Below are 142,701 nucleotides of genomic sequence, written 5' to 3'. Positions count from 1 at the left end.
CTATTCTCAAACAATGGGTTATCTCTGATTGGACTCGGCGAATCCTGTTGAATTTCAAACCCGGCTGAACTTCCTGACCCTTTCCTTCTTTGATAACAGAGTAATCCGAAAGGCGGTGTACCCTGAGATCTCGTGTGCATTCACGACTTTCTTTTTTTTTTTTTTTTTTATGTTATCTACACAACAGAAAATACACCAAGCACAAGCACAAAATATTTCCTAATTACCGAAAGCGAGACCTCTCGACAACTTCGGGGTAAGTCCTATAAAACGTGTGTGCTAGTGTGCAAACAAAACTACCAAAAACTAAACTAAGAGTTAGCTAAAAATTACCTAAAATAATACACTCCTTCGTCTTCAAGTCCGGACGTGGTAAATGGCTATCACACCGTAGAACACGAACAAGGTACCTAAAAAACTCAAAAAGAAAAATCAAACAAAACAAAATAAAAACTAAAACACTTAAGCATAAACAAGCTATTGCCTCCCCGGCAACGGCGCCAAAACTTGATGTGATATTTTAGAGTTCTTAATCAATGTATAAAGATTATCAAGTTCAATTATTTAAACTCTAATAATACTACACTACTGCAAGAATACAGTATCGTAGTAGTATTTCAAGTGTCGATCCACAGGGAGGCGAGATTGCTTACACTTAATATGACTACACAAAGCATAAAAAGATTTTGTTTGATTTTGAAATGGTTAACTAACTTAAGCTACTTAAATGAGACTTTTAACACGAGAAAGACAAGTCACTCCAAGTTGCTTTCTAAGCTTGCGTTGTTACACACCATTACGACGAACCATACGACGGGATTAAAATTATCAACCTAATCGCGTGCACTGAACATGTCTACGACGTATAGTTCACAGTCAGCTGAACACTTGTTCCATGAACCAACTTTCAACGACATTTAGTTCCTGCGGATGCGCGGGAATAAATGTCGTCTACTATAATCACTTACCTAATCCACTATCAATTTATCCCCTGAACAGTTCTAAATCGAAAGCATACCAACAAACGATCAATCCTAAGCTATGTTAAAGAGACAATAGTTAAGATTTAACAACACTACATCATTAGCCAAAAACGTAGCATTTTAATTAAAGCAAACATTGTTGGTACCAAAACACATGATTCGATGGTGTGAAAACATTCATACAAGCCTAGATTACAACTCGGAGCAACAAAGAGAGCCTAGCCTATACACATGGTAGAATGTAGAAATAAAACCATAGGTGTGATGCTCTCGTCGAGTGGAGTTGGGATTCGGGAATGGATGGTCGGAATAATGGCCGGAATGTCTTCCTTCTCTTCTTCCTCTCCTCCTTTCTCTCCTTCTGTCTTTTTCTCTGTCTCCACCTCTCTGTCCGTTTCCTTTCTCTTTTTATTTCCCCAGCAAAACTGCCGAGAAAACTGCTGAAATGCAGTTGAACCACCAAACGCCCGACCGGGCGAAATTAGAAGGGATAATCGCCCGACCGGGCGAACGGCTTCTGGAGGTATCGTGGGGAAACGCCCGACCGGGCGTTTTGTGTCGTCAATAATCGCCCGACCGGGCGTTTTAGAAGCTCAGAATCGCCCGACCGGGTGTTTCTTCTGCCTGCTATTCTGACGCATTTCCAGCTTCCAACACCCAAAACTACACTCAAAACACACTTTGGTGAGTTACAATTACATAGAAATGTTTAGTCTACGGGGGAAAAGTATAGGAAATATGCTTCGCATCAGAAAGTTTATGAAAATATTTAAAATAAAATTGTATATTCAATTAGGATTACAATAACATATCTCAAATTCTAATTTGTTACCTCATATATATTGTGAATCGATCTTGAACTCTAATATTTTATGAAGAAAAAGTTAAAATATTAACTATATAACTTTAAAATACTATATTAAATAGATGAGTTATGAACATATGGTTATTTTTTTATCGATGTTCGACCGTAACGTTTCAAAAATTGAGAATGTATAGAAATTAATCTTTTGGCTTTGTATTCAAATCAGAACTACGAAATCTTAAAAAAATTAAAAATGGAAACTCAATTAGTAGTATTGAATTTTAGTTTGTCGCATATTATAGTAAATTGAACTAAGAAACCTAATACTCCACTTTATTAAAAAAAGAGAAATATTAAATACTATATATTTATCATACTAAATAGATGAGTTAAGAACAAATTTTTTATTGAGGTTCAATGTAACGTTGTAAAAATTAAGAAGTTGAAGAAATGAAAATTTTGAAAGTAAAGAATTAAAGTTAAAGTTCTTAAAATCAAACAGTAAACTCCATTATTATGTCAAATTTTAGTTTGTTGCATGATATAGTAGTGAATTGAGCTAGGACATATAATATTTCTATAAAGTAAAAGATAAAATATTACATATAGCTTTAAATTAGTATGGAAGAGATGGATTAAGAACATGTGATATTTTTTTATATGTTTTTATTGGAGTACAATTGCAACGTTTGAAAATTTAGAATTTAAAGAAACTAAAATTTTGAAACGTAAAGAATTACTATCAAAAATATGAAATTCTTAAATATAAAAATCATAACCTCAATTAGTATTAATATATTTTATATTAAATTTTAATTTGTTACATGTTATATTGAATTGGGTTAAGAACAACAAAAATAGAAATATTAACTATATATCTTAAGATAATTTGATAGATGAGTTAAGAACATGTGATAAATTTTTTAATTGAGGTTTAACGTAATGTTCTAAAAATTATGAATTTACAGAAAAGAAGAATATAAAGAATTAAATCAACATTATAAAATTCTTAAAATCAAAATTGTAAACTTAATTAGTAATAATATATCATATGTATCAAATTTAAAATTCTTTGAATTCTTTTTTTTTTGTGAACTTTACTTTGAACCCCGATTAAAAATAATCAAATATACTTTTTTAACCCATTTAATTAACATTTTATAGATATAAATAATATTTTACTATCTCTTTAAAAATAAATTGAAATTTGGAAAGTAAAGGTATATACCTTATTAAAATACTACTCCATGTATTTTGGAAAGTAAGATATATAATCTTGTAAATTTGTATTTTTGAAAGTAAACGTATATAGTTAACGTTCCAAAATTAGTACTCTTATAAACAAATAATCTGTTTCATGAATGTAGGAGTAATTAATAATGTATATGAACAACTTAGAAATTTAATTAAAAATAAAATACGTATAATGGAGTATAATATTACAAAACATCATTTCCCATTCCATTGCTTCAAGATTTTAATTTGTACGTTTATAAGAATGAATAATTGATTTGTTACAGGTATATTTACAACAGGGATAATTTAGTAAATAAACAATATAATTAATAACAAAAATAATTTTAATAAAACTGATTGGTCCTATTTAAAAGGTAAGGTTACCAAATTGTAGTCAAAGCCCTCTAATTGGGCGGTGTTGTTGATTTACAGCCAATTTTCCCTTAATATATAGTCTTTGCGTGATTATAATAAATACTATACTAATATACTAAATAAAGTGGATACGTGATAAAATAATAAACATGGCTAATTAAATCTTTTATACTAATAATGTAATAATTGACAGCCAATATTTAATATTGCATGTGAGGAAGTGATCAAAATTACAAGTAAAAACAAAGCCCATAGGAGAAGTTAATATCTTGGCTCCAAAATTAGATTGCGTGAATTAAGAATCCTTTAATCTGGGAATTATTGTTAAGTACCAAATAATCTGGGAATCCTAACAGAATAAGTGTATCATGTCTCTAAAGATGCACAAATTACTCAACATAAATTCAACCAATTACTAAATTACCAACAATTGAAACACATGGAGTATTGAATTGGGGAATGACATAGCAAGGAGTACAAGTTCGGAAGCACACAATACTAGCAACCAAAACAAAAAACCGGAAATCTGCTGTCGAAACCACTCTTAACATTTAACAAAGCCATAGAGATGTGTTTAGATGTAAAAATGAAACAAACGAACTTCAAAGATGAACTGAAGGTTGACAAGTATTGGAATTTGAACATAGTACAGTAGAGGTATACACCGCACGAACGATTTTCTGGTCAGATTCGCAAGCTTCGTGCGAATTTCAAGTAGTTTTGGCATAATCGACGTTTTCCGCATTGTTTTACTGGAACTGCATTTTAGATTAGTGAGGCACCACAATGATGTTATATCCGCGACTGTGATTGATATACTTTCACCATTAGTCTTGGAACTTGGTGCCCTACAATTCTTTAGTCAATTTTGCCCCTCTAAACGATGTCCAATGATTCTCCCGCTCGTTTTGCAAGCACCGTGCGAATTTCAAGTTATTTCTAAATAGTCAATTTTTCAGTGCCATAGTCAATGTCATCTGTGGGATCCACACGATTATTCGACGAGATGCAAAAGAAACTTGATTAGTAGAAACACCAAATTGGAAAAGCGCACAGAAAATGACAGATAATCACTAGTAAAATGAAGAAACAATGTCTAACTATTCTTCACCTCGTTTCGCAAGTATTGTGCGAATTTCAAGTTATTTCTAAACTGTCAATTTTTTCGATGTTTTCGGCATAATCATTGATGTCATATGTGGGAACTATACCGTTTCACATAATTATTCAAGAAGGTGAAAAAAAACCTTAACTAAAAATAATTTAATAGTAATACTAAATTGAAAAATTGCACAGAAAATGACAAATAATCACTCGTAAAAAGAATCGATATAAAGGATCTCCAGTAAATATGGATGTACATGAGGTTTTACAATGGAGTGGTGCTAAATGGCCAGCCATAATATTAAAAAAAATATTAAATTCTGTGTACTTAATGCTAAATCTATGAAATTTATGCATCTAGAGAGTTGCAACTTTTTAAAAACTAATATGCCCTCAACTATTAAATACTTATGTAGTAGTAGAATATATTATATATGTATCTTCAAATATAAATAATACTCGTATATTTGTATCCAACCAATAATACGATATTTGGACTTCAAATTCCATTCTTCATTCTTAACTTGATTGGAAAATCAATAGATCCAACTCTAAGGCATGATGAAAAAAAGTACTTTTTCCTAGTTATTTCCTAATGCCTACATTTAGAAAAACATTGAATCATACACTTTAGTACGTAATTTAATTATTTCGATCAATTATAACTATACTAATATTTAATTATTACTATAAAATTGTTTAGTGATCAAACAAGCATTTATTTGTAATCAAACACATATTTTATTAATTCAAAAAGAGGTAGTAAAAATTATTCAGATTATTTAATATGTATAATTAATTTTGAAGTCCTAATAAAATATGCTCCTGATATTTCAATTCTATTATTAGTGATTATTTATGTTTAGCTTCACTTATTTAATTTAAACCAATTTAAAGTATGCTATAACTTATCCTATTATTAAAACAAGTTGTGAATAAAATACATGTAAATACTATAACAATCTATTGATATAAAAACAATTCAAATTTTAGTTATACTACAGATTAATTTACTGTTTAATTATAGTGAAATAATTTAATTTTAATGAAAACGCATACTATCATATAATATTAATATTTTGTCAAGATAATTCAGATTTAACTATTTACTAAATTTTATAACTAATTTTATATATGAAATATATTTAACCTTGGTGTTATATCACAACCTACTCACTAATAAGGAAATGTAATGCCACATATTCACGACTTATTTTGAAATTATTGAGAAAATTATTAAATTGAATTTTGATATTTCAATAGCTTGTAAAATACTAATGAATTATTATTGATTTTTAAAGTAATAAACTAAATGGAAAAAATGAAAAAAAATCAATGCATAGATGGACTAAATTAGAATGGTATTAACTATTAATAAATAATTCTCACATAAAGTATGTTACATAGTAATTTAATTTCTCCCTCTTTCTTATACCATAACATTTTATGGTACATAAAATTAATAATTAAATCTAAATATATTAAAATCATCAATCTCACAAGACTTTAACAATTAGTTATATAAAATTAAATAATATAAAAAAATTACTTTATTATATATATATATATATATATATCATTTATTAAACAAAAATTACACAGCTTGAAAAATAAAATATATAAAGACATCTCCAACTATTCACACTAAACTTGTGACGCCCCGGGTTTTTAATCCTTTATTTATGATTAAGTCGGATTTATTAGCTCGATTAATTTTTCGTCAGAAGGCTTAAAAGGTTTCCATTGTAATTCCCGACGTTGGGTCAAATAAAGTGTTGCGTTGGAATAATTCAAGTTCATGGAAATTTACTCCAATGATAAAAGTAAGAAATGTGCTTTTAATTAAGTTTCACCTTGGAGATACAGTTACACAGAAATATGGAGATGCTAATAGTACATGCTTACATGTATGAAAAGGACAATACAAATCTTGGGATCGCTAGAGTAATATAGAAAATAAGAGCTCCAAGAGGAAGTCTTCTTTCTCTCTTTTCTCCCTCCACTTCTTCTCGATTCCCACCTCCACAAGGCTCCAACGGACAGCCATGCCACCTACAAAGTTTACACCAAAAATGTATCAAAATTTTGACACATAAATAAAGGGAAGGGAAGACCCAAGCTCAATTAAGAAGAGGAATTAGTAGGCGAAATAGGACAGCCTAGGGGCTGCAGTGCAAGGCCTGAAATCAGCCATTTTGGCCTCCTCCCCAAGTTTTACCAAGGAAGGAAAACCAACAAAGGGGTCACAGTGAGACAAGCTCACTAGGAGAGCTCCAAATAGACAACCAAATCCTCTGTTTCCCATCATCCAAGGCGGAGGTAACAGCCAAGAAGAATCAGCCAAAACATTCACCAAAATAGCATAAAGAGCACAATCATCAAACTCAAAAGGGGGCCAAGTATGGAGCCTCAAAATAGAAGCACCATTACCCGAAATTTAGCACAAAATGCCAATGTTTAGAGCTATATAAACAGACCCTAACCATCTCCTCTCTCCCCACTTTGGAACACCCAAATTTTCACATAATACGAGTGCAGCAAAGGGGAGAGGAAGGAGCAAGGAGGGCAGCCGCATAGACCGAAGAAACTGTCCAAACCAAGGTAATTTTCCTCAACGCCATCTCTCGCATCATGCTAGTCAAATAGATACCGAGTATAGAAACTCGATAAGAAACCCACAGTAGCATGAACAAACATCACATAAGTTTCACCTCAACAATCAAGAATTTCCCCAATCACCTCAATGACCATAACAGAAGATAGCAAATAGAATGATACCATCACCAAAGGCAGATTTTCACCCCACATGCTTGATCAGTTTAAGAACAATCAAATAACAACAAGTAAAGGGGAAGTGGGGAAGGGTGACTTAGCTTAGACAACGGGGCAACGGAGAGCACGACGGGGGAAGCTGACGGAGCCCGGCGTCCGACGAGGCAGCGTTTCGTCAGAGAGAGCGAGGAGAAGGCGACGCCTTCTCTGTCAGATAGCCGTCGGCTAAGCAGGCCCGACGGAAAAACAGAGGGAGGCCGAGAGATAGAACCGGAGGCGCTGTCTCCCGAGGCATGCGGCGGAGCGCGCACCGGCGCTGGACGGAGGGAGACGGAGCTGCTACGTTCCAGAGGAAACTCGCCGGAAAAAGGTGAGAAGAGGAATTAGCGCCGCTACTTCGTTCCTAGTCTACGGACTCACGGTTGGAGAACAGAAGCTGCGTTTCACAGGCGGAGAAGAGAGATGGTCGGCGCGGTGGAGATTCGACAACCGATTGAAACGGCGATTTCGCCGAGGGAGGGACGGAGTAGGCGCCGCTGTACAGTTCCCTAATTAGGGATTTTGTTGGAGGAATTGAAAGTAAGAATGAAGGAGGGGGAAGGGTTGACCGAAGGGAATGTTTAGAATGCTTAGTGGATTGGTCTTGGGCCAAAGAAATTATTCAAGAGTTGGGCCTTCAAAATTAATTAATTGAACTAGTATTGTGGAAGTAGGATCTTGGGCCGAGGAATAAAAAAAAAGGGAGACTGGGCTTGGAGTTAATTACTTTGGACTATAAATAAATTAAATGGGAATGAAGCATTCGCCAATTTTAATTAGTAGTGGGGCCGAGGAAAATTGTTGGTCTCGAGAATTAATTGAGTGCCTGAGATGGAAAATATTGAAGTTGAGAAGCGAAGGGCCGACCGGCGTCGCCCCGCGACGCCATGGGCGGCCTTAAGAAAAATCCAAAGAAGAAGGAATTTAAGGAGAGATTTTAAGAATCCATATTTTATTAAGAGAAATAGAATTTCTCCAAGAGAAGTAAAGAGAATAATTAAGTGCTGCAGAGCAGTAAAGCCGAGTTAGGATTTAAGAAAAATCCAATGAGCCGAAACTAAGAGATAGATGCTATCCTATAGGATGCATGCATTCTTTTTCAGAAAAATAGTTCAAGTACTAATTAGCGTGTTACGCTATTTATTTTCAAGGGAGAAAATATTCAAGGGCAAGTGAGGCCTAACGAGGAATTTAATTGGAGATAAGCATATGAGGTGGGCTTTCTTTTAATATCCTGCACTATAGTGTGGATATAAAGCCAATGTTTTGAAGTTATGAAATACATTTTTCTCAAAAATGGGTATGTGATCATTTCTTTTAAAGTTGTTTTCATGCCATAAAATGTTTGTTTTCGAGACCTGTCTGTGAGAGCTATATGCCGAAAGTTTGGCGATGCCAAAAATTTGATAAAGAATCCGGTTCCCAATAGGACCGCAAATCCTATTCGGAATTTCATGCGCGAGCGCTGTGAGCCATCCTAGAGAGAGGTTGGCCGGCGAGGGTGTTCGTTGAAGGTGGCCACCTTCACGGCACGAGTTTCTCAGACATGGTAGGAAATTTGAAGAACATAGACTGATCAGTCGGACTTTTAAGATCACAAAAGAATTTAGTATGCTCGGGTCTTTTTAAGAAATCCCCCGTGTGATACTGTTGATGGATGACAACTTATATTTGTATGTTTTGTTTTCGGCACGTGTCCACTGAGTACTCCTGTACTCAGCCATGCATGTATTTATAAAAGTGCAGGTTGAACGTCAAGAGGAAGGAATATTGATCGGAGTCGATGCTATTAAATAATCAAGTGGATCTCTCTATGATTCGTGTCTTCATACACGAAGTCGTTTAGTAAGGACCTATTCCGCTGTACTTTTGTCAAGTGAGAATTTCAAAGTCTCACCTTCGAACTCTGATTTAGTTGATATGATGAATCATTCTATTTTGAGATCTTGTAATCAAATACCTGGCTTCTAATTTGTGGTATCCATTGATTGGCCTTTCGGCAAGTCCCTTGAGTTCTTTCCTCGTTTCGTTAATTCCTCTTATTAGTCACGGATTTTCCCGCTTTTACTATCATTAGCAAAGTGCGGTCGTGACAAAACTCAAACTGATTTTTGAGTATATGTCACACTAAAAAGTGATTTTACTCCAATCATATACCCTGTTTTTGGGTATTGCCTCACAAAATTTTTGTAGTAGCTTCATATTAGATAATGTTCCGATGAAAACACAAATATGAGTTTGAGTTTGCAATATGCTTGAAGAAATTTTTTACATAAAAAATGAGCTTTGGTGTATGATTGGAGATGGTCTAAGTTCAAAAACCATAATAAACATAAGTTATAAATTCGTAAGTTCAAAAATTACAAGTATATAAATTGATGTATGAACATATTTTAAAATATTTTGAATATAAACAAATTGTAATATGAAATAATATGATTAATAATTTCATAAGTGTGAGACATTATAATTATGAATATTATTAAGTGTGAACACACAATAAACTTCTACTACAAAATTGCAAGGAAGTCTTATTGTTATAAACAAATTCTCAATTTAAGTATTGGAGTACTATATAATACTACAAATTCTCTTTTTTCAATTTACGTTATTTGTTGACATATGCTACAATCAGTTTGAAGTTATATTAACTGAATTAATCCCAAATGATAATTACGAAAAATGATTTTATAATTTTAATCAATTTTAAACACTAGTACAATTTAATTCTAAACATAATCTATCGTAATTAAAGACATGCATTAAAAATGAAAAATTACGCAGCAACATTTTTTTAAATCTTCCCATAATTCAATAAATTCTTTTAATTAATAACTAAAATTTTAATTTTAAATAATTTTTTATTTAAAATACATTTAATCATAATATTCAAGTAACTTATAAATATTAGTATTAATAAAAATATTATTTTAGTATTTTTTGAATAAGAGTATTTCACTTAAAAATATAATGTCATATTTTGATATTATCTTTTCATTTATTATATATATATAATATTATAATAATAATAATTTATATATAAATATTATTATTGATTTTTGTATTATTTCATGATATAGTGGTGTATATATACTGAATAGTGTATACATTGTAGTATTATGTCACTGTATCTTTGCTAGTCAAATAATATATTCTACTATAAATTCAAATGTTGTTTTGTTTTTTATTCATTTTTCAGTTATAGAAAAAAATGGACAAAATGAAGTTTTATTTTTTAGCTACTTATAAAAGTAATGAGTCTTATAACTTTTACCAATTCTGTCTTTTGTTCACTCAATTATTATTTTTTGATTGATCTCTTATTAAATCAATCGATTCTCAATTCAATTTTCTTATGTGAAGATTTAAATTAAGTTGATATACAAATATTGGATCCGTACATAGTTAAACTAGATGTTTTAATTGATTTTATATTGAATTGATAATTTCAATTAACCTTAAATTCTTTTGAAAAAGTTAAAAAAAAATAAACATATTACAATAGTAGTTAGATAACTTCATCATTATCTTATTGATTATATATTATGGAGAATTGTACTCCTAATAACTAAAATTTAAAAAAAAAACTATTATTAAGATTATATAGTATAATCTATACTAATATAAAGGTTGAGTTTTGAGGGCAATTTGGTAAATGAGAGAAGAATACCAAAAGCTACCAAATCTTCTATAAATACCAATTCTATTAATCACACGTTACAACCCTTCCATTCTTAAATAAAAAATACTCACACTACATTAATCAGCTCAACAAATGCTTATAATGCCCACCATCCATGTACGTTTCTTATTGATGAATAAGAGGATAAGAAGGGCATGAGCATTTGTATAGACTTTTCATTAAATACCAATAGGTATGGGAATTTATTTTTTTAAATTGCATTCGACGCCATACTACTTTGCATTAGAATGTACAATAATGATGAGTTGATGACAATTTATTTTCCTAATTTCATTAATTGTATTGTAAGGTTCGTCAAATTACATGCATCTCTAAAATTGTTATGGAATACATCAAAATGTAATTTAATTAATTATTATAAATTAAATTGTGCTCACTAAAAGTCAATAGAGACGAATTTGAAAGGAGAAGAATACCAAAAGCTACCAAATCTTCTATAAATACCAATTCTATTAATCAAAAGTGTCATGAACATGGTGGAAAAAGGAGTGTTGCCGGCGATGATTCTCATGTGTCAACCGTACAACATGGCTATCGACAACTGAGTACACTACACATCGTCCTAAATGTCTAGCGTCCGTTGATGATAGTTCTACTGAAGTGGTAAAGGGATACAGATGAAATAGTCTGAGATCGTGCGAGATGGTGAGAGTCGAAGAGCGGACCGGAGGTGCTGGTAAATAGAGGCGCAGAGCAAAAATCAACGAAAAAGCTTCAAAGGAGGAGTGTGAAAGAAAATAGAGAGCGCTCAACTCTTCTCAGGATTAGGGTTTACAGATGTAATAGAAATAGGAGATATATAAATTACATCTTTCTAAATTGTAAAAATATCCTGTCAGTTGTATAAAAAAATATACAAAACTACGCTATTTCATTGCATCCATATTATGCGTATGGTATAGATTTTCTAGGGCTCATTTATTACCCAAAATTTGTGCAAAGTAGATTATGAGATTGGTAAGTTACTTGAAGAACAATGGGGAAATTGTTGCCATTTCAATTGTTTCATAAAGATGTAAAACTGCTGATTTGAAGATTGAGTGATCGTTAGTGTCAGTTGCTTTTCCCTTCGTATTTTAGCCGAAAGCATGGCCAGCAATAGGCGTCCAATCGTTTGTTCTAACAATTACTTAAATTTAAAATAATAATTTTACATATAAATTTAGAATCTTATACGACAGTTTCATATGTAGTATAAATGTAATCCTCCATAATTGAACAATTACGTTGATTAAAATATTGATTTTATAACAAGAAGATGCAACGTGAGGTAAAAGCAATATTAAATGTTTGTCGGTTAGAAATATTGGCCTCCAATGTGTTACTAGAAGTTTGAATGCATTACACAATTTAATAGTTTTAATGCTTACGGTTATGCAAATAATTAAGGGGTTTAAATGTAAGAATGTAATGAGCCATGTATGTCGTTTTTCTTACTAGAAGAATGCAAAAAGCTACCCATCTTCTATAAATTTAGCTTGTGTTGGTTTGGTTTTGAGTTGGGGGAGATTGGAGAGCCTACAGTTGCGACATGCGATTCAAGTAGGAGCTTGAAGGAGAAAGCTAGCAGGCATGGTGATGAACTGATATGGAGGTGAAAGAAATGAAGATCTGACGTATGGTGATCGGGTCGGGGAATGTCAGGGTAGAAGGCGTAAATTGCCACCATGGATGGAGGCGTAAATTAAGATTTAAATTTCTAAAATGAAAAGATTTTTAAATCAAATAACATAAATTTTATTGAAATATCAAATGTTAAATATTAGAAGTGATAGTAAATTTATTTAAAAGATTTCTTCAGTTACATAACTTGTGTAATTATTTATTTTGGAAATTATGAAAGAGAACGGTTGGAATTGAGATGGTCGAGCTGCCGTTTAAATGTAAAAAAAATATGTGTGAATTAATTGTACATTTCATATGCTACTATCTTTTAAATAAATTTACTATCACTTCTAATATTTAACGTTTGATATTTCAATAGCCATTTATGTTATTTGATGTAAAAAACCTTTTCATTCTAATGCTTGGATGAAAACAAGCAAGATTTTTTTTTTGTTTACCGTTCACATAGCCCTATTGTAAAACACTTTCTTAATACGAGCATATAAACAGATTTACAGACAAGATTCAGGTAAAAAAACCTCCACTATCAGTAAGGATTATCAAGTAGGCCGACCCAATGTAAGATATCAAATACAGATCTAAAACCCTCAAAATAGAATAAGTGATCAACAAAGTACAATTGAACTGGAACGGAGGGAGAATTTTATTGATATTTGGCTCATTTGTTGGTCATGATGAGTATATTTTGAATAAGTGATCAACAAAAAATTGAACTGGGGTGGAGGGAGAATTTTATTGATATTTGACTCATTTGTTGGTCATGATGAGTATATTTTAAAGTTAAGGGTTTATGATTTGGGTTTCAAGGTTTGGGTTTTTAGTGTATAGGGTCACTATATTGCAATGAAATGAAGCTCGACTAGGGAGTGTCTCACCAGTGCAATCTTAAATTATTGCAACGTAAACTTGCTCTTGCAGTTATAACGCAACGGTTATTTCATATTTTCACATAATTAAAATGCTTTTTAATTTTAAGTCTGATATTTAAATGTCAAGACAGTTTATTAAAATGTCAACACAAATATGTGTTGAAATTTTAATGTGATCGTATTGACATTTTTAAGAAAAGTTAGCATTTAAACGCACTCTTGTGGCCATGTGGGGTTAATGTGATTGAAAAAGTATAAACCCGAAATAAATATGAAGAAATTAAAATGACCCGTGCATCGCACGGGCGTGATACTAGTAAAAATAAAAGCAAAGTACGTGGTAAAAAAGTTGAGTTCAAATTACTCTAAAAAAGAATGGAATAAATGAATTAAAAAGAAACTACAATTAAAGACTAAGGCTAATATTACCAACTGAATTAAGCATTAAATGAGATAATTAAGCTATTAATATCTGAAAATATCTATATTTACTAAAATGCCATTTATGGCCAGCCATATATATAGCTTTTCCCTTTGCGATAATTGTTTCTTGTGTCTTTTTACAATCATTATTTCTTGTGTTTGAAGCTAGTAATATAACCCATGTAGTACTATATAAAATAACTATTGACCCCACCATATTCTTCGTGTGATATATTAATAAAAAAGTGTTAATTGTGCAATTTTTGGAATTAACAAAAAGTTAATCTTCTGTTTGTGATTGATATTGCATTATTTGCTGTTCATACATTCAAATACAATTGGAGTTATAGAACTACGTCCGGTGAACCGAGGTTAATTACTACACTTAATTAAAGTCAATTGTATAAATTCTTCGATTTAATCAAATTACAACAGTAATTATAAATTAGATTTTGCATTAGCAACCCCAACTCAACTTATAACACACAACTTCACTTATTTGATTATATCCCAATAATGTTAACTATATATATTTCACATCCTACATACACCACACTATCTCTCTATAACAAAACACAATCAATTTTATATACAGCTACTCAATCATCAAATTCAATTTTGCACATCACAAACCAAGTAATGCAACTAATTATTAAACACAAAAATAAATTATATTAAAACAAATTTAATCAAGCCAATAGCCAAAAATCTTTCTGCCTTTTAGTAGTGATAAGATATCCCCCAACTTTCTTGCTCTTCCTCCTCACAGCCAGGGCCATACAACTAGCATTTTGTACACAATACTCAGCCACTCCACCACCGGCTGCGGCCGCCGCCACCCTTCCCCCCGCCCACGTCAGCATTAGCCGCCACGTCACCGACCGTTTCTTCTGCCCAACGACCAGGAGCGCCGCCTCTTGCCTCCTAGCTGCCTCCACTATAGCAGGGCCCTTTTCTTTCCCTTCCACCACCTCAACCTCCACACGCACCTATCTCCCACATTTTTAATTAAATCAACTAATCATCTAAATCATCATTAATAAATAAAATCAATTTCAACTTACCTCAGGCCTCTTCACTTGGCACATACTCTTCATACTAGTGAGAAATGCAGGAATTCTTGAATCATTTTTTACATCTCCATCCCCTGCACATGTTCGATAGGAAATATGAGATAAGATAAAATATGAGACGAACGTACATTTTTTTTATATTTAGGTTACATAAGTTATCTTCCCTAGCAAAATGACATTCCCAAATCAATAAATTAAACTCAAATTACACCATTAACTTACCTTGTTTAGAAGGCTTAATGACATAGAGCAAAACCACCAAATCTTGATTTTGAACAGCTTGGCTGAGGGTCCACTGCACCGCGTTCTTAGCCACAGCGCTTGGATCTACCACGATCATTATTTTCCGGCCATTGGCAGCCGGCTTCTCACAAGTGTCCTTTTTCTCTTGATCGGCAAAAGTAGCGTTGTTGGGAGGCGAACGAACCCGGGCTAGAGGCCTAATCCGGTTTAAGCAGAAATTAGGCAGTTTAGTGCCGATTTTGACCATGTTTTTTGATTTTGTGAATTGGATTTATGAGTTTGAGATGAAGGTTTATGTATTTATGAGGTGGAAAAGGAATGTATATTTGAGTGAGGCAAACAACAACTAACTGCATGATTGCATGGGGACACATTTTCTTTTTCTTTTTCATTCTTTTTTGTCTAATGATTTTTCTCTTTGCATCTTTTAATTTCTTTAGGCTTTCAAGGGCCTACACTTGAACGTGACTATCATCAATTTTTGGTAGGCCCATATTCTTACCATCATTAGCTGTTCTTAAATAATCTACAAATTCTTTTGGGGATTATTAATATTTAATAATACATGTAGTTAAACATATTCCTTCTTTAATTTTAATTACTTTTGATTAGTGTTTGACAAGATTCGCAGCATGTTAACCATATCCTAGAAGATAAGTGCTGAGTAAATAGAGAAAAATAAATCGTTCTTGCAATTGAATGTCTGAAAACTTTGAGCAAATAGATATATTCCCTCGGTACCCAAAGAATATGCAATTTGGATTCAGTACGAATTTTAATGTAAAATTGGTAAAGTAAGAGAGATGTAGAGAGAATAGGTAATTAAAGTATTGTTAGTGGAGAATGGGTCCCACCTCATTAGAGAGAAAAAACTTTTCAAAATTAGAAAATGCATATTCTTGTGGGACGTACTAAAAAAGAAAGAGTGCATATTCTTGTCGAACGGACGGATTATTACTTAAGGTTTGGGTCTACTTTTAGATTTTTTCGAATTATTGTAATTACAATTAATATTGCTTGATTATGGCTGGTTCCTGAAAAGTTCTAATAAAGTGGTGTCCATCCACAATCAAACTTGTAATTGATAAATTACTGGATTTGGTGTAGGTAATGATGGTTTCAATTGATAATCATGAGTAAACCTAAACCAAATTAAGTTATTGACTTGGTGTCTGATCATGATCAATAGACGCTTTTAGAATTAGTAGTCATATTTCTATATTCTTTTGAGAGCATTAGAGATACATTACGAGGTCTTTAATATTTTAATGCAACATTAAAATTTTATCTAGCTCGCTAATTATGTAGTAATATTTTCATATTTCTTGTATCCATCCCAGATTTATTTATTAATCCACAATTTTAGTTTGAGGCGCACCCAAAAAATAATTGCGATAATGTAATAAAATAAAATAAAAACCAAATTAGACTAGAAGAGACTAAAGAAAATGGTGCAAATTTTCTGAAAAGACTTCTAAAAGTAGAGAATTAAACATGTTATCAATAGTATTAGAATAATACAGAAAAAAAGAAGCAATGATGGTAAAGTAAGTTAAGAAAATTCACCACTGTCGGTTGACAGTCCTTTCTCAAATACATTGGGCCGGGTTGGAAGGTTCGAAATTGCAATGGGCCAGCTGGCTGGATCACTACCAGTTCGAAAATAGCAGTTTGGGCCCAAATATTACAAATTGATGTCCAGTGTACTAATTAAATAGGGGATTTATATGGAGTTTTATTTGGCAGATAGCATAACATTATCAATAAAACATGCTTTAAATAATTTTACAGAAAGTCAGGAAAATGTTTTTTCAAAGTGATAACATCATACAATATATAAGTGCAGCAGAAATTAAAATTACACACGATCTTAGGAATGGTTTAAACATACTCCTGGGTGATGACCAAATAGAAGCATTGATAGTGATTAACACAAAAGCCAGAAACCTTATTAGTTCCCTAATTAAAGAAGAGGTGGATTCTTTAAGCAGCAAAGCATCCAAGGTTGCATGAGTAGAAGGAATCAAGTGTGAGATCTAGCTCATTCCTTCTAGCCTCCATTGCTTCTCCTTCGTTGTACACACCTCTAAATCCATCCAAATTAAATAAAAAAAATTTTATCGTCATTATTATTATTATTATTATTATTATTATTATAATAAAGGATTTAAATCTCAGTAGTACAAGTTTAACAAAGTAGTAGTAGTTAATTACCCCATGTTTAAGCCAGGGAATTGAGGTGCCATCATGAAGGGTGGCGGCGGCGGCTGATGCTGTGGCTGCTGCGGTGGTGGTGGTCGGTGGTTGTGATGTTGCTGATCCCATGGCTGCTGGGCCATATCCTGTTCTTTCTCCTTGATCTACATATATCAACAATCATTTTAGATAAAATTAATTACAAATATAGTGTTAACACAATATGTATTAGCATTGCTTCATTCTCTCTTAAATAACCTGCTTTGTCAGCATGGTATTCTGCTCTTGTATTGCTTTTTCCTGTAACAATAGAGAAAATAAAGAGGCATATATATAGTCAAACACACAAGATTGAGAACATGTTATGTGATTCAAATTAAAGGGAAAACCCTAGCTAGAACATATTCCTGATTTGTTTTACTAATTATTATGTAGATGGGATTCAACTATGGTAAAGAGACAAATAAACCTTTTGCTGCAAGTCGGAGATGGAATCGAACAAAAGTTGATTCTGCATTGCAACAACAAAATATAAATAAGGTGGTGCAATAGTAGTATAGAAAATATTTAAATTGGTATGAATATACTTTTCTGGATCTGATATTCTTGAGTGCAGTTTCCAGCTGTTGCTCTAGATTTTGAATATCTTTGAGGTTCATTGAGTCAAGATCTTCTCCCATGTAGTGCCTGAGAATATTTAAATTATGGAGTAATTAAAGATGGAATCACAAAATTTATGCTAATTAATTGACATTCCTATTTCTTGGATTAAGATTAATATATGTACATAACATACCTATGATTCCTCTGCAAGAGTTCAATTCTCGCCTTGAGTTTGCTGTGTTCTAGGTTCCAATTAGCCTGTACATGTCACATTTAATTTTATTAGAAGCTCTAAATATTTACACACACACACACATATACTATAAAGGAAGTGAATATAGTATATAAAAATAATTAGAGAATTACAGGTGACTGAGGCTCGTTGGAGACTAGCTGTCTTTCCGCAAATGAGTATCTCTCATACTTCTCCAGTATCCTGTCCATGCTGCTATGCACCCAAAAATAAATTAACATTACTATATTTTACTTACTAAATTCACAAACAGCATCATTCTAAATAAATTGTGACCATATAATTAAAATGAAGGGTTTAATTCCCCCTTCAATCATTAACATAAACAAAATTATGACAACTTCAAGAACTCAAACTCCTCATAAATTTTCAGTAACATACTCCTTTATGGAAACATTTCCTTTCATTCATTTTCTACTATTTTCCCGTGTTCTTTTTTTTTCTAATGGATATGCATGAGTCATTTTCTTCTATTTCATTTTTAGTAGGTACTTGCAATATTTCAAATAAATAGGCACCCCATCCATCATAAATGTAATAAATTGGGGCCTACGTCATGCATTGGTCCCAAATGTGAATCCAAAATATTTGTTGTATTTAAATGGAGTATAAATCAGTAACTACCCCACCATCCATCCTGAAACTACTTGACTCCCAAATAGGAATTCATTAATTCATTTTTTGATCTGGTGTAGTACTATGCTTGTTTATCAATTGCACTAGCTACCAATTTACAATTTCAAGTAATATTATAAACACATGAAATTTGCAATTGCTGTATATATTGTACAGCACTAGTGTGTATCATATATTCTCCAACAACACCACGGTTTCTTATTAAAACCAAGCAATTATTGTACTTTCTCTACCTGGTCTTAACTTTTGAAGTTGGAATGACGTTGGGAAAATTAAGTTTCACCAGTACAAAAATAAATGTGCATGTGTAGATTTTATTACTACTAGCTAGATTCTGTTAATCTCAGGTAAATAACATATATACTCCTAGGATATAATGGTCGTAGCAATTTTTGAAGAATTGTGGGATATAATGTCCGAACGAAAACTCCCTTACTCTATATGTTTGGATTTAATAGACAAAAGAATGAGTATTTAAGCTACTTCAATTATTTTCCGATGTTAAAATTTACATCAAGCATGCATTATTACAACCGAAATAATAGGAGGAGACTTGTTATTACTTGTATAGTTAATGCACCGATAAATTAATAAATAAATTAACCTTCCATATATGATAGATTGCTTTCAATTACTGAAATTGAACAAACATCATCAACAGTATTGTAACATGATTCCCGTCTTGTCAAGAAAGAACTGCGACTCTCCTATATCTAAAGAGACCCCCACCCACCCCACCCCACCCCACCAAAATGAAGAGAATTACAGGAGCTTCATTGTCATAGTTATAAAATGACAAAAGCATACATGTAGATTTGCAGTGATATTTCAATTTCCAAGATGCAGAGGAGAAACGTTATAACCTACAGAATCTAGAGAGCTTCGTGTCAAGAACTGAAAGTTGCAACTACCTATGGATTTTATTTGAATTTTAATTCATGATATTTTTAGTAAACACAGACATATAAATACACATAATGTGATGCCAGAAACGAGTGGACTATCAATGTATACAATGGATAAAAACTGGACCCAAGAATATAAACATGTTCTGCACATCAACAATTAATTTTCTTTTTGTGTCCCATTGCATCAATCGATTTCTCACAACTACTGTTATCTTGTATTTAAGCACTTTAATTTGAGAAAAATTTTCCTTTCAGGTTAGCAAAAAGGAGAAAATTACAATTGCTGTCATCACCAAAGTGTTTCAAAATTTGTGTGGTCGTTTGATGAAACTAACCAATTTCCAAATTTTGAAGAAAGACAATAGGTTATATACAGGAAAAGTAGAATTAATTTGTCAGGTAAAAATGGGCTAAAACACATAAGAGAATTAAGGTTTATTTGGTATGTATGAGTATGATGCTGATTAAATAAAAAAAATAACCTAGAACATAATATCATTCAGGGTTTTCGGATATGTGTACACACCCTTATGTTCGACCAAAATAGGAAAATTCATCTCTATATTTCAATTATACCAAAATAGGAAATACTAATAATAAATTGTAAAAATTGTGAATAGAAACTAAAGGATCGAGAAAAATATCAGCTGAAACAAACAAGAAAATCGGTAAAAGAGAAAGCTAGAGAAACCCTAGTTTTTAAGAGAAATTAAAAAAAATATAAAAAATCAGATCTTGCATCATCACAAAAAGTTGAAATCTGCACGTATGAGTAAAGGAATCAGAGGTAAAAAGAAAGTTACCAAGAATCAGTGGAATACTCAAAGAGCTTTCCCTTGTGGGAGAAAACAATCAAGGCGACTTCTGCATCGCAGAGCACAGAGATCTCGTGCGCCTTCTTCAGCAATCCACCTCTCCTCTTTGAGAAAGTTACTTGCCTGTTGATCTTGTTCTCTATCCTCCGAAGCTGTACTTTCCCTCTCCCCATCTCTCTCTCTCTCTATGAATCCCAATTGAAGAAATAAAATGCTAGAAAAGGAAACCCTGAGATATAGAGGTCTTTTTTCACCTACACTCATATAATAACATAGTGCTTTTACTTCTACCTTTACTCCAATGGTAACAAAAAATTCAGGAATGTATGTTTCACTCTACTCTTACCATTTTTGCTTTTCCTAGGGCAACTTAATTGTTTTTTATCTTATGTTGTCATTCATAATTTAAAATGTTAGTCCCAAAAAATAGTCCTTTTTTCAGTTGTCACGTAGTAGGAGTACACAAAAAGTAGTAAATTTTCAATTACAAACAATAGCCAAAATATAGAGTATTGCCTTCAAAAATATAGACTGCGATTGACTTTGTGAAAAAAAATTGGTTAAAAAAGTTACTCGATAGAATGAGTCACTATTATATAGTACACACAAATTTTATACTCTCTTTGTGCTATAAAAATAATCTTCTTTTTCGTTTTAATTCATCCCACAAAAATAATTCACTTTCATTTCAGTAAGTTTTTCTGTCTTTCTACATTCTCCACTAGCAACACTTCAATCACTTTTTCTTCCTAAATCTCTTTTAATTTATCAATTTTACATTTAAACTCGTATTGTTCCCGAGGTACCTATATTTAACGGATGGAAGGAGTATATGAGTATAATGATGTAGTGTTGTGTAAGATCCACTTATAAAAAACGAAAAAAATCAATCGTTGTTGTCCCAAAATGTGAAAATAAAAATGAAATATTTTGTAGTACCCTATTAAACCTATTTTAATTTGTTCGATGGATTGAGTATATTTATGAAAAAAAAAAGAAATTGAAGTAAATTATTTTCAATATGGGTGTCTGCTAAAGCAAGCGCAGTAGTGCAGTGATGTGAGAGCAGAGACGAGTGGTGGGACAGCTAGGTTTATTAAGGATGTGGTGTCAAGCTGTGAGTGGTGGAGAGGTGTTTCGATGTACGAATCTAGTCATTGTCTAGCGGTTATGAGGTTTCACAGTTCTTCACTGAGACACAGAGTTAACTTAAACATCTTCTTGCTTAAAGCCTTAAACTGTAAATACGGATGTGTTGTGAATTTAGTTATTTTTCCAAATTACTGTTGACGGACCAATCTAACCATCAGCTAGATTCTTGTAATCAATTCTATCTAATCTTTCTTGTCCTAACCGCCCACTGACTTCAGTCTTGATTGTATATTAATGACAGCGATGGGTGAATTTGCTTAGGTCAGTCGTCATTGAAGTAGTAAAATTGATTTAGATTTTTTTCGAGGGAACATTTTTTTCTATTCCGTCAATTTTGCCAAGTTATTAATTTTGTTTTGTGGCATTTTAAAATATTTATTGAGGTCCATTAAATTAGATGTAATATTGTTTGAGCACCTCTTCACTATTCCAAACTTTTTTTTGGACGAAAATACCATCAAGTCCATGAAGGACATTTCATTGTATTTACTCTGTCTTCTTCGTTAAAATATTGAAAAAACATCATTTTTGGTCCGCGGATTTTGCCGGAATATCATTTTTTGTCAGAGGCTTAGTTCCTTGAGAAAGTGGGATTTCTCTGGTGAGATTGTTCTCGTAGAGATCAAGGGATTTTAATGAGGTGACGTTTCCGACAATCTGTGGGATTCCCCTGCAGAATTTGTTGTTGTTCAAGTTTAAAACAAAGAGATTTAGAAGTTTTTTAATTGAATCTGAAACCAAACCAACAAAATTATTCTTCTCAAGATTCATCCCCTATAAAAACAACAAATTGTCCATTTCATCAATGTTTCCTTCAAATTTGTTGTGCCTCAAGTCTAACTCCTCGAGAAAAACTAAACTCGTTAAAGAATTAGGGATTTTTCCAAAGAGAGAATTATTATCAAGAGTTAAGGATTTAAGCTTGGTAGGAGAGCTCCATGAATTAGGGATAGAGGAAGTGGGATTATTGTGTTGAAAAGCGAGAGAGGATGAGAGATAAAGGCTTAATGCGATTGAACCACATATGGAATCAAAGCTCACACAAAAAAAATAATATTTTGGTAAAGTTCGCGGACAAAAAGGGATATTCTCTCAATATTTTAACGAAGAAGAAAGTAAACAAAAAAATTGCCCTTTTTTGGTTTAAGGGTATTTTCGCTCAAAAAAAGTTTGAAACAGTGAAAAAGTAGCTCAAATGATATTAAATCGAAATTCATGGACCTCGGAAGATATTTTCAAATGTTAAGGACCAAAATTAATACTTTGACAAAGTTCGCAGATAAAAAAATCATATATCCTCTTTTAGTTATAACACATGTCACACAGTGGTTCGAAATCCAGTCTAATGATTAACGAATATCCTGTATTCATCTATTACCAATATCCTTTAATATATATAATAGATGATATAACGTAAAATTAGTAAAGTAGGAAGTAAAGAGAGAGAGAATGATTAGAGATATTATTAGTATTATTAGTAATAACTTACACTAAGAATATTAGAAATAGGAACTTGCTAAAGTGACTGATATTTATGAAGGATTGAAAAAAAAATAGACTACTGATTATGGATAGACGCATTAGAGCATTAGCAGGGGCGCCTAAGGGACGCCCTAAAGCCCGCCCTATGCACCGCCATGTCAGCATTTTATCCTCCCACCCTTCCACCTGTAGTGGGGCGCCCTATTAGCCGCCCTATAGGTTTCACTATTGTTTTGTTAATTAATTTAAATGTTTTCAAATACGTCAATGCAAAATAATTAAAAAATACCACGATTAATTAAAAACGGCAAATCCTACATTGATTAAAAAAAAGTTTTACACGAGTTAGAAATGAAAAAAAAGTTGACTACTCTACAAAAGTCCCAACTTGCGGCGCAGCTCATCGATCATCCCCTGGAGGTATTCGGCTTTGGCCGGGTCCTGACATTGCATGAGGGCGTTGTGCGTGTCCAACAACGTCCTCTAGTTGGCGGTCGCTGCCAACTCCGCGTAGGCAAGTGCCGCCGGGGTCGGGATCGGCGATGGGGGTGCCGCCGCGGCTTGCGAGGAGGATGTCGCCTTCGCATTCCCCTTGTTCTTCGCAGCCTTGACACCAATGGGACGTCGGGAAAACACCGGTGTGCCGGAACTCTCCTCCTCCTCGTACATCGTCCGGTTGAGGTCCACCGGATATGCGCCGCTTTCGTTGCTTGTGTAAGCACCGGCTTCGGTGGTCCTCGTCCTCTTTGGCGCAGCCGATGGCAGAATCCCGCCCTGGAACTTCTGCTTGTCCTTCAAGAGTGCCCAGATGTTGAAATGCTTGAAGTCGACGTACATTGACTGGTACGACAACAGCGCTCTATCACGCACATCACTCAAGCTCTCGCCGCTTCCCTGCTCCCTCGAGCACTTTTCGTACTCGGCCGAGAACAGGTTTACTTGCTTCTTCACCTGATCCCAGTGCTTGCGGAGCTGCTCCCTATGGCGCTTGTACACGCTCAGCGGCTTCGCCTCATTGTAGCGCTCGGCGATGCGCTCCCAGTACGCAACCTGCTTTTGGTTGTTTGTGAATACCGGGTCCTCTGAAATATCCACCCAACACCTCGCCAAGACGAGGGTTTCATCCGGTTGGTAGTTCGTCCTCCCGGGGGCGTACTCTTCATTCGTTTCCGGAGGTGGCACCTTGTACGCCCGGTGCCGGTTCCGCTTCTTTCTGGCGGGGGCGACGGCGGCGTAGGGGTGGCGGAACGGCGGGAATGGGCGGCGGCGGCGAGTTGGAGACGGATCCATGTCAGACAGACCGTACGAATCCGTACTGAATTCGGGACCGTACTGCGTGTTGGAGTAAAACGGCCGATATTCGTCAGGGTCTGTACCCGACCAACATGCACCACCCCCAAACATCGGACTATTCGGACTTGGGTATTCACCGGAATCCATTTTATAGTGTAATTTGAGTGTGAAAAAGTGAATGGAAAGGTTACAAATGAAGGTGGGGTAGGGGGTATTTATATAAATAAATTTTTCGGAATTAAAAAAAACGCGTTGCATCGTCCGCGCCATCGTCCGCAGACGATCTCTAGGGCGCGGACGATGCATCGGTCATCGTCCGCGCACCCACAGTGGGCGGACGATGGCGCGCCCGAGGCATCGGGCGGCCTATCGTCCGCCCCATTGCGGATGCTCTTATATTTTACAGACGGATGCCATATATCTTCTAAAATTATGTTTCTCTTTATGTGAGCAACGATCTCGTTTAGCTATATTTGATATTTTTGTCTTTCTTTACATATTTAGTTTGATTATAATATTTTAAATAATTTTAGTAATATTATTAATTCAGATAAAAATTAAATATCAATTTGTCGTATTATGGATTTAATTGAGGTTATAAAAAAACATAAACAAATTAAGCTTCATATTTCAAGTGATTTCTAGAATTAATAATGACAATAATAATTCTTGAGATATTAGAATTCATTCATTTAATAAAAAATTAATTCACAATTAAAATTTATTAGTTTGTTTAATTATATTATATTACATGCAGATATTGAAAGAGGGCAAGCGGCTGGCGGCATGGGAGACCTAGCTTCTCTATAAATGTAGATATACACATAAATAATGTGTGTGCTATCACTTTCATAATTAAGTAAAAATAAATGGTTTTAATAAGTGAAAAACAACATGTATGAATTACAAAAAAGATTTCATACCTCGCCACTTGTTCATATTCAATTGCAATTATTAGGGAGTACTTGAATAATGTTAACATGCATGTAATTGATCAAATCCCAATATCAACAGGTTGAACCAAATTTAAACCGACAATACCACATTAATTTCTACCCATACGATTTCCTGTACCTCCCTAATTAACATTATTAACTAATGTATCCACCATTTTACCTACCTATATTTATATTTATACATTTAATATCTTGTTGGGAAGATCATACCCTAAAATTGCAAAAAAGAATAATTATCCAGCTGCGTTCTAATTCTAAATATCATTAAATATAGGAAAGAAGAGAAATTAAATAGAAACAAGATAACCAATAATTTGCATAGTTCAATGTGAAAATTTATTTTTTTCTAGGACTATTACGTTATAGTTATGGATTTTTATGTTTCCTCGTACCTTCAAAGTTGAATTATCATAGTTGTTCTATTATTTGGGGTGCTTGCTTTACTTTATGAAATTGGAACATTATAGTGCAATAAGAGATTTAGACAATAAATATGAATCCGTCTTTTTAAGCTTAGTCCCCACACTTTTATAATGTTAACCAACTACCTTATTGGATAATTGGGCATGTTAAATTTTATAGTATTCTAAATATTGTTGGGATAACTAAAGTAATTATTTTTTCTCTTCCGAATAACAAACCAAACAGTAGTACAGCTGTAAAATTACGGCTATCGTTATTAATGTCAATAAAAATGGTGGATATGGGAATTTTAAGTGAATCAAATGCATGTCGATATGAATTTAAGTGCAGTATAATTTTTTTTTCGTAATTTAATAGGGGATTATTGCTTCTGATACAAGTTATTTATTTCTTCCTACCGAGAATTTAATTCTAAGCTAAAGTACATATTAATAATTATTATACTAGTTAAATGAAAAGAAAAATGGGTAGGGGCGGAATGAAGAGAGAGCATTTAAAGGCTACGAATTATTAGCAGTCAGAATTAAATTATGCATGTACAAACCAACAAAATGTAAGTAAATTAATTAAAACTAGAAAAAACAACGTGTTGTCGTTTTTTCGAGAAAGTATTACTACAGTTTTATTTTTACTTACTCTGCCACTTTCATGTGTATATGCATATATTATATTGGTCACTATGTGTAGTGAGTTTCTTTGATTAAGATGGGATTAATTAGGCTATATTGGTGGAAATTTTAAGTAGGCAATAATATTTATTTTTGGATAGGATGAAAATTATTGGACCTTTCTAGGAAAGAGAGGAATTAAAAAGGTTGAGTTGGTAGGAGAATAAATAATGGAAATTTAATGAGAACGTCAAGGTCTAATTTGGACCCCTCCACACCAAAAATAAATAACTAAAGCTACGAGATGAGATAGGTATCCTGAATCAGAATCGATTTTCATTATAAATTTAAAATACACAATGATTAAAACGAGAATTCAACATAAATTTTGTTATGCTATTTTATGACATTTAATTTTACTTATAAATTTTGTTGTGCTATTTTATGACATTTAATTTTTGCTGTTATAGGCAGGTGGTGGGGAGGCTTGTACTAAATGTTGTTACGTACTTGCATTATCTTGTAGGAATGAGGTCAGTGCGGATAAACGTAAATTATTTCTAGTTATACAACAACATATTTTTGTAGAGTAAATAGTTGCAAAATACATTAATTATAAAAATTCAATTTTCCACCCTCTACTTCGAATATGATTGAAAAAAATACTAGTATAGTCAATTTCTCATATAGTATAGTCAATTTCTCATAAAATCGAATTTACATCCAAATTGAATCCAAAATGACATGCTAGAAAGTTCAAAACGATAATGTCTTAGTATAAGGTGGCATCTCGAAATATCTGACTAGACTAAAATGACATTGACTAAACTACGTTGATTTGTCATTGCACACGCCATGCATAATTTAGTTATGCCGGAAGACATGATTGTAAGAAATTGGTTACACACTAAAAGTTCATGTAGTAGTATTTTTTATCCTACTATTAGCACATTGTTATGACATTATATTATATTATATATTGCAATATGCTTTGTTAAACTAACTTTTATAGTATTTAAAATAATAGTACTTACTTATACAATATGAAAACTGTTCATCAATTTTTAGTTTTTATGGCAAATGGTTCATTTTTACAACACTCGTGGAGATGTTTTATGCCTAATATGGTTAAGGAGATACATTTAAATATGATGGGGGACCATTTATCATGAATTATTACCACTTAATAAGATTCCCATCTACTATTCATAAATTGTTCCAACTTATTTCCTTTTACACCCCAAGCTTTTAGATCCAATACTATTTTGGGGCAGACATAATTTATTTGCAATATTACTTTTTACTACTATATAGCTTATACAAATATTAAGAAGCAGCTTGATAAGAAGATAAATAAATAAAATACGATAAGAATACATATTAGATCATATAATTCCAATATAAATGAGCTAGTTCCTATTTGATCCCCCTAAGCTTCCAATAATTGGGCGCAAATTAAAATCAATTAAGTTACTCCCACATGCAATCGCTCAAAGCCTCTAACTGCTTTTATTTCCATGGCTAGCATGAACTTTTATATTTTCCATTCAATCTACATATTGTTTGTTTATGTACAACAGATTGTTTGCCTAAATTGTCATTTTAACTATGGTGACACTATTGTGTTCAGAAATATTATGGTGACATCATAGTTAAAATGACAACTTAGGGAAGCATTCTGCGATAAGAAATCAGAGCACTATGGTGACACCATAGTTAAAATGACAATCTAGGTACAAACAATCTGCGATACATCGGCAAACAACTCGTCATATGGTTCCAAGCAATCTGCGATACGAAATCAGATATAATTAAGTAATCTAGGATACATAGGCAAGCTAGACTGCCACGTGATAGACTAAGGTTGAATCTGCTTTTAAAAATAAGAGTTCTCATTGGTGGTACATTATATTTTAATTGTGGTTGTCATTTTAGTATAACTCTATGCAACTATATTTAAATAACGATCGTTACATCAAAAACTATCATTTCAATATATATATATATATATATATATATATATATATATATATATATATATATATATATAGGGTTGCGTTAAAGATAGAACCATTCTTAAGTGTAGAACCTAGAACTCTACATATTTTATTCATTGGATGAGGAAAAAATGACGGTCAAGATTAAAAATCATACATATTAGACTATGTTTTCACGACATTCCGGACTCAACATGTGAAAAAACTCACATGTTGATGGAAGAATGAATGAAACGAAGAAGAGTCCATGCATGCTTTATTTTTTCACTTATCTGCATTCACCCATTAATAATAGTTTTGGTTGTAATGGGAAGTTGTTGTGCAAATCAACACCATTGGATTAAAAGATCTAACGACCTCCGTTTGGCATTTGTTCTACGTTTAAGAATGGTTCTACGTTTAAGAATGATTCTATCTTGATCACAATCCTAGGGTTGCGTTAAAGATAGAACCATTCTTATGTGTAGAACCTAGAACTCTACATATTTTATTCATTGGATGAGGAAAAAATGACGGTCAAGATTAAAAATCATACATATTAGACTATGTTTTCACGACATTCCGGACTCAATATGTGAAAAAACTCACATGTTGATGGAAGAATGAACTCTACATATTTTATTAAATGATGGTTGAAAGCTTTTCCTCGTAGAATAAGTTGGGGAGTACCAAATAATAGTACTGCTTTTTTCTCGTAGAATATAGTTAGGCTACTAATATAATAATGTACTATCAGACATATATGAAGAAGCAACATTCTTGGATATTATTTGGAAAATTATACCTTGATGCTTGAACCTTTTTTTTAACAATATTAACAATTACTACATCATCTTAATTGAATGTAGGAGCATTACATTTCTCTTTCTTCACACAATATAATTACATATGGAGTAGTTTTGTTGTTGGATCTTAAACTTGAATGTAACAACGTTTTATATAACGTTAGATTCAACTTGACAGCTATAGATCATACATTAACAATGGCACCATTCAATTACTCCTAATTAACTATAGTAGAAAAACTTTTATTCAAAGGTGACCCCCTATAATACACATACACATAACATATTCTTCTACGTGGATATGTATAGTTAATATAATAGGCTCCTTGTAATAAAAAATTTGGTACAGTTGAGTAATGAATTGGCTAAGTACAAAGTAGAAGTAAATACATATGAGATGCAAGTTTGTCTCTCTGTGAACTTAATAACCCCACTTTTTTTAAACCGAAACACTTGGATGTTTTCAGACATATCAGATCTCCGGTCTCTATCATATCCGATTTTTGCAATAATATCGTTAATCATATACTACTACATATAACTACAATAATTGTAGCATGGTCACTGAAATTTTTGACACATAATGTCTCACACATAACGATGTTTCGAATGCATAGTTAGATATATGTAGGTAAATTCATTAAACGTTTTCTAAGTAGTTAGTGACATTTATTTGTGTGTGGCCGTGGGTAAAACGATTTAGTCATAGAGTATAATTTTATTTTATAACTTTAATCTCTGATATGTTTATGTGGAAAATAAATAAATATTGGGAAAATAATTAGAATTATCAGCTACTTAGATATTTTAGATATGATATTGAAGACATCATTTCCCACAAACTCTTTTTTAATTTAATTTATTGTAAACCTTCACACATAAGCATACTTTAAACTGCATATACATATATAAATAAAAATACTGATTTCGTAGTGAGTATTTTTTTTCAGACATCATATAAGATCTTAATAATACATGCAAATTGTCTTCCATACCTGAGGTTGCTCATCCCATAAATAAGCGTAAATCCCATAACTTTATTAATTTCCACCCCCTTCCCCTAAAAAAAACTTTAATTTTAAGTTGGCTGCATTTTTTTGTATTTATTGAGAAATTCAGTGCATCCATGCAGGCAAAATCGCGTTCACATTTTGTGAAGAACCCTCGGCATTATTTTGCCCCACCTGAGAGTTGTACCTGTTGGGAAGAAAAAGAAGAAGAATTATTTTTTCTTTAAAAAAGAAAATTTGTAAAATAAGACGGTATTTGAATCCGAATCATTTCTAGAGCACCAACTTATAGTACCTAATAAGGGTTGAGTCGTTGGCAGCAAGAGGCTCGAAAAACACCTGAGGCCGAGCAGCTGGCTGCGGCCGGTAGGGTACTGGTTGATCACTGCCTCCTTCGAGCTGCAATAATTATGTTAAAATTTTACTTTAATGTTTGAAATACATTAGGATTTTGGGCTTTGGACCTTCAATACAAGAAAATAAAAAAATTGCTGTTACTATTTATTTTATTTTATTTAGGGGGGACCTTTTTCCTGAGAGCTCTATTAATATCCATCAGGTCTTTTTCCTGAAAAAAAAAACAAAACATTGAAAACATTCATTTAAACGACGACGGCTGTTTTTTATTTCATTTGTAACAGTCAATTATATTATGGTATGTGACAATAATGCAGCACATCACATACCTTTCTTTGAAGACCAGAAAGCTGCTCGAACATGTGTTGTGTCTGAACAGTTATTAAATTATAAGACAGAATTCAATAAATCAGATAATAACTAAACGGCCAACATATGTACTTCAAAAATAAAATGATGTAATATATTGATATATATTTACATAAAAGTTAAAATTACTGTCATATATTCGATGCAGATGAATATCTGCAGGTTTGTAGCATGACTAGGCTATAGAATAAACAGACAATGGTAGTACAAGAAGTATTTTACAATACATCACATAAAGATGATAAAGCCTTTAGATTATCTTTTTATTTATTAAATTGAATTGAACTTACAATATCTATTTAGGAGTTTAATTAACAATAGTACTCATTATTTATGTAAACATTCGAGATATATAGATAAAATATTTGTATATGTTAATATGTGACATTACTATTGTAAAAACAAGGTTTGAGATATATAGATAAAATAGCAAAAGATATATACCTGTTTTGATCTTATTCGATTTAAAGATGCATCTAATACACATTCGAGTTGATCAAGTTCCCTTACACCAAACTTTCCCAAGTCTTCCCCCAGAAGATGCCTGTGGAGAGAACAAAAAAATATTTAGCACATTATTTTCAAATTAAAAATATTATCCATTATTATAAACAAATCTACGAATTATTGATCTTATACTAGATAGATTTATTCTATAATGAAATACCTTTGAGATTGCTGTAGAACCTCAACTCTTGACTTGAGCTTTAAGCACTCCAAGTAGCTACTCTGCTTATAGAATAATACATACTTATTCAGTTCAAAATATAATAGAGATAATTGATTAGTATATAAGAGAGATAATTGATTAGTATATAAGAGAAATAATTGATTAGTTACCCTTTCATCATCAGGAGATTGCTGAGATTCAATTAGGCCATAGCTGCTTTTGTGATATCTCTCAAGTGTCTTGGCCATGCTAAGTTCCAGAAGCATAGTGCACGCATAAGATTATTAATAAAATATTTGATCATTTTTATTTGGACTTGTATGTATAAAACATAAACATATTCAAACTATCTTCATGTTTCAATTATTTGAGTAGATACCTTAATTTCTAACGATACACATTTAAAGCAATTTAAGTTCGTTTCATTTCGAGTAAATAATGAATTAAATAAAGATATACTCATAATTATACTTCGATCAATGTTTTCGCAAATAAATGCACCTGCGATACAACCTGGTACAGAAAATGCAGTTCATGAATAATTTTTTTTAAAAATATACCACTACTATTCATGATGTATAATTGATCATTGGAAAATTTTAAATAAGTTTCCCGGCTCCAAATTTAATGGTTAGTAAGAAATTAATATATACATGTACCTTCTATAACATTAAGATAATAGTACTCCACTATATATTATGAATTCAATTTCCCTTTTTCAGTTCGGCAGATTGATATTCCAGAACCCTAAAAGAAGCTTAAATACCACTAAAAAGTTTAATTAAGAACCACTGGTTAAAACTGTAGAATGAAACTCCAAAGGCATAAGCTTTCAAATCAAAGAAATCTAGGGAGATTATTCAAACAATATATGGAATCTTTGATCCCTAATTAACATCCCATACAAGAAATTTATGTATCCAGAATTAACGGTCGAATCATTCCATAAATAAAAGTAAATTAATTAACTTGAGCCAGGAAAATATGGTGAAATGTTTATATGTACATAATCAATTACTAATCGAAGTCATACAGATACAAATATTTTCTAGTACTACTTTACAGTAAAATTAGGCGTTTATGAATATAGAGAGAATAACAATCCAGAATCATATATTGACATAGGAGAAAAGAAAAATTACTCCTATAAGGTTTTGGTAAATATTCTGTGTGAGAGTATACGGATCCAATCAGCGGAATTTGTAAAGGCAACAAAAAAAACAAAATATAAATTGACATAGGGTTCTGTGTGAGAAGAAAAAGTTCCGATTACGAATATATTTGCAGCTTTCACGCCAGAATATATAACAAGGCTTTTAATTATGATAATCTTAGTCAAAAGAAAAATGAATCCAAATTCACATGATCATTTCGTTATTCTGTTTACCAACTAGGTTTTTCAAATGTTTACTCAAAAATGAGGGAGTTGAAAGATAGTAGTATCTTAAACTTTTCTTTTCAATTAGTATGAAATTATGTTTTAATTCATTAGTTGAAATCTATGCTCATGGCTTTTTGGAATTTTGATTCAATAATATTGCACAAATATAAAATAATCTATATTATGTAAAAAAAATTATCCAAAAATTCCAAATCTGGTTGTCCCGACGGATTAGCAAACATCCGAAAGTTTAGGGTTAGAGTTGAGAATTTCTAACTCGAAAAAATTACAACCTAATTAACCACAATCAGATAACTCGATAACGAACGGGTTGGACGATTGGCGTCCCTAAGAACAATCGTTGGAGATGAAGGTAATCAAATCATCTCCAGCTTAGATCACACCAAGTTAATCCAGGAAAATAGACACAAATTATATCAATTTTTTGGGCATATCTTGATACCCCTCAACTTTTCTTATGCAGAAAACCTAATAACCTATTAATTTCATAAAGGAACTGATAAAGTTTTCATGTTTTATTCTTAAGGAAAACCCTATGTATTGAGACAAGCTCAGAAACTTGTGCTTTGTGGTTGTGCAGAGAGAGAAACAGATACCTAGAAGAGCTGCAGAACTCATAGAGCTTGCCTTTGCTGGAGAAGATGATGAGAGCAAGCTCAGCATCACAGAGAATGGAGAGTTCATAGGCCTTCTTCAGCAAACCATTTCTTCTTTTGGCAAAAGTCACCTGTCTGTTTATCTTGTTCTCAATCCTCTTCAATTCTACTTTCCCTCTCCCCATTTTTTTATATATATGTGGTGTACTTTTCAAGAAGCTGCTTGACACCTTTGATATTTAAAACCTTCTTAGTTTCTGAACAAACCAACACAACAGAAGAGGAACTTATCCTTTTTTGGTTCAAATACACATTTATGGTTGTGTGGTGCTCAAGAATTTCTATTTCTTATTTTTGTTTTTTGGGCTTTTTCTCTTAATTTCTTATTTCAGCTGTTGTTTTTCTTGGTAGGAATTGCTGATATTTAATGGGGTAGGTCTTAGCTTTCTTTAGGTAGACATATTTATATGCCTTTGTTGTTTGGATGTAAAATTCTAGTAATTCTTCACATTTCTTTGTAAAAATTATGACTGTTTGCTGTCTGTTGTTAATTATCTGTCAGGTTTTCACATCAGACAGCTACAAACTAAAAATTACATTTTTTCATCAATGGTAATTACATGTGTTTTTAGTAATATCTTAATCAAACATATTGGACATTATAATCCTTATAAAGTTTGAAATTTAACATAATATGTAATAACTATTGGAAGTTAGCTGTGAGCAAATTAAGATGTATGGATTTGTATGCTACATTTAAATACATTTATTGATTCCTCATACATTAATACAATACATTGGATGAATCTTCAAGTGTGGAACATATATAAATCTACATAATTTATATGGAGTACTATTTAGTTTATCTTTACCAAACCCTAACTAGGTTTAGCATATAGTTTAATTGCAGAATATCTTAATCACATACATCATTTCTAAAAAAAGTACTATCTTTTAGTATACGATGCTAAAGTATCTGATAAAAGTAATCAATATCCAACCAAAAAAAGAGACGACATAAATCCATCAAAAATATTTGATGAATTTATTCCTTTTTTCTGTGGAATTCCCAATTCCTGATATTTGGAGTTGAGTCGATTAGTTTGAGCTAACATGTTGATAGGGCCCTCGATCATGTGAATCTCGTCTAGCAAACTCGCCGAAGATCATCTCCAATATTTTAGCGTGTCTTTTATTTTAGTTATTTATCTTTATTTAATTTTCATATCTTTTGCAATCTTTTATTTTATTTATCTTTCTTGATTAGCAAGATATGTTTAGGGTTTTTAGAATTCTATAAATTATAGAATTCTACAGTATTTTCATTCATTGAGAAATAAAGTATAAACTTATTCTCATTCCCCGGTTCTGGCGGAAATCGCCCCCTAGCACTTCAACTAGGGTTTATCTTGTTCTTCGTTTCACTACAAATCATTGGTGCTCTAGTCCGATAGATCAAGGGTCTATCAATTGGTGCTTCCATTGTTTACTCTTCCTCCATCACATTCTCAACATCCCAAGCCAATACTTTCTCTTTTTTCTATACAAAATCCCACGCACCATCTCTCCTTTCTCCCTTTTGAGCTTTCAACTTCTGTATCATTCAAATGACTACCAGCCTACCTGTTAAGGATTCTTCCGACGACGTACATGAGTTTATCCTGCAAGAACTCGGCAGCCTGAAGAGGCAGTTGAGCGAGGCCATCGATCGCGAGCGTTTATTGTTCGGCGTTGTGGCACCTCGTTTTTCTAGCGAAAATCCCATTGAGTGGATCTATGGTATTGAGAGGTATTTCAATTTATCCTTAACTCCAGAATCAGATCGTCTGGAACTAGTACATCTATTAATAGATTCTCCGGCGTCCGAATGGCTCTATTTATTTCAAAAGAACAACCCAGAGACATCTTGGCAAGAGTTTTTGTTGGCCCTTCGTCATCACTTTGATCCATATTTCTATAAGAATGATGTAGACCGAAAGGATGCCTTAAAGCTAGCCCCACAGTTCGCTGCGTCACATGCCGAGTCACACACTAAACAACCCCCTTACTCCAAGGACGGCGCCGTAGCTGGCGTGCCGATCAGCTCCGCCCAAGTTAATGTGTTGTCACCAGTGGTTGTTCTACCATCAGCAACATTGCTAGCCACCAGTTCCAGCGTGGAGGTCCAGCCCGAGCCACCTGCCACCCTTTATGACAGCAAGGGCATGAAGTTGCCGGACAGCTCGACTACTGCACAACACGGTCATTCCTTGCTCACATATTGTGAAGATACTGAGTGGAGCCGTGCTTCTCGTCAATTGGTTGCCGAAACTGAGGTTCGTATATTTGACCCAGGAGCTTTTGATGGGGTCAAATTCATCCATGTTGAACCTAACAAGACTTCTGAAGAAGTATTGGATGGAGATGACAGTTTGATTGCTGATAAACAAGAAGCTGAGGGATGCTTTGGCAATGGTAGTGGATTTCTACCAAGAGGATGTTTCCATGATTGTTTTAATGCTGCGAAATTGGTGTTCGAGAAGGCGGGGAATAATATGACATGTGGGGTGCTAGTTGCCTATGTTTATGAAAGTGATGGTGAAGATTGTGACCACAGTGGTGTCACAGATTGCGAAGAGCTAAATGGATTTCTCTCCAAAGGTTGCGAACCTGGAGGAGTTGATGCCAAATTTGTAGGTTGTAACAGCCAAGGAGTTCGTATTTTTGACCCTGGAGATTTTGAGAGTATTTTCACCTGGGACGAGACGCTCGTGTTCTTAATTCATGACCCACCTTGAGGGCAAGGTGGTTTTCAACGGCGGGAGAGTTGATAGGGCCCTCGATCATGTGAATCTCGTCTAGCAAACTCGCCGAAGATCATCTCCAATATTTTAGCGTGTCTTTTATTTTAGTTATTTATCTTTATTTAATTTTCATATCTTTTGCAATCTTTTATTTTATTTATCTTTCTTGATTAGCAAGATATGTTTAGGGTTTTTAGAATTCTATAAATTATAGAATTCTACAGTATTTTCATTCATTGAGAAATAAAGTATAAACTTATTCTCATTCCCCGGTTCTGGCGGAAATCGCCCCCTAGCACTTCAACTAGGGTTTATCTTGTTCTTCGTTTCACTACAAATCATTGGTGCTCTAGTCCGATAGATCAAGGGTCTATCACATCCACGTATAAAACGAAAGCATTATATTTTATTTTTAATTTTTTTTTCAAAAAAGTTGTGGATGGATATTGAAAGGCCACCAAAAATTGCAGGGGAGAATAGGAGCATCTTCAGGTGGTTTCTTACCAATTGTCACTTCCATACCTAATTATTATCTTTATATCGTGGTATTCATGCTCGAAAATCATGTATTTCTACGTATCAATAGCACTAAAATGTTATTCGATAAATCGTGTATGTTATCATTATTTTATTAGTTAAATTTTGTCCAAAACTCTGAGACCTGTTATGAGATAGGTAAAAGTTAAACAGAAAACTACATCAATAGGAATTTCTTTGACATAATATTCCAGGACAGAAATATGGAGATCAGAGAGTCTATCAATATCAAATTAAAGGGAACTTATCAAAAGGAATTTCTTTATTTTAAAAAGAAGAAAGAATGTTTGGTAAATGAATGATGACTAATTGAAAACCCCCAATTAAATTTAGCAGATTATGTAACTTTATCTTCTTTCACCACTTGCTTTAGCCCTAGATATTCGGGATAATGTTAGGAACTTAGGGTCCCACTATACCCTAAATTAGATACAGATACGTATACATAACATGTTTGTTCCTCAGAAAAATATAGGGTTGTGTTACCTTCACCCCAGCTTATAGATAAATTATGATTTTATTGCTTATTAGTGTTTCTTTATTCATGTAAAAATGTTTTACGTTATAGGTTAAATAATTGGGAGTATATAAAGTTATCACATTTTTTCTAAGAATTTTATGTACAAAATGATTTTTATGTATGTATATTTAATCAAAATCTCGGACATCCAAGAAGGTTGGACACTCTGAACCCACTTTGATTACTTTTTTCGGAGAGGACGATGTGAGACGTTACGTATTCCCAATGTGTCCACTTCTCATTGGCTATCTCTTTTCTCTAACCTAGCCTATTTGTGTCTCCTTCCGACAAATTACAAAAATATATTAGCAGTATATATACTTGATATTTGTCTCTTTTATTAAGTGAATAATTTATACTAGTAGCACAAAAAAATTTGAATATGCTTGTAAAATGAATGAAATTTTAGGCGAATTGTCATTGAAGTAATGCGTTTTTTCTAATTAATTGATTTGGATTAATAAAAAAAATGCATGTATATGGAGTATATTATATAAATGTTAATATTAGCAGCAGTTATTAATTAGTGTTGCTAAAATTTGGAACAATGACCTTTCAACATGATTTTCCGTAAACTGTGGGGACTTGCTTGACTTATAATATGTAACAATCATTATTGGAATTGGATGCAAAATTGAGCATGACTTAAAAGAGTATAGTTTCGCAATTGTAAATTACTTTATATTGAGCTAGGTTCACATAAATATTCATCAAATTCCATTGTAAGTGCAAGCTAAATTAATAAAGGAAAGGGTAGGAAATTCTCTTAGGTCTTATAAAGAAATAGGAAGGGGTTTAGGGCCTAAGCCTAAGCATATTTTGAGCTTAAATTTTTCATATGAAAAATGAAAAACAAATTCGTCTTTTTTATTCACCGCTAAACTGCATTTATGTAGCCGCCTAATTAATAAAACCGTAAAATATATTGTACAGTATGTACGATGGTCAAAGGTTAAATCAATTTTATACAATAATAAAATTTAATGCTTAAAGGTTAATTTCCTTTACTTTGTCACCTAAAATAACACTCCAACGCCAATGGTTTGAATTTTAGAGTTACGTACGCCCCCTTGTATTGACATATTTAAATTTAAATTTTAACTTAAATTTAATTTTCTGTTCTGAAACATAATCGATGGGATGAGTTGCTAGATTGGAAAATTATAAATTAACTTGTCAAACTATGTAGTATAATTCTAAAAACATAAGGCTTTTAAAGGATTAGCTAGTTGAATAAAAACCATGCTAATTATGATATACGGTCGAGCAACTATAAAAGTGGATCATTATTAGTAGTAAAAAATTTAAACTTGCATAGCCAAGCAAGCTAGTTCTTACTTTTCTATTACTAGTTCATAGCTCACGTTATATGATATAAATAAAATTGAATATCTACTTACCCTATTCCCTGGCTATGGTACTAGCTATAGGAATGCAAGTCTTCTCTATGCATATAGGGGCTAAGAGCAATAATTATTTGATCAAATTCAAAGTCAAATAATTTGAATAAAATCTACTATCATTTCTCATAAGGTCACGTTTTAGTTCTTAATTATATATTTATGGAGTGATATTTTATTAAAATTTATATCAGTTTAATGTCTCACAAATTATGATGGACACGGAGAGTATTATTATCCACGTCCAAATTGTTTAAAAGATAAGGTAACTAGGCATGCATTAGGTAGCCACAATAGTAGTAATAGGCAGCTCAATAAGAGTAGCTAGGTAGGTATACTGTACACATGCAAATGCATAATAATGAGATCACTTTCCTAGGTACAAAAAACAGTACATATAATAGTAATATCATATGATTAATAAATACGCATCTATTTTTTTCTAATTTAAAAACTTTATTTGCACCCAGCATAATGATAGTAGTAGTAGTACTAGTAGTTTTCGGTCGACCCATTCGCTTCGAAAATAAATAAATAAATAACCCATCAATTTGTATTCGTAATTATTTACCCGTCGGTAACATTTTTCGATCCCTAGATACCGTGGTCCCTCCACCAATTTTAGCATATGGTATATATTATATATAGCACAATTTTTAATTTTTAATTTTCAGATTTGTAAATGAGTAAATATAGCAAATAATTTAATTGTATTTTAGAATTCTGGTCCTTATTTTTGAAAAAAATAAATTCTTTAATTTATTTTGTTATCATTTATATTGACTTTTATGAGTTATCTAATGAATGATAACTAAAAAAATAGTGAAATAATAATAGAGTGTAAAAGAGTATAATCTTGTTTAAGAACATAAAAATAAAGAATACAGAAAAGGAAATCCTTATAATATGAAGCGGTTGATTTTATTGGGCCATTATATATTGATCAAAACAGGCTCAATTGTCGACCCATTTATTACTGGATTTTATTGGGCCATTACAATGATTCACGCTCTTTCGCATATCCTTGTTCGCAATGAATTTAAAGACTACAGAAACAGCAATCCTCATATTTAATTTCTTTTCAATAGCTTCATAAAAACAGCCCATCATTGTTATGGATAAGTATACTAAATAATACTAAATCAGTTCTATACATATAAATTAATGACTAAAACACGTTAAATACCATCATAAGATTATATAAAACCATCAATAATTAAGGAATTAAATCACATAATTATACTGATCTAACAATAGCCAAAATTCTATAATCTATATCATTAAAAAAATATACTACTCAACATTTCATAATTTTTTGGTCATAAATAAGCTAGAATTGAAGAGCTATCTCGATTGGGTCGACAATTTGATACTACTACCAAATAAGCGGAATGAATCACTTCTTCATATAGTTCGAAAAAAATGCCTACAGTAGTTTCTTAGTATTTTATTTCTCCATATACTATTAGAGTGGATAATTGTCATCTAAATAATTCACATAATAATTTACCCTTTTCTAGAACATTAATTTGGTAATTATATGACTTATTTGGGGATTTAATTGCACATGTGTTTCGGTACTTTCACGAATTAACGGAGGAAGATTATTTTACTTTTTTATTGCATGTAAAACTCTCCAACTACTTTAGGTGTAACTAAAGTCACAATGCTATTCTACATTAATCTAATAAATTGGAGACTCTTTTTTTCTGTCTCCCCTTTGGCCACTTTTCACATATCACACGATATTTTTAGAAAACTAGGGGACAAAATTACTTTATTAATTATGAAGTTATTAAATTTAATCTTCATAATTCATTATACTCCCAATTTAATAAATTCTTCTTTTCTTTTTATAATAACGACCTACGTAATATTTCCAACATTTAATATCGATAGGATTTAAGTCATTAAAATATTGCCTATTCCTAATTAATTAGCATTACTTTTGATCTCACAGTATTTAGTACTCCCTCCATCCCACAAAAGATATCACGATTGTGGGATGACACAAAATTTTATGAAGTTTTATTTTGTGTGTTAGCTAGGTGAAAAGGAAAAAAATTCTCCGTAATATTTATATTATTGTGAGAGAGGACCTTTTCTAAAGATGGAAATGTGACATTTTTAGTGGGACAAACTAAAAATGAAAGTGAGACATCTTTTATGGGATGGAGGGAATACTATGTATCCTAGCTCCGTGATTTTCATATATATATATGGAAATACTAGTAAATTCTGTTATGCCCTTTTATGTGCTCCACAACTATTGTATCGCCCCTATTCAACACGCAACATTCATAACACTTAACTTGCATTAAAACAATCTTGTTCATTGGAATATCGATAGTCATAATATATAGTACTCGGGTAAATAAAACACAAGAAATACAACAGAGAAATCAAGAAAAATACATTACTTAATTTCTGAGTTTATTATATTCATCATTGGCTGCCGCCTCACCGCAGCCACAACAGGTCACGGTTGCGGTACCTGAGTTCGCAAAACTCTAGGAACACCACCTCACGGTGGTGCTCCACCATGAGTGGCTCCTTCAATTTATTCCGACACATCGGGCAAGAAAAGTGGCCGTACCCCAACTGTTAGCAATTGAGGAACGAATTGAAGGAAGAATGACAATCGATTAAAGGATGGAGTGAGATGGAAACGAAATCTTTTATTCACTGGAACTCAATTGAGGAAGAAATAGTGTAACGGCTATTTACTCTTCATTACAAACTCCACCTTGATTGCTCAATCACTAACTAAATCTCTTTTCTCCAGTCCTACTAATTTCAGACAAAGCAGGAACTTTTCCTTTGGCAATGGTTTTATTAACATATCGCAGGGTTCTCCGATGTGTGAACTTTGAAAACCTTCGCACTGCCTTTTTCAATCTCCTCTCTGATGAAGTGATAGCGCACATCAATGTGCATAGATCTCTCGTGATAAACTTGGTGCTTGGCTAGGCATATAGCACTGTTATTATCACAGCCGACTGCTATAGCTTCTTGCTCAATACCAAGATCAAACAACATTCCTTTCAACCAAAAACTCTCTTTTATGGCAGCAGCGAGTGAGATAAACTCCGCCTCTGTTGTGGAAAGTGCCACCACACTTTGGAGACTTGACTTCCAGCTAATAGCAGATCCATACATTGTAAAGATATATGCTGATTGAGACTTCCTGTTGTCTAGATTTCCAGCGAAGTCTGAGTCACAAAATCCCACAATAGCATCAACCTCATCCACATCACCCCAAATAGAATGTCTACATCTCCTGCACCCTTCAAGTACCTCAATAACCATTTGAGAGCAGCCCAATGCTCCCTTCCATGATTTGCCATAAATCTGCTAATTACACTGACAGCTTGGGCAATATCTACCCTTGTACTAATCATAGCATACATAATGCTGCCTACTATGTTAGCATAAGGTATATTTTTCATTTCCCTAGCTCCAGCTTCATTCTTAAGCTTCTGATCAGCAGTAAGTTTGAAGTGCATTGCTAATGGGGTAGCAACTGCCTTCATGTTCTCCACCTTAAATCTTCTTAACAGTTTTGAGACATAATCAGATTGTGTGAGCCATAACTGTCTCTTAGCTCAGTCTTTGATAATATTCATACCTAGAATTCTCCTTGCAGCCTCGAGGTCCTTCATTTCAAATGTTGCACTGAGTTCTCTCTTCACTTCCTGAACCACTTCTTTGCGCACTCCAGCAACAAGCATGTCATCTACATAGATTAGAAGAAATGTAGGATGCGTGCCTCTCTTCTTAATGTATACATAGGAATCATAATTGGATCTATGAAATCCAATTTTAATCATGTAGTCATCAAAAGTTTTGTTCCACTGCCTGCTAGCCTGCTTCAAACTATATATACTTCTTTTAAGCATGCAGACCTTATTTTCATTTCCTGGCTTGATAAAGCCCTTTGGCTTGGCCATGTAGATTGTCTCCTCTAGCCCACCATGTAGGAAAGCCGTTTTTACATCAAGCTGTTCCAGCTCTAGATCCCTCTTGGCTACCAAAGCCAACAACATTCTAATGGAAGTATGTTTTACAACAGGTGAGAAGACCTCATTAAAATCAACTCCATGCTCTTGAGTGAAGCCTCTAGCCACCAAACGGGCTTTAAATCTGATCTGATCACCCTCAACTCCTTCTAACTTCTTTTTGAAAATCCATTTGCAGCTGACTACCTTCCTGCCATCAGGCTTTTCAACCAATATCCAGGTGCCATTTTTAGCAAGGATTCTATCCCATCTATCATTGCTTTCATCCATCTTTCCCATTCCTTGCTTTGCATAGCCTCTTTATAGGAAGATGGCTCTACATACTCAACATCCTCAGCCACACATAAGGCATAAAATAGCATCTCAGAATCATTAAATTTGGATGGCAACTTAGGTGTTCTTCTGACTATGTCCCTTGCTATTTGATAATTCTGTAAATCATCATGGCCATGCCTTTGTGTCTCAACTTGAGCATCCTTAGGTTCAATAACCTCTCTCAGATTTCTCATGCTCCACCTCAAAATCCGCTTTACTAACAGACTCACTCACAGAAGCAGATTTTTCCAGAATCACCTTTTCTTTATCCAGGAATGGCATTTCTGTCTCAGAAAATACAACATCCATACTGATTACTATCTTGTGATTTCCTGGTTCAATACACCATAGGCGATATCCCTTCACCCCAGGTTGATATCCCAACATCACACATCTAATAGCCCGAGCATCCAGCTTCCCTTGCTTGTGATGAGCATATGCCTTGCGGCCAAATACTTTTAGATTGGTATAATCACCATGACTCCCATACCATCTAAAATCAGGTGTATCACCCTCTATACTTGATGAGGGGACACTTGTTGATGAGTTTCACAGCAGTAGATACAGCCTAAGCCCAAAACTTCTTTTCAAGCCCAGATGACAGAAGCATACATCTAACCCTCTCCAATATTATTCTATTTGCCCTCTCTGCAATGCCATTCTGTTGTGGATTTAGGGGTACAGTTCTGTGCCTCTTTATACATCTCTCCTTACAGAAATTATCAAATTCCTTAGAAAGATACTCTAGGCCATTATCTGTCCTCAAACATTTAAGAACACAAGACTTCTCATTTTCAACTTCAAGACACCACTGTTTGAATTTGCTAAAGGCCTCTGATTTTTCTTTCAAGATGTATATCCACATTTTCTGGGAGTAATCATCAATTACACTCATATAATACTTTCCACCCTCCCACAGAAATCACAGATGCAGGACTCCATAAATCACTATGAGCATAATCAAGAACATATGTAGAAGTGTGTTTACCTTTATGATAAGGTTGTTTCTTGGATTTACCCATAATGCATTCCTCACACGGATCAGTATCTATCTGCTCACAGCTCTGGATGATTCATTTCTTGGCTAGCTCCTTTATACTGCCTTCAGCTGCATGAGCAAGCCTCATGTGCCAGATTCTGAAATCATCTGCTCTTACTGCATTGGCCTGTGCATTAGGAATTTCAACACAAGCTAACAAATAATATAGGCTGCCCCTTCTTTCTGCTTCCATTATAATCCTCTGATCCTTAGTGACCATCATTTTTTCCCCGGTAGAGCTGAATGTGTATCCTTTGCGTTCAAGAAGGCCAAGTGAGATGAGATTCCTCTTAATGTCTGATATATATCTCACATCACTTATGATCTTTACAGATCCATCATTCATCCTTAGCCTGATCTTGCCTATCCCTTGAATAGAGCAAATTTGATTGTTGTCTGGTATCACTAATTCAGTCAGCTCTTGGATCTCCTCAAACCAACCCAGATTCGGACTCATATGGAGACTACACCCTGAATCCATAATCCAAGATCCTCCCAAATGACCTCCATTACATTAAGAATTTCTGGAGTGCCATTTTCTTCAACACAATCAGTTGAAGGGACCCGATTTCTACCACTATTTGCCTGTTTTTTTTTTCCAAGCAAAGCAGTCCTTTTTTAGATGACCCGGCTTTTTACACCAGTGACACGAGCGTGTTTCCCTTTGATCATTAGATGAAGCTTTCTGACTTTCTTGGCTTGCCTTCGGAAATTTCTTGTTGCCCTTTAACTTCTTGACGTTCAGGCTTTCAGCAACAACTTCTGGATTTCTTGAGCCCACCTTGTGAAGTTCCTTGGCTCTTATAGCTGACTGAACTTCAAGAAGTGTAATAGTACCCTCTCGGCCATACAATATTGCATCCTGGAGCTGATCGAATGACTTTGGCAGAGCATTTAGAAGCAATATCGCCTTGTCTTCATCCCCTATCGAGACGTCGATATTCTCAAGATCATCGATCGCCTTATTGAAGTCTTCCAGTTGCTCCAATATCCCTTTTTCATCTAAGAACCGATAGGAGTATAACCGCTGCTTCATGAACAACCGATTGGCCAATGACTTAGCCATGTATAGGTTTTCAAGCTTCGTGAATATCCCGGCAGCCGTTGTCTTCTTCGCGACTTCTCGCAGAACTTTATCCCCAAGACATGGCACAATCGCGCTATGAGCCTTCGCCTCGATCTCAGCTCGTTTCAAGATCTCTTTCTCATCAAGATCCCCTTTCTCCTCATCCTCTTCCTTCGACTTATCCCCCTTGCCTTCCGCCTTCAATGCCGAAGCAAGACCTTGATGAATCAGCATAGCCCGCATCTTCATCCGCCATAAGCCGAAATCATTCCTACCCGTGAATTTCTTGGCCTCAAACCTAGAAGCCATAACGCTTTCCAATCTCACCACCAAACGAATCAGAAAAACCAATCACGCCTCTTCTTCCCACATACGGCGCCAATTTGTTAGCAATTGAGGAACGAATTGAAGGAAGAATTACAATCGATTAAAGGATGGAGTGAGATGGAAACGAAATCTTTTATTCACTGGAACTCAATTGAGGAAGAAATAGTGTAACAGTACAATGCTTCTACTCAAACTAATCAGCCGCTATTTAAACAGAAAAAACTAACGGCTATTTTAATCTAACGGCCAAGAAAAGATCCATCTAACTACTTAACATCCAACGGCTACTGAAACGAGATGTTGCCTGCAGTCGAACCTTTCTTCATTTTGTTGAACTTTCACTCCATATTGGAGCTGCCTTAGTTAGTGTTTGAGCTATCACTCTTCATTACACCAGCCACCTATCCAAGCAACCTCTATGGAAAAGTGGTCGCATCTTAGCTCTCTAACCTCATCGTCACCATCGATTTGACACAGACAAATCGCACACTCGGCCGATTCGTAGCCACTAACGATCTCTTTGTAGCATGCAACGTTAATACCGTCGAAATATCGAGGCAAAGATATCGCATTTGAATGATGGAAAAAGGATAGGCGAAGAAGATTATCCAACACCCATTGCATATGCATGCTGAATTAAACGACGTAGTTTAGTAGGGGAGATTTTGGAACGATTCCAATAATTTTGGCTTATGATTCAAATTTAGGTGTCCAAGAAGATTTTGGAACGTATTTAGGTGTCTTCAGAAATTGGGGTATATATATATATAGGCACTGAAATATTGAAATTAGCGAGGAATGCGCTATTGTTAATGAATTTGTTTATGTGGCTGATTTTTAGTCAAACTTATGGACTAAAATAAGTGTATATGATGCAGCATACAAAATTTAGAGGCTAATTAAATTATTTTTGGGGTTATTTCCTAGTTAGTAGAATTAGTAAATGGAAAAATATTATTTAGTAATTGTTTTTCCTTCTATCAAATTAGGTTTTCCTTTTAGTTATTATTTCCTTTAAGTTTTATTTTTGGATAAGTTTAGGATTTTCCATGCCTATATTTATATTTATTGTTAGACTAAAAAGACCAGACTTTGAATATTAATCTTACTTTAGATTTCTTCTTAATTAATTGAGTTTTTTATTACTATCAGTTTAGTCATTATCTATACGTTTCTGTATCAGTATAGTTTTGAGTTTTGAGGCTTATTTCTCACTTTATGCATATGATGTCGTTACTTATGTAAGCAAGTTGTATTTTTAGAATGAACTTTGAAAGTTAGAATTTTCGATTCATAGGATTCTTAGAGCTGTAAGGTGCTTTTTTTTTTAAATTCATAAGTTTTAAATTCCTGTACCCGTAAAATATTTTACACTGTATATATTATCTTGTCGCATCATATGCATCATCGACATTATTTATTTTTATGAATTATAGAGATAACGAATAAATTAAGCTTTGATTTTTATGTACTTCATAACAATAAAATGTCAACAATGGAGTATAATTTTTAATAAATTAAAATCAAACTAATGTATAAAATAAATAAATAATACTATACGTACGTATGTTAAACGAAAGCTATATATACTCACAATTACTTTTCTCTCGGAATATATAAATGTTAACAAAAACTTGATATCTTTACTAGTAAGTGACAAGGACAATTACTTTGTCATTTTTTGCATGATTTTAAATAAAACATCATTGATATAAAAGGGGAAATGAGTAAAGTATATCATCAAATCATAATTATGGAAGTTATGTGTCTTGTGTCATAAAAGTATGAATTTGCTATATCATTATAGTTTCTTTTAGTTTTATAGCTGGCGCCTACCTAGTTAATTAGAGCACGAGAAAAACGATTCTATTAAATTTGAATATATTTGTAAAATGTGTGAAATAATAGGCGAAAACGGACAAATTTTAGTTGAATCTATTTTTTCATTCGTTGTCGTCCCACTGCAAGAATCCGCACAGATGAAATATTCCGTCAATTCAAAATCAGTTTAATATTTTTAGTTATTTTAAAATAGATTACTACTCCATCTTACATATCTGTCCTTTAATAATACATCCGAAAAATTAAAACTTTCAAATTAAAGATTATAGATTTGGAAAAAGATTTGCTTTTCTAATGTATATCTATTTAATTATATCTAAATCAAATGCAAATCATTACGAATCTTACAAACTGCTTCCTTCAAAGCATTTCCGTCAATTAAATGTTAGTCATATAGTTGTACAAAGAAAAAGAAAAAATATTATTGATATAGCTTTAAAATATTAAAAGCATTCCAAAAAATTAAAAATTATACTATAATTCTTGTAATCAAAATCGTAAACTCAATCAATATTCATATACTATCAAATTTTAATTTATTTCATCATGTAGTTAATTGAGTTAAAAACCACCTACTCCATTAATCTCTAGTAAGTGATACATTTCTTTTTCTCACGTGTGTTTTGAGAAAATGATAATAAATAATTAAAGTACATTATTTTCCAACTTACTTTTTTTTCATGATTTATATTATTTTTTCAAAACACGTGCGAAAAAGAAATGTGTCACTTGGGATTAGTGGAGTATAGTATTTTTATAAAGCAAACTATAAAATATTATATACAGCTTAAAAATACTAAATACTCCATGAGTTAGAAACGTGTTACTATTATTTTATCGAAATTCAAACTGTTACATTCTAAAATTTAAGAATTTAGTGGAGCTAAATATTTGCAAAGTGAAAAATTAAAACAAAATTATGAAATTCTTAAATCAAAATCGTAAACTCAATTGTTGTTATCTTTAAATCATAATTGTTTCTTATTTCATGATAAACTAAAATGAGTTGGGAAGTCTAATATTTTTACAAAGAAACGGATAAATATTAAATATATAAATTTAAAATATTAAAGCTATTCGAAAAGTTAAGAGTTTAATTAGAAAACTAGAAATTTGGAATGTCAAGTAAACTGAGCTAAGGTATTTAAATAAAAAGATATTTAATAGAATTTATTTTTAAAATGTTAAGCGGACAAGTTAGGAACATGTAATTATTTTCTAATAGAATTTGCCTGTAAAATTCTAAAAAATAAGAATTTAATAATATTAAAATTAAAAATTAAAGTATTAAAATTAAGTTAAAGTCAGAAATGGCCAGGATATGGTTTGTTTAGTATGGTATAGTAATTATAGGATAAATAATAAAAATATTTAGCTTCAAATATAAAATAAAAGAGTTAAAAATATATGATATCTTTATATCAAGGTTCAACTATAGCGTCCCAAAAATTAATAATTTAATGAATTTAAAATTTTAAAAATAAAGATATAACATTAAAGTTTATGAAAATATTTAAAATAAAATTGTATATTCAATTAGGATTACTGTTGGGTTTGTGTGGCTGATAAACCAATCGGGCCCAAACAAAAATAATTCGCGCGGCCCAATCTTGAAGGCCCAAGTAGCAGCTGCGGTTTCAACCTCAGGAACTAGTCGTTAGAATAGTTTCAATTCGGTTAAGCTCTCAACCGAATTGCATCACCTTTATTAGCTCGATTCCAGTTGAATCAGAGTGCAGTTTTTCAAGAGAAGTGAATACACATTGTAAACATTAGCTAGCTAGTTGAGTTTTCACAATCGAGTAGGATTTCTCCGATTGAGTAGCGAGCTAGAAGATTGAGTGTATTGTAATTGTTTCTTCATTTGAGTTCTTAATAAATCGTCTCCATCTTTGCCCGTGGATGTAGATCCGGTTGTGGATCGAACCACGTTAAATCTTGCGTCGATCTCGCATATATGAAATCTTCAAATTGGCACCGTCTGTGGGAATCTAGTTGATCGGCACGATGGCTTCGGCAAAGTTCGAATTGGAGAAGTTTACCGGCAATAACGATTTCGGCCTGTGGAGGTTGAAGATGAAGGCAGTGATGATGCAGCAAGGGCTCTGGGAAATCATCAGTCAGGGAAAGGATGATGTCGTCAAAGATTCGGGTGAGGAGGCCGATCCGAAGGCTCAAGAACTCCAACAAAAGGCTTATAGCACTCTGATCTTAAGCCTTGGTGATCGAGTTCTGAGGGAGGTCTCGAAGGAGGAGACCGTCGCGGCAATTTGGAAGAAGCTTGAATCGATATATATGACGAAGTCTCTTGCTAATCGTCTTCATCTGAAGCAGAAGCTCTTCACTTTCAAGATTTCAGAGATGAAGAGTATCTTAAAGCAACTCGAGGATTTTGGCAAGTGTGTGGATGATCTAGAGAACATCGATGAGCAGATCAAGGATGAAGATAAAGCGCTCATGCTATTAAACTCACTGCCAAAGAGCTTCGAGCAATTCAAGGACGCTATACTCCTTGGAAGGGACTCCAAGATCACCTATGAGGAGGTGTATTCGACTTTGAAGCTGAAAGATTTTCAGAATTCCTCAGTAAAGTCGCATGATCAAGCTGGGGTGAGTTTGAATGTGAAGGCCAATATCAAGAAGGCCGAAAAGTGGAAGAAGCAGGGCTTTGACAAATGGAAAGGGAAGAGCCATAAGGAATCAGATCAGAAGGATTCTAGGACTTGCAATTATTACAAGAAACCGGGGCATATCAAGAAGAACTGTTTTGCTTGGAAGAAGAAGCAGTCCGAGAGCAGCTCTGATCAGAACACTGCTGATTGTGCAGCAGAGTTAGAACCAGCTCAGATCTTGAATGTTGCGGAGAGATCCATTGCAGACTCTTGGATCATAGACTCCGGGTGCTCTTTCCACATTTGTAGCCACAAGAGCTGGTTTGAGGGCCTCACTGAAGCACATGGGTCAGTTTTACTTGGAAATAACCAGGTATGTGTTGTCAAGGGAGTTGGAAATGTTCGCTTCAAGGTTCATGATGGCTCTATTAAATTGCTCACTGAAGTCAGATATATACCTAGTATTAAGAGGAATTTGATATCTGTTGGTGTGTTAGAAATGAAGGGATTCTCCTGCATATTTTCTGATGGATGCATGAAAGTCATGAATGGTAATGCCACTGTTATGTCAGCATCTAGAAAGTATAGGCTGTATTATTTGGAAGCTGAGGTTATTGTGGGTGATTCATGTATTGCTGAGGATCAAAGTTTGGTCTTATGGCATAAAAGGCTAGGACATGTGGGTGATAAAGGACTCAAGTTTTTGATCAAGAAAGGCATTTTCACTTGTAAAGAAGATGAGAGTGTGAAGATGTGTGAGTCATGTTTGTTAGGAAAGGGAAAGAAATTACCTTATGGCTCGGGAAAACACAGTTCAACAAGGCCTTTGGACTACTGTCACAGTGATCTATGGGGTCCAAGTCCAGTAAAGTCCATAGGAGGTGGAAGATATTTCTTGAGCATTATTGATGACTATAGCAGAAAGGTCTGGGTCTGCATTCTCAAAGAAAAATCAGAGACTTTTGATAGATTCAAGACTTGGTATAAGGCTGTAGAAGTTGAAAAAGGGCATGGTTTGAAGTGCCTAAGGACAGACAATGGGCTCGAGTTCTTATCAAATGAGTTTGACAGCTTTTGCAAGCAGCTTGGGGTGAAAAGGCATAGAACTGCTCCAGGGAATCCTCAGCAAAATGGTACCGCAGAGAGGATGAATAGAACACTCCTAGAGAGGGTCAGATGTATGATGTTCACCTCTGGAGTTCCCAAGAGATTTTGGGCAGAAGCTGTCTCCACTGCAGCAAAATTGGTGAATAAATGTCCAAGCTCGGCCATAGGTTTTGACACCCCAGACAGCAGATGGTATGGCAGTTTGGGAGGTTATGAGAGGCTTAGAGTTTTTGGATGCAGAGCCTTTGCTCACATCAAGCAAGGAAAGCTAGAGCCTAGAGCACTAAGGTGCATTTTTCTTGGCTATCAAGATGGTGCAAAAGCATATAGACTATGGTGCACGGAAGAAGGAAATCAGAAAGTCATCATTAGTCGTGATGTTGTTTTTGATGAATCCATCATGCCATATAAGCCAAGGGAGCAAGTAGAGACATCTCCAGAAGCTACTAGCATCAGTTTTGAGCAGACAGAACCAGCAGATAATGGCTCTGAAGCTGCTGATTTCAGAGAACAATTGATACCCTCAGATGATGAAAATGAGCAGCCTACTCAATTGCATCCAGACTTATCTGAACAGGAGCCACAGAACCAGCAGTATGCTCTGGCAAGAGACAGGACCAGAAGAGAAATAAGGCCACCAGCCAGGTTCAGAGATCCAGACTTCGTTTACTATGCACTGTGTGTTGCAGAAGAGCTGGATGTTTCTGAGCCAAACACTTACAAGGAAGCTATTGGGAGTAAGGATAAGGAGAAGTGGATAAAGGCCATGAAAGAAGAGATAGATTCTCTCATTAAGAACAGGACATGGATCCTTGTTCTCAGATCCCAGATCCAACAAAGGCCTATCTCATGTAAGTGGATTTACAAGAAAAATGTGGAGGCATCTGAGAATGATAGTATTAGATTTAAAGCTCGTTTGGTTGCAAGGGGTTTCACACAGGAGGAGGGGATAGACTACACCGAGGTCTTCTCTCCCGTTGTGAAACACAGCTCTATAAGAATCCTTTTGGCTATAGTGGCTCGGAGAGATTGGGAGTTACAACAACTAGATGTAAAAACAGTTTTTTTGCATGGTGAGTTGGAAGAAACTATCTACATGGAGCAGCCACAAGGTTTTATAAAGCCGGGGGATGAAGATAAGGTATGTTGCTTGAAGAAGAGTCTATATGGACTCAAGCAAAGTAGTAGGCAATGGTACTTGACTTTTGACAGACAGATGGAGAAGATGGGCTTCAGAAAATCTGCATTTGATAACTGTGTTTACATGAGATACAAGGGAGGCAAGGCTGTTGCATACTTGTTACTTTATGTAGATGACATGCTTGTAGCAGGGCCTAGTAAGGCAGATGTCACACAGGTGAAGGAGGATTTGGAAGAGGCTTTTGAGATGAAGGACTTAGGGAAGGCAAAGAGAATTCTTGGTATGGACATTATCAGGGACAGGGCTGCTAAGAAGCTATGGCTGATGCAGCATAGCTATATCAAGAAGATGCTGACTAAGTTCCAGATGATGGACTCCAGAAAGGTGTCAACTCCAACAAGTCCACACTTCAAGTTATCAGTCAGTCAGAGACCAGCTACTGACCAAGAAAGAAAGCTAATGAGCAAAATCCCTTATGCAAGCATTGTTGGAAGCATTATGTATATGATGCTATGTACACGGCCTGATCTAGCTCATGCCATTAGTTTAACCAGCAGGTATATGGCAGACCCGGGTGGCACACATTGGCAGGCCCTTAAGTGGATAATGAAGTATCTAGTTGGTACACAAGATTTGGGTTTGTTGTTCTGCAGAATGGAGGATGAAGATGATCTCATTGGATATTGTGATGCAGACTATGCTGCAAATGTTGACAGCAGAAAGTCTCAGTCAGCTTACATCTTCAAGTTGTTTGGTACTGCAGTGAGTTGGAGATCCAATCTTCAACCAGTGGTTGCACTCTCCACAACAGAGGCCGAGTACATTTCATTGGCAGAGGCAGTCAATGAGGCAAAGTGGCTAAAGGGAATCTTGGGTGACTTTGGTGTGGTGCAAAGTTCTGTCACAGTCTTATGTGATAATAATAGTGCCATCAGTTTGGCAAAGCATCAAACCTTTCATGAAAGAAGTAAACACATCGACATCAAGCTCCATTTTGTGAGAGATGAGATTAGCAGAGGTGAGGTGGTGATCAAGAAAGTTCATACATCTGAGAATGCAGCTGATATGATGACAAAACCTCTGCTGAGTGCTAAGTTCGAGCATTGCTTGGACTTAGTTAATTTGACATCTAGGAGATGAGGGAACTTTGGTGAAGGTGGAGATGGTTTGTTGGTAGGTGCAGGTGGATGCAGGAGGTTGCAGCCAAGGTGGAGTTTTGTTGGGTTTGTGTGGCTGATAAACCAATCGGGCCCAAACAAAAATAATTCACGCGGCCCAATCTTGAAGGCCCAAGTAGCAGCTGCGGTTTCAACCTCAGGAACTAGCTGTTAGAATAGTTTCAATTCGGTTAAGCTCTCAACCGAATTGCATCACCTTTATTAGCTCGATTCCAGTTGAATCAGAGTGCAGTTTTTCAAGAGAAGTGAATACACATTGTAAACATTAGCTAGCTAGTTGAGTTTTCACAATCGAGTAGGATTTCTCCGATTGAGTAGCGAGCTAGAAGATTGAGTGTATTGTAATTGTTTCTTCATTTGAGTTCTTAATAAATCGTCTCCATCTTTGCCCGTGGATGTAGATCCGGTTGTGGATCGAACCACGTTAAATCTTGCGTCGATCTCGCATATATGAAATCTTCAATTACAATAACATATCTCAAATTTTAATTTGTTACCTCATATTGTGAGTATTGTGAATCGAGCTTGAACTCTAATATTTTATGAAGAAAAAGTTAAAATATTAGCTATATAACTTTAAAATACTATATTAAATAGATGAGTTATGACCATATGGTTATTTTTTTATCAATATTCGACTGTAACGTTTCAAAAATTGAGAATTTATAGAAATTAATCTTTTGCAAAGTAATGTGTTCAATTCAGAACTACGAAATTTTTAAAAAATTAAAACTATAAACTCAATTAATAGTATAAAATTTTAGTCTGTCGCATATTATATAGTAAATTGAACTAAGAAACATAATACTTTATATATATAAAAAAAAAGAGAAACTATTAATACTATATTTTTATAATACTAAATAAATGAGTTAAAGGAACATATTTTTGATTGAGGTTCAATGTAACATTGTAAAAATTAAGAAGTTGAAGAAATGAAAATTTTGAAAGTAAAGAGTTAAAACTAAAGTTCTTAAAATCAAACAGTAAACTTCATTAGTATTAATATCTCAAATTTTAGTTTGCTGCGTGATATAGTAGTGAATTGAGCTACGACATATAATATTTTATAAAGTAAAAGATAAAATATTAACATATAGCTTTACATTAGTATGGAAGAGATGAATTAAGAAGATGTGATTATTTTTTTAATGGGGTATAATTACAACGTTTGAAAATTTTGAATTTAAAAATTAAAATTGTCACTATCGCGTCTTGCTAAGGATAGCATTGCTCGGTAAATCGTAATTTGGGGAGGGGAATAAGAAGAGGGGACAGAAAGGGGATGAAAGAAATATCAATATAATAAGTAGATACTTCTTAATAAGGCAAATGTGGTTCACAAGGCAATGAAAGATCATTAAATTAAAAAGAGTGTTTAACACTGGTCATTTGTTACTAAACATCATTCTTACGATCCATCTAGAACATAATACCACAATAGTGCACAGCGGAAGGAGTTTTAAACACGTGGCTATATGTGTGAAGATATATGCCACGAGAACCCTACAAAAGAGATGAGACGACCACCAACTCCACTCAGCCACCATTTTATCACTGCTCAACCTGCACATTTAGAAATACATGCATGGCTAAGTACGGGGTACTCAGTAGACACATTGCCGAATGATACACATATAAGAAAAGTTATCAGTATCATGCCATCACAGTAACACACGAGGGTTTTTCTTAAAGGTCCGAGCTTACTAAGTTCATTTTCATAAAGTTCGCCTGATCAGGCTAAGTTCATTCCAGCAATCCGCCATATCTGATGGTTCATTGTGTGTCAGGAAGGTAGCCACCTTCCACGAGCACATTGACCGGCCAACCGTTATGATGACTCACGGTCCATTCCTTTGTGTACACTAACTCGAATAGGAGCTTGGTCCTATTGGAGTCCGAATTCGATTTGTTCATTCATTTGGCATCGCCAAACAGATAGGCATCATAAAACAAACAATTTATGGCACGATAACATTTTTAAAAAAGTAAGTGCGGTTTTATCAAACAAAAATCATTTCATATATTTGATAATTTTATCCACACTTAATGGTTTGGATATAAAGCCCACCTCAAAGCTTCCAAGTAAATCTCTACATGAGCTTGTCTTCAAAAATCAAACTCCGTGAACATGCCCTTCTTGAAAGAGGGTATTGATTCAATTAGTCTTTAGAACATTCATGAGGTGCATGAAATGCAATGATCCTATCCTTAATTATTTATGAGATTAATTATTTACCGAATATGAGGGAGTCAGTTAATTCGAAACTATCCTTAATCCCAACCAAAAGATAAAGAGCCCAAAGATAGAAAATTAAGCTTGTCCTCAAAATAAAAGTCCAACATAAAACAAGTATTTACATTAATTAGGATAGTCCAAGGTAACAAAGGCCAACTTCTCTTCTTCTCATTATTTTCGGCCCATTCTAGAAAAATTAAGGGACCATACTACTTACTAAATTATTTGGCCCAAAGGGAGGCCCAACACCTAATTTAAAAGTGGAACCCTAACAAAACACTCAAAATCAGATTTTTGAACAAATGGGGGCGCCTCCTTCTTCCCCCACGTCTCACAGCTCTCTCGTTGGCTACGGCGTCGCCGGCCGCCGTCATTCCCTCTCGGCATCACTCATTTCTAAAACTCGGTGTGAAAAATGGAGAAGGAGATGAAGGATGAATCTCCATTGAAGGAGAAGAGAGAAAATGCAGATAAAATGCTTGATGGAAAGAGAGAACGAAAAACAGAGAACCTTTCATTATGGACTACATTTTGGAAAGTTGTGAAGCAAATTACAACAAGGAGCCTTATATATAGGCTAAGTAAAAGAACAAAACACCAACTAATCAACCTTACTAATTACATTTTATTTTCAATTTTAACACTCCCCCTCAAGATGGAAGCACAAACAAATGCTACCATCTTGGAAAGAAGCATCAAACTAAGACTACAAACAAATGATTTATTCTAACTAAGAAGGAAGCATCTTGGTTGTTGATCAAGCCATCGGCTTGATTGATCAAGCCATCATCGGTCGGCTTGATCAAGCTATCTTCAAAACGCCCCCTCAATCCATCATCGACCTGCTTGATCAAGCCATCTTCAACATCTCAACCACAAATTTGAGATACGCAATAGTGCTGCCCTTTCCAACACAGGAGGCTCACACCACCAGCAAATTGCAACTTCCAATCCCCCATCCAATGCAAGACCATCAACAGCCACAAACGTCTTGCAGTTGCAACCATGTTTGTGAACAAAGCATCACTATCCATCCACCAAATCCACTCCACAAGGATCTCAAAAAGACTCAAACATCGGAAATTGTCTGATACAATCAGAAAACAAATATAGATCTGAAAATATATTCAGAGATTCTATCAACAACAAATCGGAGATCTAACCGAACAATCGGTGAATCAACAAAACAAACATCCGACATACAATCTGAAAACCAGAGATAAATCTGAAAACATATTCAGATTCAACAACAAATTTGAGAAAACATATTCTCAAATCCAAACACTCAACCGATTTTAATCGAAGAGAATACAAACTGATTCACAGATCAGAAACTGAATACAGAGATTCACAAACAAAAGAGAAAAATATGAGAAAGCCGAATTCAATCGGCGATAGAGAAAAAACAACCGGATTCAATCGGTGGTAGAGAAAAACAAAACCGAATCAATCGGTGATTTGAGAAGATAAGAACCGAATTCAATCGGTGAGAAAACAAAAAACGGTGAGAAGCACCGGTGAAAAGATGAAATCCGACGAGAAATTGCGGATCCAAAATTTTTTTTGAAAAACTCCTTTGAAGTTGGATGCGGCGGAGATGAAGCACGCAGCGGAATATTTTTGCTCTGATGCCATGTGAAAAATGGAGAAGGAGATGAAGGATGAATCTCCATTGAAGGAGAAGAGAGAAAATGCAAATAAAATGCTTGAGGAAAAGAGAGAACGAAAAACAGAGAGCCTTTCATTATGGAATACATTTTGAAAAGTTGAGAAGCAAATTACAACAAGGAGCCTTATATATAGGCTAAGTAAAAGAACAAAAAACCAACTAATCAACCTAACTAATTACATTTTATTTTCAATTTTAACACTCGGTCTCACGCTCTCTCTCTCTCTCTCTCGACCTCAGCTGCCTTGGCGTTGCCGGCCGCCGGTCGTGACTGCCTCCTCCTCGCCATCTGTCCGCCACCCGACCTTCGCCGTCCAGGTACGTCATGTTCTATCCTTTTCTTCATCTTCTCACCTCACACACCATACTCATACCCACGTTTGAACACACACACACATTTCTCTCTCTTCCTCATTTCTCAGTTTTATTTTCTCGGTGGCAGGTCCGATCTCTTGTCTGAGCGCAAGCCCAGTCGCCGGTGAGGGTGGGCAGCGGCATCGTCGGGCAGTGGCAGCATTATGCTGCTCGGAACGAGGCAGCGATGCCCGGTCAGCGAGCGCGGGGTCACGGAGGCTGCAGAGGGGCAGCAGCGCGCGTGTGCATGGCTGCTGCGAGTGGCAGCAGCGGTGGCTGTTCCGACAGACGCAGCAGCAGCGGCGCCGTTGGGCAGTGGCAGCTGACTGCTCCGAGCGATACAACAACGACACTCTTCGATCTCTTGGTGCTCAACGATGCATTTTTAAAAGCTAAGTTCTTAATTATGCTTCATGCCCGATTATGATTATGATTATGATTATTGCTTTTATGGTTATCGCAAAGGTCATGATATACTCGTTCATGGTTTCTCACATATTTTTGAAAGTAACATGAGTTGGTTTTGCTAGCACAATTGGTTGATAAGCATTTGATTTCTAAGTTCTTGACATAAAATTTATGTGATGGTGTTGATAAAGATGAGAATAATTGGATGAATTTTACTAACATGGTGTGTTTGAAATAAGCAAAATGTGATGTAAAAGCTAGAAATTTAAAATGGTGAAAAGAGAGATACCTTGAGAAATGAAGAAGTGAAGGTGATGATGAGAGATCTTGATTTCCTTTGAAACTTTCTAAATTCTCACTTAAAGAAATTTGATGGTGTAGTGTTGTAGTGGAATAAAAGATTTAAAGGATGAAGTTGGTGTAGTATTTATAGAAGAAATGGTGCATGGGAAAAACATGGATAAAAGCTTGATTTATGGAGGAATTACATTGTCCAAAAGTTATGAACTTCTTGCCAAATGGGGCAAGTTGTCACCTCAATCATTCACTGTAGCATAAATACCATAAATGGCAAGAATATTACATCTTGTCGCTTAAAAAGACGTGAGCTGTTATTTAGAAAACGTGAGCCGTCGTTTGATAAGCGTGCTTGATGTGATATGGTTTCGTCGATCGTCTTTTCTTGATTTAACATGCTTCTTATCCTTTCGTGTAGGTATTGGGGTTCAAGGCGTGACTATTGAGCAAGATCCGGAGGGCATGGATAGTATTTTTATTTATACTCTAATGTTGAACTCGATGTAGACCGTGTACGGATTTTTATTTGAAGCTCGGTCTTCAAAAACAGACTATAAGAATATTAAATATTGTAATAACACTATTTTCATTCACCACTCAAAATATACTTCACAACGTTTGATCATATCGAGAAGTAAAGGAAGTTAGGTGCGAAACTAATATATATTAATAGGTCGATTTCCAAAAGTCTTAGAGAATAAAAAGGGCGGGTGTTACAAAAATTTTAAAACGTAAAGAATTACTATCAAAAGTATGAAATTCTTAAATATAAAAATCATAACCTCAATTAGTATTAATATATTTTATAATAAATTTTAATTTGTTACATGTTATATTGAATTGGGTTAAGAATAACAAAAATATAAATATTAACCATATATCTTAAGATAATTTGATCGATGAGTTAAGAACATGTGATAGTTTTTTTTAATTGAGATTTAACGTAATGTTCTAAAAATTATGAATTTGCAGAAAAGAAGAATATAAAGAATTAAATCAAAATTATAAATTCTTAAAATCAAAATTATAAACTTAATTAGTAATAATATATCAAATGTATCAAATTTAAAATTCTTTAAATTCTTGTTTTTTTTGAACTTTACTTTGAACCCCGATAAACAATAATCAAATATATTTTTTAACTCATTTAATTAACATTTTATAGATATAACTAATATTTTACTATCTTTTTAAAAATAAATTGAAAATTGGAAAGTAAAAGTATACACCTTACTAAAATACTACTCCGTGTATTTTGGAAAGTAGGATATATAATCTTTTAAATTTGTATTTTTGAAAGTAAACGTATATAGTTAACGTTCCAAAATTAGTACTCTTATAAACAAATAATCTGTTTTATGAATGTAGGAGTGACTAATAATGTATATGAACAACCTAGAAATTTAATTAAAAATAAAGTACGTATAATGGAGTGTAAAATTACAAAACATTATTTCCCATTCCATTGCTTCAAGATTTTAATTTGTACGTTCATAAGATTGAATAATTGATTTGTTACAGGTAGATTTATATCAGGGATAATTTAGTAAATAAATAATTTAATTAATAACAAAAATAATTTAAATAAAACTGATTGGTCCTATTTATAAGATAAGGGTATTATGTATGTAAAATTACGTACGTTTTTCTTTTCTCATTATGAGTTGTTATAATTATATATTCAGTTGATTATTATGTTCAACAGAAAACACTCTGATGCTAAACTCTAACACAAACTTCGTTACTACTGGATTCTTCCAAAGTGTTCATACACTAATTACATTAAATTTGCTACTAAAGTTGACAATTGAATATTTGTACCAACTACTAACTAGTAACTATGTATGGGCTTGCAATTCTTCTCCGTGCATATGGCTAAAAGAGCAATGTACTCTTATAATTTATTGATCAATTCGAAGTCAGATAATTAATTTTAATATCATTATTATCTCTTTTTAATAAATTAATCATTGATGATATATTTTCTCTACAAGTAATTAAGTATTTATGTGGTAAATTTTTTAAAATGTAAATGATTTTTTTTCTTTACTTGTTAAATATTTGAGTGAACTACAAAAACAGTCTCTGGACTATGCGTTTATCTCGCCTTTAGTCCCTGGATTTTCAAAATATCCCCAAACAACCCTGAACTAAGCGTTTATCTCCAAAATGGTCATTTTCGTTGTTTTCGGTCGAATATACCCTTTTGGGGGGTTTTGGGGGGTTTGGTATTTTTACACTTTTAATATTTTAAATCTGATATTATTTCAGTGATGTACTAAATTTGATATTATTTCAAAATTATCATTTTTCTTCCCTTTTGTCATCCTTCACTTTGTTTCTTTATTTTAATATTATATTTAATTTTATAAAATTAAATTTTAAAATTTGATTTTTAAATATCAATAAGTTTTTTTAATTAAAACTATTAATTCATGGACACTATAAATATTGATTAAAACTATTATTTTTTGTTATTTAATATTCAGCTGAATTGAAGAAGTACAGATTAATCATGATGGAAAAATAAGAGCTATTATATTTAGCTTTCGTTCGGTTATTATAATTGCTTGTGATTAAATATTATGAAGTTGACTAAAAATTTGATACTACTAAAAATTTAATATAGGAAAATTTTTGTTGAAATTTTCTAGTTAATTTTGATTGCTTTCAAATTAATAAATGATAATTATATTAGTATTACATTATATGCATATTTATTTCAGAATAAATCGTGTTATATGATCTATTTATGATTAAAACTATTAAATATTGATTAAAACTAAGGTGCCGTCGTACCTTATTGATTAAATATTAGACACTATCAAATATTGATTAAAACTATTAATTTGTTATTTAATAGTAATTTTAATAATTAATAAAAATTTATTGATATTTAAAAATCAAAATTTAAAATTTAATTTTATAAAATTAAATCTAATATTGAAATAAAGAAACAAAGTGAAGGATAGTAAAAGGGAAGAAGAATGATAATTTGGAAATAATATCAGATTCAGTACATCACTGAAATAATATCAGATTTAAAATGTTAAAAGTGTAAAAAGACCAAATTGCCCAAACCCCCAAAAGGGTATTTTCGACCGAAAACAGTGAAAAAAGACCATTTTCGAGATAAACGCTTAGTCCGGGGTTGTCTGGGGATATTTTGAAAGTCCAGGGACTAAGGGTGAGATAAACGCATAATCCAGGGACTGTTTTTATAGTTCACTCTAAATATTTATATAATTTGTTAAAATTAAAATCATGTCTATGTCACAGTATTTAAACCACGAGCATATATATTATTATTAATTAAGACATCCACATTCGCTTTTAGTCAACCACATTGTTTTAGAAGATAATGTTATTGTCCAGCTCAATAAAGAGTAGCTAGGTAGTTATATGGAGTATATTGTACACATTTGTATGTAATGAGATAACTTTCCTAGGTTGAAAAATTGCAGCAAAAATTATTTTTGTACATTTTCATATATGTTTATCTATTTGATTTTTATTACCGCCGTTGTTAATTAATTTACATTATTTGTCATCTAAATTTTGATTCTTGATCACTTTTCAGCAAGCAAATGTGTCACCCAGCTAGTATAATTTTGGAGTTTCCAATGTCACTAGGTGTGATTTATGTTTCAACGAAATATTATCCGAATAATTTCCTTTTAGAAATTGCTAGAACATTCAAGTAGCAATTTCTAGTAGTATATATTCAAGTATGACAAAAAAAAGGTAGCAAATTTTGACTAATATGAATACTGGATTTTTCGGAAAAGTAGAACTCATATTTTTACTAGTTTGTTACAGTTTAGATTACGGCATATATAGTTATAGCGGGAAAGTTGCAAGTGTAATTAGCGATTTAAACGGTTTAATTAAGTGGACCTGGCTTATAATTTGAAGAGGTTAATTTTATTGGGCCGTCATGCCTGTCTATTGGGCCATTATAAATGTTTCGGCCCATTTCACTCTCCCTGCTCGCGTTATTATTAAAATACGAAAAATGAAATTCTAATTATTTAATATCTTTTCAAAAGCTTGGTAAAATAGCACATAGACATCACTATTCTATACATAGTACAAAAATGGGATATAATATCGGTCTTTAACTACTCTACCACCAGACAACATGCGCACATCTACCACCAGACAACATGCGCACAACTATATCAATGTTTGTTTCTTAGAGCATGCGCAGCGGTGGCGTCCGTCGCCACCGCCGTCCGCGCCGCTGGCACGGACGCCATCCGCCGCCGCTGCTCGATGTATCGAGCACGTCCGTGCCAGCGGACGCACACGTGGCGCGCTCCCATTCGTCAACGGCATAGCCGTTGTGTTTAAACATTTTTTATTTTTTTTAAAAAAAAAATCGGTATTTAATTATAAATAATGATAAAAAATAAAAAAAAATCCAAATCCCAAAAATATGGCCGTTTTTTCCCGTTTTTTCTGAATTTTTTTGATTTTTTTTTATTTTTTTTTCCAAAATCATCTATAAATACACACATTCATCACTCATTTATCACATCAATTCATCTCTCATTCATCTCTCATTCATAATTCTTATACAAACTATCAACACATTCAACCCGCACGACCCGAGACGGGTTCTTTTTGCGCAGCGTCAAGAGTCAGCGCGGAAGGACGTCGAAAGAGCCTTCGGGGTCCTTCAAGCTCGATTCAACATTGTGAAGGCCCCGGCTCGGCTGTGGTACGTGAATAATATCGCCGACATCATGTTCACGTGTATTATATTACACAACATGATTATAGCCGACGAAGGGCCGAGGGCGGCTAGCTTCTACGACGAGGACGAAGCCGGAAGCTCAACAGCGAGGTCTCCCCCACGCCGAGGCGAGCATACGACGGTTGGCCAGAGGATCGAGACAAGACACACAATGCGCGATACTCGAATCCACAATCAACTACAAGAAGACTTAATCAACCACATGTGGGCGAAATTCGGCAACGAGTAGTGGTTTTTTTAATTTTTAGGATTTTAATTATGTAATTTTTCATTTTTAGGATTTTAATTATGTAATGTTTAATTTTATTTGTCATTTGTAATATTTATTGTGGTTTTTAAATGAATTTTAATATTATGGAAATGTTATTGTTTAATTGAATTTTAAATTAATTGTGCTCGTCCTTGCGGAAGAGCACAGTTGTGGGTGTTGTGCTCTTGCCAGAGAGCAGGCATGAATAGTACCGCCGGGGCCCACAACCGTGCCGCTGACAAGAGCACGGTTGTGGATGCTCTTAATCTCAACGACAAAGTTGAAAATTTCAAGATTCAAGAACAATGGCTAAACTCTCCGACATTGATTTAAATACAATAAATTAAATTAATAACAAAACTAATTTAAATTAAATCTTATTTAATTTAAGTTTATGTATATATAATGTACGTTTATCTTTATTCTATTTATAAATGCAAATCATTACTTGCTCTCTTGTCTGTAAACATCGAATAGGATCCATAATTATCACCACATTGTGTGTATAATTAAAAGGCTCTTCTGATCTTTTCTAATTATTCTTATTCTTTTTTAATATCTATATTTTATACTCCCTCTGTCCCGGACTACTTGCACTTATTACCTTTCTGGGCGTCCCAAGTTATTTGCACTCTTTCCATTTTTAGTAAAAATTATCACCTACAGCCGCAATTGTTTAATTTGCTATACACTCTGATACGTGAATATCTCCACAAATATCCCCAAATCTCTCTTATTTAGTTTAGCATTGATTTAGCATATCATTTCATATCTTTTGCTTATTATAAATAGGGCTATTGTTATTCTCTTTAATCAATCAAGAAAATACATATTATTTGCACTAGTTTTTTACGTTTCTTTCCTTTTCCGCAAACACAAACGGAGCTTATCTCGGGGAGAGCCCGGGACGTCCATTTTTATTCCTCCGTCGTCGACCTCTCGTCGTCGCCGGAATCTTGTTAAGGGATTGCACCCTTAACAATTGGTGTTTTCATTGTTGAACTCACCATGTCTGATTTTCTCGTCGGAGTTGGGCGCACAGACTCGCTGCCCTCAATTTCAGATCCGGCGTCCTCCCTCGATCCGATTAAGGTGATGATCGAGCATATTCTGGCGCGTATGGCTCGGCTACTGACTCGCATGGACGAGTATGATCGCCGCCAATCCTCACGCCATACGCTGCAACCGGATCCGGAGCCACCGCACAGCCGCGGACACTCACGCCCGCTGGAGGGTCCCTTGCTGTTCACACAGCCGTTTGCGGCTGTATCAGTCACTACGCCTCCACCACCAGCCCCGATCTCCCTGCCGCGCAGCCCAGATATAAGGTATGGTTCAATGAAGTCCCTTGCCGGTGATATTGATAATCGTGAATCAGTGCAATCTCGTCAAATTTATTATGATGATATTGTAATTGATCAATTACTTAATCAAGATCCAATCGGTGAGGAAGAGGTTTTGACAGAAGTTGAGGAATTTTGGCAAGTATCCGATGAACCACAATTTGATCTGGATCTGTCGAATGTGATGGCACAGACAAAAGATGTTATTCACTCTAGTGTTGATGTTAGTGGATCAATTCATGGTAATAATGATTCATGTACTGCCGCTGGATTGATTCTTGCACGCCGCCAACATGATGTGGAGCATGATAGGGTGTATAGTACATTGCTAAGCAACTGGATTGATCCTTTTTTGTTGAAAAGGGACAGAGAGGGTCTCATTGAGGAAGTTAAGAAGGTAATTGCCTATGTATATGTGGATTTTCTTGTCAGCAATGTTGCAAGTATTGTTCGCCATTCAACAAGGGTCGACGCCCTTGTTGACGGTGAACGAATGATAATTGTTAAGGGCTGACCCCTCAACAAGAACCTATCGCCGACGAGATGTCGACGGTGAACGAATGATAATTGGACGTCCCGGGCTCTCCCCGAGATCAGCTCCGTTTGCGATTGCGAAAGGAAAGGAAACGTAAAAAACTAGTGCAAATAATATGTATTTTCTTGATTGATTAAAGAGAATAACAATAGCCATATTTATAATAAGCAAAAGATATGAAATGATATGCTAAATCAATGCTAAACTAAATAAGAGAGATTTGGGGATATTTGTGGAGATATTCACGTATCACACTCATTCCTTAATCTCCGTGTCGAAAAGGAAATGTGCGAGTAGTCCGGGACGGAGGGAGTATTTTGACAGATCGTTGTGAAGACACTTTCAATGTACGGTGTATATTCCGCCACGTCTTTGAGAACAATTATATTAGCTGATATGCAGCTTCATTATTACAATTTTGGAAGATTTCGACTTCATAATCCTATAATTCAAATCAAGATGTATATACCATCGGCCCAGCGGCGGATCCAGGAGTGCCGCCGGGAAGCTCCTTTCATCGGCCTCGGACCCTACGGCATTCACATCGGAGTCTCCGACCCCACCTCACGCAGTTTGAGATGATGAGACTGAGTAGAGAGAAAGGATGGGAGTAAGGGAGGGCGACGTCCAAATAGGGCAGCAGCACCGGGGCAGGGGAGGCGGTGGTGGAGAATGAAGAGATGGAGTAAATTCGGAGGCCTTTTCGTTTTTTACCGAAGAGAGATAAATGTGAATGGGTTAATGGCCGGCATAGTGAATGAGGAGGAGAGATAACTTAGTGAATACGAAAGACTTCTGTCATTATTGATTTTATTTCCCTATATTTGCATGTGAACTAGAATTAAATAAATAATTGCATTAAGAAAGATTACATGACCGTATAATTTATCTAAGTTAGAGCATCCGCAATGACGGACTTTCGCGCGGACTTTCCACGGACGTCCCGGAATTCCGTCACGGACATCCGCCATTAGGCGTGCCCTCCACGGATACGGAATTGGGCTGAGGACGTCGCAGGTCCGCGGCGTTAAGCGGAATTCAGCGTCCGGGACGTCCGCCATTAGGCGTGCCCACCACGGATACGGAATTGGGCTGAAGACGTCGCAGGTCCGCGGCGTTAAGCGGAATTCCGCGGGGACGTCCGCCATTGCGCCGACTCCCGCGGAATTCCGCTTTATTTCGTTTTTTTGTAATGTCTATATATAATTGAACTTCGTTTCATTTCGCACCACTTCGTCGTTGATGTAGTTTTTAATTATTAAAATGTATTTTTTTAATTTGGTGAAATGTACTTTTCTTATTTTAATGGAATTTTTTCCTTATTTTCGTCGAAATTTTAATTACGTAAATTGTTTACTTCCAGAAATTATTTAATTTGTGAATTTGTGATTTTTTTTTTTTAATGTGGGAATTCCGTCAGGAATTCCGCAGGGGAATTCCGCCACTGTGCAGTGGGAAGTTCGTATGACGTGGCAGTGCATTGGGAAGTCTTTATGACGTGCCTTTAGGTGTTTTTGGGAATTTCGCCGGGACATCCGCACCACTGCGGATGCCCTTATAAGATTAAATATGTTGATTTATCCAATTGAATGAGCTTTGTTCTTCTCGGAAGTCTACTAAAAATATATTCAATTCTAAAATTACAATTAGTGTTAAGTACTAATAGTATATTTTTTTCTATATCTAAAATTAATTTATTCAAAACACACACTTACTTTAATAATTATAATATAAAATTAACATTTTTTAATTTCTTCTGATTTTAGTTTATAATTAAATTTTCAACCTTATTATTCTTATTCCAATTATTTTAAAAATTTTAAAATTGGGGATGTCACGGAAAAATTATATACCTTGCGTCCATTATATGAGTTTTTTAATACACTAGTAAAATTGAAGAAAGATAGAAATAAAAAGTTATTGAATATTGTTAGTAGAGAATGATGTGCACCTCAAAAAAGAGAATAATAGTTTAAAAATTAGAGTTTATTTTATAGGACAGACTTGCAAACTGGTCTATTTTTATGTGATAGGAGTGAATATTTATTTATTAAAATATTAATACTCGTAGGAATTATTGAAATTAAATATATATTTATATAAATTTATATTAAACAATTATTTAAATATTTTTAATCTGGTTCAACCCCACGATATCTAGTTTCTGGATCCGCCATTGCATCGGCTCGGCCTTGCTTCTTGGCGAATGGAAGTAATGAATAAGTATTTATAGCATCAATTAAAAGGTACACCTCCTAAAGCATAAGGTATTGTTGTTGGTGGACATATTTAATTTGGATTATGATGTCTTACCATTGAGCATATTTTACTAACCTAGGCATGGCCCAATTGTGCCCTATATGCAAGAGCAGATCAAAATCTTGATAAGGTGTTGGGATACTTCTTTTTTCTTTGGCTCACAATTGACATCAAACAACTTGTGACATAAAATTGGTCATGGGCTTCAGCCTTTTTTCAAATGCATGGTTCACACTAAAAGAAAGCAACCTAACATGTTGTATCATGTATTTGAACTAGATTAGAAGTGCATAGCGACGAGAGAGTACAACAACAATAGCCAGGGTGGCAACATCACAGGACGATGACACGTGTCAGGTGAAGGGCCCATGGAAAAGGCATCCAAGTCCAACCATTCGGTTTGATTTGGTTTGGTATGTTCAATTTTGAAATAAAACCGGTTCGATTTTTAGTGTATTACTATTTTTAATTTCGAATTTCATTATTTGAATCCAAATTATATAACAAAATTAACATTTTTGGGGGTTTTAAGTTTAATAATATGCTTTGTCCAGTCCTAATCATGATCACACTTAAGTTAGGATAAATTTAATAGGGTTACCCTAACTTAGGTAGGCTCTTGAAGAGGTGTTTGGCAATCATAATCTATATGTTGAGTGTATGAGATAGGCATGATAATGACTTGATTAGGGCAAGGATTAGACATAAAATTTATCCAGCAAAAAGAAGTGGCTCGTGTGCATCGTTCGTTTCTAGGGTTTATGAAGGTTAGGTGAAAGTTAATATATCACGTGTATTGTAGCGTTACATGATTATATTATCTTATTTTATTATTAGTTTGTCGTTTCTTTTTATTCTGTCTTGGTTGAGTATATATTACCTGGATATTAGATGGTTTTGCATGTATGTCTAGACTCTAGTGTCAATTAATTACTAAATTTAATTTTGATCTATGACGAAGTGGCATGATTTACATTGAATTAATAGTTATTAATTAGTAACTGTAAAAAAAGTGGGTATATATTGACTGAATGCATATCGCCTAATATAAAAAATCTACTACAAGTTTCATTTTTTAATTAAATCTTACCTTTGATAAAAGTATTTGAGAATTGTGATAATCGGTATAAACCCCTAAACAAAAAAAAGGTAATAATGTCAATTTTCCGAAATTATGAATTAACACGCGAACGAAGTTGCTTTTAAGTAGTAGTGGTAGTAGTAACATTTAATTAAAGTCGAATTTTGCTGTGTACTGTGTAGAGACAAAGGTTATGATGCAAATTAGTGTAAGTGTGTGAAATAAAATGGTTTTAGTAACAGTGATGAATGGAATGTCTAAGAAAATTAAAATAGTGATGAATAGAATATATGGTGTTGTTCTATGTTTTCCACAATGCACATGACTTAAGTAGCAATAATCATACAACTTTTTAAACATTACATTTGCAAGATACATCATGTTTTATTATTCAGTTTTTTTTGGCAATTAAATTTCTAGTTAAGTTTAATTAATTTGGGCAAATTTTGTCTAGTGTGTACTGCTCGAATTCGTCTTGCCGATTATCAATGTTAAAAATCCGCAAGGTGATGTACAAAAGTGAGTAGATTTAAGTTGTGTAATAATTTCACACTACAAAGACAATTAATCTAAATGAATACTAAATTTAAAAACTATCATGGCTTGCACTACTACCAAAAAGTAAATCTTTTAATTAGCGAAGCATGTTAGGATTTGTGTCACGCTTTAATAAATAAACAGAATTTTCTACAACATATTATGTGATAATTGCATTAATTACACTCGTGCCCGTAAAAATAAATACTAGTAATGATATATAATGATATCTGTTTTCACAAACAATGTAAACACAAACACAATTAAAACTTGTACCAAAAAGTTATTGTGAAATTGTGGACTACAAAAGTTCCAGGGAATGCAAGTAATGAAATCAAACTTTTAAATCTTGGAATAGCTTACTATATAGTTTCATTAATTGTTTATGCACTGCAACTAAGACATTTTGAATTTGATAGACAATTAGAAAAGAAATTTACTTGAATTTTTTTTTATGAAATGGAAACTGCTGGAATATATTAAAAAATAGGCTTATCTCCTTATCTGATATATCCACAATCAAAGCAGATGGATGTATTCATTGTACAAATTAGCTAATTCCACTACCACTTAAATCTCAAAGCCCCACCAATTTTTTTAATTAAAGCCTTATTGTTAAAAATCAAGGGATCAAGATAATGAACATCCAAAGAAACATATCTTCTTTGCTCCCCACAATCTTTTGATTTCAAAACATGTCTAAGGATAAAAAGTTTCATTCCTAAACTCAATACAAGTACTAATTAATGTAATTACAATTAAGCTCTTCGAAAAAAAAGAATATTTGTTTTATTGTATAATTTGTAATTTTGTATGGATGATAAAATGATTTTAAAACTTACCATTGCAAACAAAATGGGAAAATTACATGTTATAAAACAACATACCTTATTTCAATATGTATGACAAAAATAAGGCCGGATATAACCAAAAATATAATCAGCAACAAATTAAAAATAAAAGCAAGCTTGAAAAAGGAAAAACGATAATCTCATAAAAGTAAAAAGTGGACCTTATCTAGAAAATCATTTCGAAGTAAACCTTTTTCCACATATCTCCACAACCATAATTCCCATAGTTTCGTACATTAATTAATACTAATGTCCTATATTTTCAAACATAAATATATTAATAATATACACATACTCACACATATAAATATAGTATCACTAACATGCTAAATCCTTCACACCTAAAGAAAAGGGGAAAAATTAGGTTTATTTGTAAACACCAAAAATCATGTCAGTTACGTCCAAAAATTCCTCCCACCGGCGGAAGGACTCCGGCGAGATCGTAGTTTTCGACGCGGCCCGTTACTTCGCTGGCATTGATGAGAACCCATGCTACCACAGCTTCTCTTCCTCCGCTGCCTCCCGAATGAGCCTAGACATGCCGGCGATCAACGCACACAATCTCCAGTCGATTCAGAAGCAATATTTGATGAGAGAGAAGAAGAAATGCAGGCAGCCGAGCTCCCCCGGCGGCCGGCTCGCCACGTTCTTGAATTCTCTCTTCAATCAGGCGAATTCGAAGAAGAAGAAGAAATCGAAGACGAGCGCCGCCGTCGATGACGCCGGAGACGATCATGATCGGAGAAGGAGCAGCATCAGCCATTTCAGAATTACGGAGAGTTATTGCGATTCGAAATCGGCGGATTCCGGCGGTGCAGCGCCGCCGTGTTACGCCAATACACCGACGAAAACGTCGTACGCGGATTTGAAGGGCTTTTCCGATCACCAGAAGGCGGCTTCTCAGCTTAAAAATGGGAAAATTGGGAACGGGCGGCTGAGATTCAACAACGGGAGCTTTAGAAACCCTACGACGAAATGGACGGCTGATGATGAAGATGATCAAAGGAAATTTGATGATGGCGAAGATTCGGATTCGAGTTCGGATCTATTTGATTTGCCCAACTTGGATTTTTGCTCGACCGGTTTGCCCGTTTATGGGACTACGGATATGGATCGGATCCGAATCGGAGCTCCACTTTCCAGCGCAGCGGCAGTGTAAAGCTATTTACGCAACGCCTTTTTTTTATATTGAATTTGCTATGTTGATTTTTTTTGTTTATTTATTTGAATGGTGTATAGTACTGGCTTTCTTTATCGTGATTGGATATTTGGAATTGGAAATGATTTTTGTGAAAAAAATATCTCGATAAGGATTTCACTTTTTTACAACTTTTATCTTTTGTCAACATTTTATCATGAGTTAACTTTCTATCATTTTCTTGGCTAGCTTTTGGAAGAAATGTGATCGAAGTGCTCTTTTTGAATCATTTTGATGATAATGATTGTGAATCATGAAATATGTTAAACCATCATTGCACCAAATTGCGAGTAATTTTGGCGATATATATCATATATACCAAATACGTTAGGCATTATTCTTCCTTTGACGCAATTAAAGGCAAATCGATCAAGAAGAAAATTAAATGAACACAAACTGATGGTTTCAAAAGTAAATAAATATTGGTTGATGTAATAAATGTTGGGGTACAAACCCATCCCACATCGGATGAGGGAGGGAAGTTGGAAGGTGTATATAATTCATGTTCAACCCCAATTAGTTTGAGGCCTTTTGGGAGTGACCCAAAAACAAATCCGTGCGGGCTTGACCCAAAGCGGACAATATCAAACTAATGTTGCAGTCGACGATCCTAACAAGTGGTATCAGAGCCTAGGTGGCTATGGGTTGTGCCTGGATGAGCCCCGGTTAGGGTCGGGCCGTGAAGGACTCGGGTTAGAGTCGGGCCCAGGATGACCCCAGGGGCCAGGGCTGGAACAACCCATGTTCGTGTCGACTGCGTTCCCGATGTGGTCTCGGTTTGAGGGGAGGTTTGTTGGGGTACAAACCCATCCCACATCGGATGAGGGTGGGAAGTTGGAATGTGTATATAATTCATGTCCAACCCCAATTAGTTTGAGGCCTTTTGGGAGTGACCCAAAAACAAATTCGTGCGGGCTTGACCCAAAACGGACAATATCAAACTAATGTTGCAGTCGACGATCCTAACAATAAACAAGTAAAAAGAGAAGATGAATAACGAAAACCTAACCTAACACATGGAAAACTCCATTAAATTCTACTATTGATGTTGTCACGACCACATATATATCATAACTCCACTCCATTTCTTTGGGATTGAGGTTTTCTCCCCTTCTTTGTTTGCTATCCATTCCTGGCAATGATCATCAACCACCTCCCTTTTTTACGCTAGCGACAATCTTCTTGCGACCCCACGAGTTCGGTTTCATATCCGTCATTGCGCGCACGCATACACATGCCTACAATATTCGAAAGACTTGAACTCTTTATAACATACTGGAATGGTTAGAAAATTATCCCTCTTTTGAAGATGTAATATGATATGATCGGAATTGGATGAATTTGTTGAAGGTGGGAAAAATGTTGGTTTATCTGATCTAATGTTGCTCATTCTCTTTATAGAATGTAATATTCTGATCAACCTAGCAACTAAGTCGTTGTAGTATAGTGGTAAGTATTCCCGCCTGTCACGCGGGTGACCCGGGTTCGATCCCCGGCAACGGCGCTTCAATATTTTTCATACATTTTTTCAAATATTTTTGTTAAATGTGACCCGGGTTCAATCCCCGGCAACGGCGCATGTATTTTTTTCATACATTTTTTCAAATATTTTTGTTATTTAACAAAAGAATAAATTTCTCATATTAACTCTTTTTTCCTGATTAATGTTCAAATTTTTTGGTGGTGAATGATGCTTCTGAAATCAACTTTATATTTTTGTAAACGAAATTTATGGAATAGAAAAAAAAATATAGGTTTGAAAAAGCAAATTAAAACAAGTTTATTGAGTTTGAAATATGGCGCGAGTACCAATTTACCAGCCGTGGTGGAACGATTCATTCCCGCCTTCTCTCTCTCTCACACGCACCACACACACAGAGACACTATCTAGCTCAAATTCTCTACACACAGACACTTAGATCGACGATTTTGTTCGTGTTAATGGGGAAAACAAGGAAGGATGATAAATCTGACGACATTGAAATAATATCAATCGGAAAGCTTTACAATGGTGCCTGGGATAAGAAGTATTGGAGTTCATCTAGGGTTTGATTTTATCTTTCTAGTACTAATTATATCTTTGATTTTCTGCCGTTCTCTTGATTCCGATTTACTAATTACAAGGCATTTAGCTTCAATTTCAGTAGAAACGCATGTGATTTATTTTCGCTCTCCACTTCTGTTTTCACCCGACTATGTGTTGGAATTCCATTTTTTATAGATTCACTAATTCAATTTCATCCATATTAGATCAAATTGTTTTGGTTTAGACTAGATTTGCTTTCAGAAATGAAGAGTACTATGGAGTATGTTTTATTTGTAATGTTGTTTGAGTGTTTAATTGATTGTACCGAAATGCATGTGGTTTACATATGATATGTGGTGCAGCAAGAGACGCAATTCATTTGGCAACTCTATGATGACCGTCTTTTATGTTATTTTCCTTTATGCATTGAGTTCTAGTAACACAGTAGTTGTTCTTTACTTGTGACTTGTGAGCACCACAATTTTTAAGGAGCTTGTGTTAACCTAGTTATTTAGATGAGGAGTGTTGCAGCTGTCTACACTTATGCTTAGTGTTCGGTGTTGCAAATCTCTGACATTTGTATTTGATAGTTCGTCTCATTTTTCAGGGTAAAGACCGCTACCCTTATCCTGTTGGTTACAAATCGGTGAGGACTCAAAATGGGATCACCTACTCAATGGAAATTATTGAGGGTCTTAAAGGCCCATTGTTTAAGGTTAGTAGGCATAGAAATCTGGTGCAGTTTTACATCATGTATATGACCATGTGATAGTCTAATAAGATTGGATTTCATCATACAGATCAGTTCTACTGACGGCAAGTTGTGTTCTGGAGACACGCCAGAGATTGCATGGGAACGTTTTCAGAAGAAGGGTTCTTCAAAGGCGTTGCATGCAAGGAGATTTTCGTGTAAGATAGATGCAGTAGAGGTACATCTACTTAACTACTTTACCTTTGCTTTTAAGTACTCCCTTCTTCTTGGGTGGATAGCCAACTCAATATGACTTTCCTCTGTTTTATGCAACATGCAGTTTTTTGGATTCAAAAACACATTTGTTCTGAGGTTACTGAGGGAATTGGCCACTAATGTTGGTGGGCCTGCTGAACAGAGTTTGATCATATCAAACTTTTCAGCTGGATCTCACGAGGCTAATTATCAGCTGCAAGGTGAACCATCAGCTCCTGATCCTGGACCTGATTCGCTGTCATGTTTGGTCATTTCACAGGCTAAAGGGAAGAGAAGCAGAAATGGTCGACGAAGACTTAATGGGACTCCTTTAGAACTACTTCAGAAGGAAGAACACACTAAGAATGGTAGCTATTCAACCTCCAAGCAGATAGATCAATCAAATAATAGAAGCGCTGATCTTTCAACTTTTGCTGCTGCAAACGAGGTCCCTGGGGTTTGTTATACTCCAGGGTCGTTAAGGCCACAAAAATGTATACCTATTGCTGACGGAGGTGTAAAGTTGAATACTCTCGACAAATTTGATCATCCAAATATAGGGGAGTTCCTTTCTGAAGGAAAAAAACTAACTAGTTCTGTGAACCATATAGAAACCAATATTGATAACCTGCATAAACAACAAGAATCTGTAAGTTTATTTATGATGTTAAAGTTAATATATTTTCTGTAATACTTTTTCATCCATGATTGAGGGGAAAATTTATGTGTAGCTAGATCATAAATCTAATTATCTTTGTATATTCATGATAGAGTGGTGGTGCCTCATGTACTGGGGTCCAAAATAACATAATACCAGAAGATAGAGATGGAGCAACTAATGTGCAGCATGACATACCGGTTGCCAGTGCTGATCTTTGCGTAGCTGACACTTTGGAATCTGGAGGTATTGTAGCTCTAATTTGTTTGGTTGCAGTTAAGCTATCTTACAAGCACTCACTGGCTAAAAGTGCTTTAGTTTCCTATTTTCCCCTAACTTTTTAGTAATGGCATACTTGTTTCTTTAGCAGATAGCTCTTCTGTTTCCTCCCAAAACAAAGATGTGTTTGAGCCCTCAACTGAGGAAGATGCAATTATCAATGTTGCTGAGAATCCTGAGGTTCTAGTGACTGACTCACTTCTGGAAGATGAAATAGTCAATGCTTCTTATAACACAAACTCAGAAAAGTGTGATGAGTGTGATGCTGAATCAGTTGGTGATGAAATAGCCAAGTCCATGATGGAAATTCTACTTCCTAGAGCAGTTCCTTTACTTAAAACATTCTCTAGAAAGAAAAAGAAAAGTAAAAAATCTTTGAATACTCAAAGATCTCATGAAAACAATGACATGCCCAGCCCTACCATGAATGATTCAACTACTGGTAAGGTGTTATGCTCTCACTTAACGAATCAGACAATTGTTTATTTTTAACCGAGGCACTTGCTTTGCTGCTTTCTTTGTGGATTCCTCAGGTTTGTTATAAACCCAATATAATCAGTCCTGATATTTATAATTTTATTTTACAAACTTGCCAGTGAAAGGGCTAGTTGAGCATTCAGCTATGCAGAGGAAGAATGAAAAGGCATGTATCCCCTGTGCTGTTCGTGATTCAGCTGTGCACTCTGTCAACTTAGACCCTGTGGTGCCTGATAGTTTTGATAATTATAGTACTCAGGAGTTGCTTCTTCAAGCTGATGCTGTCCAATCTAGGCAATTTTCACATGATCTATACTCTCCCGCACAGATGCCAATCAATGGTGAAATGTGTGGCCTCCCTTGTCATAGTGGAATTAGCAACCCTGGTATATCTTTTCATTGTTACCTTTTTAAGAGGCCTAAAATTGGTAATGGTTTCGAATCAAAATTTTCTATTGGTGTTGGCAAAATTTCTGTTTGGAATATGGACTAGATAAGGGCATTTGGTTTGCATATTGTGCTTGAGACTCATTTTCAATTAGTGAGATCATAAAACAGTTTCTGAAGTATTATCGATTATATATAGCATTGTACTCAAGGTCAGCATATAGAACAGTTGAATTTATATTAACCAAAAACCTAAAGAATTAATCTCTGAATTTCATTGCTTGAAGCTTCAGCTGCTCTCATCCACAGTAGTCTTAGTTTACTGTTAAGTATGCTGGGTTCTCTCATCCACAGTAGTCCTGTTTAATTCTAATTTTCACTGATGAACCTAAATTTTGGGCTCAAATTCCCTGAGTTTGAAACTTAGAGCTTTGTACCTATATAACTTAGGATTCTGAAACAGTGTAACTCATGTCAAGAGATGTAAAAAAGGTCCTGTTTAACTAATACAGTCATTGATAAAGTGATATGGAATGCATATGCAGATACTGGGAAGGCTGATCTTACATCAAAGGCTGTAGCAGATGCTGTCTCTCGTGAAGTTACTGCCAACTCAAAGCAAGCCAGATTTGACAACTCATCCATTGATAACATGATACCAACTACAGATTGTGAGAATGCACCCTCAAATCTACAATTACCAACTACAAGTTCCTCCACTCTGACTGGAAACGTCAAAATGAGTGATGATTCAAGGTCAAACATCCAACACAAACTGAAGTCACAGGGTGATCTTGGGCTTTTTGCATGCTACATTCACCCCATGCCGATTTCAATGGTGCAGTTGATTGTCAAAGAGAATGAGATTTTCACATGTGTTAAATGTGGATACTCAGAGCACAAGGATGATATCCTCTTGGTTTACAAAACCTCAAAGAGAGGAGAAAATATGGGGTGTCCTTCATTAGTTGGTCATGTGCCAATATCCTCACAAATTTCCAAAGATACAACTGGCAGAGATGTAAGATGAATGATGATATCATTTTTCCTTGTTCCTTTCTTTTCCTGATGTTATTACTTTGACTTGCTCATTTCAGAATATTTAATTTATGACTTGTTTTACAGATTGCCTCTGAGAGATCTTTATTGCAATTTACTCCAGATGGTGAATCGCTTGTTTTACTAAACAGCATTAAAATCCCTCACTGCAGGTAATATGGTTCCACATATGGCCCATTCTGTACACACATACCTACATTATTCTTAAACTAACTTTGTGCTTTTGCTTATAGGGAGGGTAAATTGGAGTGTTTGTGCTCTGCTTGTACTTCAGATGGCTTTGAGAAGAATGCAGTTAAAATTGTGAAATTAAACAGTGGATATGCCTCACTGGTAACAAGACTGAAAACAGCTCAAGGTGTTTGTAGTTTATTAGTTTGTGAACCTAATTTCCTTCTGGCAGCCGAGGAGGATGGGAAGCTAAAGCTGTGGGACATGAACTTCGCATGGAGGTGATTCAATGCATTTCCTTTCTGTAAAAATCACATCAAGCTCAAGCTATGGAAACTGAGCAGTGTTGACAGTTGATAATTTTTATGGCATGGTTCTCATGACTTTGGTTGAATGCATTGACTCTGATAAAATGCTTAATTATGTCTCAATGATTTTGATGTTTATTTTTCATCTCTGGATAATCTGTATTTCCTTGTAACTCTCGTGCTTCCTAATATGTAGTGGACAGAAAGAAGATTGGAATTTGCCTACATTTGACTGCATGTTTCCTTGTATAGTGGAGATGAAAAAAGTTCCAAAGTCTGCTGCTTTGATCATTGGCCACAATGGATTCGGGACATTTGGCATATGGTCTGTTTCCTTTTCCATTTTAGAAATATATCATACTGTCAGTTATTTCAACTATGTGCCATCTATCTGTTGTAGTTGGTTTTGCAATCCAATACCTGGTTTGATTTTATGCTTACTCACTTGAAAGCCTTGCATAAATTATGTCCATTGCTCAGTATGTATATTTTCTTCGGTGATAACTAAGAATTGAGCTCTGCTCGAACACTGAGATTCTTAAGTACTCTATTTCAGTTATGGGGCTTTGCAGCATGGAAAAATTTTTTCCTCGGAAATATTCTGATTAAACATGGACAGATTGGTCTCTTTTGCTTTTCACCAATATTCTGGTAAAAGAACAGTTTCTGCATCATGCACAGGGACATCGACAAGCACATCCTTGTGTCAAGGTTCTCTTGTGCAAACATGTCAGTTATGGAGTTTATCCCTGTCAGAATCTTCAGATGGCAAAGAAAAGGAGAGTATACGATGGAGGCATTGGTAGCTGAAATCATGGATGCCACAAAAATGTGGTCTTCCGGAAGAAGTGATAATCATCTCTTTTCAGCAGAGGATAAAGATGTTGCTGCTTGGCTTCTGATTTCAACCGCCTCTGACCTTGATGATGAATCTTATCATTCATGTGAGCAAGGAAAAGAAAATGCAGACAGATGTTGGAGGCTTGCTTTGTTGGTCAATAATATGGTGATCACTGGAAGCGTATTGGATGAAGGGTATATTTATTCTCTGAACTTTAAATATGAAAAATCAGTCAATCTAGGAAGTTCATTGCTTCCCATCCAAATCAACGATGTCTTCTCCTAATTGATAGAAATTCTCCCTGCAGAACTACTGCTGCTGCTGCCACATCTGCTGGTCATGGAATTATCGCGACACGCGATGGTCAAGTTTACATGTTGGAATTATCCACAGGGAAGAAGCTAGGAAACCTACAAACCTTCAAAGGTAACTTTCAGTCTATCTGGCATTCCAGCAGAAAGGCTTTTGGTCAACGTGAAGATGTTTAGTTTGTTGATTTAGACAAAATTAAAAAAGATGTTTTACTTGATGATTTTGCAAGTTATGCTATTTGAGTTTTTGTCAATTGACTAATATTTTCTCATCTTTGATCATCCTCATATTCATTCCTGCAATCCCTTCCAGTTTTATAGTAAAAAATCCTTGATCACTGTTTCTCCCTCCCCAGAATTCCCAGTCCATCAAAATCTTGTGGAGGAGCATCTGATTGAGGTCTGTATATGTATTCTTCTTTCAGGTAGCAGAGTTTCATGCATTACAACCAACACTTCGAACTTGGGAGCTTTGGCCATCGCTAGCGAAGCCCAGCTGCTGGTTTATCTAACATGATGAAGAAATCTTGCAATATTTATAGACATTGCAAGGTTTATAGACAGTCCAAAATATCAATAGGACTATATTGTACTAAGTCTTGATCATCTGACATAGCTGAGACTTTGATTCAATAAAGTGTCAACATGCATATACATATATGTACTGATGTGATATTTTAGAGTTCTTAATCAATGTATAAAGATTATCAAGTTCAATTATTTTAACTCTAATAATACTACACTACTGCAAGAATACAGTATCGTAGTAGTATTTCAAGTGTCGATCCACAGGGAGGCGAGATTGCTTACACTTAATATGACTACACAAAGTATAAAAAGATTTTGTTTTGATTTTGAGATGGTTAACTAACTTAAGCTACTGAAATGAGATTTTTGACACGAGAAAGACAGGTCACTCCAAGTTGCTCACTAAGCTTGCGTTGTTTTACACCATTTACAACGAAATATACGACGGGATTATAATTATCAACCTAATCGCGTGCACTGAACATGTCTACGACGTATAGTTCACAGTCAGCTGAACACTTGTTCCATGAACCAACTTTCAACGACTTTTAATTCCTGCGGGTGCGCGGGAATAAATGTCGTCTACTATAATCACTTACCTAATCCACTATCAATTTATCCCCTGAACAGTTCTAAATCGAAAGTATACCAACAAACGATCAATCCTAAGCTATGTTAAAGAGACAATAGTTAAGATTTAACAACACTACATCATTAGCCAAAAATGTAGCATTTTAATTATCAAACACATTGTTGGTATCAAACATACGATTCAAGGTGTTAAAACAAATACACAAGCCTAGATTACAACTCGGAGCAACAAAGAGAGCCTAGCCTATACACATGGTAGAATGTAGAAATAAAACCATAGGTGTGATGCTCTCGTCGAGTGGAGTCGGGATTCGGGAATGGATGGTCGGAATAATGGCCGGAATGCCTTCCTTCTCTTCTTCCTCTCCTCATTTCTCTCCCTCTGTCTTTTTCTCTGTCTCGTTCCCCTCCTCCAATTCGTTTTCCCAGCCTTTTTAATCCTTCAACCGCTGGGTCAACTGCAAAATCGCAGTTACGCGACTAAAACGCCCGACCGGGCGAATTCAAAGGAGGTAATCGCCCGACCGGGCGAAAGGCTACTGCATGGCCTCGCGGGAAACGCCCGACCGGGCGTTTAGTTGAAATCAGAACGCCCGACCGGGCGAACTTTCTGGACTCCGCATGCACAATATGAAAACGCCCGACCGGGCGTTTAGCGACATCAAAACGCCCGACCGGGCGAACTCTCTGGAATCTCAGCTATGCATTTCCGACGAACTTCCAGCTTCTAACACCCGAAACTACACTCAAAGCACGACTTGGTGAGTTATAATTAACATGAAATCCGGGGTAAAGAATAGGAAATAAGCTTCGCATCAAATACCCCCAAACTTAAGCTCTTGCTCGCCCCGAGCAAGGTACATTTTTTAGCACAAAAACTCAACGCAAGTCTACCCCGCAGAGAAATTTTCATCACAAAGAATCATGTAGGGACGTGAGTGACAAAATCTAAACCCCCAACATTTCCAATCGAGATTTTCCACTCTCAAGAACAATCACTCATCCCCCTAGAACGTCAAGTTAAGGTGCACTTCAAAATAAGTCCAAGCATGCGATCAACCAACTCAAACCATCATCATTGACTCATTAAGCAATACTAACCACATAGACTCACAGATTTCAAATCGAACCTCTTTAACTCTACCAAGTTCTTTACACAACCTCCACAAGCATCAACGATAAGGTCCAAGGTCTTATTTCAAGGTTGTAATGGGGCTAGGGACGAGGTAGGATAAGTATGGATAGTGAGCTCAAAGGCTACACATTTGAGTGCCAAAATCTTCCCTCCTACAACTTCCTTCCAAAGATTAACCAACGAAAAATTACAACCAAACCCACACTCCCCCAAACTTGAGATCTATTCCAGACGAGATTACACAAACAAACATAGAAGCTCTATCTTTATTTCATCAACTTATTTCTTTTTTTTTTTTTTTTTGTAAAGACCTCGACTTTTGTGAATTTGGAGGTCGTCTTTTTCTTTTTCTTGTTTTTTTTTTTCTTAGAACTTCATTCTTTTCACCTTCTATCAAGTCTAGAAATGTCTACTCTTTACAATTCACCACCCACACTCAAACTCAAACCACAAAGCTCAACTTGTATTTAGCACCCAAATAGTAGCAAGGTCTATCGATGAGGCTAAAATTAGGCTTATTTCAGTGGCTAAGTGTTTGGCTAAGTGTTTACACAAAGAATAAGAAATTAAGCTCAAGGTGGCTTCTAGGGGATCATTTGATGGACTAGGCATGTGATCATTTGGCCATGGAGTTTATCCTAGTGCCTTGTCCTCCCAAATCGTTAACACAAACGAACGCAAGCACTTCACTCGATAAAGCAAATCAATCCAAAATAATTTCCACAAGTCATGCGATTTTCATACTCTCCTCAACTTAAGAAATCGGATGTAATCACAACATGCTCTTTCAAATAAATTCATGCACCCATTCCATTCATCCTAAGCTTCAAAGATCAAGTAAGATCAAGTAAGATTTCCTAACCAGAAAGCCGAAGATAAAGCATGCACCCGTCAACTACATAGATTCAAAACATCTTTATCACGCAAAACACCCAAAAAACATACATCACAAATCATTCATAACCCCCCCAAACTTGAATGCATCATTGTCCTCAATGCATGCAAAGAAGACAAATAAAGTAAAGGGAAAGGAAACTCCCCCAAACTTGGCATGACGTCCATAGTGCATTCGGGTGGGAGGGTGGGTGTAAAAATCCTTTGCAGGTGTGCTTCCTCCTAAGCTCCAATCCTAACTCCCAGTTGCTCCTACAAAAAAAACAAAAACTACAAAAAGAAACACTCAATTCAAAATAAATGTTGGAGGAAAGAATTGAGCAAACAAAACCTCCAACATATGAAATCAAAAATAAAAACAAAAAAACTTGGGTTGCCTCCCAATCAGCGCCTTTGTTTATAGTCGTTGGCTCGACCTTCTTCATCCTTGTCTACCTCTATCCAGGCTCCAATAGGCGCTTCCCCGCCTTCTCTTGCTTGATCACCACATTCTCTCCATCTACTCGAAACATGACCTTATTTGTCTTGGTCTTTATCACAACATCACCGGTTGCTAAAAATGGCCTACCAAATAGGATAGGCATATCCTTGTCCTCTTCCATCTCTAGGACAATGAAGTCAACCGGGAGTACAAATCTATCAACCTTCACCAAGACATCCTCGATGATACCTTTTGGTTTCACAATTGAATGATCCGCCAATTGTAGGTCAATGTCGATTGGTTCAATCCTCGCTTCTAGACCGATTGACCGTGCGGTTTTCAGAGCCATCAATGATATTCCCGAGCCTTGATCAAGTAGGCACTTTGGGAACTCCTTATCTCCCATCTCACATGGGATCACACAGCTTCCAGGGTCTCTTCTCTTTGCCGGCATCTTTCCCTTCACAAATTGTGAGCCAAATGCGCTCAATATCACCACACCATCGTCTTGTATCTTCTCCTTTTTCACAATAAGATCCTTAAAAAACTTGGAGAATTTAGGAAAGTGTAGGAACAAATCCACCAGGGACACATCTACATTAACTTTCCTGATAATGTTCATCATCCAATCGAGTCCTTTCTCTTGAATTATTTTCCTACCCTTCTTCTTATTCTCGACTGGGAAAGGTGGTGGCGGGATAAAATCTGGAAAATTAAATGGACACTTCGGGTCCATTGCCGGACTTAGTGGATTCTTCTTGTGGATATCACTCATGGTTGACACTTCTTTTTCTTGTTGACATTCCCTAGCTTCGGTAGTAGCCCACTCAATCCCCTCGTCCGCCCCTGCGTGCGAGGTTTGTGAGCCAAACAACTTGTCCGCCCCTGCGTGCAAGATGTTCGAGCCATTTTGTGCATCTAGCATGATTGGAGACTCAAGATCCTTTCCACTTCTTAACTTAACTGCCTTGCACTGTTCAAAACCTTTAGGATTGGGCACCGTATCACTCGGGATAGCATTAGGAATTCTTGTGTGAGATGCTGTAGCAATCTGCCCAATTTGAGTCTCGAGATTCCTCAATGTAGCCTCCATCTGACCAAACTTCTCTACCGTCCTTTCTTTGAAGCTCTCATTCTCCTTTTGACTCTTGGTCATGAAGGAGAGTATCTGTCCCAATTGATCTTCTACCGATGGCTTCTTCTCATAACCCGGGGGTTGAGTGTTTGTCCTCCACTGGTTCCCCGAGTTGTTGCTAGGACCACTTTGATTCCAGTTCGATTGCTGAGGCCTCCAATTCTGCTGATTGCTGTATTGGATGCCTTGGTTAAACCCTTGGCCATTGTTGCCAATGTAGTTCACATCCTCGATTGGTGGTCCTTGAAGACTAGAGCATTGATCAGTATGATGCCCTCCTTGACACAATCCACATCTCATCACTGCCACTGCTTGGGGTTGAGGAGTCAGTTGCAGCGATTTCACTGCCTTTGTCATCGACGACATCTGGGTGCTTATATCTGCCAATTGAGCTTCAATTGCAGATACTCTCTCTGCATCCTTTGTAGCACCGAATGTGTCTCCTCCTTTCTCCGCTGCTCTCCTTGGGTTGTGCCAGTTCCGTTGATTGTTAGCCAACCTTTGGAATAAGGCTCTCACCTCCTCATGCGTTAAGTCATCCAGGTTTCCATTAGAGCCTGCAGTAACTAGTCCCGTGCCTTCATTGTTGAGTCCCTTGTAGAATTTCAAAAGGTCATGCCCCGGAGCTAGACCATGGCTCGGGCATTTCCTTATCAAGTCTGTGAATCTCTTCCAAGCTTCTGCAAAGGACTCATCATACTTTTGTTGGAAAGAAGTGATCTCTTCTCTCAATTTCTCGATCTTCATCGGGGAATTATATTCTAAGAGGAACAACGTCTTCAACTCTTGGAATGTTTCAATGTTGTAGCCCGGTATAGAGTCATACCAAGCTCTTGCTTTCTCCCTCAGAGAGAATGGGAATAAGACCCTCTTGATCAGATTGTGTTCCACATTCGGGGGTCTGTGAGAGTTCGTCAACTCGTAGAAGGCATTGAGGTGGCTCATCGGGTCTTCATCATCCCGTCCATGGAAAAGATTCCCCCCATTCACCAAACTAATGTAGTGAGGTGGAATGTTGATGTTGTTGTTCGCATAAGCAAACTCTCCGGGGTACTCAATTCCCGATCTAAGAGTGTCGCCAAACCTCACAACGTGTGGTGGGACAGCGTTGTTGTTATTATTGTCGGCCATCGACTCAGCTTCCAAATCACTGTCACTATTCTCAAACAATGGGTTATCTCTGATTGGACTCGGCGAATCCTGTTGAATTTCAAACCCGGCTGAACTTCCTGACCCTTTCCTTCTTTGATAACAGAGTAATCCGAAAGGCGGTGTACCCTGAGATCTCGTGTGCATTCACGACTTTCTTTTTTTTTTTTTTTTTTTAATCTACACAACAGAAAATACACCAAGCACAAGCACAATATATTTCCTAATTACCGAAAGCGAGACCTCTCGACAACTTCGGGGTAAGTACTATAAAAAGTGTGTGCTTAAGTGAAAAACTAAACTACCTAAAAACTAAACTAAGAGTTAGCTAAAAATTACCTAAAAAAAAAAAAACACTCCTTCGTCTTCAAGTCCGGACGTGGTAGATGGCTATCACACCGTAGAACACGAACAAAGTACCTATAAAACTCAAAAAGAAAAATCAAACAAAATAAAATAAAAACTAAAACAATTAAGCATAAACAAGCTATTGCCTCCCCGGCAACGGCGCCAAAACTTGATGTGATATTTTAGAGTTCTTAATCAATGTATAAAGATTATCAAGTTCAATTATTTTAACTCTAATAATACTACACTACTGCAAGAATACAGTATCGTAGTAGTATTTCAAGTGTCGATCTACAGGGAGGCGAGATTGCTTACACTTAATATGACTACACAAAGTATAAAAAGATTTTGTTTTGATTTTGAGATGGTTAACTAACTTAAGCTACTGAAATGAGATTTTTGACACGAGAAAGACAGGTCACTCCAAGTTGCTCACTAAGCTTGCGTTGTTTTACACCATTTACAATGAAATATACGACGGGATTATAATTATCAACCTAATCGCGTGCACTGAACATGTCTACGACGTATAGTTCACAGTCAGCTGAACACTTGTTCCATGAACCAACTTTCAACGACTTTTAATTCCTGCGGATGCGCGGGAATAAATGTCGTCTACTATAATCACTTACCTAATCCACTATCAATTTATCCCCTGAACAGTTCTAAATCGAAAGTATACCAACAAACGATCAATCCTAAGCTATGTTAAAGAGACAATAGTTAAGATTTAACAACACTACATCATTAGCCAAAAACGTAGCATTTTAATTATCAAACACATTGTTGGTATCAAACATACGATTCAAGGTGTTAAAACAAATACACAAGCCTAGATTACAACTCGGAGCAACAAAGAGAGCCTAGCCTATACACATGGTAGAATGTAGAAATAAAACCATAGGTGTGATGCTCTCGTCGAGTGGAGTCGGGATTCGGGAATGGATGGTCGGAATAATGGCCGGAATGCCTTCCTTCTCTTCTTCCTCTCCTCCTTTCTCTCTCTCTGTCTTTTTCTCTGTCTCGTTCCCCCCCTCCAATTCGTTTTCCCAGCCTTTTTAATCCTTCAACCGCTGGGTCAACTGCAAAATCGCAGTTACGCGACTAAAACGCCCGACCGGGCGAATTCAAAGGAGGTAATTGCCCGACCGGGCGAAAGGCTACTGCATGGCCTCGCGGGAAACGCCCGACCGGGCGTTTAGTTGAAATCAGAACGCCCGACCGGGCGAACTTTCTGGACTCCGCATGCACAATATGGAAACGCCCGACCGGGCGTTTAGCGACATCAAAACGCCCGACCGGGCGAACTCTCTGGAATCTCAGCTATGCATTTCCGACGAACTTCCAGCTTCTAACACCCGAAACTACACTCAAAGCACGACTTGGTGAGTTATAATTAACATGAAATCCGGGGTAAAGAATAGGAAATAAGCTTCGCATCATGTACATATCAGTATAATGGTATCTTATATTCAGTTTTCTTTGGACAATTCAGTCTATTCAAAGGAAGTCATAGTATAATTATACCTATTTAAAGTTGATGTTCGCATATTTGTTTTTCAAACTATGTTGAAAGTAGGGGTGGCGAAACGGGTTACCCGTGGGTACTTGCACCCGACAAGTCGGGTACCCATACCCGATTTTAGCTAAATTTGTTGTCCCAATACCCGCCCTGCAACATACCGGGATTACCCGATACCCGTGTCGGGTATCCCGTACCCGACATTGCTTGTACCCGTACCCGACCCGAAATCCTAATAAAAAATTTGAAAACCATAATAACCGTCAATGTTCCCTATTTTACTTTATTAATATCGATAGTAAACGTTGAATAGATTGAGAATAAAAGTGAGGAGACACTCTATAGTTAGTTCCGGTGAGTTTTCAATTGTATGTTCGTTGGAATATAAAAATGTTTTAAAAGAACTCTTAGATTATATAAAGTACTCCAAAAATGTTTTAAAAGAACTCTTAGATTATATAAAGTACTCCCATTATTCCGCCTTAATAGAGGCATTTCATTTTTTCCACTCATTTTGGAAAAATAATAGTAATATAAATACTCTTCTCTTCATTATTATCTCTTTTGCTTTATTTTTTCTCCATTCTAACTATTTATTTTTAATTTTTCAAAATGAGTGCATATATGGCTAATATTATTTAACTATTTACTTTTTTTATCTTCACTTTAACTATTTGAATCACCTATATTAATATGGAATGGGGGTGTATTAAAAGATGGAATATGACTAATACTAATAATAATTGGTATTATCGGGACTAACGGGTATACCCAGCGGGTAGCGGGTCGAGATGGGAATTACCCATTACCCGCTACCCATTTTGCCACCCCTAGTTGAAAGTGATAATAGTAGTAGCAGTAATAAAATAGGTCAAAGGTAATTCACCGAGTTTAGCTCTGTATACTCACAAGACTAGTGATCTTGGTTGGAACCATTTTCTCAACACCTAAGTTTGCAACACTTGAAATGTATTGGTATATGTAAATCAAAAGCTTCAAATGGGCAGAAGTTATCAAGGATCAGTGGATGGAAAAATATATGAATAATACTCGAAGAATCCAAATTGTCATAATATGAAATGATCCCTCAAGACAAAAATTAAAAGGTTAAATAAATTAACCAACATATCTCCAATCAAACCGCTAACCAACTCAGGATTAAAAATAAACGACAGTAATGTAAAGAAACTAACATTACTGATATAATTTTAGATGCAAATCTATTTAGCAGCAGCAGGAGGAGCAGCAGAGGAAGCTCCTGGTCCAGTAGGGTTGAGCTCATCCCAAGCCTCAATCCATGTCACCATAGCATCAGCCAGTTTAGTGAAGTAGGGATCGATGTCTGAGAGTTTCGCCTTCACCTCTTTCGCCAGTTCAAGGTAGCATTGCTGCACAGTCGTGCACTCCTTGGGGAGCTTCACCGCCTGGAAAAACGGGATGATATCCTCCTGCCAGTAGATTCCCTTGTATTCCTTCTTCAGATTCACAAACGGGTTGCTCGCCTTGCTGTGCCAGATGTAGGGCAGCCCCGTCTTGATCCCAAGGTTCAAGTGGTCGCATATCACCTGCACGATTAGAAAGATCACATTTCTTGATTAAGCACTCCTACAGTTTCAAAGAAACGACGATGGTACGAAGAAATGCAGGAGTTGTACCTTGGTGCACCATCCGGCCCACATGTCATCGTATCGCCCAATGGGCTGGCCGTCTCCCATGAGTCCAAAGTACATTGCAGGTCCGATGAGGTCACGGTTGAATCCCAAATTCATACCACACATTGGGAAGAGGGTTCCCTTGGGGATCGTCAGGACAGCATCCACGTATCTACAAGCATACATTGAGATCAAGAACAATTAGCAATGATCACAAGTTATAAACGTATCCCGACAGTCTCAAGAACTATAGTGAGACGTGCCTGGTGTTCCGCTCACGGGGCTTGACAAGCTGAGTGGGAGCATCATAATCAGGGATGTTGAGCCATAGGCCGTGAGAGACAGCAGTCGATTGACCCACACGCATGCTGAAAGGATAGCCACGGACAAAGTCCGCACCCTCCCTGTACGGATCGTATAGGGTGTTGAAGAAATGGGGAGTCGATGGACTCAAGAGGTTCTTAATGTGCTGCTCAAGGGCGTTGATGTCTTTCCCAGTCGGGTCTTTGGCAACCTACACACATTGGTGAGGATAATATCAACAATGTACAAATTTGTAGAAGTTGAATGTAATATTTCAGAACAATGTCAACAAATTTTCAGTTAGTTTCATGCTTCAACAGCATCACACACATAGCATAAACATGTCCATTAAGTTATTCACTATATGAAGATCAAAGCTTTAGATATATACTCCTACTTCTCAAGATAAATCAGCATAGTATATGCATTATATCAACATCTTGAATTGAATAGAAACATCTTCCCGCGCATCAAATCAAAATACTTCAACAAACCATGAACAAATCAAGAACAATTTTCTGAATTATCACAAATCAACAAAATTGTATCAAATCGAACTAGAAACTAACAAATCAAAATCGGATCCAAACACAAATTCAAAACCCACGTTAAACCCCCAAGCATCCCAAAAATCCAAACCCATTATCAAAGATCCAATCTTTCACATCACTCCCAACCAAACACACAAAAGCAAAACGCCAAAGATCCGATCTTGAATCAAAATTCACCACAAACACATGGATGATTAACAAAAACGAAACGCATAAACATGAGGATCGAAACACTCACGAAGCAATCGTCGTCGATGGTGTAGATATACTTCTTCTTGGAGACCATGTAGCCGAAGCATCGGCAAGCAGAGTCCTTGAACGAGATGCAGGAGGCCTTGGGGCCGAGAATCCTGTTGATGTCGTTGCGATTGTAGAGCTCGTAATCGAAGCCCTCTGGGACTTTGATGACTTTGGAGGGGTCGCCATCTTGAACAATGATGAGGTGGTAGGGCTCGAAGAAGGGCCTCCACATCTCCAAGAAATCAAGGTTTCTGATGGTCGGAATCACTATGTCCAACTCGTCCTTCAGCAGCGGTGTCGCTTTCTGCTCCGCCATTGTAGCCTGCGATGCTTGAGGTTGAGGAGAGAGAGAAGGAAAAGGAGAGAGATGGGCTGCTATTTCTGAATTTTGAGGTTGGCTGCGGAGGACTTATTATATAGAGAAGAAGTATGGAGTCTCGAGGGCTTTGGTCTTTGTAATTATTACTCCTTTATTGTAATTTATTTACTTATTTTTAGGGTAAAATGCAACATAAATCATGGTCAAATTTTGGTGCGTTTTATCTTTTCAAAATTTTAAACATAAATTACGAAAAATGAACAAAAACACCTTTTATACTTAACTAGATGGTATTATTATTGTGTATAGTATTTTTCAAAATTCAAAAAAATGTGTTTCACTGACGAATTATTTGGCAATTTGCTTTTATTTATAAGTGTAATTAACTACTCCTAAGTAGTAGTAGTAGTATTTGTTGACCATCTCATTGAAGATATTTAAAGATTCTCAATTTTTTTCTCCCCCTTTTGTTGGGATAAAGTCGGTTGATAATATAATAATGTGTAACAAATATCTCACTGATTTGTGGATGGAATTTTGGAATTTTGACTTAAATTTATACTAATAATCATAAATTCCATGAGATGATGAGCCCTTTTTATTAAATTTGTGCATGCTAAGATTTATTTGAAATTAAATGGTAAATTCCTTGTTCGTTTTGGATCTAAAAATGACACCTTTTTGCTTTTGTAATCTAATGGATTAAAATAGTCAAACAACTTTTCTCCAATATTTTTCAAATTTTGAAAATTAGAATCAAATTAAGCCCATGCCTTGCTCTTTGTAGTTCATACAACTGTCATGGGCTGTTTTGGAGTGAGATTTTGAATATTAAAAATTCTTGTAATGTCTTTATCACAAAGAAGAAGAAAATTATTGGTTATGACCCCTTTTTTAAGTCATGATAATATTTTCCACCGGTCCAATCACACATCATGCATTTGAGACAAACAAAATCAAACAATTTAATTATCCATGAATAGCAACAAAAGAAGTAAATCATCCTTTATATCTATACAATTTAGATTATTTGTAAAAATACTTCTCCATCCGTCCGTGAAATATTATCCAGTTTCGCTATTTCTGTTCGTCCGTAAAATACTGCCCACTTTAGTTTTTTTCCATTTTTAATAAATAACCCCACTTTCCAGTAACTCATTACACTCACATTTTATAAAACTATTATATAAATATGAGGTCTATATTCCACTAACTTTTCTTCATATTTATTAAAACCCGTACCAAGTCAAATATGAACAATATGTTGGTTTCTGGGGATTACAAGAGATAAAAAGCGGGCGTAATACAACCCAAAAGAAGGAATACAGAATGGAAACTGAACTAAATGAAATTACAACTGAAATTCGAAACAGATTAACCGTGAAACAGTTGTTAGCCGAGTCGAGGAGGCCTCTTCCCGCAAGACGAGATACGCCGCGATAGTGCTCTCGGTTTGGCGTGTCGTCCCCAAAGGTAAAACGACTACGTCTCTATTGATGCAGCACCGCAATCAGCAGAGCTCCGGCGAACTGGATGAAGAAGAGGGCAGAGCTTCGACAGAAAGACAATGCAGAGAGATGGAGAGTGCTTATGTTGTTATGCTTGTGAATTAGTCGTGTAGATGCATGGAGTGACTAGCCTATTTATAGGCTCAGTCCACTGCTGTGGGTCAACAGCCATGAAGGCTCATCATGGCAGATTCGTAACCGTCGACGGTTACGAGCGTGTGGCAGGAGTGTGCCTTTCGCGTGCGGAGCGTGTGCTTTTCTCACGTGGCAGCTCTGACTGTGCCACGCTTGACGACGTGTCAAGCCACTTGGATTGCTGACTCTGCGGTGGTATAAAAAGATTAGACTGTGCCACGCTTGACGACGTGTCAAGCCACTTGGATTGCTGACTCTGCGGTGGTATAAAAAGATTAAGTTTGGGCTAGGGACAAGCACCAAGTCCAAGATCAAGATCGGGATCGGGACCGTGCCAGGCCCGAGGCCAGCGTCCGTGAGCACGAGCACGGGCTCGGGCGGACGGCGGCGGCGCGCGCGTGTGGGCTCTTTAATCCATGATTTTTACACAATATTTTGCGGACGGATCGAGTAATATTACTAAAATATATAGCAAACCATCATCATTTTCACAATTACGTAGGATACAAATATTCGACTTTTTAGGTAGAAATTATGCAAATATATTTCGTATAAATTTTGAATTTCAAACTTTTTTAAGGCCATATCGAACCCAATGATATGATCCTGCTCAAGTTCCGTAAATTTGAATAGGTTTGGCATCAATAAGTCAGAATTTTAAATTTGAATAGAAATAAAAACAGTGATATTGAGACATGGCTATTACACAAATTAATACGTTTTTAGATTAAATCTCTTCTCCATAAGATCATAAATAAGCAAATAGTTAAAAAAAAAAGGGCACCGACGAAGAGCTGGACAAATTGGCTGGCGTTAACTTTTTATTGAAAATAATGAAAATAGTGCTGCGACGTGTTGGATGTTTGAAGATGGAATTAAATAATTACACCCCACATCACATGAAATCAATTATTTACAAGATGTTACTTTTTTTCTCAGTGAGAGAGAAAGTTAGTATGTAGATGAGCTGACAGATATAGAGTGGAATAAAAATATAAATATATACTGAATTTAAATAGAACAGGGTTAGAACAAGCCTTCCATGATTGATTATTTGTTGTAAGAACATGGATTTACAGCAAATTGTCACCTATATTTGGCTACATTTAATTCTTTCTGCACGTAGTTTAACATGTTCTACTAATTGGAATCATACATATATTCTATATAAATTAAGGCCTTAGACATGCGACCTTGTTTTGTGCATGTGACACAAGTCACAAAGGTATTCTTATTACAATTGTATATGTGAAAATGAAGATTGTATATACAAAATTTAAAAAATATGTACTGATTACTCACCATTGCTCTTCATATGTTAAAAAGTACACACATGATTGTGAAATCTCATTGTAGTCAAATGAGTTAAAGTGAAAACTGAAAAGGGGAGATTGAGCAATTGAGTTGAACTTTCACACATTTGTGGATTTGGAAAGTAATCTCATATATTGGACAAAATTAAAAAGAAGTGTGCTATATTTTCCCATCAGGTCCCACTAAGACCCCGGCCCCGTTTGTTTGTCAGGATTCTAACCAGGAAAGTAATCTGATTCCTGGAATTCTAAAATCCTTTGTTTGTTTCAATAATAAGAAAATAACGAATATAATCTGATTCCTAAAATGTAATATCCGAAAAAAAAAATATAGAATTTTATTCTTTTAAGTAAGGTTTGAATTTTTGTGAATATCTTGTTTAAGATATGGTTGGTAAATCTTATTTGTTTATTTTATTTTTTTTGTGGATATGTTTTTACCTAAGCATTTGTTAGTTGGGATAATTAATTAATCAATGAATTAAACATCCTAATTAACTAATTGTTTTCTCTCCCTCTCCCTCTCTCTTTTTCGAAAACCCCTCCCCCTCTCCCACTAATTTCTCAACCTCTCCCCACTCCTCACAACCGATCCAAAATAGAAAAAAAACTATCTACTCTCTCTCAACCTTTCCCTCTCACCGTCGCTCATTTCTCTCTCTCTCGAAGTTGTTCTCTCACCGGTAAGGCTTCTCTCTTTCTCCCCCTCGGTTCTCACCTTTTTCCTTTCACTCCCTCTCATCGAATCTTGGATTCTTCAAGGTGTTACTCTCTCTCGTTGTGAATCGGAGTCGGAAGAGGAAGTAAAGCGTTTGAACTACGTTTGAACTATCCGGGAAAGGTAACCCAAGACCCTAACTCATGATAATTTCGAAAACACATGCATTTAGGACGTTTTGAATGTTTTAGATGCTGAATAGGCTTTGTGATTATGTGTTTGTGTGGGGTATGTCTTCGGTGGTGACTGACAGTGGGTTCCGACCCCTTTTTGACTGAGCAAACGATCTCCTTTTAGTACGAAATTTTAACTGTTTAAACTTTGGTGTGTCTTCTGTGTGGTGTGTAAATTTCAGCTTCATTGGATGTCGGATGATTTTATAATGATTTTTGTAAGTAAACTGCGCTTTTCTGATGGATGTATGTTTTTGGGGGATGTATTTGTGTGCAATGGGGGTGATTCTGGGTGCTTCGATAGTGTGAGGTATGTGGATGTGTTTGGCCAGGGGATGGCTCGGGGAAAACAGCGTTTGGTTCGGGTGGTTTGTGTGTGTTGGCCGAGAGTTTTGGGGTTCGGCCTAGGGCAGTGTTGTGGAGAGTTTTGAAGGGTTGATCCCATGGGTTTGGGTGTGTTTTGGGATGTAGAATGTATGGTGGGAATGTCGTATAAGGTTTGAGAATCGTGGGTTGGGGGAAAACGGGTGTACACTTGATCGGGCCAGGTGCCGAGCCAGTGCCGAGACAGGTGCCGCGCCAGGTGCCGAGCCAGATGCCGAGACAGACGCCGAGCCAGTGCCGAGCCAGGCGGCCGAGACGGTCGGCCGAGGTGCCGAGCCAGGCGGCCGAGACGGTCGGCCGAGGTGCCGAGCCAGGCGGCCGAGACAGTCGGCCGAGGTGCCGAGCCAGGCAGCCGAGACGGTCGGCCGAGACACCGAGCCAGGCGGCCGAGGTGCCGAGCCAGGCGGCCGAGACACCGAGCCAGGCCGAGACGCCGATCCTTTTTCCGAACCTTTTCCGAGCCAAGTGAGCCGTTTGCACAGTGAGGGTATGCCGGGAGTATGAGTGTTGCGTGTGTGTCGTGTGCGCGTCTTGAGTACGTTGTATGCGTGTCGGGTGCGTGCGTGGTGTGTTCCGGACGTGTGATTTTGTGTGATTGGCTTATAAGATGTTGTTAAGTGTGTGTACGTGTAACGTGCTAGATGTTGAAGTCATCCACGTAGGAATCATGCATTGTCGTTTAAACCTCGTCTTTCCTGACTCTAATTATGATATTTATTTATCTTTCAAAAGGGTGATCTTTTACGAGGAAATTGTGGTTGAAGAAGGGAACTATTTAAAAGCTAAGCAATTGAGGTGGGCTTTTCTACCCTACTATTTTGTGGGTTATCTTTAATACGGACGCTGTTCCGGAAATGTTTATGGAGATGAACTGTTTGTCTTGCCAACTGTTTTGTTTTGAAACCTATCTGAAGTGGTTTACCACATATGTTTAATCGAATTCGGGTCTGTTGGGCTGCGAACCCTCAGGCTAGTGTACACGAGATCGGGAGCCATCTGAGAGCAAGTTGGCCGGTCTAGTTGACCTGGGGTGTGGCCACGCCCCTTGTCACCCGTTGGATCAGATAGTGTATGATGGTGGGAATAAGGGTGGCAATATCTGAAAACGACTGCGCAGTCGAATTTATGAAATATGTTTTAGTGTACTTGGGTTATTTTCTTACACTTAAAACCCCAAGGTTACACTGATATGGCATGACAAACTATGATTTTGGCGTGTGTCCACTGAGTGCAATAAGTACTCAGCCCTGCATGTTGTTTTCTTAATGTGCAGGTTGAGCGACGATGGGGATGACGGATGTTGAGCAATTAAAGTCAAAATTGTGTTTTTACTTTGCCTTTTGGATGGTGTCGTGTCGTCATACCCGGCATTATCTATCTCTTGGTCTGTTCCGCTGCTTTGTAATCCGATACAATGTTTTCATTTAAACTCTGTTTACTTTAACTTTAGAAATGTCGCTACAGTACATTGTTTTGAAGTGAACTTCCTCTAATTAAACGTTTTCGGGTCAAGTATTCTTGTTCTCCCCTTTCTTCCCCGCTTCTTTATTCCTCCCCTAGTCGCGGTCCACCGTACTTCCTATCCCTAGGAAATGCGGGCGTGACAGAGTGGTATCAGAGCCTAGGTTTTCTTTCTGCTCTGGATCCAAGAGTCTTTTTCTGTTTTGAGTAAGTTTTCAAAAGTGTCATTGGCTCAACATCCGACTCATCACACTCAACCTGAAATGAGGTAATGAAAATTTTGAATTTTTTGGAAAGTATATGGAAGTGGAGGAAATTGTGATTTTGGGTTTTGAAAATGATTTTTGGAAAGTTTAAGTAAATATTGATGCATGTGGAAGGGTACAAAGTGATGTGAAAAGTTGGAAATTATGAGAGTTATGAACTGTTATTGTGTGTTGAATTTATATGAAAGCATGTGGCTGATGTGTGATGATAAGATGACGTGAATGTTGATGTGAGCTTTTACGTGTGAATGTGTTGGCCTTTTGAATGATTGAACTTAGACGTGAGAGGTTTCACTAGTGCTTCTTGGACCTATAGTAGATAAGGACTTATGGCCTTTGAACACCAGCGGGCTTGGAATTAGAACAGCGATACGTCTGCATACACATATCTCTCTCTTCTTCGGTTATGCACCCTGTTTTTATATGCGAGGCGATTGTTTCTGTTTTTCTATAGATGGCGCGTATGTTCCGAACCCCGCGACGGAGTGATCGTGATAGACTTAGGGCACAGAGGGTGCTCAGGGAGTATAGAGTGTACCGGAAGAAGGATCACATACCGTTGATTGAGTTCGTAGCGCACTTCGATACCCTCTGGAGGGCAGCTCAGGAGTTCGGAGTGACAGAGCATGACGGCATTGAGAAGCTAATAGAATTGCTCCCTGACAGCTGGAAGGAGTGGGCTGAAAGAACGGCGAGGAGGTACACGTGGCATGAGCCCGTTACCGATGACATGGTGGGCGACATGGCTGGCTTTCGGAAGGCCGTGTATTGTGCACTGGTAGACTCTCGCGAGGAGCAGCCCCCACAGGATGTGCAAGAGAGGATCGTGTATCAGGACAAGTACGTGAGTATGAACGAGGATGAGCAAGGGTTTGAAGATGACTATGAGGAGGAACCCGAGGAGGCTCCGCAAGGGAACCCCGAGGAGGACGATGACGAAGACCCGGAGGAAGGGCCTATGGATGAGGATGATCGAGTCGTAGTCTAGAAATAGAATAGTTGATGTCTTTTTAGTTTTGTTGTTAGTACGATCTGCTCTTGGGAAACAACGTTTGACCTCCTTTCTTTTAATGAGAATTTGATTTTGATATATATCCTATGTGTTGCATCTTACTACATGAAGATTATGAGAAAATTTTGAGAAAGTGGTAATTTTGGATGAGAATTGTAGTAACACTTTTTGGATATTGAATCAGAATGCCGCCAAGACGTGTACGCCAACCACGACAAGGACCCAACGTGGAGGCACCACCTCCACCACCACCTCCACCCCCGCCTCAGCAAGAAAGATTCATAGTTACGTTCTCCAGGCAGAATCCCCCTAAATTCGATGGACAGGGAGATCCCTCAAAAGCCGAAGAGTGGATACGCGGCCTCGAGCGTATTTTCAGGGTCATGGAGTGCACAGATAGGGAGCGCATTGCTTGCGCCACCTTTCAACTATCAGGTGATGCCGATTACTGGTGGGAGACTCGGCAAAGAACTATGAATCCTGCACGCTTGGAAGCGTTAACATGGGAGGAGTTTAAAATGGAGATTGATAACAAGTATGTCCCAAAGACGTACAGACGGGCCAAGGTGGTAGAATTCCACACGCTGAGCCAAGGCCGAATGACTGTAACTGAGTACGACCGAGCCCTCGCACAGATGGCACGATATGCGCCCGAGTTGATGGACACCGACGAGAAATGGGCGGTGAAGTTCCGGGCCGGGCTCAAGGATGAGATAAAGGCCGCATTGGCTTGTCGAGGAGAACTCTCCTACTCGGAGATCTTGACTTGTGCACTGGACGTGGAAGATGCACTCCCTAAACCAAAAGTGGTGGCGACAACAAACGCGACACCCCTACAAGCTCAGTCAGGTCATCAAGAGAAGAGGAGGTGGGATGGTGATCAAACTCAGTATGGTGGCAAGAGGCCACAACACATGAAGAACCCACCCTACAATGGCGGGAGACAGAATACCTATCACCCGAGGGCAAGCTTTCCGCCAAGGAACCCTCAATGTGGAAGATGCTTCAAGTACCACACCGGAGAGTGTCGAGACCCCAGATGCTTCAGCTGTGGTGGAAGTGGCCATTACTTCCGAAATTGCCCAAATAAGAACATGGGGACAGGGGCGAGACAGAACCAGTTAGGTTTCCGTCCACCATCCCAGGCACTACTTGCACCTCAACCGCAACAACGCCGCCAAGGACTGCCGTCGCAAGCAAGAGCCTACGCCTTGAAGGGGAAACAGCCGGCAAACGGGAAAGAAACCTTTGGGCAAGGAAACTTGGCAGGTATGGGCACACTTCTCAACATGCCTATAGTTGTCTTGTTTGATACGGGTGCATCGCATTCCTTTATATCAACTTCTTGTGTGGATACATTAGGATTACCTACTGTTAAGACCGAACCCACTATGAGTGTGACCTCACCGGTAGGCGGGACTATAGATATATCCCGATCTTGTGCGTGTGTGAACTTTGGAATAGGTGAACTCAGTTTGTTGGCTCATAATTTACAAGTAATGACGATGGGTAGCGTAGACATAATCTTGGGTATGGATTGGTTAGCGGAGAACCACGTTACCCTTCATTGTAGAGAAAGGGAAATTTCGTTTGAAACCCCAGGAAAAGAGCCGACGAGGTTTTACGGAATCTCAATGAACCGACGCAAGTCCATTGTCTCCGCGCTGCAAGCCACTACAATGATGAGGAAGGGATGTCCAGCGTACCTTGTTTATTTGAATGGGGAGGAGAAGAAAGACAGAAAGATAGAAGATGTGGCGATAGTGAGTGAATATCCCGATGTCTTCCCCGATGCATTGCCGGGACCCCCACCCGACAGGCAAGTAGAATTCACGATCGATCTGGAGCCCGGATCGGCACCAATATCCAAGGCACCTTATAGGATGGCGCCAAAAGAGTTGGAGGAGCTTAAGGTGCAACTACAAGAGCTACTGGAATTGGGATTCATTAGACCTAGTGTGTCGCCATGGGGAGCACCAGTGTTGTTTGTGAAGAAGAAGGATGGAACGATGAGGATGTGCATCGACTATCGAGAGCTAAACAAACTGACGCTGAAGAACAAGTATCCACTACCAAGGATAGACGACTTGTTTGACCAACTTCGAGGGGCAGGAGTCTTCTCTAAGATGGACTTGAGGTCTGGGTACCATCAGCTGAGGGTTCGGCGAGAAGATGTACCCAAGACGGCTTTTCGAACAAGATATGGTCACTATGAGTTCGTTGTGATGCCTTTTGGACTGACGAACGCCCCGGCAGTGTTCATGGACCTTATGAACCGCGTGTTCCAACCGTATTTGGATCGGTTTGTCCTAGTTTTCATCGATGATGTGCTCGTTTACTCAAAGAACGTGGAGGAGCACAAAGCGCACTTGAGAACCGTCCTAGCAACCCTAAGGGACGAGAAACTATATGCCAAGTTCAGTAAATGCGAGTTTTGGCTCAAGGAAGTGAATTTTCTTGGACATGTAGTAACTTCAGACGGAATTCGTGTAGATCCGGCCAAGGTGGAAGCGGTGCAGGAATGGAAGTCGCCTTCTACACAAAATGAAATTCGAAGCTTCTTAGGACTGGCGGGCTATTATCGAAGATTCATTGAGGGATTCTCGAAGATAGCCAGGCCAATGACACAGCAACTGAAAAAGGGAGTCAAGATGATTTGGACACCAGAATGTGAGGCGAGCTTTCAGTTGTTGAAGGAGAAATTGACCACCGCACCAATTCTAGCTGTACCGGAGTCAGGGACTGACTATGCGGTGTACACGGATGCGTCGAAGGTGGGACTTGGATGTGTACTTATGCAGAAGGGGAAAGTGATTGCATATGCATCGAGGCAATTGAAGCCCCACGAGCTGAATTATCCGACACATGACTTAGAACTGGCAGCCGTGGTACATGCACTGAAAATCTGGAGACATCATCTCTATGGAGTCCGTTGTGAGATATATACGGACCATAAGAGTCTAAAGTACTTCTTTGAGCAAAAGGAGTTGAACATGCGCCAACGTAGGTGGCTCGAGTTGGTGAAGGACTACGATTGTGGTATAAATTACCATCCGGGAAAAGCAAACGTAGTGGCCGATGCTCTTAGTAGGAAGTCTCAATCACAGCTGGCCACCTTTCTTACTATCGAGGAGAGTCTAATCCAAGAGTTCAGTAAGATGCGGTTGGAAGTAGTGAGAATGCCCGAGATTGTGGAAGGAATAGTAGCCACGTTGGTGATGGAACCCGACTTAAGAGCCAGAATTGTGGAAGCCCAACGGCGAGATACGTTACTAGAGAAGATTCGCTCAGAAGTGAGGACGGGTGAACCCGGAAACTTTCGTGAGGCAGTGGATAATGGTCTCACATACAAGGGAAGGTTGTGTGTGCCTAAGGATGAAGGCCTGAGGATCGAAATCATGAGAGAAGCACATGAAACCCCATACGCTGCTCACCCAGGAAGTACCAAGATGTATCATGACATGAAGAGGCAATTTTGGTGGAACGGTATGAAAAAGCATGTTGCAGCATTTGTGGAGAGATGCCTGGCATGTCAACAAGTAAAGGCGCTACACCAACGGCCCTATGGGAGATTGCAACCCCTTGAGATTCCAGAATGGAAGTGGGAACATATTGCAATGGACTTTGTGATAGGACTGCCAAAATCCCAGCGAGGAAACACTGTGATTTGGATGATTATAGATCGTCTCACCAAATCTGCTCATTTTGTACCGGTTCGTGCTACTTATGGATCCAACGAGTTGGCTAAAATATATGTGCGGGAGATTATACGCTTGCATGGAGTACCAGCGACAATTACATCCGATCGCGATGCCAAATTTACTTCTAGGTTTTGGACGAGCCTGCAGCGCGAGTTGGGGACTAAATTGAATTTTAGTACTGCCTTCCACCCACAAACCGATGGGCAGTCAGAGAGAACGATTCAAGCCTTAGAGGATATACTGCGAGCCGTGGTGCTAGATCGAGGTTGGGGTTGGGAAGAAGTGTTGCCTTTGGTTGAGTTCGCTTACAATAATAGTTACCAGGCGACGATCAAGATGGCTCCATATGAGGCATTGTATGGAAAGAAGTGTAGATCGCCACTTTATTGGGATGAAGTGGGTGAGAGAAGAATTCTCGGACCAGACTCTGTAGAAGAGATGATAGAGATTGTCCGACAAATCCGTGGGAGGATCAAGGATGCACAGGATCGACAGAAATCATATGCGGATGTTCGAAGGACCGATTTACAATTCGAGGTCGGAGAAAAGGTCTTTCTGAAAGTTTCCCCTTCTAAGGGAATAACTCGTTTTGGTGTGAAAGGAAAGCTGAGACCCCGATTTATCGGTCCGTACGAGATTTTGGATAGAGTCGGCGCGGTAGCATACAGATTGGCCCTAGCACCAAACTTTGGAAATGTGCACAACGTCTTCCATGTGTCACAATTGAGGAAGTACGTGTTTGACCCCACACACATAGTTCACCAAGAAGAGATGATGGTCCTAAATCCCGATCTAAGTTATGAGGAGAAGCCCGAGGCCATTTTGGATCGAAGGGTGCAAGAATTGAGGAATAAGTCAATTGTTTCGGTGAAAGTACGGTGGAGGAATCATGGGGTCGAAGAAGCAACATGGGAATTAGAAGATAAGATGAGAGAGAAGTTTCCGGAGCTGTTTGAGTAATCTAGGCAAATTTCGAGACGAAATTTCTTTTAAGGTGGGAGGAATGTAATATCCGAAAAAAAAATATAGAATTTTATTCTTTTAAGTAAGGTTTGAATTTTTGTGAATATCTTGTTTAAGATATGGTTGGTAAATCTTATTTGTTTATTTTATTTTTTTTGTGGATATGTTTTTACCTAAGCATTTGTTAGTTGGGATAATTAATTAATCAATGAATTAAACATCCTAATTAACTAATTGTTTTCTCTCCCTCTCCCTCTCTCTTTTTCGAAAACCCCTCCCCCTCTCCCACTAATTTCTCAACCTCTCCCCACTCCTCACAACCGATCCAAAATAGAAAAAAAACTATCTACTCTCTCTCAACCTTTCCCTCTCACCGTCGCTCATTTCTCTCTCTCTCGAAGTTGTTCTCTCACCGGTAAGGCTTCTCTCTTTCTCCCCCTCGGTTCTCACCTTTTTCCTTTCACTCCCTCTCATCGAATCTTGGATTCTTCAAGGTGTTACTCTCTCTCGTTGTGAATCGGAGTCGGAAGAGGAAGTAAAGCGTTTGAACTACGTTTGAACTATCCGGGAAAGGTAACCCAAGACCCTAACTCATGATAATTTCGAAAACACATGCATTTAGGACGTTTTGAATGTTTTAGATGCTGAATAGGCTTTGTGATTATGTGTTTGTGTGGGGTATGTCTTCGGTGGTGACTGACAGTGGGTTCCGACCCCTTTTTGACTGAGCAAACGATCTCCTTTTAGTACGAAATTTTAACTGTTTAAACTTTGGTGTGTCTTCTGTGTGGTGTGTAAATTTCAGCTTCATTGGATGTCGGATGATTTTATAATGATTTTTGTAAGTAAACTGCGCTTTTCTGATGGATGTATGTTTTTGGGGGATGTATTTGTGTGCAATGGGGGTGATTCTGGGTGCTTCGATAGTGTGAGGTATGTGGATGTGTTTGGCCAGGGGATGGCTCGGGGAAAACAGCGTTTGGTTCGGGTGGTTTGTGTGTGTTGGCCGAGAGTTTTGGGGTTCGGCCTAGGGCAGTGTTGTGGAGAGTTTTGAAGGGTTGATCCCATGGGTTTGGGTGTGTTTTGGGATGTAGAATGTATGGTGGGAATGTCGTATAAGGTTTGAGAATCGTGGGTTGGGGGAAAACGGGTGTACACTTGATCGGGCCAGGTGCCGAGCCAGTGCCGAGACAGGTGCCGCGCCAGGTGCCGAGCCAGATGCCGAGACAGACGCCGAGCCAGTGCCGAGACGGTCGGCCGAGGTGCCGAGCCAGGCGGCCGAGACGGTCGGCCGAGGTGCCGAGCCAGACAGCCGAGACGGTCGGCCGAGACACCGAGCCAGGCGGCGAGACAGCCGGCCGAGGTGCCGAGCCAGGCGGCCGAGACACCGAGCCAGGCCGAGACGCCGATCCTTTTTCCGAACCTTTTCCGAGCCAAGTGAGCCGTTTGCACAGTGAGGGTATGCCGGGAGTATGAGTGTTGCGTGTGTGTCGTGTGCGCGTCTTGAGTACGTTGTATGCGTGTCGGGTGCGTGCGTGGTGTGTTCCGGACGTGTGATTTTGTGTGATTGGCTTATAAGATGTTGTTAAGTGTGTGTACGTGTAACGTGCTAGATGTTGAAGTCATCCACGTAGGAATCATGCATTGTCGTTTAAACCTCGTCTTTCCTGACTCTAATTATGATATTTATTTATCTTTCAAAAGGGTGATCTTTTACGAGGAAATTGTGGTTGAAGAAGGGAACTATTTAAAAGCTAAGCAATTGAGGTGGGCTTTTCTACCCTACTATTTTGTGGGTTATCTTTAATACGGACGCTGTTCCGGAAATGTTTATGGAGATGAACTGTTTGTCTTGCCAACTGTTTTGTTTTGAAACCTATCTGAAGTGGTTTACCACATATGTTTAATCGAATTCGGGTCTGTTGGGCTGCGAACCCTCAGGCTAGTGTACACGAGATCGGGAGCCATCTGAGAGCAAGTTGGCCGGTCTAGTTGACCTGGGGTGTGGCCACGCCCCTTGTCACCCGTTGGATCAGATAGTGTATGATGGTGGGAATAAGGGTGGCAATATCTGAAAACGACTGCGCAGTCGAATTTATGAAATATGTTTTAGTGTACTTGGGTTATTTTCTTACACTTAAAACCCCAAGGTTACACTGATATGGCATGACAAACTATGATTTTGGCGTGTGTCCACTGAGTGCAATAAGTACTCAGCCCTGCATGTTGTTTTCTTAATGTGCAGGTTGAGCGACGATGGGGATGACGGATGTTGAGCAATTAAAGTCAAAATTGTGTTTTTACTTTGCCTTTTGGATGGTGTCGTGTCGTCATACCCGGCATTATCTATCTCTTGGTCTGTTCCGCTGCTTTGTAATCCGATACAATGTTTTCATTTAAACTCTGTTTACTTTAACTTTAGAAATGTCGCTACAGTACATTGTTTTGAAGTGAACTTCCTCTAATTAAACGTTTTCGGGTCAAGTATTCTTGTTCTCCCCTTTCTTCCCCGCTTCTTTATTCCTCCCCTAGTCGCGGTCCACCGTACTTCCTATCCTTAGGAAATGCGGGCGTGACATAAAATTAGGAAAAGTTAGTGGAAATTTTGGGATTTTGATCCCTCAGCCTAAAGCTGTTATTCTTTTTAAATGATCAGAGGATTTTAAAAGATACGGACATAATACACAAAAAATATGTTCTCTCTAACTTCTACACGTTTAATTCTTCCGATTTCTCTTCTCCAAATCTAATCTGGCGATTTTTTTACTCCATATTTTTGCTTAATTATCTTCTTTATATCTCTTCTCTGCCGATTTCTCTTCTCATATCTCACTACCGAGTTCTCTTCTTCGTTTCGATCTTTCAATTTCGTGATTAACTCCATTAAGAGCATCCACAATAGGAATAGCCCAACAATAGCCCAGCCATAGCCTAGCCACAAACTCCTCCTGCCACATCATCAGCCCTAAAAATCCTCCTGTCACATCATCAAGACAAACAAATAGCTCAGTCATAGCCTAGCCACATCACTCAAAATTATATAAAACAAATAATTCACAATCACACAACATACAGAATTAAATTTACGACATAGATACGAGAAAATTTAATAATACTATTAAAATTTTAAAAAGTACATTAATTAAAAAAAGTACAATAAAATCAAAAAATTACATTAATTAAAAAAATACATTAATTAAATAAGTTCACTCATCGTCTCCGTCGCCACCGTCGTCGCCGCCACCGTCGCCGCCGCCTCCACTCAAATCGTCACGCATGCTCACGAGCAATGCGTGAAGAAAACTCTTCTCCTCGGGGTCCGTCGCCGCCCGCCATTCGGCTAATGTCTTGACCATCTGAGTTTGAGACTCGCTCGTCACTAGAGTACCTTCGTTGTTGTTCTCCATTTTACGTTGTTGCTCTTGTACAGAAATTAAGATAGAGAGAAAACTCGTTAAAACAAGTGGTGCGAATGAAAATGACATGCAAAACGTGTATATATAGTGTTTCGAAAAAAAAAACCGCTGGGCGATGCGCTCGACGATCCGGACCCTGCAATGGCGCCGAGCGGATCGCCGAACGCTAGGCGATTTTTTTTTCGGAAAACCGCTAGGCGGTTGCAATGGTTCGCCGAGTGCACGGCCTAGCGCCGGGGCTCGGCTAGGCGGTGTAGTTTATGTTGTTCTAAAAGGTAAGATGCTTGATTCAAATCAACAAATTTATAATTTGTTTATTAGTGTAGTTTATGTTGTTCTTTCTTCAACCAAAGTTTGTCATGAATTTTATTTCTGTTTTTCAATTCATAAACAAGTGTATAAAATTCTACAGTTTTGTACTATTTGGAGTTTTTTTTTTCGTTTTCTAATTTTGTTGTATGTGATTTGTTCGTGTAATTTCCAGCATCTGATTAGTTATTGTAATTGCTGTTTGTGTGATTCTAATAAAATAGAGGCAGCAAAACCAACTAGGAAGAATGATAAAGAATTTGTGTGATGAATAAAATGGAATTTTGGTAAAATTTGAGTCCTATAGCAATATTAGGGAATCCCCATGTGTGTATTTGTACGCTACAATATTTTAGTGCTATTATGAGATGACAGAATTATGTTTGCATCTTAGTTGTCCTGTTACATATCCTCTTCCCATCTATCTAATTTCACACTATTCAAGTTAAGTTCATTAACAACACATCATATTACCAAATTTGACATAAGGAAATACTCAATCAATCAAGACTGCAAGCTGAGAATAAATGTAGATAAACCAGAATATCAGCTCACAGAATATTTGTCTTCTGATATCAGTACATTTTTCATATGAAATATGTTGCGAAACCTTTGAGAATCTAATACTATGATGATGGTGTTCAATTATTATGTTTACTTACACGTTCTCTGGTTGTCTTATAAAGACGACTCGGATAGAGCTGTTGTACCAAATTTCGAAGCTCCGATAGATATGGTCGAGGACTTAGATAGAGAGCAAAATATCGATCAAGTAGATGAAGAATTTGGTGAAGATGGTGTACCTTCAATAGTTACATCTCGGAGTGAAGGAACTTCAAAAGAACAAAAAGGATGAGAAGTGCATATGGTTTGATATCAAGTTTGGAGCCCATGACTAATAGAATTAATAGGATGAAATTAGTACATTTTTTTTTTGCAATTCTTAACTTACTTTTATATATTTTGTTATGGAATGTTTAATAATCATTCATTGCTTATTTTCATATCTATTCTAATATTTGATATTATATTTTATAAGTATATTTTATTAATTTATTAGATTATTGTTAAATAGAAATTATAAATTCATATTTATAATAAATTGATTGTTACGCTTCTTAATTTAATATTAAAAATAAGTATAAAATTTAAAATCTTGACATGCTTCCAAACAGTGGAATGTTAAGTATCAGGAATCATTTTCTCAGTATTCATTTTCATGTCAATTTTACTTTCATGACAAACAAATTGTGAACGAATATAAGTGAAACTTGGATTAAATTGTCCTATCTCTTTCGAAAGCATACATAAATTCGTAGGCCCAAATAAATAGCAAAACATAATGATTAAAAATGAATGCCCTTTTTATAAGTTGAGAGGTCCAATACTAATGTGGGCGTTGCTTGGTATAAATATTTTGTTACAATCGCAATAAATATAAGGAGCCTTATTTGCAGGTGAAATCTGTTTACATTTTGAATATTTTTTAGTTTTTATTAGGTTAAATTATTGTGTGATTTGGGATTGGAGTAGAACCTTTTGTAATTAATATGAACCCATATAAAATGGTTTTTATATTTTATTCGTCCATATATGGAAAATTAACATTTTTGTTAAGGCATATGTTTCAACGAATGTTTGATAGACATATTTATTTGGAAATGGTATAACTGAAGAAACTGAATCAATCTATTTGAATTGTTGAAAAGTTCTTATTTATTAGAGGCTTGAATTTAACGAATGAGTATATGGTAGTATTATCAAAATAGAAACTGAGACCATCCGCAATGGGCGGACGATGGCACGCCCGATGGCGCGCATCGTCCGCGCAATTCATCGTCCGCCCCCACTGTGGGTGTGTGGCATAGGCCGCGGACGATAGTCGCGGCCTATGCTTCGGGCGCGACTTAAACCGCGGACGATGGCCATCGTCCGCGCCATCGTCCGCTCCATTGCGGACGTCGCGGACGATGGTCGCGGACGATGGCCATCGTCCGCCCCATTGTGAAGGCCGCGGACGATGGCACGCGGTTTCGTTTTTTTATATAAATCTCGTTTCTCATTCAGTTGTGCATACGAACATATCGACTATCTCTCAACATATTCTCTCTCAACATCCAACGAAAATGAATCCCGGCGAAGACACCAATAGTTCTAGTTCGTCTGATTCCGGTCGTTCGATTGACGAAGCATTAAATGCAGCCGTTGAAGAGGCCATGGCGGCATGCTATTCGCAAATGCAGCGCGAGAAGGCGGCGGCTGCAGCGGCGGCTAAGCAAGTCCATCGTCCTATTCGACATAGGACATATGTCCGACGCAACCACGAGGAAGCTCACAGGCGTCTGGTTGAAGACTATTTTGCCGATCAACCATGTTGGGGCCCGACTGTGTTCCGCTGCCGGTTTCGAATATCGAGGTACATTTTTCTCAGCATTGTTCGTACATTGTCTTCATGTGAAGAATACTTCACGTTTCGGGAGGACGGCATCGGGAAACCCGGCCTTACACCATTGCAAAAGTGCACGACTGCTATTCGTCAGTTGGCATACGGCACCACGGCGGACCTTTTTGACGAGTACCTCCATTGTGGGGAGACTACAGGCCGCGAGTGTCTGAAGTACTTTTGTCGGGGGATAGTAGAGGCCTATGGCGGCACACATTTGCGCAAGCCGACAGCCACTGACTGCCAGGGTCTGATGCAGATGCACGAGAGGGCGCACGGGTTTCCTGGGATGCTCGGGAGCATCGACTGTAGGCACTGGCAGTGGAAGAACTGTCCGACGGCGTGGAGAGGCCAATTCACAAGTGGATACAAGGGCAGCCACCCGACGATGATCCTCGAAGCCGTCGCTGACTATCGGCTTTGGATCTGGCATGCTTACTTCGGCATAGCCGGGTCGAACAACGACATCAACGTCCTCAACTCGTCCACCCTCTTCACCGACCAATGTAACGACAACGGCCCGGCCATAGAGTTCACTGCCAACAGACGCCAATACCATATGGGGTACTACTTGGCCGACGGCATCTACCCACGGTGGCCAGTTTTCCTAAAGACGGTCAGCTGCCCGATTGGTGAGAAGAGGGTTTTATTTGCGCAAAAGCAAGAGGCGGCACAGAAGGATGTAGAGCGGGCATTTGGGGTGCTCCAATTATGGTGGGCAATTGTGAAAGGGCCGGCTCATTTCTGGTACAAGGAAGTCATCGCCGATGTCATATATGCGTGCATAATCCTGCACAACATGATAGTCGAGAGTGAAGGCGGAAGCATCACCGATTGGAATGACGACGACCGTCCATCTAGCTCTGCCGGCACATCAACCTAGACACCCGATAGAGGGTTACCGTTAGGTTTCGATGAGGTTTTATCTAGGCAGACCTCTGCGCAACCAACAGGAGCATGCGCAGCTCATGAGCGACATGATTGAAGAAGTGTGGGCTCGTAACCGTCGTCGCTGAGTTTGCGTTTTTTATTATTTCGCATTGTAATGTATTAATTTTTATTAAATGAATGAAGTTTTTAAAATTCGTATTTTAAATGTATTTTAGTTTTTTTAATTCGTATGTATTTTGTAATATTACAAAATTGATGATGTGGCGCGCCATAGGGCGCGCCCTTAGGGCGCCCCACTGCAGGTGGAGAAGGAGGAGGATAAAAATGCTGACGTGGCGCGCCATAGGGCGCGCCTTAGGGCGCCCCACTGCGGATGGCCTGATATACTTTTGGTAGATGTTCAAAAAAAAAAAGAAAATTGTGACATACTTTTGGTATTCGAGATCTACAAATTGTAAATAACAATTGAAGTCATTTCTTATCAAATAAGATTAATAATCTCTAAATATTAAGAAATGTTCAAAATAATTGATTGATCCAACAAATTATTTCTTGATAAAGAGAAATATATGACCAATAGTGGTTCGAATGTATAGAAAAAGAATACGAAGTATTATGCAATTCCTCGTAATAAATGATTGATTGCTCCACGTGGGTGTAAGTTGGCCAAGCACTAGACGCATGCCAGATGTCAAAGATCTCGGGTTCGAGTCATTCATAGCACGTCCTTTAATATTCATTTATCCATAAAAAAATGATTGATTACTCTATACTTCAACTACAACCCTAACTCTTAGAGGGGAGCAAAATATTCAAAATTTGAAAATTAGATTCGAACCAAACAAAATTTTAAATTCAATTCGAATTATTTCAGATTTTGTAATGATCGGATCAGATCAGATCAGATTCTTTAAATATTTCAGATGTTCGGATAGGATATTTCAGATGTTCGGAGTAACCTGCAAATTGAAATGTATTTATATAACCTCTGTCCCAAGAAAGATGGCTTATTCGTTAGGCAACACCAGATTTAATGTAGTGTATTATTTTGTTTGTTAAATGGAGAGAGAATAAAATAGAGATAAAGTGAACAAGTGCTGAACAATTATAATGGAGTAATAGAATTTTGGATTTTAGTATTGGGTTTTCAAGTTTTCAGAATTTGGATTTTTATACATTTTTATTTAACTTCGGATTTTTAAGATAAGCTCGGATTTTATAGTTCGGATTTTGAATTTTTAGGTTAGAATTTCGTACAATTCAGATTGAATTAGATTCATTTTTCATAAAATTTGATTTTAGATCAATTCAGATTGGACAAAATTCAATCCAAAATTCATCCCTACTAAAATCCAAATCCTATTATAATCCTTAAAAAAATAAGAAACAAACATAAAGAGTATTTAAAGGAAAAAGTTTGCATGCAAAATAACTTAAAAAAGACAATGCAAGGACTAAGGTGAAAAATTTAAACTTTTCCCCAATTTAAGGGCACCCCGCAACGCTGTGCCGCCCCCGTTCCTATGCCGTTCCGGCGGAACGGTTCCGCGGCGGCACGCGTTGCAGCGTGCGTTCTGTCGCCATTCCGTGCCGCCCCCGTTCCTATGCCGTGCCGCGTTCCGTTCCGGAGGAACGCGGAACGAAACGTTCCGCCACGCGCCTAGGCGACGTGGCGGCCTCCCATTCGACGCGTGAAGCCCACTCGCTGCCCCGCGAGTGGGCTTCGTCCAGGTGACGCAATAATTCAATTTTTTTTTTTAAAAATACGAATTTAATAAAAAAAAATTTTTTGCAACGGTAATGTGATCCGTTTTATATATTTTTTATTTATTTATTTATTTACTCTATAAATACTCCTATTTCATACTCATTTCAATCACAAACACACATCTATTACTCTCTATTTCAACCCCAATTTTCATCTCAAATCAACTCTCGTTTCCTTCTCCCAAATTTAATCAAACTAATGGATCCTTTTGAACAAATGCGTCAAATATTGCAACAATCACTTGAAGAAGATCGACGACGGGAGGCCGAAGAAGCCGCGCCGCCCCAACGACGCTCCCGTACGTACATCCATCGTAACCGGGAGGAAGCCGCTGCAAGGTTAGTACGCGACTACTTCTGCGATAACCCGGTTTGGGGAGATACGTACTTCCGTCGCCGTTTCCGCATGGGGAAACCTTTATTTCTCCACATCGCGAATACTTTGGCAGCCCGGGAAGAGTTCTTCCAGGAAGGGTACGACGCGGTCGGCAGTCCCAGCCACACGACGCTGCAGAAATGTACTGCAGCAATCCGTCAGCTTGCCACTGGACAAACGGCCGACATGTTCGACGAATACCTCCACATCGGAGACAACACTGGGCGAATGTGCTTGCTCAAATTCTGCAAAGGCGTCCGGGCAGCCTTCACCGATGAATTTCTCCGGAGGCCAAGCACGACCGATTGTCAGTTCTTGCTCGACCTTCACGAAACAGTGCACGGATTCCCCGGGATGCTCGGCAGCGTCGATTGCATGCACTGGCAATGGAAGAATTGCCCGGTGGCGTGGAAGGGGTCCTACACGAGCGGCCACAAAGGCACCCACCCAACCGTTATACTTGAGGCCGTTGCCGACTACCGCCTTTGGATCTGGCACGCGTACTTCGGGGTCCCCGGGTCGAACAACGAAGTAAACGTGCTCCACCAGTCCGACCTCTTGACCGAAGTTTTGGATGGTAAAGCGCCGGCCATCAACTTCGTCGCCAACAACCGGCTTTATAAAATGGGGTACTATCTCGCCGATGGCATCTACCCGAAGTGGCCTACCTTCGTGAAGACGTGCAGTGGGTCTGCGAACCCAAAGCAGGCTCTTTTTACGCAGAAGCAGGAGGCTGCTCGCAAGGATGTGGAGAGGGCGTTCGGGGTTCTCCAAGCGCGCTTCAACATCATCAAAGCCCCGGCTCGTACGTGGTTCATGGAAAACATGGTCGACATCATGTATACGTGCATAATCTTGCACAACATGATTGTCCAAGACGAAGGACCCGAGGCGGGAAATTGGTTCGACGACGAATCCCCCGGAAGCTCAACCGCAAGTAGTCCGCCTCGAAGTGGAGCGCATCCGTCTATACAAGAACGGTTATCTATTCGTGCAAGGACACGCGACTCTAGTGCCCACACCCAACTCCAACATGATCTAATTGAGCACATTTGGGCAAATTTTGGCGGATGAAATTATTAAAATTGTGTACTTTTATTTTTTTAGGATTTTAATTGTGTGCTTTTTATTTTTTTAAGTTTAAGTTGTAATTTTTTTAATGTTGTGTGTTTTTTAATAAAGTGTGTTTGTTTTTTAAAGTGTGTTTATTTAAATTGAATTGGGTTGGAAATAAAAAAATTGAAATTGAATGAATAGTAATTTAAGGAACGGTTAAGGAACGGAGGGTTGCACGTTCCGTTCCTTAGTTAAGGAATGGAGTAAAAAAGTACAGTGGGGCCCTCAAATAGTGGTTTAAAGAACGATATAGGAACGGTATAGGAACAGCGTTGTGGATGGCCTAAGTACTCGAATCCAAGTTAAATATTGATGGAGTTTATTCATATTTCGCAGAAGCTAAGGGGTGAATATGAAAATTCAGCGAAAACCTATTTGACGGCACTCGTCTACCGCCATTGATGGACTAAACGAGCAAATTACGCGATTCGCGGAGAAAGGAAGAAATCGCCATGAATGAAGGAGTGCAGAAGAACACGCTCTACGTCGGCGGTCTGGCCGAGGAAGTGAACGAGCAAATACTCCACGCCGCCTTCATCCCCTTCGGAGACATTAAGGATGTCAAGACGCCGCTGGACCAGGCCACGCAGAAGCACCGCTCCTTCGGCTTCGTCACTTTTCTAGAGAGAGAAGATGCCGCTTCTGCCATGGACAATATGGACGGCGCTGAACTCTACGGCCGCGTTCTCACCGTCAATTATGCGCTTCCCGAGAAAATCAAGGGTGGAGAGCAGGGCTGGGCCGCCAAACCTAGTAAGCTTCTTCTTACTTTGTTTCTTCTTCTACGTTTTGAATTCGGTTACGATTTCATATATTTTTTTAATTGAATGCTGCTCGATGTAAGATTTTGAGATTTTTGGTAGGGTTTTATGCTACTCGGCAGTTGAATTGAGAATTTAGTGACTTTGGGCGGAAATTGAAGTTTTGTTTATTCAAAATCTACGTCTAGGGCTAAAACTGTGAATTATGAAGCATCGCCTATGAATTGCTTGCTTTTCGGATTTGAGGCGAATTGAATTAAAAACTTTTGGTATTGCTCAAGATATTTAGCTAGGGATTTCAAAATGTTGAAGCAGTTCTTATGCGATATAGAATGTTAGAATCAGTTTATTGCTATGGTCAAATCCTAACTTCATTAATTAGAATGAAGAAGGAACACACAGCATATTGATAATGTTTTGGATGAAAAATGGCAGATTATCTGCAGAATGGGGCACATTGAATTCGGACTAATATGTTTGTTAAAATGGCAGTTTGGGAGGATGCTGACACCTGGTTCGAGAGGCAGCAGCAAGAAAAGGAAATGTTGCGGCTTCAAGCAGAGCAACGAGCAGCGATGGAGGCAGCCGAAGACTTGCACAGAAAGAAGATGGCTGAGGAGAGAGAAGGCGAGAAGGATGATGCTGATGCTAAGGATGATCCTATGACAAAGGCTGAAGCTGAGGTTTTGAATCAGACTGCTTGAGCCTTGGATCAAACACTGAATCAACTATAGCTTCCTTGATTTGTTGAATCACTTTGATTCAATGCTATCCTTTGTTCTTTTCATGCGATTGTTATATATTTTGGGATATCAAAAAATGGAAAGAATTGTCCAAGATACATCATCTTGCAAGTTGTTTCTTTTTCTTAATACAAAATTTCAATACAGTTGGTTATGTCCACAAAAATGATTGTCAAAAAGCATTTGTCAATGTGAACTGAAATGGAATGACACAAAAAAGGGAAGCAAGCATGGTTAAGAGCCTCTGTTTGTTCTCCTATGAAGCATGGCATCACAGAGTTTGACAGCATCTCTGTTATCTCTCACATTATGCACTCTCACTATATTTGCTCCACCCAGAACTGCAGCTGTGACAGCGGCAACAGTGGCTGGATCTCGCTCACCTGCTACGGGCCAACCACAGACTTCCCCCAAGAATCTCTTCCTCGAAGGCCCTACTAGCAACGGGGCGTGGGCCAAGGCTAAGCTCTTCTTACCAATCTCAGATCGGATGGTTGGCAACCCCATGAGAATGTCCAAGTTTTGTTCAGTATTCTTGGAGAATCCGATCCCAGGATCTATGATCATCTTCCATGCTGGAATACCGGATATCTCAGCATCTCTAACCCTCGTGCAAAGCTCGGACGCCACATCACTACACACATCATCGTACACTAGATTCTCTCGATTTTGCATTGTGGATGGATCACCTCTCATGTGCATAACGATGTAAGGAATTCCAAGGGAGGCCACCACATGATGCATCTTCACATCCAGCTTTCCACCAGACACGTCGTTGACAAGATGGGCTCCTTTGCTGACCGCCTCCAATGCAACCTGCGAATGGAAAGTGTCGACAGATATCAGCTTCCCCACCATCTCCGGCATATCTCTGACAGCTTCCAAGACGGGGATCAGTCTATCAAGCTCTTGCTCAGGAGACAGCTTAGATGCCATGGGACGCGTTGATTGTGCCCCTAAGTCGACTATATCTGCACCTTCTGCAAGCATGGATTGAACCTGGGAAACTGCTGATTCGACAGACAGAAACTTCCCCCCATCGCTAAAACTATCAGGAGTCACATTCAGAACCCCCATGACAGAGGTGTTTGCAGACCAACTCCACAACCGGTTCCCAACTGGCAACACTCTTTCCATCCCATCCTTCCCAACGAGTGACTCACCTCCCAGCTCCTCCCATGCATCAAAGAGCCCACCCGGATGCTTCGACAGCGAGTGCCAAGATTTAACCGTCTCATTATCCGCTTGAACCCCCAGCAGATCAATCAAGGGGGCCATCACAAAAGGCCTCTCCCATATTCTCTCATGTGGGATGGTGAGAGAATCGGAGTTGACAGTTCGACTCCCATAAAACAGAATGTCTAAGTCGATTGGCCTAGGGCCGTACCTAATGCCAGCAGTTCGGCCCAAGTCCCTCTCAATCGCCTTCAGCGTCGCCAGCAGCTTATGAGGGCTGAGCTTTGTAGTTCCTCTAACAGCAGAATTGAGGAACCGAGGCTGGTCAGTTACATATGCCGGTTCAGTCTCATACAAGCATGCGTGTCTCGTGATCTGAATGTCTGATTTCTTCATCCGTTGCAAAGCCTCCTCAAAATTATGAACCCTGTCACCCACATTGCTTCCAATAGCAATCACAACTTCCTGCTCTTCGGAGTTAACCTCCACCGGAGCATCATGAAATCGGCGGGAGAGGCACAATCTTGCTGCTGTCGAGAGCAAAATCACCTCATTAGCATACAAATTTGCATTAGATCTATTGTTACAAATATAAATAGCATTAGATCTATTGTTACAAATATAAATACAAATGCTGTTGAAATGTTAATACAGATCATATACTGATCGAAGAAAACATAAGCTCCAAATTTCGAATAGCATGAATTTCTGTCGAATTCTTCATTGCACCTACTTCTTCCCTTTCATTGACAATTTTGTATCACTAAATTTCAACAAATAAATATATTCTACAATTTCAACAACACACACACACAGAGGTTGTGCCTCCAATTTACACTGGTTCATAAATTCAAACGTACACGCATTCATCATTGGTGTATGATTTCTGCAGATCGTAACTACTTGAAAAAGTTCATATCAATGGGAAAAATGTTTTAAGTGGCAAAAAGGATCACCTGCAAATGAAGTCTTGGCAGCTCTCCTACCGCATTTGATGGGCACAACCTGTTTGATAAAATTCATCCCAAGAAATGCTTTTTCAGCGAGTCCCAATGTTGTATTTTGCATTAATTTTGCTAACCCACATGAACTTCTGCAGTTAATTTGAACTCTCTAAAGATTTGGTATCTATGGCGGAGGAAGTTGAAAGTTAAGTTTAACAATTTAGGAGAAAAAAGCAATCTTGAAATGAAACCTAGTGCCTAGTGGTGACTGGTGAGACTGTGGTCGATGAAGGGATATAACAGTCATTTGATTCCAATTGCCTTAAGACATTAATATAAATAGATAAATAAATATGATATCAGAATTATCTACTATTTGTACTAGCTCGACACTGAACTCTCTCCCCTAAACCCCTTTCCAAGATTTTGTGGGGGTTTTGTAGAATCTTTATGGGATGGCATCAATTTCTTTCACACAGTTTTCTTTGATACCCAGGTCTCTTCTTCATCTTTCTCTTCTGAAAATATTAAACAAATTCTTGAAATATCTGTGTGAATGAAAGCAAAGTTAGCTCTTTTATCTCTTGCTTAATCGGAATTCGGTATTTTTTCTGCTGTTTGAAGTGATTCCCGATGTATTCAGATTTTTGTTACATTTTGTTTGAGCAGGATATGCAGGTGGCAATCGAAAGGGAATTCCCCTTTTATAAACTTATGGAAAATTCAACATTTTGGATTAAAGGGAAATATAGTTATGGCAGTCTCTAGTAGTAAAACAGCCGGTTCTTCACCTGAACCGGAATCGGATGGAGAAGCGGTAGTTGTCGAGAAAAAGACTTTAAAAACTACTAAGCGAGCTTCTGCAAGAACCAAAAAAGTAGTGGAGATTCCAGATGAAGTTTCTGCAGTCACTGACAGTGTTGGAGATGAAGCATTGGTCAAACCTGCAGATTCGGCTGAGGATTCAAAGAAAACCAAGCCTAGAACTCGAAAAAAAGGTTGAATCTTGTTCGAATTTGGATGAATCAGTATGTGAATCTAATTGTGTTTCTGTGCAGCTACTTCGACATCCAAGGCACTGGAAGAAGATGGCGGGACTAAGAAGCCGACAAGGCAGAGAAGGCGCAGCAAGAAGGCTGATGTCGCGGATAGTCTAGGTAGTGAGACAGAATTGAGTGATGGTGAGGGGGAGACTTTTATCTCGACTTTGGATGAAGACAGTGAAGAGGAGCTACAGCTTGACATAGATGATGGGGAGGATATAAGCTTCACCTACGGATGGCCGCCTCTTGTTTGTTGTTTTGGTGCAGCTCAACACGCATTTGTCCCAGCAGGAAGGAGGGCCAACAGACTCATCGACTATGAGTTCCACGAGAGCAAGAAGGACGTCCTGTGGGAGCCAGAGAAGTTTGTTAGGGCTTCTGGAGGAACTGCGAGTAATGTTGCAGTAGCTCTTGCAAGTTTGGGGGGTAAAGTCGCCTTCATGGGAAAACTTGGGGATGATGCGTTTGGCCAGTCTCTGTTGCATTTTCTTAACAGCAACAGAGTGCAAACGAGATCAGTACGCATAGATGATAGTAGGGAGACGGCTGTTTCGCGCATGAAGGTTGTAAAGAGGGGTGGCTTGAGGATGACTAGCTCCAAGCCGTGCGCTGAGGATTGTTTGTCACAGTCTGAGATCAATGTTGATGTGTTGAAAGAGGTTAGTTATCTCAGCTTTAGTTCTTGAAGAATTTGATCTATTTCATCAATCATCTATGTCGTTATCGTGCTTGCTCTAATTCGTGCTCGAGCTTGAACATTGCATGTTTACTCATAACTCATAAGGTATTGATCATTTAGGCTACACGGTTTGTTGTTCTGCCAAAAAGATAGTTCATATAGTTTACTTGCACTGTCTATCGAGCATGCTCTACTTCGTGCTCGAGCCTGTAGATTGTGTATTTACTGATGGGGTATGAAACATTCAGGCAAAAATGTTTTACTTCAATGCATCCAGTCTCCTTGACCGGAACACGAGATCCACAGCACTGCGAGCTATCAAGATCTCTAAGAAGCTTGGAAGTGTAATATTTTTCGATCTCAACCTTCCATTGCCACTCTGGCAATCTAGTGAAGAAACCAAGATATTCATACAGAGAGCTTGGAATCTTGCTGATATCATTGAGGTCACTAAGCAAGAGCTTGAATTTCTCTGTGGGATAACACCATCAGAAAAATTTGATACCAAAGACAACTGCAAGTCTAAGTTCACTCATTATACTCCAGAAGTCGTATCTCAGCTCTGGCATGACGGTCTCAAGATTCTGTTTGTAACAAATGGGACTTCCAAGATACATTACTATACCAAGGAGCACAATGGTGCTCTGCTTGGAATGGAGGATGCGCCTGTTACTCCTTACACCTCCGACATGTCTGCATCAGGAGATGGCATTGTTGCAGGTAATCGAACAAACTTATACTTGTCTACTTGTTTATGGACCGTGCAGGACACTATGATTCCATTACTCATAACATGGCTTTATATCTTTGTGCATCTTATTAATGAAATGTTGTTTCTCTTACACAGGCCACTTCCATAACTACCTTAATGTTTGTCTCTGCTGATAGCTGATATTTCTTTCCTTGATACTGGTTCAGGTTTGATGAGAATGCTCACCGTTCAGCCACATCTCATCTCGGATAAAGGCTACTTGGAGCGCTCGATCAAGTATGCCATCAGCTGTGGTGTGATAGACCAATGGCTACAAGCACGGGCCCTAGGCTACCCCGCGAAAGAAGGCATGGAAGATGTGGAGTCGGATCCCCACAGCATAAGATCAATCACGGAGAAGGAATATAGAACTTTAATTCCTTCGAGTTCATGAGTTAATGTTATTCTGCATCCACATTTGCCAACTGAGTTCTTGGCCTCCTTCGATGTCATTCTAGGGCTATATTTTGCCATCAATCTTGTTCGATTACCAAGTGTTTGGAAGAAAAGATTGTTGACACGGCGCAGTGCAGCAGACAGAGCGGTGAGAGTCTTGTTAGAGTGGTTGCTGCAGTGTTCATGTGTTTGATTGTAAAATTGTGTAATAGATGGAATGTAAGTTTTGGATAGTGAGACATTTTTTCACAGTTAAAAGTGTTTCTTCTTTTTACATTTAGCAGAAATCACAGAAACCGGTTTTCCAAGTCCAGACATTACAAGGGAATGATATTAGGTTTAAACAGAACTGTTAAAACAATTTACAAGGAATATCAGTATTATAATGGTGTCAATAGGTAAATATTTGGGATTTGAAAACTTTTTGAAGTATAATTGGACTGGAACTTCGAAATTTTGATCTTTGAAACTGACTTGTACAAAACCAGGTTTTAGAAAATAGGAGTAAGTAATTATAATTATTAAATAAAAATGTTAAAAGATTATTTTACAATATTCCATTTTGCTTCTTAAGGCGTTTTAAAACTGTTTTTGTTTTAACTTCTCTTTCCAACTCATTACTCATCCAAACTCAGAAACCACAATCTAACTGCATTCAAACTGAAGCATCTCTAGATTAGATAATGAGATACACAGATACAAGTCTAGTTTAAATATGACCAGAACAAAATGCTTCTAAGTCTTTAAATATGTACAACTTTCAGCTCAAGATACTCATTTCAAGGAAAGATATTTGAACTCCTTTTTCATCCATATTTTCTTGCATCCTCCTTGATCTGAGCTGCTTGTTGAGTGATCTTTACTTCCAGTATTCTCATTGTTCATCATTTCCTGACATGAACTGCTTTTTGAGTGATCTTTTCTTGCATTCTCCTTCCTGACTCCTTGATCTAAGCTACTTTTCGAGCGGTCTTTTCTTGCATTCTTCTTCTTGATTCCTTCTTGACCAGAGCTGCTTTTTGAATGATATTTTCTTGCATTCTCATTCTTGATATGGACAAGCTTGTCGTACACACACCATGGGAAACTAATGTAGTGATTCCTCTTCATCTTCATATCCTTGTTGTAGTGACCCCAAAAATCAGGATGATAAGTCACGTGATACCAAGCCGAGGCCATTGCATATTGATTGCCCGATTTGGTTCCTTTCTTGAACCATGATCTGGCTTCATTTCTCAGAGACTTCACTGCAGCACCAATCGCTTCAGTGCTCTTTCTGCGGTCAAAGGTTTTCGACATCTTCATAATAGCTCTGCTCAATATCTCACCCTCAGTCTTGATGCCATAGTAGTCTATCAAGTTCCCCAGTTTACAGTCATAGCGGGTTTTGTGGTCGAATGCTTCCTCAATGTAGTCTCTGAAACCGTCAACTTCCATGTCAGCATCGTAGGAGCTTCTAGCCACTTCTTTTGTGAACTTCAAGGAAGTTGTGTCAGTGGCAAAATCCTTCACCTCCTTGAAAAGCTTACCTATCACACCCTTGGATTCACAAGTGGGCTTGTCGAGCTTCTCCATGAAATCAGGGTATTCTTTGACGCGTAGTTTAGGAGGGATCTGTGCAGGTCTGCCGGTTTTGGGGAAGTCGACTGCCACTGAGTGTAACTTAGCTAGCTCCAAACAAGGACTGCTCGAGGCCATGGATGGCTCCTTGTCAGCGAAGACAATATGGGCATTGGCAATCATTCCTAAACTCTCGTTCAAGATGTAGTTGGTGAAGTATTCTTGGACTTCCTATAGCACAGACAAGAACATAAAACATACCAAACTTACAAATATAAAGTTGTAAAGAAGATACAATGATTCATGAAAGATAGATAGAGTAATGTACCTCAATGGTAACCTCATGATCGAGGTGTGTGGCTGGGGCAGGATCATAATCCATAGGTGTGAATTGTTCCGGTGGAATCATATCAGGGTCCCAACAAACAAAATATATATCTCCATCCAAATCACTCCCAGAACATTCGTTTGGATGTGGTCTGTTATTACAACATTATCAGCCTTCAACAATCTCATGTTAATACAATTAATGTAAGAAACCAGAAACAAGTGAGTGTTTACCTCATTCCTTTCTGAGGGAAAACTATGCAGTTCACCATGTGATGCAATGCTGGAACATCAATAGCTTCTAGAACCCGAAGATCACCAGGGTGCAAGCATGGATTCTTAGCAACAGCCACCTTTCCTTTAACAATGTAATTACGGTCAGTAGGTGTATACTCATCAATGGATTCCTCGTGGAACCTCCTCTGCCCGGCGCCAGAATATTGCACAAATACTTGTCCGTATTCTAAGGTGCCTGTTTCATCGAGACATCCCATCATATTTCTACCTTGTCGGATAAATATTCTAGATTTGATCCGCAAATCCAGCAGTTGTGATGAGCGGATAGTTTGCAACATCATTGCAAGAAACGGCTCTTCATCGGGTTTATACCCACATTTCAACATTTCCTTCAAGATGTAAGTGTTTTCTCCTAGAGACATGAGATCCAAAGCTTCTAGAGCCTTGAACGGATCTAATAAAATATCATTCAGCTGAGCTACTGCTTCACTTTGCTTCTTCTCAAAGACATGATCCGCGACCCCAAGAGTGGATAAGAGTGTGATGATTTGGCGATTCAAGAAGCACGGTTGATATTTGCTCCATCCAAGAACGTTTAGTTTTGTATCATCTGATTGGTACTTCAACATGCTCGGTCTCAGTGACATCTTCACTGGTGAATTCGGATCGATTGCCACGACCCCTTTGTAGCCACCATACCTGATCTGGAAGGCAGATGGTATATTGCTTCTGAGTCCACATTTTATCGCAACTCTTTGTGCAAAGTCGACTGATATCTTTCCAATCCCATCAGAGAAGATATATGTTGTTTCATCTCTAACAACCTTGACGTCGGGGATTTTATCAACCTCATTCTGAGTAACACTTAGCGTCTCCGTGGATGAACCAAAGGACTGGCCAAGCCTCGCAGCATATTTTGCCACGTTCCGTATGGAACTGAAGTCGCCCATCCACCTCCTTATACCATCAGCATTAAGGTTGTCAGTTGGGGCAAACATCCAGAGGGAGTTCTCCCTTAGTTGACTTGAGGAAAACGCAAGAAACTCGAATTTCTTGCTCCCAATAGTGATGCCATTCCTCAGAGTTGAAAGTATCCTCGAATACAGCTTTGTTCTTGTGTTCTCATCCCCATCAGCTCCCCTTGGTGCTAAATCAGATGCATACATCTTACTCCAGTCCTCTTCCACAAATGAAACACGAAGAAAATTGTCAATGTGATCATGGAAGTTGCGCAACACGCGATTTGATACATTCACTTCAGGACCATGGAAATACACTTTGGTTGGAGTGACTTGAACCCTGTGAATATGCACCAGGTCATCATCCACAACATGAGGTTTCGGTTTCTTAAAGCCGCTGTAGCTCTGATGCTGCTCGATAAGCCATGAGTGAGGATTATAACAGCACTCCTTTAAATAGTAAAGCTTTTCCAAAAGCTGCTCAAGGTATGCAATATCATATCTTTCTGGATTGAGCAACTGATAGAAATTTTCATCTAGCTTCGGCCCTGGAAGACATCCGGTTTGTACCAAACAACAGACCTTGAATAGTAGTCGATATGGCAACTCAAGACCTCGAGGAGGCTGCATAATCGGAACTAGATCCAGAAATTCACAAAATGGCACTCCATTTTCCAATGTGAAGGGTGTTTTACTTTCTTTATAGTATAAAAAGTGTCTTTCAAAATCTGGAAGTTCAATGCCACTAGGAAGTTGGATACATATACCGGAAGATTGTCCAATACATGATGATGGGGTAAAATCAGTTGTTCGGACCCACTGATCATCTGGAGTTTGACGGAAATAGCTATACCTAGAGTCTGCAAGCTTCTTGTATATTCGCGGTGCTCCATATAACTACAGGACAGAAGGCAAACCATATCAGTAAAATCAAGTGAGAACGTGATCTGTAAATGATGATAATGTGCAGAAATCCAGTGTTCTTCTGCATATTTCTTACACTCGAAACAACAAAATGTGATCCAAGACATCCCGCAGCAACAAATAGAAACAATCAACAGTTACATTTCACAAACAACAAGGATGAAACGTAACTACTAATTTCATTTGATATATATATATATATATATATATATTATATATATGAATCCGAATTAACATAAGCTAACAAATCAAGCAAAGTAATATTCAAATCGGACCTGTATGAGAAGCACCTTGGCAGCTTGATTGCCTGAATCATACATCACAATCTGCCATATATTATCATGGTAGAGCTGAAGCTTGTATTCAATTGATTCGTGAGACAATAATAAGTGCATAATCTTCAGCCCCGTTCCAAATTTAATAGAAATGTTTGCAGCCTTCCACAGCACTGAAAACCTCTCTTCTGATAACTGGCATCCCAAAAACAGAGTTACACCATCCATAACATTGTCATATGTTCTAGGATTTGGCACAATATCTTGTGCATCCCAAAATTTCAAAATACAAGGGCCACAATCTACGCGAAAATTTGTCAGATGTGTTAATGTCCTATCATCTAGGTTATTCACAAATTGGATTACAGCATAAGCCCTCGATCCTTGTTTCCCATTTTTTACTTGTATGGCATATATAGGACCAAACAGTTTGCGCAATCCACTATGCTTAAAGAAGAACCTTCTGATACTTTCAGCAGTATAAAGCCGAGGGAAGCCGGACACTTGAATCGTCTTTCCCATCTCACCTAAAGCTCTCTGCAATGACGATAATGAATAAAGATCCCTAGCTAAGCAACCACATTCAAAGTAACTGAGAGTAGCAATTGTTTTAAATCAACCATGATAACTTACTCCTTACTATACTACTCTTCACCATAACCACTTACAACAGTAACAACATAACATAGCTGAAAATTAAATATTGACATACATCAAAGGCTTTAAAATCATGGAATCTCAAAATTCTAGAAAACATAGTACAACACACACACACATAAAAGAATGATTATGAATTATATGATGAATATTAAATGCACAAAGGCAAACCAGAAAAATTACTCAAACCCTTACTAGTGCAAATAAAACTACAATACTTCAAAAATGTAATTACTTGGTAAATAAAGAGTGTGCAAATAAAAAGAGATTGGTACTGGATCAGTGAGAGAAACAGGGGGAGGAAAATATGGAAGGATTCGTCACATGTCAACAATTTTCTACTCCATTATGAAAAAAGGAGAAGAAATCTTTGTTTTTTTCTGCTTGTGTTCTTCAATCAGCGAGTGAGAGTGAAAATGATGGGTAGAGATTTCATCCTATGCGGTGACACACACAACAATAGCATGTCCCGCAGATTTTCAAGAATTACTAAGAAAAATACGTTTAAGATTATTAGTAGTAATTGAGAATTATTAGTCCTACGCCAATGGAATAGAATCTCAATTAACAGAAGTTAATTAGTCTCCATGCTACTTTTTTTACAATAATACTCAACAAATGGTAATTTAAAAAATGTTTTGTTTATTATTTACTCTATCCGTCCGCCATTAGGAGTCTCATTTTTTGTCTGCACCGGTTTTAAAAAATATTAAGAAAACTGTGTGGAAAAAAAGTTAGTGGAATAATGGTCTCACTTGTATATATTAGTTTTAAATGAAATGTGAGTGAAATGAGTTAGTGGAATGTGAGACCCTTTATTATTTATGATAAAAGTGAACCGGGACTCCTATTCACGGACTATAATGGCAAAATAGGACTCTTATTCGCGGACGGAGGGAGTATCGTGTACGAATTTTAAAATATAATGGTGGGGGAGGATGGATACTAAAATAACTTTCTTAAGTGTGAAGTCTTGGGTCATTTTTTATTCTCTCCTTCTAGAATCTTTTAATATTTTGGGACCCATGTTGGATTTATAAACAAATACACTAGTTAAGCTTTCATAATTACATATGTACGACCAAATTAGTTTTTCTTCTCATTAATTTTCTAAATATAGTGATTTTATTAACAAATAAAAACAGAAACTTGAAAGTGATATATATAATATTTGTGATCTACTCCCTTTTGGCATGAACTTTTATAAACTTAGATACTTCATGACTGTGTAGATAAGTGGAAATAAGGGCATAATTTTTTATAGGGCTATATTAAAAACTAGGGAAGTGTGTAGATCATTTTAATCTAAAACTGATAAAATATGAGACAAAACAAAAAAAAGTAAGATGTACTATAAATTAATTTCGGTGAAAGAATAAAAATGACAAAAATAATGATTGAAGCATAAACTCGTTCAATTTTAAATAGACTGATTAAAATATTTGCATCATATTCTCTCCTTTAATTGGGCAATATACGCAAGACTCCATTCGTCAGCAATGAATTAGTAAATGATTAAAGTATGTTTTCAAAGAATCTGTGTTGATTTACTGTGAAGAAACGTTATTGACTTGAAATACAGTGAGTCACTCACTCTCAACCTTAGTCTCTCTCTCGAAGTTGAATCTTTTCTTGGAATGGGTTTGGTAGAAGAAGCTCATCCCTTGATCATTCAACTCTCGTAGTAACTAAAATACTTCCAACTTCCCACTTCACTCTCTTCGATTTTAGGGTAATTTCTCTCTCTCTCAAACCTCCCTCTACGTGTATATGTATATGTATGTAATGATCACTCTCTAAGATTGAATTTTCCCACATAACATACACATATTTGTTAGATCCATCTGTAAAATATGACTCTTGTGATTATGTAGATTCTTGAAATTTTTTAAGTTCTTGTATGAATTTGTGTCAGACCTTTTCTTGTCTTCATTGAATTATTGGTGATGATTTTGGTGAAAATACTAAAAAAAGAGAAAAAGAAAATAAAAAAATCAGCCCTAATCTGATCAAACTGCATTTGGTTACCTGGTTTCCTTGGATATGCTTTTGGTTCTCTTGTTACTCTTGATTAAACTGCATTTGTGATTAAATTGCAGTTTTCACTGTGAAAATGAGAAAGACACTTCATGTTTCTGGTTTCCCCAAACTTATTGCTGCTGAAGAAGTGAAAAAGTTCTTGGAGGACCGTACGTGCCCGGGAGCTGTGGAGGCGCTAGAAGTGAGGCCGGGGAAGAGGGGTTCGAGGGCTTATGCCAAAGTCCAGTTTACAAGTAGAGAATATGCTGAGGATATCATACATTTGGCAAATATTGGCCTCTATTATTATATGGGAACTAGTCGCTCTTATTTAAAGGCTTTTGAACAGGATACCAACTTTGTGAATCCTAAAGCATTTAAACATGAAATGGATGGTGTGACTCTGAATTTTGGGTGTCAGGTGTCTAAACAAAAGTTTTCTGTGCTATGGAGAGCTCAAGATGTTTCTGTTAAATTTGGAGCAGGGCTGAAGAAATTTCACTTCTTTTTGAGCCATCGTAATGTTGAATACAGGCTTCAGCTGTCGTACGAAAATATATGGCAGATTGTGCTGCATAATTCGAGTGGTCGAACTGCAAAGCTTCTTCTCATACAGGTCCAGTGCTTATCTACTTGTTACATCATTTATCTGTATGAACTTTAGTTTCTCCAACTGAAAATAGAATTTTTTGCCACATTACATTGTTTTGTAGCTGTTCTTTGCTCTTGCAGCTACTACATACACCTTGATCATGATATATGATAGTGTTGTTTGATTATGATATACTGTAATCCATGCGTTTGGGAACTTTTGATGTAGGTTGATATATTTATGCCTTTATTCTTCAGTTATATGGAGCTCCTCGGATCCACAAGAAGCTCGATTCAATTTATTGTTTTTTCAAGGATATTCCGGATGATCAGTGGATTAGGACGACAGATTTCACTCCATCATGTATCGGACAATCTTCTGGCATGTGTCTCCAGATTCCTCATGGCACGAAGCTCCCAGATTTTAAGCACAACTTTGTATACTACAGTGTAAGTGACACACCATTGGTCTTAGAGAATGGAGCCCCGTTCTCTGCAGATTCACCTCTGGTTCCGATTGTGCAACCCCCACGTGGGGTTGAGCTGCCTTACAGATTATTGTTCAAGGTCTGCACGTTGGTGCAAAACGGATGCATTCCTGGAATGAAACTAGATAGAGAATTTTTCCGTTGTGTGAATCCCGAAATGTATGATATTAGATACATAGAGCATGCATTAGAAAAGCTTTACTTTCTAAAGGAATGCTGCTATGATCCTGTGGCATGGCTTCGTGAGCAATACCATAAGTACCAAACATCCGAGGAACTACCTAAATCTCCTACCATTAGTTTGGACGATGGTCTGGTGTATGTTCACCGGGTTCAAGTTACTCCAACCAAAGTCTACTTCGCTGGACCTGAAGTGAACATGTCAAACCGTGTCCTCCGCCAATTTTCTGGCCACATTGACAATTTCCTTCGTGTTTCGTTCGTTGATGAGGAGTGGGATAAGATGTATTCAACTGACCTATCTCCAAGGGTAGCCACCTCTATTGGCAATGGAAGGACAAAGCTGTACGAGAGAGTACTTTCTACCTTGAGGAATGGCATAAGAATAGGGGACAAGAAGTTTGAATTTCTTGCATTCTCCTCGAGTCAGTTGAGGGAGAATTCCCTCTGGATGTTTGCTGCTTCAGCTAGAAACCTCAATGCTGATTTTATAAGGCAGTGGATGGGTGATTTCAGTTCCATACGGAATGTCGCAAAGTATGCTGCAAGGCTTGGTCAGTCCTTTGGTTCGTCGACAGAAACACTAAGTGTTGCTCGGGAAGAGGTTGAAAGAATCCCTGATGTTAAGGTTGTTACAGATGGAACCACATATACCTTTTCTGATGGGATAGGGAAAATATCATCTGATTTTGCTCGAAGGGTTGCTTATAAATGTAAAATCAGAGGTAGTGTTCCATCTGCCTTTCAGATCAGGTACGGTGGCTACAAAGGTGTCGTTGCAGTCGATCCCACTTCATGGGTAAAGCTGTCATTGAGGGATAGTATGCTGAAGTATCAATCAGACAACACGAAGCTAGATGTTCTATCATGGAGCAAGTATCAACCGTGTTTCATGAATCGCCAGATCATCACACTCTTGTCCACCCTCGGAGTGAGTGATCGCGTCTTTCTGGTGAAGCAGAGGGAGGCAGTAGCTCAGCTCGATGCTATCTTAGTCGATCCACTAAAAGCTGAGGAAGCACTGGACTTGATGGCTCCCGGAGAAAATACCAACATCTTGAAAGAAATGTTGAAATGCGGCTACAAGCCTGATGAAGAGCCGTTTCTCTCAATGATGCTGCAGAATTTCCGCTCAGCAAAACTGCTCGATTTACGGGTGAAGGCAAGAATATTCGTCCCACAAGCTCGCCAAATGATGGGATGTATGGATGAAACTGGCACCTTGGAATACGGACAGGTGTTTGTGCAATTTTCAGGCACCGGAAGCAGTGGGGATTCAACTGGCTTCAAGTACACCATTACAGGAAAGGTAGCTGTGGCTAAGAACCCGTGTCTGCACCCGGGCGACGTCCGTGTTCTCAGAGCTGTCAACGTGCCAGAACTAAGCCACATGGTGGACTGCGTCGTCTTCCCACAAAAGGGAAAGAGGTAAAAACTGACTCCTTCACAGTATCACACTGTTCAATTTCATCAAATCATTCTGAAACATACTGTGTTGCTAATCAGACCTCATCCAAATGAGTGCTCTGGGAGTGATTTGGATGGAGACATATACTTCGTGTGTTGGGATCCTCAGTTGATTCCGCCTCGTCAAGAATCTCCGATGACTTATAATCCTGCTCCAAACACACAACTTGATCATGATGTTACCATTGAGGTAATAATCATTATTTGCAAAACTTGATACAAAGCTACGTTTCTACAATAAAATGTTAATTTGTGGTGCAGGAAGTTGAAGAATACTTCACAAATTACATTGTTAACGACAGTTTGGGGATCATAGCCAATGCACATACTGTCTTTGCTGACAGAGAGTTTAGCATGGCATTAAGCAGTCCATGTGTAGAGCTGGCCAGACTTTTCTCAGTTGCAGTCGACTTTCCCAAGACCGGAATCCCTGCAGAAATCCCTCCTTACCTTCGTGTGAAAGAGTACCCAGATTTTATGGACAAGCCCGACAAGACGACGTACCAATCGGAGCGGGTCATCGGGAAGCTCTACCGCGAGGTGAAGGATATCGCCCCTCACACATCTTCTGTGAAGAGCTTCACCATAGAAGTGGCTATAAAATCTTACGATAGTGACATGGAAGTCGAAGGATTCAGAGAGTACATTGACGAAGCCTTTGAGTACAAGACTGAGTATGATTACAAGCTGGGGAACTTGATGGACTACTATGGCATCAAGACTGAGGCTGAGATACTGAGCGGTGCCATCATGAAGACGTCAAAGACTTTTGATCGGAGGAAAGATGCAGATGCTATTGGGGCAGCCGTGAGGGCCCTTAGGAGTGAGGCTAGGTCGTGGTTCAAGAACGGAAGTGAATCGCGGGATGCCTATGCAATGGCTTCGGCTTGGTATCACGTGACTTATGATTCTTCTTTCTACGGCTGCTACAATGTGGGGATGAATAGGAGGGTTCACTACATCAGCTTTCCATGGTGTGTTTACGACAAGCTTGTCCAGATCAAGAGGGATTCACTTAATAGGCATTTCAGACGAGGTTTGAGCCTGGGATGAGTATTTAGTGTTTACCGAATACCCTTTTGCCTCTCTCTGCTGCAATGTGTGAATATGCAGCATAACTACTAGATTTGGTGTGTAAAAACTAATGTATATATAGTTTGTGGACTTATCCAGTTGCACTATGTTATTTTCAACTGCCAATTTCATGGTTCGTTTTTCCTATCTGGTGACTGACAATGCTGTGAGTGTGTGTGTGTGTGTGTGAGAGAGAGAGAGAGAGAGAGAGAGAGAGAGAGAGAGAGAGAGAGAGAGATGAGAGGGATGACAGTTGTGCAAGAGAGAATTCAACAACTATAAGATAGTACTAAAAACTTTTCATTGATCAATTCATGAGACACGGGAATTTGAGGGATTACAACTCAAAACTGGAAGAAGGGTGCCCCATGAATCTTGTTAAACATTTCATGGTAGATTTGCACTAAAAAATTGTGTACTGAGAGACTTACTGCCTTCGCTAAAAACCCATGTAAAGTTTTACCTGCTTTATCACATGGTACGGTAGTTTTAGCCTGCAATCTCTCTGTTTGCGGCTCATTGGCCTTCCCTTAGCTGCAGGGTCTCGATTCTCCCTCACGTCTGCCAGCTTCCAAACACAGCATTTCGACTCTGTTTCAATGGAGTCGAGAAGGTACACTACTTCCTTTTCTGGGGATCTGGTATCTGAATCTTCCAAATAGTTGACAATCATTGCCATATCCTTGAACCTCAGCAGGTCATCCGGTACTCTCAGCAACCGATCTGCACCAGGGCTCGATACCTACAAAAGAAATCGAGGAAATAGAATCAGATGTACAAACATGAAAGTAGTAGAGCCAGTCAAAACATGTAAATATTACTTCAAGAGCTAAATCATCTGGGATTTCTTCATCCAATGATATCTTATATTGGCGACTGAAAGCCTCAATCTCATCCATGCTGGGACACCCGTATCTGATCAAGGACAGAAAACAGTAAACGATAATCATGCTCTAACATTTGTTCCATGATTACTAGGACTAACGCGACACGAGACCTACTCATTTGAAAGTTTATCTAGTCTCACATAGATGTAACCTCGAGGAGACGTTTTGAACGCATAGAGCTGCATCTCTTCACTAAACTCCCGAAGAACTTCTTGAGCTATAGATAATGCTTTCTCACCCCAAGGGCAATTGTTAAGAACAACTCCTCCACCATCACCAACCTATAGTTTTTTCCACACTTTCATGTTAACAAAGAATCAAGTTTGCTAACTATCCAGCTAAATATCAATGATCATTAAATTTAAACCACACCTCAGGCTCAGCTTCATCCTCTTCCTCCCACGAATCAATTGGTTCCACTTCTCCATTTGATTCATCTGAAGCTTCTTCACCCATACATAAAATGCAAGCAAACATTATCAAAACTAACCAGAAAATGCCGGAAGGCCATGATCTAAGTCGAGAACAAGCCCTCAAGTAATATGGCGTAGACTAAATAACTCTGGCTTCAAGAACACAAATTTCCACCCAAATAAAGCACAAAGTAGCATAAAAAACTCGAGACAATACATCAAACACATGGTAGGCACTAGAAACGACCCTACAAAATAGAACAGAAGAGCTTACCATCAGCACCGTCGTGGTTATGAATAGAAGAAGTGGCGTGTAAGTGGCGAAAAGCGGTGATAGACGCAAAACACGATGTGGGTTTGGGAGAAATGCAGGTAGCATTGATGGCGCCAAGAATGGCATAAAGACCCGGTTTTGATGAGGGGTCATATTCATGAATGCGAGAAAAAAGAGTAAAAGAAGAACATATTCTCCTTACACCTCTGTGTTGTAAGCAGCTGTAAATCCTATAAGCTCTCATATTTTCGAAGCAGGATGAGAAAATATGGCGTAGATTCTTCAATTTCCACGCAGAGTGGAAGCTTGAGTTTTTGTAATATAGCATCGAGTCCTTTTGAATCGTGATTTAAACATGAATCCTCTAATAAACAGATTAAATCTCGTTTTCTTTTTTATTTCTTTCCTAATTTTATAGTACCACCTACTATAATAAGAATTAAAATATAAATTAATACTCCTAGTGTCACGACCGTCCTTTAGGATTAATAAATACGGGCGATCGTGATTAAAAGAATTTAATAATCAGACGAAGAGAACTAGGGTTTAGATAATGAGTTTGACCTACAATTAATATTTAAAGAAAATGACCAAGAGTTGACATTATCCAACAAAATCCCAAATATTCAATATCCAAACAATTTGAGTTGAAGGCCCAATAAATGGTAAGTAAAAGAAATGTCACAGCGGAAACGACCAAGAGAGAGAGTGACGTCATGTGTGAAGACACAACGACACTCATAATTCAAGGATAAACAATTCATTTTCCGATTTACTTGCTCAACACCACCATATTCTCGTCGCCTTTAAAACCTGCACATAGGGAAAACACATGCAGGGCTGAGTACTTAATATACTCAGTGGACACACGCCGAAAATAGTTGATAAAGTTATGTCATTCATACCATAATGAACTCGAGTTTTACATTTAGTAAAGAAATATCATCGAGTATCACAAAAACAGTTTCATAGCCTGGCCAGGCAAAACAATCTCCCCACTTTCTCAACAACCAATCATTCACATCCTCTTACCATAGTGCGACGAAAGTGTGGCCACACTATTCGCCCACGAGACCGGCCGACTAGCTAGGACGGCTCACGATCCCACCTGTGTACACACCCTGATAGGGTTTGCGGCCCTACTCAGACCCGAATTCGTTTAACATAGCCCTATAGCCTAATGGAGCGAACTCACAAACTAGGCATCAGGCAATAATCTCAACATAGCCCTATAGCCTAATGAACGAACTCACAAACTAAGCATCAGGCGACAATCTCATCATCCAAACAAACATGGCATGACATAACAATTTAAACCACCCTTATTCCACCATAATCATACTTTTGAAAACGTAAAAGAGTTTAGTAAAAGAAAGCCCACCTCGACTGTTTAATTCTCAAGTACTTTCTTCCCCTTAGTATCACGATTCACTTGCGAGGATTCCCCATTAAAATTAGATAATAGATAAATCAACACACTTTTCACATAAATAAAAAATAAATGCATGCCTCCTAATTAAAGTTATTTATCTCTCATTTTTTCGATTATTCGGCGGCCGCTTGCGCCCATAATTCCTCCGTTGGCTCCTCGTATTTTCCACCACGATGTCAAATAAATTTCCAAAATTTATTTAAGCGCACAACTGAATTATCGCAACTATTTCCCTTTGTTACGAAAAATTATATATTTTCCGGACTTGGGATAAATTATTCATGCTTCAAAATTATCCCAGGATTTAATTAAATAATTCGTCACGATTAAATATCGGCCCAAAACTTAATTATTTCCCCACCTTATATCTCCAATTTAGTTAAGGAGCCCCAAATAAAATAAAAGAGAGCCCAAACTTAAATAATAAATCATCCAATTAATTTATTAAGCCCAATTTCCTTAAATAGAACAAAGGCCCAATTTTTAAACCAAGGCCCAATTTTAACTCGCACACCCCATTCTCGACTCTCTCTCTTCTTATTCCTCTCTCTTCGTCAACAATTTGCAGCGAATTCCTCCAAATTTCCGTCGGTTTTCTCCAATTCGTTCCACGGCGCCGGCCGCTGCTCGCCGGGAAGGTGCGTATCGTCGAGCTCCTCCGCCGAAATTGTAATTTGCAGCGGCGCCGCCGACCGGGTTCTGTTCGGAGCACTAGCTCCCGTTGTACATCGCCGCCGACGAACGGCTCAAACCCCCGCCGCCGATCCTCCGTCGCACACCGTCGCTGCTGGTGGCCGTCGTCCAGCCACCGTCTCGGCTGTCTGAAGTCAGCCGCTGCTGCTGCCGCTGCACAGAGCCGGGCTGTTGTTCGCCGCTGCTCCGTCGGTGGTCGTGCAGCCCCGAAACATCACCGCAACCCCCTATTCATCCCGAAACCAATCCGAACCACCCCGAAACAGCCCCGAACAGATAATTCCGATTACTCAATTCGCATTGTAAACATATAAGTTCTGATTGTTCAATTCACATGGTGAACTTCGATAAATTCTGATTGTTGATTAAGTTATGTATGGGAGTAGAGTATGATGATATGTTGTGAACTGAAAGCAAAGAAAATCATACTTTGGAATTGGGTAGGAATTATACCTCCGTGAGTAGGACTTGTGGAGTTCAGAAGGTTGGAAAGGAGATTCTTGAAGCTGGAAATTCCGATTTCTGTTAATAGAAATCACCGATGTTAGCTTTTGAAACAGAAGCAATTTAGGTACAAATCGATAGGGAATTTGTTTACCACAATTAGGATTGATCTAGGAATTCGGCACCCTTCGAAGTCTGCCGTGGATTTCAACAAGAAAACTTCTTGAATTCTCGTTGCAGAGTTGCGTTGCAGAGATGTGAGAATAAGGGGAATGGTTTAGAAAAAAAATATATATTAGAGAGGAGATGGCTGACGGGTAGTTTAGGTTTGGGGAGAGATTTATGGGAGAGAGTGGAGTGGGCGGTTTCAACGTGAGGTGAGGGAAGAGGAATTCGAAATCCCGTGCCCTTTTTCCTTGTTTTGAATTAATTTGGTATTTATTTGCAGATCACGGAGGAGGAATATCTCATCACGGAGGAGGAAAATCTCTACAGAATATCTAATTAAGATTTGAATTAATGTCGATTTATGACCAAGTCAATAGAGAAAATATTTAATTAGACTAGTTTAATTCACAGTCCATTGTATTTTATTTTAAATTGTGTAGTCCACAATTTATTTATCACGAACTGGATTATTTATCCCATTTATTCGATCCAGCTCACGAATTGAGTCCAATATACTTATTCCTCACGGAAATGAATTATTTTAAATTCGCGCAGTAATTTATTTCCCAAAACTCTAGTCCAGCGACAAATTCCACTTAACAATAAATTGACGGACCCTCGCAATATTAATTGCATTAAATGCAAGTACTTTATAGTTCCAAAAAAATTAGGTTTAGAAAAACGGGGCGTTAAATCCTACCAACCTTAATAGAAATTTCGTCCCAAAATTTGTTACACTCAAGTAAAGAGTTTAGGGTACAATTCCATCATCTTATCCTCATTCTCCCATGTGGTTTCTTCATGCCCATGATTTCCCCATAGTACTTTCACACAAGCAACAGTTTTATTTCTCACATTCTGTATCTTTCGGTCCAAGATAGATTGGGGTCTCTCCTTGTAGCTCAAGTCTGGATTCAATGCGACTTCTTCGAAACGGATCACGTGCTTCGGGTCGAACACGTATTTTCGTAACTGCGACACATGAAAAACGTTGTGCACATTACTGAGGTGTGGTGGTAGCGCCAGTCGATATGCAACGAGACCCACTCCTTCAAGAATTTTATAAGGCCCAATAAATCGCGGCTTCAATTTGCCCTTGACGCCAAATCGTGTTATCCCTTTTGACGGGGATACTTTCAGGAAAACTTTGTCGCCAGCTTGGAATTGTAAGTCGGTTCGTCGTACATCCGCGTATGATCTATGTTTGTCTTGGGCTTGCTTTATCCTTTCACGAATTTGCCGAACGATTCCTACCATTTCTTCAACAGCATCGGGTCCAAGTATTCTTCTCTCGCCAACTTCATCCCAGTAGAGCGCCGATCTACACTTTCTTCCGTATAATGCCTCATATGGCGCCATATTTATCGTTGCTTGAAAACTGTTGTTGTAGGCAAACTCAATCAGTGGCAGTGCTGTTCTTTCGGACTGTCCATAAGTTTGCGGGTGAAACGCTGTGCTAAAGTTCAATTTGGTTCCAAGCTCTTTCTGTAGGCTCATCCAAAATCTTGAGGTGAATTTTGGGTCACGGTCGGACGTGATAGTTACTGGGACTCCATGCAATCGAACTATTTCCTTTATGTAAATTTGAGCTAGTTTGTTGGACCCATAGCTTATGAGAATCGGTATGAACTGCGCACTCTTGGTAAGTCGATCTATAATTACCCAAATAGCGGTGTTCCCTCTCAGAGTCCTCGGCAACCCCGTCACGAAATCCATGGCGATGTGCTCCCATTTCCACTCAGGAATCTCTAGCGGTTGTAGCTTTCCATACGGTCGTTGATGTAGAGTCTTCACTTGCTAGCAGACTAAACATCTCTCAACGAATGACGCTATGTCCCTCTTCATACCATTCCACCAAAAGGACTTCTTCAGATCTTGATGCATTTTCGTACTTCCTGGGTGGGCGGTGTAAGGGGTCTCATGTGCTTCACTCATAACCTCGTTTTTGAGCTCCTCATTATCCGGCATACATAGTCTTCCTTCGAAAGTAAGGGTATTGTCAGCTTCTTCATTAAAATTCTCAGATTCGTCGGTTCGCACTTCTACATGAATTTCCTCAAATTTCGCATCCATCCGTTGTGCTTTAATAATTCTTGACCTTAGATCAGGTTCAACAGCTAAAGTGGCGATTCGTGTTTCCACTGTTTCAGGTGCCATCACCACTTCCAAACGCATCTTACCAAACTCGCGAATCAGGCTTTCTTCTTTGGTGAGAAAAGTAACCAGTTGGGAATGGTCCTTCCGGCTCAAAGCATCTGCCACTATATTTGCTTTGTCGGGGTGGTAATTGATGCCACAATCGTAGTCCTTCACCAACTCGAGCCATCTTCGTTGCCGCATGTTCAAATCTTTCTGCTCGAAGAAATACTTTAGGCTTTTGTGGTCCGTAAAGATCTCACACCGAACTCCGTAGAGATGATGTCTCCATATCTTTAAGGCGTGTACTACCGCTGCTAACTCCAAGTCATGGGTTGGATAGTTCAACTCGTGTGGCCTCAATTATCGTGATGCATAAGCAATCACTTTGTTGTTCTGCATCAACACACATCCAAGTCCCACCTTCGAAGTGTCAGTGTATACCACGTAGTTCACTCCAGGATCTGGCACGGCTAGAATCGGTGCACTAGTTAGCTTCTCCTTCAAGAGTTTAAAACTTGCCTCACACTCTGGGGTCCAATCGACTTTCACTCCCTTCTTGAGTTGTTGGGTCATGGGTCTCGCTATCTTGGAGAATCCCTCTATAAACCTTCGGTAGTATCCTGCCAAGCCTAGGAAACTCCGAATCTCGTTTGGTGTTGAAAATGCTTTCCACTGTTGTACCGCCTCAACCTTGGCGGGATCCACTCGGATTCCTTCTGTGCTCACTATGGGCCCAAGGAAATTCACTTCTCTGAGCCAAAACTCACACTTACTGAACTTGGCGTAGAGTTTCTCGACCCTTAACGTCTCCAAGGTAGTCCTCAAATATTCTTCATGTTCCTCCTCGTTGTTTGAGTAGATAAGGACATCGTCTATGAAGACTAAGACGAACTTGTCCGAGTATGGATGAAACACACGATTCATAAGGTCCATAAATACAGCCGGGGTATTAGTCAGTCCGAAAGGCATCTCTATAAACTCATAATGACCATATTTAGTTCGGAAGGCCATCTTGGGTACATCTTGTCGGACTCCAATTGATGGTATTCAGATGTCAATTCCATTTTCACAAAGACACCAACTCCTCGAAGCTGATCAAACCAATCATTTATTCCCGTTAGTGGAAACATGTTCTAAAGTGTCATCTCGTTCTGCTCTCGATAATTTATGCACATTCTCAGCGTTCCATCATTCTTCAAAAATAGCATTGGTGCACCCCGAGGTGGCATACTGAATTTGATGAAACCCAGGTTTTACAGTTCTTGCAGTTGCATCTTGAGTTCTTCCAACTCCTTAGTCATCATTTTGTATGTTGTCCTAGATATTTAGGGTTGATCATGACTTCGAGTCAATTGTAATATACGACTCTCTATCCGTCAGGAAAGGTAATCCAACATGACTTTTCTTAACGGTCCTAATCTCATGTCTATAATAGAGACAAACTTATTTCGCCATTTTCACTTTCGGTCTACTTCATCAAGATGTGAACATATCACTGAAAACTTCTTCCAACATTCCCTCCATTTTCTTCCTATGCGAATATTCTTATACTAATGTTCCTAATTCTCTACTTTAGTTGAGCAGGTGGTGGGGATACCACGCGTTCTTTCTTTCGATTCCTTTCCTACTCGACATATCTTGACTCGAACGTTTCTCTCTTTGTTGATGGTGTCACCTTGTTAACATACTCTTATTTTCTCGGCAATTGTCGTATTGTAGCAGTGACCTTTAAATACTCCATTCCTCGTTGCTCACTTAGTTTTATTCATCATCCTCGTATCGATCGATCAACTATTTTCACCTAGATCTCTACACCGTACAAGACGATCAGGCCCAAGTGCCTAAAATTTTCTTAACATTTTTTTCTCATCTCATTATCTATGTACATAACACGACATTCAATTTCTAGCTCGTTACGAGCGGTTCGTAAATGCGAAATATTCCTCGTCTCATTCTATTGGTCATGTCTACACTTCTGGCTGGTATATCATTTCAGTGCGTGCCGGTCTATAAAACTTATTTCCCATGTGTATCTTAAAAGATCAAGCTTTTGCCTTTCCCAACAATGTTGCATCAAGAATCGAAATATGTATCAAGAACTCAAAATTTAATCAAACAGTCTTAACTTGGATATGGACTGATTTCAAATTATAACACACTGCTAAAACGTCTTTAAATTAGAAGAGTTTAGAAATCACTCAAGGAAACAAGAATTACAATTTCAGCTCTTTTGCTTTGAATCTCCACACTAACTCGCAACAATTGGTTTGGATTATCCCAACAAAGCTTGAAAGAACATAAGGTAGGTCATGAAAATAGGATGAGATTGAATTAGATCTCAATTCCCGTAGTAGGCTACCAACAAGATAATTCAGTTGTCCGATCAATTTTGAAAGGTCCATACATCAATGGACCATGTCCCAAACATGTCATGGCCAGAAATGATCAGTTGCATGAGGATTTAGAAATGTAGGCAGTTTCCACGAAGCAACACTAATCATGGTTCAACGAAGATCAAAATATGGAATAATGATATCACATCAATGGATTCACAGGTTTGCAACCAACGTGGAGTGAACTTTTTAGGAAAATCAGCTAGATCAAACACGTTAAGGAAAAAGAGAACACGATAGCCTTAACTTGGTGTTGCAGAAAGAAAAATCATTGAGCATAAAACAATATATTTAGTGAAACTGAGCTAAAAGAAATTTCACTTCTGCAAGAAAGAACTTGTCGCATGCATAGTTACGAAATAAAAAGGTGTACAAAAGTTCCAAGAAGAATATTCCACCCTTTGAAGATACATATATGGGAGATGTGATCATACTAAAGGTCATAACTGCAAACAACTTTAGGACTGAAGTTCAATGACGGAAGCTCATAAGGTGAAAATATTGTCCTTACGAAAGATGAATCAAAGAAGACTACTAATCAAGATGTCCAAAGTTACAAAGGCAAGCACTAATTTTCAAGAACTGAAAGGGAGTCATGACCCGATATAAAAAAAATAATGGGCATTACTCGTAAAGCATGAGTCAACCAAGGTGATTAAATAGACAAGGGCTCACGGTTATTCAATATATATTGAAAAGAGTTTAGAATCCAAGTAAGTATTGTTGATTTAAAATCATTCATTCTAGCTACGAAGGTCGCACTCCCTAGTCCATTTTTCGCGAGCCTGAACATGGTAACATCGTTCTAAGAAACCTTGGACTCCAAGTTGAGATTCATCGTGTCGTTACAACTAATAACAGTAGTCGAAAGCCATATCTTCATAGTATTCGTTGCGCGTGATAATAGTCATTCTCTTAAAACGTTGTAGTTATACTCGCGCTCTCAACATGCTATAACGGTCATTTTCGTCGCATCGCCACTTTTGACATATGATTGGATTTATCTTATTAGATCGCAGGTATGCTCTCTACCTCCATTGTAGGGTTTCCTCATTTCGCATCTCTTTCTGCCTCGAACATTTTCTCGTTTGGAACATCTCTTCAATTTGTACTTCTTCTTTTCTTAAACTCTTTACCATATACTACGTCCTTTCGCATTCTCCTTGTTCTTGTCATTCAGGAAAAAAAAACAATACTGAATTTGTAATCATTCAATAAAGTTTGAGTTCACACTACATATTTCCATTTGTCCTATCACTCGGAAAAGTGATATTGCAGTTATCAACAACTAAATTCGATATCGTTCAATCTAACATACTTCTTAGGCACTCTATGTTCGCATACAAAGTTCATAGCGTCATATTTCACTCCCACCAACAATTTCATAATATACTTCATACTTCAACGCCAATAGACCATCAATTAATACATGTTTCACACATTAAGCTTGCTTCAACAGTTCGCGTCATTCCAAGAAATAGAAAAAAAAATCCATGGTCCACCGACCCCCATCCCCACTCTTGATCTACTTGCCTCGTATCTTGACAAAATAGGGGTTCGCCCCATCTTTCAGATTCTCGTTCCTTTTCATTGCTCAGAAAAGCAATAGGTAAGTTTTCAACTTAGAACTACAATTCGCACAGTCAACTAGGCCTACATCTTAGGCACTCTAAGTTCACAACACATTTCATCATTTCGTAGATAAAAACTATCACATTAAAAGTCATGCATACTCCGGATAAACAAGTATTATAACACACAACATTTTCACATCTCAAAGCAAAACACTTTCACACTTTACATTAACATTCAAAATTTTTGAAATAAAATTTTCTTCAAACTCTCACACTTTCCTCAAACTTTCACGTCTCACTTTCAACTTTAGAGTAAAAGTTTTGACTCAAAACTCAAAACATACTTGAACATCCACTTTCACCTTTCATGTAAAACAAACAATCCATCGTTCCTCTTCACAACTTACTTTTTTTCAAACATCAGCAAATACTCTTCTCAACTTGAAAGCGATCCCTCATGGAAAGATTCTACTTCGTCGTTATAATTAAAATTTTCTTCTCTCTTTCTCAAATTTTTTTTCTCATCTTCCTTTCTCCAAAGCTTTCTCATAAAAGTTTTTCTCACAAAAATATATTACCTCTTTCTTCGCGGTTGGGCGTGACGAGTTGTGGTGTTGAGTCGTCGATGTTTATACCTTAGTCAATTAATACAAGAATAGATTTTGACTCAAAAGACTCTTGGGTCCAGAGCGGAAAGAAACTGAGGCTCTCATACCAAACTGTCACGACCGCCCTTTAGGATTAATAAATACGGGCGATCGTGATTAAAAGAATTTAATAATCAGACGAAGAGAACTAGGGTTTCGATAATGAGTTTCACCAACAATTAATATTCAAAGAAAATGATCAAGAGTTGACATTATCCAACAAAATCCCAAATATTCAATATCCAAACAATTTGAGTTGCAGGCCCAATAAATGGTAAGTAAAAGAAATGTCACAGCGGAAACGACCAAGAAAGAGAGTGACGTCATGTGTGAAGACACAAATTCAAGGATAAACAATTCATTCTCCGATTTACTTGCTCAACACCACCATATTCTCGTCACCGCTCAACCTGCACATAGGGAAAACATATGCAGGGCTGAGTACTTAATATACTCAGTGGACACACGCCGAAAATAGTTGATAAAGTTATGTCATCCATACCATAGTGAACTCGAGTTTTACATTTAGTAAAGAAATATCATCGAGTATCACAAAAACAGTTTCATAGCCTGGCCAGGCAAAACAATCCCCCCACTTTCTCAACAACCAATCATTCACATCCTCTTACCATAGTGCGACGAAAGTGTGGTCACACTATTCGCCCACGAGACAGGCCGACTAGCTCGGACGGCTCACGATCCCACCTGTGTACACAGCCTGATAGGGTTTGCGGCCCTACTCAGACCCGAATTCGTTTAACATAGCCCTATAGCCTAATGGAGCGAACTCACAAACTAGGCATCAGGCAACAATCTCAACATAGCCCTATAGCCTAATGGAGCGAACTCACAAACTAAGCATCAGGCGACAATCTCATCATCCAAACAAACATGGCATGACATAACAATTTAAACCACCCTTATTCCACCATAATCATACTTTTGAAAACGTAAAAGAGTTTAGTAAAAGAAAGCACACCTCGACTGTTTAATTCTCAAGTACTTTCTTCCCCTTAGTATCACGATTCACTTGCGAGGATTCCCCTTTAAAATTAGATAATAGATAAATCAACACACTTTTCACATAAATAAAAAATAAATGCATGTCTCCTAATTAAAGTTATTTATCTCTCATTTTTTCGATTATTCGGCGGCCGCTTGCGCCCATAATTCCTCCGTTGGCTCCTCGTATTTTCCACCACGATGTCAAATAAATTTCCAAAATTTATTTAAGCGCACAACTGAATTATCGCAACTATTTCCCTTTGTTACGAAAAATTATATATTTTCCGGACTTGGGATAAATTATTCATGCTTCAAAATTATCCCAGGATTTAATTAAATAATTCGTCACGATTAAATATCGGCCCAAAACTTAATTATTTCCCCACCTTATATCTCCAATTTAGTTAAGGAGCCCCAAATAAAATAAAAGAGAGCCCAAACTTAAATAAATCATCCAATTAATTTATTAAGCCCAATTTCCTTAAATAGAACAAAGGCCCAATTTTTAAACCAAGGCCCAATTTTAACTCGCACACCCCATTCTCGGCTCTCTCTCTTCCTATTCCTCTCTCTTCGTCAACAATTTGCAGCGAATTCCTCCAAATTTCCGTCGGTTTTCTCCAATTCGTTCCATGGCGCCGGCCGCTGCTCGCCGGGAAGGTGCGTATCGTTGAGCTCCTCCGCCAAAATTGTAATTTGCAGCGGCGCTGCCGACCGGGTTCTGTTCGGAGCACTCGCTCCCGTTGTACATCGCAGCCGACGAACGGCTCAAACCCCCGCCGCCGATCCTCCGTCGCACACCGTCGCTGCTGGTGGCCGTCGTCCAGCCACCGTCTCGGCTGTCTGAAGTCAGCCGCTGCTGCCGCTGCACAGAGCCGGGCTGTTGTTCGCCGCTGCTCCGTCGGTGGTCGTGCAGCCCCGAAACATCACCGCAGCCCCCGATTCATCCCGAAACCAATCCGAACCACCCCGAAATAGCCCCGAACAGATAATTCCGATTACTCAATTCGCATTGTAAACATATAAGTTCTGATTGTTCAATTCACATGGTGAACTTCGATAAATTCTGATTGTTGATTAAGTTATGTATGGGAGTGGAGTATGATGATATGTTGTGAACTGAAAGCAAAGAAAATCATACTTTGGAATTGGGTAGGAATTATACCTCCGTGAGTAGGACTTGTGGAGTTCACAAGGTTGGAAAGGAGATTCTTGAAGCTGGAAATTCCGATTTCTGTTAATAGAAATCCCGATGTTAGCTTTTGAAACAGAAGCAATTTAGGTACAAATGGATAGGGAATTTGTTTACCACAATTAGGATTGATCTAGGAATTCGGCACCCTTCGAAGTCTGCCATGGATTTCAACAAGAAAACTTCCTGAATTCTCGTTGCAGAGTTGCGTTGCAGAGATGTGAGAATAAGGGGAATGATTTAGAAAAAAAATATATATTAGAGAGGAGATGGCTGACGGGTAGTTTAGGTTTGGGGAGAGATTTATGGGAGAGAGTGGAGTGGGCGGTTTCAACGTGAGGTGAGGGAAGAGGAATTCGAAATCCCGTGCCCTTTTTCCTTGTTTTGAATTAATTTGGTATTTATTTGCAGATCACGGAGGATGAATATCTCATCACGGAGGAGGAAAATCTCTACCGAATATCTAATTAAGATTTGAATTAATGTCGATTTATGACCAAGTCAACATAGAAAATATTTAATTAGACTAGTTTAATTCACAGTCCATTGTATTTTATT

At 37.6% G+C, this 142,701-nt stretch overlaps 14 protein-coding genes and 2 non-coding genes across 21 annotated transcripts in view; 7 read left to right on the top strand and 9 right to left on the bottom strand.

The window, feature by feature from the left end:
• LOC121796554 overlaps positions 1-140 on the bottom strand; it is a 2,415-nt gene extending 2,275 nt beyond the window's left edge. Inside the window, exon 1 of the mRNA XM_042195378.1 lies at positions 1-140. This exon is cut by the window's left edge and continues 114 nt beyond it. Coding sequence (XP_042051312.1) covers positions 1-140 — 140 coding nt within the window.
• A 14,274-nt stretch (positions 141-14,414) lies between these two features.
• Positions 14,415-15,559, bottom strand: LOC121793960. Its single transcript, XM_042191981.1, has 3 exons — positions 15,231-15,559; positions 15,000-15,082; positions 14,415-14,924 (listed from the first exon to the last, which is right to left on the bottom strand). The coding sequence occupies exons 1-3, from the start codon at positions 15,496-15,498 to the stop codon at positions 14,625-14,627; spliced, it is 651 nt and encodes a 216-aa protein (XP_042047915.1). The 5' UTR covers positions 15,499-15,559; the 3' UTR covers positions 14,415-14,624.
• Positions 15,560-17,008: 1,449 nt separating this feature from the next.
• Positions 17,009-20,956, bottom strand: LOC121794910 (truncated transcription factor CAULIFLOWER A-like). Of its 2 annotated transcripts, none has more exons than XM_042193307.1 (8): positions 20,651-20,956; positions 18,417-18,498; positions 18,244-18,308; positions 18,035-18,134; positions 17,917-17,958; positions 17,706-17,747; positions 17,466-17,611; positions 17,009-17,337 (listed from the first exon to the last, which is right to left on the bottom strand). In XM_042193307.1, exons 1-8 carry the CDS (start codon positions 20,833-20,835, stop codon positions 17,235-17,237), a joined length of 765 nt encoding a protein of 254 aa, XP_042049241.1. In that variant the 5' UTR covers positions 20,836-20,956; the 3' UTR covers positions 17,009-17,234. The 2 variants fall into 2 exon arrangements, with proteins under 2 accessions (XP_042049241.1, XP_042049242.1); XM_042193308.1 differs by having other exon boundaries at positions 18,417-18,495.
• Positions 20,957-30,243: 9,287 nt separating this feature from the next.
• On the bottom strand, positions 30,244-34,144 carry LOC121794911 (MADS-box protein 04g005320-like). The gene is made up of 8 exons (XM_042193309.1): positions 33,763-34,144; positions 31,935-32,013; positions 31,762-31,823; positions 31,539-31,638; positions 31,055-31,096; positions 30,895-30,936; positions 30,664-30,767; positions 30,244-30,555 (listed from the first exon to the last, which is right to left on the bottom strand). Exons 1-8 carry the CDS (start codon positions 33,945-33,947, stop codon positions 30,474-30,476), a joined length of 696 nt encoding a protein of 231 aa, XP_042049243.1. The 5' UTR covers positions 33,948-34,144; the 3' UTR covers positions 30,244-30,473.
• Positions 34,145-70,618: 36,474 nt separating this feature from the next.
• On the top strand, positions 70,619-71,389 carry LOC121796553 (protein BIG GRAIN 1-like E). The gene has a single exon (XM_042195376.1). The coding sequence runs from the start codon at positions 70,619-70,621 to the stop codon at positions 71,387-71,389; it is 771 nt and encodes a 256-aa protein (XP_042051310.1).
• A 1,471-nt stretch (positions 71,390-72,860) lies between these two features.
• Positions 72,861-72,932, top strand: TRNAD-GUC. Its single transcript has one exon. It is a non-coding gene; the product is annotated as a tRNA-Asp (tRNA).
• A 281-nt stretch (positions 72,933-73,213) lies between these two features.
• Positions 73,214-79,611, top strand: LOC121796196. 2 transcript variants are annotated; one of them, XM_042194970.1, is made up of 14 exons: positions 73,214-73,474; positions 74,062-74,169; positions 74,255-74,383; positions 74,486-75,049; positions 75,172-75,304; positions 75,426-75,779; positions 75,934-76,200; positions 76,747-77,222; positions 77,327-77,412; positions 77,494-77,712; positions 77,936-78,064; positions 78,421-78,774; positions 78,888-79,006; positions 79,317-79,611. In XM_042194970.1, the coding sequence occupies exons 1-14, from the start codon at positions 73,370-73,372 to the stop codon at positions 79,406-79,408; spliced, it is 3,135 nt and encodes a 1,044-aa protein (XP_042050904.1). In that variant the 5' UTR covers positions 73,214-73,369; the 3' UTR covers positions 79,409-79,611. The 2 variants fall into 2 exon arrangements, with proteins under 2 accessions (XP_042050904.1, XP_042050905.1); XM_042194971.1 differs by having other exon boundaries at positions 73,215-73,474; positions 75,429-75,779.
• Positions 79,612-82,476: 2,865 nt separating this feature from the next.
• LOC121796552 lies at positions 82,477-84,891 on the bottom strand. The gene is made up of 2 exons (XM_042195375.1): positions 84,638-84,891; positions 82,477-84,496 (listed from the first exon to the last, which is right to left on the bottom strand). Exons 1-2 carry the CDS (start codon positions 84,889-84,891, stop codon positions 82,477-82,479), a joined length of 2,274 nt encoding a protein of 757 aa, XP_042051309.1.
• LOC121797544 lies at positions 84,224-84,330 on the top strand. Its single transcript, XR_006049906.1, has one exon. It is a non-coding gene; the product is annotated as a small nucleolar RNA R71 (small nucleolar RNA).
• Positions 84,892-87,638: 2,747 nt separating the features above from the next.
• Positions 87,639-89,760, bottom strand: LOC121797168 (probable UDP-arabinopyranose mutase 2). Its single transcript, XM_042195908.1, has 4 exons — positions 89,359-89,760; positions 88,530-88,780; positions 88,270-88,438; positions 87,639-88,179 (listed from the first exon to the last, which is right to left on the bottom strand). Exons 1-4 carry the CDS (start codon positions 89,674-89,676, stop codon positions 87,835-87,837), a joined length of 1,083 nt encoding a protein of 360 aa, XP_042051842.1. The 5' UTR covers positions 89,677-89,760; the 3' UTR covers positions 87,639-87,834.
• Positions 89,761-111,994: 22,234 nt separating this feature from the next.
• Positions 111,995-113,233, top strand: LOC121794909 (peptidyl-prolyl cis-trans isomerase E-like). Its single transcript, XM_042193306.1, has 2 exons — positions 111,995-112,384; positions 112,885-113,233. Exons 1-2 carry the CDS (start codon positions 112,084-112,086, stop codon positions 113,094-113,096), a joined length of 513 nt encoding a protein of 170 aa, XP_042049240.1. The 5' UTR covers positions 111,995-112,083; the 3' UTR covers positions 113,097-113,233.
• Positions 113,222-115,556, bottom strand: LOC121794908 (folate synthesis bifunctional protein, mitochondrial-like). Of its 2 annotated transcripts, none has more exons than XM_042193304.1 (2): positions 115,268-115,556; positions 113,222-114,841 (listed from the first exon to the last, which is right to left on the bottom strand). In XM_042193304.1, exons 1-2 carry the CDS (start codon positions 115,377-115,379, stop codon positions 113,370-113,372), a joined length of 1,584 nt encoding a protein of 527 aa, XP_042049238.1. In that variant the 5' UTR covers positions 115,380-115,556; the 3' UTR covers positions 113,222-113,369. The 2 variants fall into 2 exon arrangements, with proteins under 2 accessions (XP_042049238.1, XP_042049239.1); XM_042193305.1 differs by having other exon boundaries at positions 113,222-114,838.
• A 54-nt stretch (positions 115,557-115,610) lies between these two features.
• LOC121794907 (fructokinase-like 2, chloroplastic) lies at positions 115,611-118,398 on the top strand. Its single transcript, XM_042193303.1, has 5 exons — positions 115,611-115,751; positions 115,925-116,253; positions 116,314-116,957; positions 117,226-117,697; positions 117,896-118,398. The coding sequence occupies exons 1-5, from the start codon at positions 115,711-115,713 to the stop codon at positions 118,120-118,122; spliced, it is 1,713 nt and encodes a 570-aa protein (XP_042049237.1). The 5' UTR covers positions 115,611-115,710; the 3' UTR covers positions 118,123-118,398.
• A 372-nt stretch (positions 118,399-118,770) lies between these two features.
• LOC121794905 (probable RNA-dependent RNA polymerase 1) lies at positions 118,771-123,481 on the bottom strand. Its single transcript, XM_042193302.1, has 4 exons — positions 122,407-123,481; positions 120,246-122,104; positions 120,013-120,163; positions 118,771-119,915 (listed from the first exon to the last, which is right to left on the bottom strand). The coding sequence occupies exons 1-4, from the start codon at positions 122,926-122,928 to the stop codon at positions 118,899-118,901; spliced, it is 3,549 nt and encodes a 1,182-aa protein (XP_042049236.1). The 5' UTR covers positions 122,929-123,481; the 3' UTR covers positions 118,771-118,898.
• Positions 123,482-124,576: 1,095 nt separating this feature from the next.
• LOC121794903 (probable RNA-dependent RNA polymerase 1) lies at positions 124,577-129,029 on the top strand. The gene is made up of 5 exons (XM_042193298.1): positions 124,577-124,795; positions 125,163-125,698; positions 125,932-127,769; positions 127,848-127,998; positions 128,070-129,029. Exons 2-5 carry the CDS (start codon positions 125,177-125,179, stop codon positions 128,859-128,861), a joined length of 3,303 nt encoding a protein of 1,100 aa, XP_042049232.1. The 5' UTR covers positions 124,577-124,795; positions 125,163-125,176; the 3' UTR covers positions 128,862-129,029.
• Positions 129,030-129,159: 130 nt separating this feature from the next.
• Positions 129,160-133,411, bottom strand: LOC121794904. Of its 3 annotated transcripts, none has more exons than XM_042193301.1 (7): positions 133,180-133,411; positions 133,035-133,103; positions 130,457-131,269; positions 130,142-130,212; positions 129,884-130,050; positions 129,704-129,797; positions 129,160-129,624 (listed from the first exon to the last, which is right to left on the bottom strand). In XM_042193301.1, exons 3-7 carry the CDS (start codon positions 130,782-130,784, stop codon positions 129,322-129,324), a joined length of 963 nt encoding a protein of 320 aa, XP_042049235.1. In that variant the 5' UTR covers positions 130,785-131,269; positions 133,035-133,103; positions 133,180-133,411; the 3' UTR covers positions 129,160-129,321. The 3 variants fall into 3 exon arrangements, with proteins under 3 accessions (XP_042049235.1, XP_042049233.1, XP_042049234.1); XM_042193299.1 differs by having other exon boundaries at positions 130,142-130,215; positions 133,180-133,410; XM_042193300.1 differs by having other exon boundaries at positions 130,142-130,215; positions 133,183-133,410.
• Positions 133,412-142,701: the final 9,290 nt, after the last annotated feature.

Source organism: Salvia splendens, chromosome 3 (genome assembly GCF_004379255.2).
Source record: "Salvia splendens isolate huo1 chromosome 3, SspV2, whole genome shotgun sequence".
NCBI lineage: Eukaryota > Viridiplantae > Streptophyta > Magnoliopsida > Lamiales > Lamiaceae > Salvia > Salvia splendens.
This window is presented reverse-complemented; position numbering and strand designations above follow the sequence as displayed.

Coding starts and splice junctions, on each gene's coding strand:
- LOC121793960 (XM_042191981.1), bottom strand. CDS start 15,498: ATGGTCAAAATCGGCACTAAACTGCCTAATTTCTGCTTAAACCGGATT. Junction 15,083..15,230: donor CATTAAGCCTTCTAAACAAG/GTAAGTTAATGG, acceptor GAACATGTGCAG/GGGATGGAGATGTAAAAAAT. Junction 14,925..14,999: donor GCCAAGTGAAGAGGCCTGAG/GTAAGTTGAAAT, acceptor TGTGGGAGATAG/GTGCGTGTGGAGGTTGAGGT.
- LOC121794910 (XM_042193307.1), bottom strand. CDS start 20,835: ATGGGGAGAGGGAAAGTACAGCTTCGGAGGATAGAGAACAAGATCAAC. Junction 17,612..17,705: donor ATACCATGCTGACAAAGCAG/GTTATTTAAGAG, acceptor TGATATATGTAG/ATCAAGGAGAAAGAACAGGA. Junction 17,338..17,465: donor TTCCCTGGCTTAAACATGGG/GTAATTAACTAC, acceptor GGATGGATTTAG/AGGTGTGTACAACGAAGGAG.
- LOC121794911 (XM_042193309.1), bottom strand. CDS start 33,947: ATGGGGAGAGGGAAAGTAGAATTGAAGAGGATTGAGAACAAGATAAAC. Junction 31,639..31,761: donor GTTCTACAGCAATCTCAAAG/GTATTTCATTAT, acceptor TTCTCTCCACAG/GCATCTTCTGGGGGAAGACT. Junction 30,768..30,894: donor ATAGAGCTCTCAGGAAAAAG/GTCCCCCCTAAA, acceptor TAATTATTGCAG/CTCGAAGGAGGCAGTGATCA.
- LOC121796553 (XM_042195376.1), top strand. CDS start 70,619: ATGTCAGTTACGTCCAAAAATTCCTCCCACCGGCGGAAGGACTCCGGC.
- LOC121796196 (XM_042194970.1), top strand. CDS start 73,370: ATGGGGAAAACAAGGAAGGATGATAAATCTGACGACATTGAAATAATA. Junction 74,384..74,485: donor GTAAGATAGATGCAGTAGAG/GTACATCTACTT, acceptor TGCAACATGCAG/TTTTTTGGATTCAAAAACAC. Junction 75,305..75,425: donor TGACACTTTGGAATCTGGAG/GTATTGTAGCTC, acceptor TTGTTTCTTTAG/CAGATAGCTCTTCTGTTTCC.
- LOC121796552 (XM_042195375.1), bottom strand. CDS start 84,891: ATGCACACGAGATCTCAGGGTACACCGCCTTTCGGATTACTCTGTTAT. Junction 84,497..84,637: donor GGAATTGAGTACCCCGGAGA/GTTTGCTTATGC, acceptor GAACTCTCACAG/ACCCCCGAATGTGGAACACA.
- LOC121797168 (XM_042195908.1), bottom strand. CDS start 89,676: ATGGCGGAGCAGAAAGCGACACCGCTGCTGAAGGACGAGTTGGACATA. Junction 88,781..89,358: donor CCATCGACGACGATTGCTTC/GTGAGTGTTTCG, acceptor CAATGTGTGTAG/GTTGCCAAAGACCCGACTGG. Junction 88,180..88,269: donor GGGCCGGATGGTGCACCAAG/GTACAACTCCTG, acceptor CTAATCGTGCAG/GTGATATGCGACCACTTGAA.
- LOC121794909 (XM_042193306.1), top strand. CDS start 112,084: ATGAATGAAGGAGTGCAGAAGAACACGCTCTACGTCGGCGGTCTGGCC. Junction 112,385..112,884: donor GGGCTGGGCCGCCAAACCTA/GTAAGCTTCTTC, acceptor TTAAAATGGCAG/TTTGGGAGGATGCTGACACC.
- LOC121794908 (XM_042193304.1), bottom strand. CDS start 115,379: ATGCAAAATACAACATTGGGACTCGCTGAAAAAGCATTTCTTGGGATG. Junction 114,842..115,267: donor TGCCAAGACTTCATTTGCAG/GTGATCCTTTTT, acceptor TGCTCTCGACAG/CAGCAAGATTGTGCCTCTCC.
- LOC121794907 (XM_042193303.1), top strand. CDS start 115,711: ATGGCATCAATTTCTTTCACACAGTTTTCTTTGATACCCAG. Junction 115,752..115,924: donor CAGTTTTCTTTGATACCCAG/GTCTCTTCTTCA, acceptor TTGTTTGAGCAG/GATATGCAGGTGGCAATCGA. Junction 116,254..116,313: donor GCCTAGAACTCGAAAAAAAG/GTTGAATCTTGT, acceptor GTTTCTGTGCAG/CTACTTCGACATCCAAGGCA.
- LOC121794905 (XM_042193302.1), bottom strand. CDS start 122,928: ATGGGAAAGACGATTCAAGTGTCCGGCTTCCCTCGGCTTTATACTGCT. Junction 122,105..122,406: donor CCAAGGTGCTTCTCATACAG/GTCCGATTTGAA, acceptor TCTGTCCTGTAG/TTATATGGAGCACCGCGAAT. Junction 120,164..120,245: donor TTCCCTCAGAAAGGAATGAG/GTAAACACTCAC, acceptor TTGTAATAACAG/ACCACATCCAAACGAATGTT.
- LOC121794903 (XM_042193298.1), top strand. CDS start 125,177: ATGAGAAAGACACTTCATGTTTCTGGTTTCCCCAAACTTATTGCTGCT. Junction 125,699..125,931: donor CAAAGCTTCTTCTCATACAG/GTCCAGTGCTTA, acceptor TTTATTCTTCAG/TTATATGGAGCTCCTCGGAT. Junction 127,770..127,847: donor TTCCCACAAAAGGGAAAGAG/GTAAAAACTGAC, acceptor GTTGCTAATCAG/ACCTCATCCAAATGAGTGCT.
- LOC121794904 (XM_042193299.1), bottom strand. CDS start 130,784: ATGCTATATTACAAAAACTCAAGCTTCCACTCTGCGTGGAAATTGAAG. Junction 130,216..130,456: donor TAACCACGACGGTGCTGATG/GTAAGCTCTTCT, acceptor GTATGGGTGAAG/AAGCTTCAGATGAATCAAAT. Junction 129,625..129,703: donor CAGATGATTTAGCTCTTGAA/GTAATATTTACA, acceptor TTTCTTTTGTAG/GTATCGAGCCCTGGTGCAGA.